Consider the following 143262-nt stretch of genomic DNA (forward strand, 5'->3'; position numbering starts at 1 on the left):
CCCCATTCACTTGTTTTTGTATGATGCACTGCCCAGGCCCTACATAAAACACCTTTCATTCATTCATCACCTACTTATGCGAAGCACTCTATGTACATCCTCCCACTGAATTCTCAAAATAGCTCTATTATGCAGGAACTCTACATTGTCACTCTATCAAGAAACTGAGGCACAGAAAAGGTAAGTATCTGGCCTAAAGTCACACAGCTGATAGGAGGTGGAGCCAGGATTTGAACCCAGGTCTGTCTGGTGTCACGGTCCCTGAGTTTCATGGCCCCGGAGACATGGACAACTTCCTCAGGGACGTTGATGACAATGGGAGAAGGCAGGTGACCCATAGTGGCAGGAGGGGCCCTTGCTGCACAGCCAGCTCTGTCTTTGAGCTGCTGGGATCAATTCTAAGCAGCTTCTGCATTGAGGTAGCTCTTCCTGCTCCCCAGACCAGCCAGCCTCAGAGAAAGGCTGAGGACAGTAACAATTTCCCACCCTAAGCAAAGAGATCAGTAGCAGCGCATGGTCCAGGTCTGCCCCTGTTCAGAGCTGAATAATCTGGAGCCCTTGAAGAAGGATTTCTGAAAAGCCATCAGGAGTGAATCATTGACTTAGGGAGGTGATGAATCAACGGGGAGTTCATAAAACGGCAAATGAATCGGGTGTGAGAACGATGGAGCCACTGCTATTCCCGAGAACCCTCTGGGGACTGAGAGCCAGGAGAAAAGAAATAAAAATAACACGGGGCCTTTCGCCTGCTACAAGCCTGAGTCAGCCCCTCCTTCCATGTGGAAACAGAGGGCACAGAGAGATGAAACCCACTGGTGGCTGAAGTGGGGCAGAGGGAGTTTCCCTGGGCACTCTCGGCTCCCTGGGTCCAGGCTGTGGGTGCAATTAGCAAACGCCTTTCCCCCTTCTTTTCAGAAGCCCTCACAAGAAAGAACACTGATTTTGACGAACACCCAAAATAATGTGAGATCAGGCACCATGCATTATGCATGAGGTCTGATTTAACATGAACATTATTTCTTGTGTACGAGACCATATGCCTCCGTGCTGTCTCTGTAGCCTAATAATACCCAGACCCACCCTGGTCAGGCTCAACCGGAGACATGTCCACTGTGTGTATGTGTGTGGGGGGCCCCTCCTGGTACTTAGCTCATCTAAGGGGTGCCCTTTCAGATGCGCGGGAGGTGGATGGGAGGTGGGTCATGCTCCTGGAAAAATACCAGGGAGCTGGGGGTGGAACTGTGTGAAAGTGCGTGTGTGTGTGTGTGTGTGTGTGTGTGTGATATCAGAAGCCCGTGACTTGGTGACACTGGGTTCATTGCGTGGTGATGTGGGGACATGTGTGTGGCTGAGGTTTTACTGAACAAGAGGAATGATGGCAGGAATGGATAGATCTAATTGCTGCGTGTTTGTATATATACATGCATATGTACGTGTGGGGGTGTGTTTAAAAAATAAGATCACACATACATACAAACACACCGCCTAACTTTAATTATCTGAAGGGAGCAGGAGAGAGCAGGGAGGAGCTGGGAGGAGCTGGGAGGAGCTGGGAACAATGACGGGCAGGGATGTGTTTGGAAAGCGCTTTGTGGGTTAAGTGATTGGAAATTCTGAGCGAAGGGGACCCTGTCCATACTGCAAAGGATGGCTATGTGTGCTTAAATATTACAGGTGCCAGGTACCTGGTGACTCAGGAGAGCTCAGCGCCAAAGGTCACAAAACTGCTACTGACTGGACAGCTAAGCAGTGGTATGGGAGTGACAGTGTGTTAGCATGTGGGTGAGCAAGCTGGCGAGAGTGTGCATTGGGGTTTCAGCTGGCTGAGAGGAGGAGTGATGGGGATGAGTGTGAGTGGGAGAGAGACAGAGGAGGCAGCTGTGATGGCAAATTTCTGAGTGTCTGTGGGTATGGGTGGGATGGTACCGTGTTTCCCTTATATTATAGGGAATAAGACCGGGTCTTATATGAATTTTTGCTCCAAAAGACGCATTAGAGCTGATGGTCCAGCAACGTCTTATTTTCTTATTTTTGGGGAAACACGGTAGTTGGAGAAGGGTCTCAGGCAAGCCGTAAAGCGGAATTGCTTCCTTGGAGGTGATAGTTTCCTCTGCTCTACCTGTTGCCCCCACAGAGTAGGTAACTTGAAGCTGATTTTCTGGAGGGATCCTTAGCTGGGAGATGGCTCTGGTGACTGCTGCCATGTCCCAGCTCAGGGACCAATAGAGGGCAGTCCTCCCACGCGGAGGCCTCCCAGGCAGCAAGGAGAGCCCTGATCGGCTGGCCAAACTCTAACTCCAGGGCCTTCAAATATGCTAGGCAGGGACAAGATTGACGGCTCTGGCTTCAGTCACTAAGCGGGAGGCCCAGTGAATCCTCTTCGCTAAGCTCAGGGGAGCAGCTGGACCTTCCCCTGCTCAGGTGGGTCTCCTTTCGGGAGCTCAAGCCCTGCTGAGGAAAGCCTGGGCCTGGGAGGCTCACTGGGGGCTTGACGCTCCCATATGCAGGCCAGAGCCTCTCCAGTGGAGACCAGATTCCAAACAGCTCTAAGTGGGTAGCTGTGGTTGGTCAGCTAATCCTGTGTTCACTCAGTCGAGTCCTGGGGTCAAGGAACAATTGCACCGAACCTAAGCCAGGTTAACATATAAACGAGTGCAACTTCCTGGTGCAGGAGGTACAGTGCAGGACGCCTTCTGGGGTTGCCTTGATGACCACAGGTGACTACAATGGCCACCTTCCTTCTTCCTGTTGTTGGCCAACCCCCGCCCTGCAAATCTTTTCCCAGTTCAAACATTAGCACTATAGCATAAACTTTCTTTTCCCCTTCTACCTCTGAAAGCAAGCACAGTGGCACACACACAAATTCATACACTATCACACAGAGGTTCACATGGGGAGAGTGAAGCTCTAACAGGATCTGTGGCCACATGATCATAGAAAATAATTTTGTTCAAATAAGGAAGATGGGATCAGAAAATTCCAGATCTGCTAGGGAAAGCTTGGGCGTCTTGGAGGTTGATGTTAGGAACTTCTGCCTCTCTTGAACGAAAGGAAGTCTGAGGATCTCAGAAATGAGCAGGTAGATCCACACACACCTGGATGGAGAAACGGCTCGGTCAAGCTCAGGGCTGACTGTGGCTTTCCTAAACTCTATTCTATCCAGCCAGTAAGACTCCAGGGTAAAATATTTCTCTCCCTATGGCTTCTCTTCATATGGTCAAATGTTCCGTGGTTCCTAGCCTCATTCCAGGCTGGAGACTGGGGGAAGGGGCCCCGGGGGGCCTTCTGTGACCGGAGGTTGGTCACTGGATAGCTGTCCCAGGCTGGTGTCTCATTAAGCAAAATCCTTACAAAGTGGAAGATTTTCTTCTGTCCCTTTTCCATTTTTTCCCCCTTTCATCTTTTTGTTCTACTCCTCAGCTGCTGCTGGTGCTTGGGAGGCCACATTGTTTAGCTGTTTTTGAGTTGACGTGCTTAAATAATAAATCCACCCTCCTGTACAGGATTAAGCAGACAATTAGGAAATCAATCAATCAATCAATCAACCAATCAATCAATCAATTGGTGTCAGCGGCAGGCAGAGGCCAGTGAAAAGGACCCGTCTTCCCAGTCGCCCTTTCCAAACCTGCTGAAGCTCAGGGTGGCACAGGCCGCAGGAAGCTCTGAACTTCATTTTCCATTTCAGGGCCCTGAGGCTGGGACAAATCCAGGAAAGGAGAAATAAGGAAGGAGTGCGGCACTGCCTCGAAGTTCCATAGTTATTGGAGCAGGGAATGAGAGGATGAGGTAGGGTGGCCCGTGGCTCTGGGCCACGCTGTCACCTGCTGGCCTGTAAATTCCTGGCCTCCTCTTTAAGAAGCATGGGGAGGCTCACTGGTCTGCCAGTACGGGTACTGGCTGAGACATGGGTGCCAATTACAGGGCTAATTGCTCACGAGTCTGGACTGAAGGAGGGAAGAAAAAAAAACAGTGAGAGGCTGAGCATTTGAAAACCCGGGTGGCCTTTATACTTGCAGAGCCAATTCCCCCAAGATTGAGGGGCAGAGCCCAGAGTCACCGTAACTTTCAGCATGGCACAATCATCCTGAGGCCCCGATCTGGCCAGGGACCCCCAACTTGGGGGCCCGGGAACACCTCTCTGGGCGCCCTAGATGCCACGGGCTGTTGGGCAGTTTCCCTGGAGGGAGTGGGCTACATGTACACCCTCGTTGTAGACACTTTCTCCCCAATCAAGCGATTGTGTCTTCAAGCTTTGTCTCCACGAAGAGGAAGAGAAACTGCATGTGGTTTTTCCTGAGAAGGGAAAAGAACACATCTACGGAAGAGATAGGGAGAGCTGTCTTATTAGTGTTTTTAAGAAGAGTTGTTTTAAAGGAAAAGAGATCTTGGCTGGGACACAAGTCGTCTTGGGCTTCAGCCCGGGAACCCAGCCCTGCCTCGGCCATCCTGACTCTGGTGAGGGGTTAAGTTGTTGCCGAAGTCTTCAGAGGGAGATGTCTGAGGATGTCTACTCCCCCCATCCAGGTCATGACTGCACAGCCATGGGACCTTCCCAAAGGTATGTGCATCACTCCCTGGGTGGGTGGGGGTCCTTGGGTATCCATCCCTAGAGAGGAGATGGCAAGGCTTTTGGTGGGACAGTTGTTTGTACCCCCACTCTTCCACATGAGAAGGTGAAGCAGGTGGTTTGTTTGCTGAGAAGTAGGGCAGGCTTTGCCCAAGCAAACAGGAAGGGCTCTCTCCCCAGGCCCACTGCAGTCCCGCAGGACCACTGCAGGAACTTCCAGTGGATCCAGGTAGGTTTGGGCACCACTTGCCTGTGGGTGGAGAGCCAGTCTGGGCGGGCTGGTGGGGCCTGACCCAGCTTCCAGCTGCCCCAGCACCGGGAATGGTGAAACTGGCACAGATTCCACACGTGGAATGCAAAGTGAAACCAAAGTTAGGGGTTGGGGTGTTGGGTGGGGGATACATAGATGTTAGGCTGGTGGTGGTGGTCCAGGTCGAGGCTGAGAAGAGCAGTCAAGCATGCCTGAGGAATGGCTGACCCAAATTCAGGGTGGTGTTTGTGGTTCACTGTCCTTCCCCTGGTCTGGTCTCAGGACAGTCTGTGTAAGGGACGGGACAAGAGGCGGCTTCATCTTCCCTAAACTCACTCACCAGAGGCAGGGGCCCCACCGTTGCCCAAGTAACAAGCGATCCTGATATTGGCCTGGCAGGTCTGTGTGGTCACCTTTCTCCAAAATAGTGAAGCCACGACTTTAGGGGAGGTGAGCCAGGGTATCCCATGACTTTATCCACAAACCAACCCAGCCCTGGTAGTAAAGAGGACAGGACACAGCCCTGGGGTACATGTTTATGTGAGTAATAAAATATTTACTATAACATAAATATAAAGGGAACTTCCCAGTCTACATTATTTTTTTTGCAATAAAGATACAAAGAGAATGCACCAAAACATTGTTCCAAAAAATAATAAAAATAACAAAATTTAAATTCAAACTGTAACAAATAGAACAAGAAATGGAGAAGGGGGAAGCTCCAAACACATCCAGAAAATAAATAGAGATGGGTCAGAAATCTGGAAATCATATTAAAATATCTTTTTCGGATTAGTCAGTATACAAAATCCTTTAGGATGGGGAAGGAGGGCAACCCGGAAAACCAAAAATAAAAACCAAGCACAAAATGTTTCTTCTCCCGCCAGTGTGTACATATCTCACATATTTACATGGTTCCCACCTCACCCCAAACTTGGGGAATTTCTCTCTCAGCCTCCCCCAGCATCCCGCATCCCAGGGGGCTGCAAAGGGAGTAGACGGGAGCTTCAGGGACTCAGGCAGAAGGCTCTCAGGGAACGACTTATTTCTACAGCTGGTTAAAAAATACCTCCAACTTTTCCAAGTTTCGTTTGTTTGTGGCCAGGAGGGCAGGGCTCCGTGGGGAGCCAGGGCCCTGCTGTGCGGTGGTCAGTCTGCAGCGAGGCAGAAGGCCCTTCCCATCCGAATGTGGTGGGAGCGCAGACCCCTCCAGCGTGGCCGGGAACCGAGCTGGGACTCGGATAAAACGAAACGAAAATGAACACTCGAATTTTTTTTGTTAGTTTTTGTTTTTTAGTTTTGCTCTTTTGGGGTAGGGTAGGAGAAAGTAAGGGGAAAAAATAAATTAGGCTAGATTAAAGCTTTGGCTATTTCCTGCTTTTATACACAGACGCGGCTCTCGCGGCCTCCCCTCCGGGGCCCCGATAAATACAGTATACAGCGATTTAAATTAAGGGCGCGGGCGGAGTTAGAAGGACCCCAGGAGCCGAGAGGCTCCATGAATAAATAAAAACCGTAAAAAAACCAAGCCCGGAGGAGGGTAAGGGGGATGGGGCGCATCCTTATGGGAGAGAAGAGGCGCGGAGAGAATAGTGACAGTCCCCCACCCTCGATCCGCAGGCTCCGGCATCCGCTCCGGGGAGACGGACAGGGAACTCTCCTCTCTTCGTCCTCTCTCCCGAGGAATACCTAACCCCGTACCGCGTTACCTGTCGCTGTGGGGAGGCCGCTGCCGGGATCCGGCCCCGAACAGCCCGGGGGGCAGGGGCGGGAGTCGTCGAGGGGATGGGGGCAGGGAGTAGGCGGCAGGCAGGATGCCCGGGGTGAGTTGGCGCGGTCTGGATCTTCCCTTCACTCCTCCGGGACTCGGGCGACGCAGCCTAGTCGTCTTCGCCGCTCGCCGGAGATGGTCGTCCGGGTGTTTGGTTTTGTTCGAAAGTTTCTGGGCTTTTTGTAAAATCCAAAGCAACCGAACAAAAAGAGTACAGGCCGCGCGGCGCCTCGCCGCGCGCTGGCGGGGGCCCGGCCCGCGGGGTCACTGCACGGAACCCGGCAGTGTGTGATGGTGGTGGTGGTGTAGCGCAGCCGGCGGTGGCGGCGGGGGCGCCGAGGGCGGCGACGCACCGCCCCCGCCCGGCCCCAGCTCGCCAGGTGCATAAACGTCGTCCATGGGCGGGTGGCCGGCGCCGGCTGCGGGGGTCATGCGCTTCTCCTTTTGCCGCCGGTTGCAGAACCAGACGCGCACCACCTCCTTCTCCAGCTGCAGGCTGTCGGCCAGGCCGGTGATCTCGTGTGCCGAGGGCTTGGGGCACTTGAGAAAGTGGCTCTCGAGCGCGCCTTTGACCCCCACCTCGATGGACGTGCGCTTCTTGCGCTTGCGGCCCTGCGCCGCGATCTTGTCCAGGTTGGTGGGGCTGCCGCTGGACGAGTCGGTCTCCTCCAGCCACTTGTTGAGCAGCGGCTTGAGCTTGCACATGTTCTTGAAGCTGAGTTGCAGGGCCTCGAAGCGGCAGATGGTGGTCTGAGAGAACACGTTACCATACAGCGTGCCCAGCGCCAGCCCCACGTCGGCCTGCGTGAAGCCGAGCTTGATGCGCCGCTGCTTGAACTGCTTGGCGAACTGCTCCAGGTCGTCCGAGCTGGGCGCGTCCTCGTCCGAGTGCTCGCCCACCGACGAGCCACCGCCGCCTGCGCCCGGGTGCAGGTGCGCCGCCGCCGCGTGCAGGCCGCCGGCGTGTGCATGTCCGTGTGCGTGTCCGTGGGCGCCCAGGTGCGGTGGAGGCGACGGCTCCAGCTGAGCCTCGTGGCCGTCCTCATGCAGCGCGTGGTGCAGGCCCGGCCCCGCGCCGCCGCCGCCCGCCGCCAGCATCCCAGCCAGGCCGCCGCCGCCGCCCCCCGGGTAGGCCGCCTGCGCGTACAGCCCGAGCGGCTGGGGCTGGTGACCCCCGCCGGCCCCCGGCGACGGCGACATGGCGGGGCCCAAGTGGTGCGCCGTGCCGCCCTGGGCCCATGCCGCGCCCGCGTGGGCCGCCCCCTGGTGCACCAGGCGCGCGTGGAAACCGCCGCCGCCGCCGTCGTCGGCTCGACCGTTGCCGCCGCCGCCCGCCTTGCCGTGTTCCAGGTGCGGGCCGCCAGCCCAGTCGCTGCTGCCTCCTCCTCCTGTGGGTAGCCACTGGGGGTGCGCTAGGCCCACGGGGTGGCCCGCGCCCGCGCCCAGCCACTCGTGGTGCATCAGCTTCTGCACTTCGCGGTACGCGGCCCCCGCGTGTAGCCGCTCAGCGGCGGCCGCCGCCGCCGCTGCCGCCGCGGCGTCCGGGTGCATAAGCGGTCCGGTGCCCCCGGCTCCGCCTCCGGGGCCCCGCGGCAGGTACTGCGCGGTGGTGGCCATGCCGCCCCGCGCCCTGCGCCGCGCCGCCGCCGCCGCTCCGCTCCGTCTGCGGGCCCTGCCGCGGCGTTCCGCCGGCTTAAAGCCCCGACCCGCTCAGCGCTCCGGAGCCCCACCCCACCCGCCGCCCATTGGCTGCCCGCGGAGCCGCCTCCCGCCCCCCGGCCCCGGCCCTCCGCCCCCCGCGCCCGCCTGCCGCTCGGCCCGGCCGCCCAGAGCTCGCCATTGGGCCTCGCTCCCGGGGTCCCGCGCGCCGACCGTGCTGATTGGTCGCTGGGGCTTCATTCACGGCCCCCCACCGTCCGCGTACACACTCACGCCCCGGGGGCGCGGCCGCCACGTGGGGAGTGGCGCGGGGGTGGCACCGGGACCGCACCCCCTCTCGTCCTGGCTGCGTGGGCCCTGCTTTCCCCCTGCGCTGGAGGCTTGGAACTCGGCGGGTCCCACTCTCCACGCGAGCCGAATTCCAGCCCGTCTCTGGCCAGGCGGCCAGAAGCGGCGGGGGATTGCGGGCTCCGGGAGGCGCTCGGGCTTCGATAAGCAGCTCAGCCCCGCGCTCCTCCCTCCGTAGTGCAGCTGCGGGCGGGCCGGGATTCCCGCGGGTCTCGTGGCTGCGAGTGGGAGGTGGCGCGGGTCCCCGACTCGGTTCCGGTGCGGCTGCTCACCTTGCCCGCCTCGTCTCCGCGGCTTTCCAGCCGGCACAGAGCTGTCCTCTGCGCATCTCCCCCCGGCGTTTCCTTTCCCTTCTTCTCGCTCTAGACCCGGCGTCGCAACTCTGTCAACCTCCGCGGCCCTTAGAGCGCGTCCAGCGCCGGCGGAGTCGGACCGGCCCCTGCTTGAGGCCTCGCGCGGGCTCCCCTTCGGGGCACCGTGGCCCAGGTGAGTACCGCGCGAGCGGCTCGGGGCGGAACGGCCGGCGGCAGCGATGTACTCGGGCGGCGCTCCACGGTTTCGGGGTTTCGTAGTGAGAGGACCTCAACTGTAGCTCCGGAGAAAACGCCGCGGACAGGGGTGGTGGACACATTTGGCTCAACAGTATGTGTCCCACACTGCCGCCGCTTTCTCGCTCCTTTTCCTCCCAGCCTGATGGGGTCATGGCGGGGTCACGGCCCGGGAAACTTGCTGTAGGTGAGGAGTGGCGTGGACTTGAGGAAGGGCGTCTGGCACTTCAGAAATTCATGATGCAGTCCGGGAGCTGTCCAGCCTTGTATGGAGCCCTGAACTGGATTTACCTCGAGTTGCCTGGGGCTGCTGAAAAGGGAATTGAGATAGAGGGGGCCTTATTTGGAAAGGTGAGGCATAGAATTCGGGTACCTCCTCACTCCCCCTCACCCCCACCCCCTTTAAGTACTCTGAAGAATCCTGAGTGGACTCGGACCTCAGCAGCAGCTGGTCTGTGCCTCTAAGCCCCACACTGGGCTCGAGGCTGAGTGGAGTGAGCTGTGGCCTCCACCTCTTCCCCACACTGAGATTTGGCTCACACAGTCTTCCAACTGCTAGCCTACCTCTTTTCTCTCCCTCATCTTGTCTACATGGATTCAGAGGTTCCAGGGCTCTGGGGTCCCAAATCACAGGACTGAACTGGGGCCCCAGTTAGGGCCCAACTGGGCAAGTCAGGACTGTGGGATAAAGCCTCAGAGTGTGAAGAAGAGCGATGAGGGCTCTGGTGGCAGCTGCTGTGGAGATGAACCCAGGGGTGGCTGGGACAGAGTCAACAGTGACAAGGGTCATTCTGGGCACAGACTGTGCTCACCCAGGCCCTGAACGCCCTAGGACCAGCTGGTGGCTGGTCTCCAAGGGATGGAATGGGACAGGGCAAGGTTCTTGTCTGGCCAGTGGCCACTGTCCTGAGCAGGCTCCTTAGGTACCACCCTGGCTGCAAGGGCTGTGATGGAGCCTTGTGTCTGAATCCAGCTAGGGATGCTGGGCTTTCCTGGACTCTGGCCCAGAAAGTGGTCACCTTGAGTCACCTTTTCTTCATAAGGTCATTGCAGTGGACCTTCTGGTTCACTTGCCTTCCTGTCGCCTCTCCTAGGCCCAGGAGGTAAGACCAAGGTTGGAAATCCTCTAGTGAAGCCTTGTCTCATGCCAGCCCTGCATATCACTGAAGCTTGGCTTCCAATCCAGACCTGCCACTATCGTTCTGGGCAAGAAGAACTCTGGTCCAGTCTTTCTAGCTCTTGGTTTTCCTACCTGCAAATTGGGAATAACAGTACCATAAGCGGCCCACTTGTCTCACTAAAGTTAAGTCAGAGGGTGGTACTAGACAATGGGGGTGAAAGCTCCAGAAAGGGCTTTTACTCTGCTTGTTTCTATTGTTAGTGCCCAGTGAATGGGCAAGTTACTCCCCCACTGTAACAAAATCTCAGTTTCCTCATCTGTAGAATAGGGTTGTGGAGGTTTGGACCAGTTAATGTCTCAGGCCCTTCTAGCTCTGATGGTCTGTGATTCTATGAATCTGTCTCAGTTTCTGTTGGAGGAAAAGCAATGTCTGGACAGTGGACAGGTGTTGTGATGTCCAGTCTTTGTGGTTGTCACTGAGACTTGAAGAACGATGGCACAATACTTTATCAAGCGCTTTTCATTCACCATTGTACCTGCATCTCTCAGCCCTGTGAGAGAACACTGAGACTGTTATTGCCGGTGCATAGCTGAAGGAACCGAGGCTCATCTGAGGGCATAGAACCCGGGAAAGTCCCCCTCCTCATCATTCTCCCCATTGCTCTGGGATGGGGAAGGTTGCCAGTCAGTGGCTTTGGCTATCACAGCAGAGGGAGCCCTATGTCTGGTAGCTCTCAGGGGGAAGCCAGGGCCAGCTGGTGCTCTTAAGCTGGGTTCCCAGGTCTGTGCTGAACTGAGGGGTGCCTGCAGCAAAGACAGACTCATAGGTTACCAGCTTGTCAGTCGGCAAATCTTAGTACCAATCCCATTACTCCCATTCTCAGCCTTGTGACTTTGTGCTAGTTGCTTTGCCTGTCAGACCCTCAGTTTCTTCATCTTAAAACGGGGACAGTAAGACCTGCTTCTCAGGATTGCTCTGAAGCTCCAAGGCTGAAGCAAAACATGTCATTTAGATGCCCTCTTTTTTTTTTTAAATTTATTTTTTAAATTTATTGGGTAGATGCCCTCTTAATGTTAGATGCTGCCCTGGGGTGAGCAGCAGTGTGGATAGGAAAGGATAACGTCCCTTTCTCTGCTTTGGAAATTTTAGACCCTCTACAATGATATGGGTTTGGTCTCGAGTCCAAATTTTCTTGTATTTGAGAGTTTGTTTCCAGAGGAAGTATCTACATCCTCTTGGCTCTTGCTTCCAGAGGTTCTGTGTGGGACACTGGGGACTATGACATGGTCATTGGCAGAGACACCTGCTGTAGGACAAGCCCTCTCTCCTGGAGCCCTGCCCTCACAGACCCTGGGGAGAACTTGGAATACGACAGTTGGACACTCAGCTGACCCACTCAGACACAGACTGGTTTCGGCATGTGAAAAGATGTGCATACACACACACCCACACCCACATGCATTTTAGCTCAGGGACAAGCATACAGATTCACAGTAGGGACATATGGACTCATACCATTAGGTCGGATATTCACACTCATCCAAACCACACAATGATAAATACAGGCATGTGTGTAAACCGGAACACGCATACACAGAACCTACACAGAGGCTCAAGTAGGCATTCCTTCAGACACAGAAATACATAAGACCTGCAGGCCCTTGGGGTCACAAGCATGGAGGCTGTCACCTGGCTTGCCGATTCACATGAATAGGCACACACTTGTGTTCACACACAGGAGCCTACAGCCCAGCCGCATACACTCCCCATTGCACAGATACAAAGAGGCCTACCCCACACATCACACAGACACACACATGCATACTCGTACCATGTAGGAACTAACACATTTACACAGCGGATCAGAAAGCAGAGGAAGGGGTGTGTCCAGGCCAGAGCTTGGTCCATGTGGTTAGGCAGCAGCGTTAGTCCCAAGGAGGCAGGAAAGTCCCTTCTTTTCATTTATATATATTTTTTCACTCCTCTTGTCTGTGGAAGGCAGCTCCCAACCAGGCCACCAGCCTCAGAGGTTCCCAGACCTCCCTTCCCATCGGGGCCCCTTTCTAGCCCACCCCCAGGCCAGGAACTGCCTGGGCTTTCCCAGAGTGGCTGGGTCCCAGCCTCCTCCAGGCTCTGGAGTGTGACAGAGAGCTTGCTCATTTGACACAGGTCACTGAGCCTCCAGCAGATGGGGCCCTCACTGTGGGGGGTCCCTGAGCTAGAGGGGCTGCAGGGGGAAGAGCTGCAGGGATGAATGACAACTACACAAGCTCCAGCACCAGGTCCACTTTCTGCAGAGCCCAGAGTCACAGACACAAACCTCTGCCGTCTACATTCACACTCCCTCCTGAGAGGTTCAGACTTGGCCTCTAGAGCACAACCACACTCCGTCAGCACCTCGTGGCCACATACGCACTGTAATATTCTAGACACATACCCTAGGCAGGCGAGCCTGGCATACCGAGCAAGGTTTGGGAGAAGGTAAGGGGGGGTAGCTGGGTCTGGCTGCTTTCCCCCTCTGGACTCTGAACCCCTGCACTGTGTCTTGTCAGTCAGTGGTGACTTGGAGTCCAGGAAGTGCTGAAAGCAGCTGCAGCTGCAGACCCAAGGCCTTTATAGTTTGGGGGCAGATGGGCTCCAGGACACTCCTCTTGGATTCCTTGAAGTCAGGAGTGCTGAGAAGAGCTAAAGAGAGGGGGAGATCAGAGCCCATGGAGAGCTGCTGGAGGAGCTGGTGCCTTAGGATGCCCTCCTGTGTGCCTGGGCTTTGAACCTTTGTCCGAGTCAGACTAGGCTGGGGCAAGGGACAGCACTCATAGCCCACTTCCTTTCCCTTCTGCCAGTCTTTTCCTCACACCCTACGTCCTGCATTTTCAGTGTCAGGAGACCTGGATTCTGTCTTGGCTCAGACTCAGGCCTGCTGGATGACATTGGACCAATCTCAGTCTCCTAATCTCTGTGAAACTCAACCTTCATCTGTAAGCTGGGCAGGATGGTCTCTACTGGTTTCTTGTGAAGATGGGGTGAGATCACTGCCCGGATGGAAACTTGGAAAGTGTGGCTTGGTTTTTCTCCCGGGGCTGCATGGGGTGAGTAAGAGGCTGTGTGAGCGGAATCAGAGCCTCCCACTCCCCCAGCCAGTTCTTGCTCAGCAATGGCAGGAGTGACCACGCCCATCACCCTGTTGTTCTGGGCTGGAATGTGTTTTTGACTATAAGAGTCTGGCAGGGTCCCGGCTGTCCCAGATTCCCTCCTGGGGTGGCACCAGGTCATCTTGTCCAGCAGCTGCCTTGGTGAAATTTGGTGCCAGCTAGACAGATTCACAACGCTGACCACCATCCAGAAAGCTCTCCCACGTGGGGTGTGATCACTGTCCTGAACTCTCAAGCCCTTACCTGTGCTGTGTAAACTCAGCCCCTCCAGGTGTCTGTACCTCTTCTATCCTTCCTGTGTTCCCAAAAGCCTCGCATAGAGGAGTGAGGGCTAGGCGGGTACTGCTGCCTGTGGCGGTGGAGAAAGAAGCAGCCTCACTTGTTTCATCTAAGGTGTCCTATCTCAGTCTTGGTGAAGGGAAGGAAGGATGGAAGGTGAAATTCATCTTTTAGGGATGAAGCTTTCCTTGCATTCCCCCTGCCCCAACCTCCTAGGCCTATGGGTAGAGGTGGGGGTCCTCCCAGTGCATCAGTAGAATATTCAAATGAGGGGTGGCCAATTACTCTTGAAATTTACTTTCATTTTGAGCAGAATGGCAGCCTCTGAGCTGGTGTTAATGCCCACAATCCGGTTATGCAGAACACGCTCTCTGCAAATCGGTAAATCATTAGCGGGATTAATCACTCTGAAAGGCTGGGGCTGGATTTGGGTTTTTTTTTTTCTTCTTTTTAACACTTTTTTTCTGGATGGCTGCAAAATTCACTACCACAGGGTGGGGTGGGAGCAGTGAGTGATTATTTTAGTTCTTGTCACCATCATTAAAAGAGTGAGGTGCCTTCCTGGGCTGGTGTTCACTTTGTGGCCCAATTGAGGGCGGGGGCGGGCAGCTTGGGTGGATTGGAAGGGTGAAAGGGGAGTTCTCATGTTTGTGTGAGGTGCAGTGTTTACAGCAGTGTGCTGGGGACTTGGTGCGTGTGTGTATGTGTGTGAGATGACTACATGTTAGCATGCTTGCATGGCTTCGTGTGTTTGTACTTTCTAGATGCCCATAAGTATTTGTGTGCTTGTGCTTGGTTTGCGTTAATGTGTGTGCACTAGTGTTTGTAACTGTCAGACAGTGCTATCGTCTGAGAGTGGTCTTACAGACCACATCTTACCTTCCTCAGCCTCCAGGTAGCTCTTGAGGGGAAGTAGGTAGAAAAAGAGGGAAGTCCCTACTTGGACCTGCTTTGGGGGTATGTGGCTCAAGGTGAATTTGCATATTCATGAGCCACTGCCTCTCAGTTCCCCTGGGAAGGGACTGAGTCCAGTGGAGGCCCCTTAGGGTGGATGAGGAGGTTAGGCTATCACTGTAACCTCTGTCTCCCCCATCCCGGGTCTAGTGGCTGCCTCTTCCACCCATGGGCCAGGAACAGCAGCACCCCATGGCCCCTGAACCCCAGTTTCTGCATAGCTTCTGATAGGAGCTGTGTGGCCATGAGGGGATGCTCTTTTTCCTTCCAGGTCCGATGTCACTATAAGGGCTTTTGGGAACCAAAAGCTAGGACCACGTTGGTGAATGGGACTGTCTCCCACTTGGTGTCCACAGTGGGCCAGCCTCCTTATTCCTCTTTCTCCAGAGCTTAATGCAGCCCAGCTTTGGAGCAGTAATTACCTTCAAATGACCCAGCAATGACATCCTTAGGGTGTCGGCCAGAGATTTGACCGAGGCGATCACAGGATTCACTACCCCGCCAGCCCCAGAATGTAGGGTTTGAGGTAGGACTTAGTGTGCCTGGTCCTTACATCAACCCACTCCTTCCTCTTATGCCCCCCAACCCCCTCGCCCCCCGCAGAGTCAGGCGGGTAGCCTGGGCATGACTATCCACCACCCCACAGATGGCACAGGTGCCCTGTATTCCTGTTCCTGTGCCTCATTCATTGCCTTCCTCCCCTCTGTGCAGTAGCCTGGAGTCACGGGGAAGGGCAAGGTGATATAGTTCCTTGGCTGTTACAAGTTGGGAGGGGAGAGAGTTGGCTGGGCTCCATGCTGGCTTTCCTCAGCTTTCTTGGAGGTAGCAGGTGGAGGGTGGAAGTGGAAAAGGAGGATTTAGGAATTATATTTTCCCAGGGACCTCTTAGCATCTTTATGTATCTCTGGTGGCAGACATCTGTCTGAGCTAAGGGTAGCATCTGCGTGGGCCTGAGACAACATCTGTTTGAGGCTGGGACACCTGGCTGAGCCCAGTACATTTTCTGGCCCCGGGACAGCTTCTGTCTGGGCTGAGGACATGTGTCTGAACCTGGCACGGCATCTGTCCAGGCCTGGTGCGACATCTTCCTGGCTTGGGGCAATGTTTGTTTGAGCCCTGGACATCTGTCTGACTTGGGGACGTCTGCTGAGCCTGGAACAATACCTATCTGAGCCTGGGGGTGGACTTGTCATTGCAGATAAAATCATTGTTGAGTCTCAACTTTCGTTTGTGGCTCAGAACAGAGCATGTGCCAGACTCACGTCCCTGCTGTCCTTTCTACCAGGGAAGGGCTTTTAGGTAGAGTGCCTCAGTTTACCTCCAGTTGTAGGCCCATTGGCCTGGTTGCTCTGGGCACCTCAAGGGACAGCTAAAGTTTACACTCTAGTGGCTCCAGGAAACCAAAGTTTTGTGTAAAGGAGGCAGACAGGTCATAAAATCCAGTGAGTAGTCTAGGACGATTCTCCCTCTTCCAATCCCTTTGTTGAGTCAAGTCAAAGTGCTACCCCAAGACACAGCTCAGACATGTCCCTTGCCTCCTGAGAAGCCTTCCATTGCTCCCTACTATATACATCTTCAGGTCCAAAGCTCCCAGTGGTCCTGTCCCTGTCTACCCTCGGAATGCAGCAGCACAGAGCTTCTGTTCCCACAAACGTACCAGGCACTCAGGACTCCCTGCCTTTGCATATGCAGTTCCCTGTCCTTGGAATGCCTTTCTCCCCCCATCACATCCTGCAAGTCCTAGTTATGGTCACCTGCTCTGGGAAGTCGTCTTGCTCCTTCTCTGGACTAAGCCACTGTCTCTGACCTGCTTTCACCCTGTGTTGTGCAGATACCTCGGTGTTAGCATTGATGGGCCCGTGTTGTCATTACCCTTTGTATGTCTGTCTCTCCTGCAGGACTGTGAGCTCTTGGGGGCAGCTGGCACTGTCTCATCTCTGTCTCCCAATAACCAGCCCAATTCCTGGTCTATAGTGCTACCAATAAAGAATGTCTGGTGATGGACCACACGGCCCTGCCACTGTGATCTCATTTCTCTCTCTCTTTCTTTTTTTTAATTTTAATTTGGCTTGGGGGAGATACTGGCTTTCAGTCTCCGAAGAAGTGGGCTTCAGAGAAGAGGGTGTATTTTCTTATTTGTACCTGGTAGGTTGACAGAAGCCAAAGGGTGCTGGGCAATGGGCCCACAGCGCCCTGGATAAGGGCCTTTTGAAGTCAGTCCTGCCCAGTGTTCTTTGTCCGTGACCAGGATGGAGATATATGGCATCCAAAGAGTCGATACACTTGCTGCTGACAGGAGGCAGGGAAGAACGGTGAAGGTCAGGGGGTGGCATGTAATCCAGACATAATAGCTTTTCTGTGGGCTGTGGGGATGGGCTTAAATCTAAGAAAGAGAACCTTTACCTGCGTCCAAGCCCAACTCCTTGAGGGCAGGTGGGAGAATCGAAGCCTGTTTTAGCTTGTGTGGAAACGTTCCAGGGTTCCTGGGTTTGCTCATCCTGCCAGAGAGGGAGAGTCACGTAGGTGTTATTAATATAAATGTCGTGTCCAGAGCAAACCGCTCTCCCTGGTCAGGCCCCCCTGGCACCTGGCCAGGTTCGGAGGAGGTAGCTGACAAATGAATGCTCCTGGGACAGACTCTCTGCTTTCGTGGCTTTTATTCCCCAAATAGGAATATCTTTATTGTTTTTGCTAATGATAATAGCAACACAAGCTTATTTGTCAAAATTCTTTGCCTCATAAATATATAAAACAAAGTGGGAGTTCTCCCTGAGTCTTTCTGCCTCACCCTTCGGAACTGTTCCTATTAGCTATATCTTTCCAAAACTTGTTTGCATGGGCACACACTAATAATAATAGCTAAGATTTATTGAGTGCTTATTATGTGCAGGAATTGTACTAAGTGCTTCTACCTGGGTTTACACATCGCATCCTCATCAAAACACTAGGAATTAGGTAAAACTATTATTTCCATTTACAAAGGAGGAAAATGAGGCTCAGAGATCATATTAATATCAATAACCTACATATATTGGGGGCTTACTACCTGCTAGGTACCATTCAAAGCACGTTACAAGCTATCTCCTTTAATGCCTGTAGGAGCTAGTAGGTAAGAGAATGCCTGGCATGTAGTAGGCAATAAATGGTGACCAATACTTCCAACTTGGAAGTTTGAGAATCTCAGATGATGAATCTCGGATCGTTCAGTGGGCCCCAAAATTGGGGGGGGGGGGCTCTTGTCCCCAACCTTCTGAGCTACAGGCAGCCACCCCATGGGTGTCTGGAGATGCTGATTCAGCAGTAAAAGATGTAAATTCCTACCTTGGTTTGCATGTGACTTACACATATGCATTTATGAGTGTCTTTGATTAATGTTGAAGAGCTTTGGTGATTTTTCTGCCAGGCTTCAGGGCCCTGCAGAGGGCATGGCTAGTGTAGACTGGCTGCAGACTCTGAATGTGCATGTGTGGACTATTGGTTTGGGTGCAACTGACAGCTGTGGGTAGGTGGATGGAGGCCAGAAGGCTGAGCAGGGCAGACTGGAGCCTGGGATTCTGGATGGGGGATTTGGGCGGCTGATGTAAGTGGGGGGTGTCTGTCAGAATATGGCAGGGTCCACCTAACAGGCTGGGATGAAATCAGAGCTCCAGGTACTAGGTGGTGACTGGGTCTATAGGTGGCCATGACTTTGGAGAAATCAGGATCCTGGTCAAGCTTTCTAGGTAGGAACTCAGACCCAAGGAACCAGGACAGGGTCTGGGGTCCAGGGTAGGACATGTGGTGGTGGTGAGGGCTTCCAAACAAGGTGAAAGCTCAGAGGCAGGAAGGGGCCCTCCTCCAGAACCTTCCCCTGGTGCTCACCAGGACAGGGATCCCTTGCTTGTGTGCTCCAGGAGAGAGAGTGCTGTCTGCAATCAGGCCTTGGGAAAATCTGCCAATTGCAAGAATATTCTGTGTGCGCTGGCTGTGCCCAGCCCTGTGCCTGGCACCAAGGGGAGACCAGTCCCAGCCTGCAAAGCTTGGCAGGGGAGTCGGTGAGATAAGGAGGGAAGGGCAGGCTCCGACCTTGATTGAAGGCTGTGTGCCTGGCATCAGGCGGCACTTTCATCCATTATCTCCTTTGATCCTCACCACGATCAAAGGCAGTGGCTCTCTTATCTCCTCGTTACAGAGGAGGAAGCAGACTCAGAGAGCTGCAGTGACTTGCCCAAGGTCACACAGCAAGTGAGTGAAATAGCCCAGAATGCAGCTCTGTCTCATTCTAGAACCTGAGCATTTAGCCAGTTTATTCTGCCTTGGCTAGGGGTCAAATAAGGATAATACCTACTTTGCTTAGTTGTGAGGGTTAAATGAGCTCAAGTGTGTAGGGAGCTTAGCACAGTGGCTGGCACACAGTCAGTGTTCAATAAAAGGTTTTTTATTCCTTAAGTGTTGGAGCTGGGATTCTGAAATCCTGGTCCAGTGGACCCTACTGTTTGCATGGTACCATGGTTCTTGCCAAGGCTGGTTGGGAGGAGGGGCTGGTTGGGGACAGAGCAGGGCATCCTCTGTGGGTTGGATGAGCCCTTGTTGTGCATGGACACTAATGGAGAGCAGCATATGGAGGGGGACAACTTGCCAGGCCAGAGCCCCTGTTGGCTCAAGTCCTAGCCCTGGATAGGGTGGGGACACTGAAGTTGTCTAGTTAGAATTGTGTGTGTGTGTGTGTGTGTGTATATGTAGTTGGTGCGGGTCCTTGACTAAAGAAGGAGAGATGACTTTGGGAGGTGCTCTATTAGCAGGCAGTGGTCAGGGCCCTTTCTCGTTTCCAGCGGCAGAGATCTGAATGTTAGGTTTCTAAGCACTTTATACGTACTACTTCATTTAATCTTCACAATAACACAAGGAGTTGGGGAAGCCTGGGAGACAGTTGGGCTCCCTTTGATTCCTGCAGACTCTTCCCACCTCTCAGACACCTTGGAGCACCCAGTGTCTGCCACCCAGAAAGACCAGGATCCCTATAATGGGGCAGGCCTGAGAACATCACAGATCCAGAGTCTTTCATGTCCTCGCTGGGCCCTGCCCAGGATCAGGCCCTGAGCCTCCTGGAAGCCACCCAGGACACTGAAGCCAGTGAGGGTGGGGTGCCCAGGTTAATCCCATCCAGCCAGGCTGGCCTCAGAGCTCCCTCTTCTCGGGGGCTCCCAGCCACATCTTCCCTGTCTCTTCTCTTCCACTTAGCTCTTGGCCCCCTTCCAGCCCCCTCCATAGCTCAAACCCCATCCTCTGGGCTCTGTTCAGAGAGTCTAGTCACAGCTCGTAGCAGAGGCTCCTGGCAGGGAGAAAAGAAGGTTCCATACCTGTTGTCTGATGGAACTGTCTTGAAACACTCCCTGTGCTTTGCTAACTCTGCTGGAGGCAGCATGGGCCGTGCGTATCCTATCTGGCTCCCTCTGACCTTTCCTTACGAATGTCAGTGCACAGGCCTCAGTCAGGGGGGGCTTCTTGGTTCCTGACCACCCACCCGTGCCCATGGCCTGGGCTTCTCATCCTCTCTTGCAGGAAAAGGAACTGAGAAGAGGAAATAGAAAAGTTGCTAAATATTCAGAGGCCAAGGAAGGAGTCTGGCTCTTCTGTCAACCTTTGACGAATAAAGAAACCCAGCAAAGGGGATTTCCTGAGTGGGATGAAGGAAAAGAAAGATCTTGTACTGATGGGCTATGCTAACCTGGAAATCATGACTCTGTCTTCCCATCCATCCACCCATCCATTCCATCCATCCACCCATCCATCCACCATTCATCATCCATCCATCCATCCATCCATCCATCCGCTTACTGAATGCCTAATGTAACCACCAGTTCAGTTATGCTTATTATGTTGGAGAGCTGGTCAGTGTTTACACTTTTGTGACCCTTCTGTTTATGTATTTCCTCGGCCCACCTGGTTCTTAGAGAAGTTCCTTGACAAGTGGTCCCCCCTCTCTGTAGACCCAAGGATCAGCCTTTGCTGTCTGGTTGTCAGCAGCTGCCTGGCTTGGGCACCCTGGGGGCCAGGGTTGTAGGGCTCTTACCTGCTGCTTCCACCCCCACTGTGCCAGGCCTGTGACCCTCACCATGACCCAGCCTGGAGGATGCCGCGCTGGTCCGGGGACAGTGCCTCGCTGCCTGGCAGTCTGCCTGCACTGCTGCAGCAGCTGCTGGCCCTTTGCCAGCGCCAAGCTTTTGGAGCGGTGAAATTGAGTCACTGTGGAGCCTCTCCACACTGCTGTAGTAAACAAACAGGCTGGGAACTGGGGTGGGGGGCGCTGCTGCATTGGCAAGAGCAGAAACCTTGTGGGGGCTCAGAGCGGTGGGTGGGTGAGCTTTGAGCCAAGCTGTTGCTGTGGTCACTCTCCCTGCCCTCCTCTCTGCCCAGGCTAGAGCTGGGGGGTGGCTCTGAGCTGTGCTGACTGGAGGTGAACCGCAGAAGGAGGTGCTATTGACAGAGACCCAGATCAAGACAGAATGAGACACAGAGAGGCAGAGGGATATAGAGATGGAAGCAGAGAGAGAGAGAGAGAGAGAGGAGGGAGGGAGGGAGAATATATCAGGTGAGAGAAGGAAGACCGAGGGGCTGAGTAGAGAAGGGGCAGGGGAGGAATAGATGGGCTAGGGGAAAGCTCTTCCACAGGCAGGAAGTGAGGAGCTTAATAACAGCCCCCTCCTATGTGGACGGCATCCCACAGTGAACAAAACTTTTCCACTTGCTTAAACTCATTCAAGCCTCACAATAGCCCAGCTGTACTGGGATTGGAGTCCTAGCAGGATGAGGGCAGGGATGAGCCCCTTCCTGGGGAGCAGTCGGGGGAGGGGTGCTGCAACTGGCTGTGAGATGGGTCCCACTGGGTTGGGGGGGCGGTGAGTGGTTTAGAGACAGAGCCCCCAGCTGGGCCTGAGTTCCTCCAGCGACTGAAACTTTCCCAGCTGGGCTCAGACACCTGTGCTTCATGCTCCTGTCGCCATGACTTCACTGCTCCTCTTCTTGGGAGGAAGAGGTTGCCCGAGTGAGGAAATCCCTCCGTCCCTTTTCTTCAGTTCCCAGGCCCCTGACTGCAGGAGTGTGGGCTGTTGACAGCTCACAGCTGAGGCCACCTCCAGGCAGTGCTTTAGTGGAAGGTGGATGTCTTGCCTTCCGTGGGGGCAGCCTGCATCCAATGGCTGGTCAGGTGGAGGAGGGTGTGCAAAGGCCAGGTCCCCTTGCTTCAAACTGGGACACTTCTGAAGGGCCGTCCCAGCGCCAGAGCTCCTTGTGAGGCAGTGAGACTGGCACAGGCACTTGGTGTGACTGCACTGCACACCAGTTTCTCCCTTTGCCCAATGCTGCTGCCCTCTCTTGCTGACCCCACCCCCGCCCCTGCCCAGTACTCACCAGTAAACCTTCTTCAGGTAAATCTCGCAGTCTCACAGCATTTCCAGGGAATGACTTGTTACACCGACTCCATCCATTGGGCCCCAGCCTGGGTCCAGCTCAGCTCCGCCCGTCACCTAATCCTCATCCCCACCTCTAACTCTAAAACCTCTCCTTTCTGCGTCTGGCCACTGCCTCCTTCCTTGATCTTCCTGTTCTCCCTCCCCGCCCTCTAGAGCTGTGCTATTCAGTCAGTAACCACATGTAGCCGCTGGGCACTTGAAATGTGACTGGTCCACATTGAGATGAGCCCCAAGTGTAAAATATACACTGGATTTCGAAGACTTGGTATGAAAAAGAGAATGTGAAATAGCTCTAATATTTTTTAATACAGGTGACATGACATCGAGATGATAATATTTTGGGTGAAATAAAATATTATTAATATTTCACCTGTTTCTTTACCTTTTTAGTGTGGCCATTAGAAAACTTTAAATAATGCATGTGGCTTACATTGTATTTCCATTGGACTGTGCTGCTCCAGCGTCTGTTATCGCGCAGCAGCCAGAGGGAGCCTATAAAAAGCAATCTTGGTTTGATCATGTCCCTCTGCTGTTCACAATCCTTTAAATGCCCGTATCTCACCCAGGGTAAAAGCCAAGCCTTTCCCGGGGCTTTCAAGGCCCTGCATGATCCAATGGCTTGTTTCCTTGCAGATCTTCCCTCCTTCCTTCCAGTCCCTTGTTCCCTTGTGCCAGCCACACTAGCTACCCTGTAATTTCTTAAACTTGCTAAGCTCATTCCTGCCTCAGGGCCTTTTCACTTGCTGTTCCCTCTGCCAGGAGTGGTTTCCCCAATTCTTCACAGGCTCATTCCCTCATTTGATTCAGATTTCTTCTCAGATGTTCCCTGCTCAGGGTGGCCTTTTCTGTCTCCCTCACTAAAATAGATGCCTCCCAGTTCCTCTCAACCTCTTAGGCAGACCATTTATTCTCATGTAATATTACATTACCTATCAATTGTTTACATTTTGATTGTTTGTTTCTCCAGGAAGCTAGAACTTGGTCTGTCTTATTCACCCAAATAGTCCCCATACCTGGGACTAGGCCTGGAATAAAATAGATGGTCAATAAATATTGGTTGAGTGACTAAATTTTATAGATGACAAAACTGAGATCCAGAAAAATGAAATTGTACCTAAGATCACACAGCTAGACAGAGACAGAGCTGGGAATAGCTCAGGACTGTCTGAGGCCAGAACCTACACTCTGTCACTAGAGGTACTACTGCAGCCCCTTTCCTTCCTCTTTGTCCCATCACTCAGGAAACACAGGTATCACCTTGGGGAGAGCGGACATGGCTGTGACGAGGCAACAGTCTCTGTTTTTCTGGTATCTCTGATTTTCTGAGTTCTGGAGCCTTCCATGCATAGGGACCCAGCTGCTAGTTGATCCTTCATTCCTCTGTGCACCCAGACTCACCAGCCTAAGGAGGACACTGGGATGGGGGTGGAGAGGAACAGGATAACTGGAGGGGAATAGGTGTATGGTCTTCCCAGGGCTCAGGCAAAGATACTGTCTGCCTAGTGCTGAGTGTGGGGCATAGGGAGGAGGCCATGTCTATGAGTGAGGTGACAAAAATCTCACAGAACTTAGGTTTGAGAAGACAATGAAAGGGCGAGAGAGGAACCCTAGAAACCCAACATGATTGCAGAGCCCCCTGCCCAGCAAGCCACCTGTAAGGCTGTCTGCTGCTTTGGCACTTGGGGGCAGCTCAGGCTTGGCTGAGTTTGCTTTTGACCCACCTACCCACTCACCTGTTCATCACTGTGGGGCAGGAGCACTCTGGGCTCTGATCAGATTCCCTACCTGCTAGATTCCTTAGAAGGTGCACCTTGTTCAGAACGAGCAGGACTCTGGAGTCCTGGATGCTGTCTTTTCATTACTTGGTGAACTCCTACACATCTCTCAAGTCCTAGCTCACATGTGCTCTCCCTTGTCCTAACTCCACCTGAGGGCTCCTGGACTTTCAGGTGGAGTTAGTCCTACCCTCCTCTGAGCACCCAAATGGTTCATTGTTGTTACAAGTGTATAAGCATTTACAAGTGTATAGTTATTTTCTTGTATAACAGCCTCTCCTATTAGACTGTGAGCTCCTTGAGGGCAAGTCTGTCTTACTCATTTCTGTGTTTCCAGCCTGACGCTTGGTAGTGAGTAGACTTTCACCATCACCATCATTACCACTACCACCACCACCACAACCACCACCATCACCACCACCACCATCACCACCATCATCACCACCACCACCACCACCACTACCACCACCATCACCACCACCACCACCATCACCACCACCACCACCACCATCACCACCACCACCACCACCACCACCATCACCACCACCACCACCACCACCACCACCACCACCACCATCATCACCACCATCATCACCACCACCACCATCATCACCACCACCACCACCACCGCCACCACCGCCATCATCCCCACCATCATCATCCCCATCATCATCATCATCATCATCAGACTTGATGTTTATTGATGTGTTCTTGCATATGCTAAATGCTCCCCCTGAAGCAGATCATTTAATCCTTACAATTACCCTATATAATTAGGAAGGTGTTTTATCCCCATTTTACAAATGAGAAAACTGAGGCTCAATGAGGCGCCCAGGGTGGCACTGATGAAAGTGCAGAGCTAGGGCTTGAACCCTTATCTTCTGACTCTGAAGCCAGAGTTTCCATTGCTTTATGTGACCAAGAGGTGAAATGATCTCTTCTATGTGGGCAATAATTCAGGTGAGTCTGCAGGCAGCCAGGATGAACTGGGTGGTGGAGGACGGAACCCAGTTGTTCCTGTGACTGAAACACAGGGTGTGTGCAGGGCTCAGAGGAGGTAGAGATGGAATAGTCAGAGGGACCAGATCAGGGAGGGCCTGGGGCAGATGGTGAGTTGGGCTTGGGCATCTTTTTAAGTTTGAGATGCCTGTGAGGCATCAACATGGAGATGCCCCGTGGATAGTTGGGTCCATGGGTCTGGAGCTTGGGGAAAATTCACTCTGGGGAAGGAGATCTGGGATTGTTGACATAGAGACAGGTAAGTCTGTGGAAATTGGGAAGGCCCAGGGGTGTGTGTGGCATAAGAAGAGGAAAATGTCAAGAATAGAACTCTGGCGACCCCCATTATTTAAAGGGCTGGTTGAGGAAAAGGAGCCAGTGAAAGACCCTCAAAGGGACAGCAGAAGGCAGAAGGAGAACCAAGACAGAGGGCTGTTACCAAAACCTCGAGGGGACTCCATAAGTATTGTGGAATGAATGAATGCATGAATGAATGAATGAGTGCAGGTGGAAAGGATTGGTGATCCCCCAAGCTCTGGGCCTATTGTGATTCTCCACTGACGATCCAGAGCCAAGGCTCTTTCTGTCCCCAGAAAACTCTGGCTCCTTCCTGTTTCCTCCAGGACCTGCCTTCTGCTCGCCCCTTCCTCAGGGACCAAAGATGGGATTACTTTCCCTACATCATAAGTAGGGCAACTGAGGCATAGTGGACCAGAGCCACACAGGTACCCTGGGTTTTAGTGTAGGTACACTCCAGGGCAGGAACAGCATTTCCAGAGAGGGGGCTACCAGAGAGGCAGGGTGTCTTGGGGGCTTCTGAGCTCTCACCTCTGGTCTGGGGTTTCTCACCCTGTAGTCATGGAACTCCTCCTGGAGGGCTCTTGGAGATCACCCAGTTTAACCCCCTCATTTTATAGCTAGGAAGATGAGGCCCAGGGAAGGAAGAAACTTACCCAAGTTCATAGTCATAGAAATAGTAATAATAATACCAAGCTACCATTTATTGAACACCTACTACGTGCCAGGAATTTAAAATCTGTCCTTTTTGTTTATCCCCGTCATTTCCTTAGTAGCCACTGATTTTGCAGATGAAGAATCAGAGGTTCAGAGAAGTAAAGTGATTTGTTTGAAGTCACACAGTAGGTGGGCCTGGGTCAGGATTCACACCCAGATCTGTTTGACACCAAAGCTTGGGTCGTTCCTCTGCCCTCTGTGGCCTCCCACATCCCAGAACCCAGGTCTCCTGCATCCCAGGCTATATTTTCTATACTGGCTGCAGCTTCTGTAGGACCCAGGCAGTGGCTGAGGAGGGAAATGGCAGTCAATGAAATGGAGGGCGTGCCAGTGTCTGGCCTTGAGCGTTGGACATGCACAAAGCACGTGGGAAAAGGAAGAGAGGGGCTCCTCCCACCCCTACCCCAAGGCCCAGCCAGGCAGGCCCCCAGCAACCTGGCTGCTCTCTTTCCCAGGGGGCTGGAGCTGCTCCCCGCCTCTGCCTGCCCGCCTGATTGGGGCAAAGCTGGCTTCATGTATTATTAATAGCACTGCCAGCCTTCCTGTTTTCACGCTGATAACCTGCTGGGGAGGGCGGGTGGGAGGGAGGGAGCAAGGTGGCAAATCCTGGAGCTTTCAGGGCCCCTCCCCCCTCAGCAGAGCAGCTCTGCGGGGGCTGGCCCAGCCCCAAGTCTCTGAAGTTGGTTTCTGGAGCTTCCCCCATCTGAGCCCACAGGAGGGGACCAGGGACCTCCGAAGGAAATTCATGTGGGAGGTTGGAATGAAGGAAATTCACGTGGGAGGTTGGAATGTGTGGCTCTGGGAAGTACCCCTTCCTTATTCCATCTAGGATACCAACAGCTCAAATCACCTTGGCCTCCCCAGAGGCAGATGTGCCCACATCCAGGTGGCCACGGGGCTCAGCGCTGAGGATTCAGGTGTGTGTGTGTGTGTGTGTGTGTGTCCCAAGATTCCCTGGGGCAGAGATCTCCAATGTCCAGCCGCACATGGATCTCAGCCCACATTTGAGCTGGTCTCTCCCTTCCTCATACCCAACGCCTAATCTTTTCCCCTTCTAGAGCCACATTTGAGGGCCATGGGCAGGGTACAGATGGAACTAGCCTTGTCAGGGATGGGGGGACATGGGGTGGAGAGAGGCCATCTCCTTTGAGCCAACCTACAGACTGGAGGTCACTTGTATGGGTCTGTATGGGCCAATTGTGCATCTCTTCCCACTTTCTTGTTCAGTGATGTCACTTTGGTAGTTTGAAATTGGCCTTGTTGGGAGTATTGACTCTACAGAAATTGGCAAAATGCAAATCACGGTCTCCCCACCCCAGAGCCCATTGTTAGACTTTTACTAGCACAGCCCCTAGACCAGTGTGAAAGGCTCTGCTCTGACCTTGAACATACCTATACTTATTCCACCTTTAACTGCTGCCCAGTTTAGTCTCTGTAATTTTTTTCTCCTTTGCCCATTTTCATTAACATTTAATAAAAGCAGTAATAATAATGGCTAACATTTATTGTGTACTTATTAATTCTGTTCTAGTCTGTTTGAAGAGCTTTGCAAATTCAATTCACTTCATCTTCACAGCCATCCAATGAGTAGTCTATATTATTTCCATTTTACAGATGAGGTAACTGAGGCACAGAGAGGTTGAGGAACATCTGAGGTCACATAGCTGGTAAATGGCAGAGCTCAGACTCCATACCTGGCTCCATGGCCTCTGCTGCCAGCTCCTATTTACTTTTGTGTGGCTGCGAGGGCTGCTTGTGGGGTGCCTCCTGCAGGAGTCTTTCTGGCTATCCTAGCATCCAGGCCTCCTAAGCTGACTTCCTCTGTCATCTCCCAGAGGCTGTGCATTGAGCACACAAAACGGCTCTTCCCAAGTCTTTTCTGCTGCCCCCCAAACTGGGAGCTCTTTGAGTGTAGTGCCTGCGTCTCATTCATCTGGGAGCAAGCACTGAGGGCACTTGCTAAATGAGCCACTCAGGAGGTAATCACAGGGGCCCTTGGGCACAGTGCCTGCAACATTGCATGTGTCCGTATGTGCCCTGCTCCGTACAGGGCAGTGTGGCTATTAGAGACGAGGCTCAATCACCCACAAAGTTTGTATCTGCCTTCTGTATGTCAGGCGCTGTGCTAGGAGCTGTCGGTTACACTGGCAAGCAAAACAGACACACATCTTTGTCCTCTTGGAGCTTATGTTCTAGTGGGGGAGACATGCAACAAACATGATAAAGAAATAAAACCAAAAGAAGGCATTTAGTGGTTCATGCTAAGGAGAAAAAAACTAAAGCAGGGAAGGGGGATAGGAGGAAGTGTCTAGGGGGAGGTTGAAATTTTGATGGATTAGGAGCCAGTCAGACTTCTCCTAGAAGAAGACATTTAAGGAAGTGAGGGAGCAAGCTGTACTGCTTGTTGGGGGAAGAGCATTCGAAGCAGTGCCAAGGTCCTGAGGCAGGAACTTTCTAGGCACGTTGGAGCAACAACAAGCAGGTCAGTGTGCTTGGAGTGAGGTGAAAGGAGGGGAAAATAGGCCAAAGAGTTATCGGAGTCAAGAGAAGCAAGTGGAGGAAAGAAGAGGCACGTGAGAGTAATGGGGGAGGAGGCACGGAGAGGGTGATGAGGGCCAGCAACCTTTCCCTGTGCCCAGGCTGTGAGAGGAGGGAACAGGAGACGGCGCCACTCTCTGTAGCTAAAAGCAGCCTTGCAGCTCTTGACTGGGTCCTTGGTCCCTGGTATACCCAGGGGCAGTGTAGAATTGCCTCGGTTTCTCCTCTAGACTCCTACCAGCTACTCCCCTGCCCTGACCACAACAAGGTCCTGGCCTCAGGGAACTGCTGGTCTGGAAGGGCATCATTCTTCTCCTTGGGTTTCTGCTGCCCTCTCTGCCTGCCACCCGGCACCTCAAGGAACAGTTTTTCCATGGTCAGGTTCATTTAGGTGCCAACCACGAGCCTGGCCACTCCTGAAGCTCCCGCTCTCCAGCTATTCTGCTCCATGTCCCTGAGGTCCGGTCTCCAGGCATCGCCTGCCCAACAATGATGCAGTTGTCTTCCCAAAGATAGTGAGCGATCCAGGACCCAGAGAGGCTGGCCGTACAGGGATGAAGTGGTAAAGGCGGGAAGAGCCTGGCCACGGGTGGGGGTGGGGCTGTGAGTCCAGTGAGCACAGGTTTGCTGCAAGGGTCTGCGCCTGTCAGGAGTCTAGGACGGCTGAGTGGAGGTGGTGCCAGCGGAGGTGATGTGGACCGCATTTATCTGTCCAGTACTGCATCCCACCCAGAGCCCCAAGTGCTCAGCATTGTAAATAAAACACACCTAACAAATCTCCCCTGTAAATTTTCTGCGTAGAATTTCATTACCTGTCTTATTTCCAGTCATTAGGTTTTAGTCCAATTTGGAGCTGTCCTGATGGTTGTGTAAATCATGCCTGCACTCTGGGGAGCATGAACTCCAGGGAGAAATCACGCCTGGGCCTGCCAGGGTGACAGCTCGAGCCTGAAGAACTGGACCCTGAGTGGTTGTCCGTGGAGTGTTGGCTGCGTGCCCCGAGCGCCTGCTAGTCCCCTTGCCCTGAAAAAGGAATGGAGCCAACAGTAACTGAGCACCTCACGTGTGCTAGGAACTCTACACACATCTAGAAGCTTCACACAAGCCCTACGAAGTAGGAATTACTGTCTCCGTCTTAAAGACTGAGGCTCAGAGAGGGAAAGTTACTTGCTCAAGGCTACAACAGCTTGGCTGGTTTGTACCTGGATAGTTTGGCTTTGAGCCCAGGTTTATTTGACTCCAAATTCACTGCATCCACTGCCTCCCAGCTTCATGGATAGAGGAGACCATGGAGAACCTAGCACAATGCCACCCCTTCCATGGGGAACCTAGCACCATGCCACCCCTTCCATGAAGCATCCCTTGGTTACTACCTGGAGTCAGTCCCTCTGTCATCTGTTCCCTCTATGTGAACTGGAACCACTTTGGAAGCTTTGATCACATCCAGTAGCCTTCCGTGACTCTTCACCTGCTGTGCTGTCTCACACGTGGCTTCCTGGGCCTTTCATTCCTGGCCCTTTGCACACTTTTATTTATGCATCCAGTTCTGTGATTGTTGGGTTATTGTCTTTCCTTTTAAAATGTAAGCTCCTTGAGAGTCACGGCCACATCTCATTGGCTTACCAGTGCATTTCTAGCATCTGGTACAATATTTAATACATAATAGGTGACTGATGCATTTTTTTATTGAATGGATGAATGAAACAATGAATGAATGAAGAGGGGTGTTGGAGGAGATGCCGATACGTCATCACCTCCAGTGTCAGGTCATTAGACTCCCAGAGCCAAGTGAAGGTCTGAACGGGCAGGGGGGATTCTGGAGCCTCACGTCCGGGCCCCAAGTCAGAGCTGATCTCAGCTTCCATCTTAACATCAACATTTAGCCCCAGACCCAACTCAAACTCCAACCCCAGCCACCACCCCAGCCCACCTCTGGTGCTGCGCTCAGCCCCAAGCTCACACCCTTCCCCAGTGCTGACCGCAGCCTGAATCCCAGTGCGTCATAGGCTCAGCCTCAGTCTTAGCCCCCAACCCGACTTTGATCTCAAAATCAGTTTCAATCTCAGCCCCAACTTGAACACAGATCCAACCCCAACCGTAGCCTCAATACCAAACCTCAACCCCCACTTTAGCCTCATCCCCATCTTAAATCTAATCCCAGCCTGAATTTCAAGCACAACGGCGTTTCCGACTTCAGTGCAGTTCCAGCTCCAGCCTCCACCTCCATTATCACCAGCCTGTCCTTGGGAAAGCAGTGGCTCCTCCTCACCTGTGGGGCAGGGAGCAGGCGTGGTCACCAGACGGTGGCTGTGGTGTCGGCCTGTGGTCCTTTCCTGCACCCACCTGAGAGAGGCAGGAACTCTTTTGGCTTCTTGTGGGAGCTCGGTAATAACTTCTCACACCTATGTCATGGGTACAGTTTACAAACCACAGCCACATCCATCAGCCCACTGGATCGCCTAACCACTTGGGAAGAATTATGCATTTCTCTGCGTTATGCAGGAGGAAGTGGAGGTTATTTAATGTTTTAGCCGGTTTGTGGCAAAGGGGGTGCTATAACCCAGCTCTTCTGACTCTGAGTTCCAAGCTGTCCCTAGCTCTCCCTGACCTGGCCGGGAGATGAGAGGAGCTCTTGATTCTGTGTGTGTGTGTGTGTGTGTGTGTGTGTGTGTGTGTGTGTGTGTAAGTGTGTGCAACAGCAGAGACCCTTACCCCCACCCTCAGCACCCTGGGATGGTCTCCACTAAGAGATGTGACAGAAGCATTTTCAATGTTTTCCACCCTGAGTTCAGGAAAACTTGTAAGGGAGAGAAGGTAAGAGATATTTCGGACTCCAAGGAGAGTGTGGGCGAGGTTGAGGAGTTAGGGGTTAGGGTCTTACATCAGAGACTATAATGGATCCATTACTTACAAGGCATGGGTGGAGTTTAGGAAGCAACAAGGGACGGTGTGGTCCGAGAGGCTGGCAATGCTCGGAAGTCCTTGCCACCTCTAAGGCTGATGGGGCGAGAGGAGGAGACGGTGCTATTGCAGCCCAGCGAGGGCTAGTGCTGGCGAGGACAGGATGCCGGTGCAGGATGGGTCATGGAGAAACACAGCCACCGCTAAAAATGCTGCCCAGGAGAGGAGTGGGGAAGGGATCCCTGACCTACTGCTCTCTCCCCACAATCTCTGCCAGCTGAACCCAATTCGGGGCACCCAGGCCCTGCAGACTCCTGGGGTCAGCCTCCCGGGATACAGCGCAGGACCGAGAAGGGCAGGGACTGAATCTGGAGCAGGGGATCAAGTGGAGGATAAACAGCACAAGGAGAAAGAGAGACAGGAACAGGTCATCGAGGAGAGACGGGCAGACAAAGAGGAACCGCACGAGGTGGCAAGTGTGTGTGAGAGCGGGAGTGAGAAAGGGCTCAGCCTGTTTGCCTGGGCAGGTCTGCTGAACCCAAATCCGACTCATCTGCGTCTCCTCAAATAAACTTCTGGGAAGTGAATGCCCAAAGCTGGCAGAGTGCAGAGAAGTCAACAAATATGTGCACAGCGAATTCCAAGCCTTCTGTTCCCGGCTCTGGGAGGAGCAGCAGAGCCTTGGGTGTCCGCCCTCCTCCCCCTACCCCCACCCCCTGCCTTCTGTTCTGATCCTGGAGAATGGCCTCCGCCAGGGGCATATGGAGACAAGGGGAGACTCTCTCACCGGCAGGCCTGAGGTCCAGGGAATCCAAGTAACACTGAGAAGTGAAGCTGTGCTCTGAGGCTGACACAAGCCTTCACATGCACGACTTGATGGCATCCTCCCAACCCCTCCGGGAGGCGTGCTGGGCGGGGACCGTTGTTCCATTTGATGGGTGAAGAAACTGAGACTCACAGGGAAGGATTTTCCCAAGGCCACGTTCTGAGTCAGTGGTGGAGCTGTGATTGGGCCCAGACTGAGCTTGAACTCTGACCTCACACTAGCCCCAGCACAGGCTCAGACTGGCCCCACACTACCTGGGCCAAGAGGTCAGAGGGGCCCAGCCCACCCTTGAGTACTTGCCTCCTAATTCTGCTGTGGACAGACTCCTGGAATACCCTTGAGGCTTGGATTTTTTCCTAAAGAAACGTTTACTAAAGGCAGATTTATGAAACTACTTATTTATTCTGTGCAGGGCACTTTGCACGAATTATCTCATTTAATCCCCTCAGCAATGTATAAGTTCAGTATTATCAGCCCCTCATTTTATAAATGAAGAAACTGGGGCTCTGAGAGGTTAAACAGCTTTTTCAGGTTCCCGCAGCCAGCACATGGTGCTAGGGTTCAAACCCGTGACTCTGGAGGTTTTCACTGTTACGCTATGCAGCCTGACGGAGACCAGAAATTGTAGTTCTTCCCTCTTCTTTTAAAAACAAACACCTTACGTACCTCTAACTAGGAGGAGCCACAGGTCAGCTTGGTGGGCACAGCTCCGAGGTGTTTAGCCCTGGCCTGGGCCACATCTGACAAGTCCCAGCCCAAGGGTGGCCTGTAGTAGAGGAGATTGGAGAGCATGGTCTTTCTCAACCCTCAAAGAAAGGCGAGGAATCCAGAGGACCCGTGGGTCATGGGAGGAACATTCTGAGTCTTGCACAGGACAGAACAGCTCTAGTCGTTACACACCGGGGCACAGTTCTCCAGGTACAGGCGTGTGTGCTAGTCAGCGTTCTCCAGAGAAACAGAACCAATAGGATATACATATAGATGTACAGAAAGAGATTTCTTATAAGGAATTGGCTCGTGATAATGGAGGCTGAGGAGTCCCATGATCTACTCTCTGCCACCTGGAGGCCCAGGAAAGCTGGTGGTGTAGTTCCAGTCCAAACTCCAAGGCTTGAGAAGCAAGAAGCCCATGGGATAAGGCCCAGTTCGAGTATGAAGCCAAAGAACCAGGAGCCATGACGTCTGAGGGCAGGACAAGATGGATATCTCAGCTCAAGCAGAGAGCAAAGTCACCCTTCCTTGGGCATCTTGTTCTATTCAGACCCTCAGTGGATTGGGTGATGCCCACCTGCATTGGCGAGAGTAATCCTCCTTACTGTCTACCGATTCAAATGCGAATCTCTTCTGGAAATGCCCAGGAAGACATGCCTAGAAATAATGTTTTACCAGCGATCTAGGCATCCTTCAGCCCAATCAAGGTGACACATAGAATTAGCCATCACAGCATGCTACACCCTTGTGAGAGATATCTGTCTGCTTGCCAAAAGAAGGTGCTGGATGTATTAGGGAGCTTCTCCCTACCCTCCCAGTGCTAGACATGTGAATAATTGATTAGAGCCCCAGCTCAAAACTGGAGAGAAGAGATAGGCAGAAGGCACTTTTCAGGAATTTTGGGCAAGGGCTGAGTCCCCAGGGAAAGCCCAGGTCTCCTGCAGCATCTATTACCCCAGGACGCCCCTTCCTGGTTCTCCCTGTACATCAGTAACTTGCTTTTTGTGTCCCTCCCCCTAGGGGTTCCCAGGAAAGAGAAGGGGACTCAGAATCCTGACCTTGCCATCTGTAGGACAGCATGAGATTAGAGATGCTGAGCCCAGAGACCTGGCGTCTTTGTGATTCTGGGCAAGTCCCTGGCCCTCTCTGGGCCTGTTTCCTCCTATGCAAAGGGAAGCAGTGGGCCTCAGTGCTCCCCAAGTTCCCTTCACACTGATTTTCCCCTGGGCCCTCCGGCTCTGAGCTGTGCAGCATATTCTCCTGCTCCTCTCTCTCGTCTCCAACCTCTGGGCAGAGACTCTGGCCATGGTGCTGAAGGCGTCCACGGCCTCTATAGGGGCTTGGACCTGTGGAGGTGAGCGAACTACTCATCTCAGGATTTGTGAGGGCAGAGGAAAACTACCCCAATTGAGCACCTACTATGTACCAAGTTTTCTGCTGTTCACTTTACATGTATTGTCACAGTGATTGATCACAGTATCCCTTGGAGGAAGAGAATATCATGGGGAAACTGAGTTTCAGGAGCTGTGGGTCCTACAACTTTCAGGAAGCAGAAAATTGCTCTCCTGACTTTGGGTTTCAAGTAGTCCTGGTTCCCAGAGATGGTCCTGGGACAATTAAGGGCAGCTGAAAAAACAGTGACATGCAGAAATGGTTGATGAAACTGTGAAGGAACGTCTGTTGGCATTGGTTCTGAGCCTGCGGCCAGAGATGAATGATTGAAACACCAGGCTTGTTAAAGCGAGAGCACGTTTGATTTCTCTCCCCTGCACTGCATGCGATTTCGCTGGAGGGAAGTTAGCAATCAGCTAATTGACATTGAATTAACCATGAAACTCAGCCCGTGCCTTCTCTCTGAAGCGCTCTCCAGCAAGACTTTATCAAGGCTTTGAATTATTGATTATTACTTATAGCTCTGATGGGGTGATTTCCTTTTATTTGTTTTCATGTTGGGTGTCCTTCATAAGTGTCCCTGAGAGTGGGAGGCACCAGACAGTAGAGCTTCTTACCAGAGGAGCGGAGGGGAGGGGGCTGAGTCCAGGGAGGACAGGTCTGGACATCCATCCTGCCCCAGAGAAATAAACCTGTATTTGTTAAACTGTGGAGATTTTGTGTTTTGTTTTTGCTGCTGTTACCGTAGCAAAGCTTAGCTTAACCTGACTAATAGGGGTGCTGGGGGTTGAGGTCCTTCGTGATACGTCATGATACCAAGTTTAGTGTCTGAATGAGCTGTGTTCCTCACCCCTGCCATCTAAACTCTACTGTAAGGGCTCGTATTGGATGTCTATTTCAACTTCCTCAGATACTGAATTCTTCCACACTATCCAAACCAAATGGCTTTCTGTGCTCCGCTTGCATATTCTTGGGACAGGGAGTCTTTTCAAAAATGCTCATCTCTGACTGCCCCCCCTTGGCAGTGCCCATGTAATTGCCCACTGGTTTGGGCTCTGTGCCATGGAGCCCCACAAGGTAGTTTTATTCTTTTTGTCTTATCACAGCCTTTCAAGAATCTGGAATTAGATATCTGAGTCCTTTCCTCTTCCAGGCCAAATATCTTTTTGACTCTTCCTCACACAGCTAGATTTCAAGTCCTCTCTTCAACTTGGTCTCTTTTGTTGGGAATCCAATGTGTCTGGGAGTCTCTGAAAATACCTCAAAAATGGATATAGCACTTCAGATATGACTTGAGAATGGTAGATTTGAACAGAACTATCACCTTCTTCAGGTTGGATATTAGACCTTTAATGATGTAGCCTGCCTAGGATGAATAGCTTCATTCTATGCCACACACATTTACTTCTTATAGAATTCATGTGCTCTTCATATTTCCCAGCTTCCTTGAGGCCAGATGAGGCCATGTGAACAATCTGACCAGTGGTCTGTGAACTGAAGTTATATGTGATACTCTGGAATGAAATATTTAAGAGCCAATGAGTGACATTCCAGCTCTTTTTGATTGCTGTGGTGACCTGGAAGCCATGTGTGCTCCAGATGGTATTGCTATAAGACATAAACAGCCTGGATCTCTGAGTCACCACAGGAAAGGGAGCTGTCCTGAAGAGGTGCTGGACCCACCGTGGACTTTTTATGAGCAGAAATAAACTTCCATGTGTTAAGTCACTGACATTTTTACTGTAGTGGTTGCTGTTACTGTAGCACAGCCTAGCCAAAGCTGACTAACAGGCCATCATGCTGCTCGCTCACATTGGGCTTGAAGTCTCTCTCATTACCTACGAAACACCTCAGGGGAAGCCCATCCCTCTTTAACTAGAGCTTGTAGTAATTCTTATTTATCGACTTTGAGCTCCTTAAGTTTTGTGAGCATGTTTTATTCTTTGTATTTCTCCCAGTCTGGTCAGCCACGCAGAGAGCATTAATCTTGGCAGAAGGAAGAGAGTAAGAAAAGGTACTCTGGGCCCGTCAAAATGGAGGCAGAAAATATCCTCTTTGGAATGAGGCAGTGTGGACTCAAATCTCTACTTCACTTCCCTCACTGACCAGCTGTTTGCCACTTGGCTAGTTACCTATTCTCTATGAGTTTCTATCAAATGGAGATAGTAGTCTCAGTCTTTCAGGATTGGAGAATGTAGGAATATATTTTATAAAAAGTGCCTGGCACATAATTTTTGTTGTAAATAAGGACCAAATATCATCATCATTGTCCTCATCAGTGGGATCAGGGGCAGTCTTGCCCCATCCATCCAGGTGGGAAGAAGAGAAGAGGGTCATTCAGGAAGGGTCTCCACATCACGGTGGTCACAGGTGGAGGATTTCACAGACGTAGGATCAAGGAGACCCTCGCAGGTTCAGGGCCAGACATTCTGGCCCAGCCCGGTGGCAGCATTCCTTCAAGGTTGCTCACACCCCCCAGGTCTCCCTCTCCTTTCTCACTGGACTTTCACTCAACAGTCATGTTTGGCCTAAGGTGCAGCTTGTCACATCTGTGTGGTTGGTTCCTCTAGTACAAGTTCAGTTTGCTTCCGGGAGAAACTTGGCCAAGGTGATAGGTTAGTGAGGAATCGTGTCACTCTGCTGGCAGGGGTTCAGTGTGCAGGGGAGGGTAGGTGGCCTCTGGACAGATGCTACATTAGAGATGGACAGCATGCATGGGCAGATGTCATCTAAAGATGATGGTGCACCGTACACAGGTCACCCCAGAAAAATGTCCCTGTGCCAATGCACACCATTTTGTGTGCCTCATGTCACTGCGGAAGAAGAGAAGAGAGGGAGCTTATATTTTTTTGAGCTGTATATCCAAGCTTTTTTTTTTAAATGTTTTTTTTTAATTAAATTTATTGGGGTGACAATTGTTAGTAAAATTACATAGATTTCAGGTGTACAATTCTGTATTACATCATCTATAAATCCCATTGTGTGTTATATCCAAGTTTTAACTTACATCTAATTTAATTCTTACAATCCCACGAGTTAAGGGTTATTCCCATTTGAGAGAGAAGGCAAATGAGGCTTAGAAAGTGTTTGAGCTGGGACTTGAGTCCAGGTTTGCTTGACTTCAAAGCCTGTCCTCTTTTTGGTCACCGCCTGCCTCCCAAGACTTGTTCTCTGTGTGGTCTTTCGCTGCCCTCCACCTTGACAAATCAGCAGGCACTGTGGTATGTTCTGAGCCCGTTTCCCCTCCGGAAAACAGGGATACTAATAGCACCTACGCCCTAGAGTTGTTCCGAGGATTAGCTGAGGAAACGGTCTCAGGCCATTGAGCACGAGTTAGCATCAATTAGGTGTTAGTAAGGAATGTAGTGATAGCTAACTTGCGTGGGGTACTGTGTCTACGATGTCCCAGGCGTGGCGCTAAGTGCTTGATTCATTTTATTTAACCCTCAAAATGACCCTCGGGATAGGTGTGAGTATGCTTATTTTCAGCTGGGGAAATTGAGGCTTAAGAGAAGTGAAGTGAATTATCCAAGTTCACACACTGAAGAGTGCGTCCTGGTCATCGAGGCTGTGCTGTCTGAGGTCAGAGCCACAGAATACTAATAATTTAGGAATAACTTCCTCGTATTGAGTGGTTATTACCACTCAATGCCAAGCACAGTGCTAATATATGTATATAAACTCTATGAGGCAAGTTCTATAATGAGCGGGGTTTTTCACACAGGAAACTGCAGTGTGGGGGGACCTGAGCGCAGGTTACTGACAGCCCTTGCACTTAGCCACATAAGCACCTGAACATCAGGGAAGACACAGGTATTATATATCCTTCAACTGGGATGTGGTGCTGGGATTAAACATTGTTTGCAAAATACGTACTGAAAACAAAAGGATTCAGCAAGTTTTAAGAGGAAGGGATACATAAAGATGTTAGGCAAAGGCCAACACAAAAAAGGTAGGTGTTGAATTGTTGGCCTTCCAATGGCTCCAGGTGGTCTGGGCAGGTCACAACCAGTTTGATTCAGCTTCATCCCGTCTTGGCCAGCTCCACACATTTTGAGCCGGCCCCAACAGGTCTGGTTTGATTCGAGCCAGCTTGAATTAGTTAGATCTGGTTGCAGCCAGTTGGGATCGGTCTGAACTGGATTGACCTAGTTTAAGTCCGTTTGTCTCTTCAGTTTGACTTTACTCTCAGCCTTAGAGCTTTGATGCTCTGGTTGGATGGCTGTGGTTGGCGCACCAGGTGAGAGAGAATATGTAGGTAGATTATTAACCTTACAGGGGCCGGCCCATGGACCCTTGGGAGTCTGCAGTTGGAAGACCTCAGCTAGTGGGCTCTGGCTTGGCCAACTTTGCTGGAGCACCCCTTCTTCAGTTTCCCTTCCCACTCTGTCCCCCTGAAATCCCCTTCCCATGTGCTCTCTCCCACTGCTTTTCTGTCCTAAAAGTAGACTTTGCCTTCAATTTCTTTCTGAAGGTGCCAACCCAGAGGACCCAAAGGTGCAGATCTAGAGCTGTCCCTGAGCAGTGGGGCTTGTATAGGATGGCAGGGCTCATATGTAGATGGTGCCCCCTGTCATGGGTGACTGAAGAGTGTTTCTCACTTCATTCCCAGGCTTGAAACATGTGATTTGCACCACCACACTGGCAATCCAATTAAACATTGATGTGAGTGGGGGCATGGGGAGGAAGGTGGGCAGAAAGGGCAGATACTGGCTAATGGGATGCCACATTGCATTATCATCCTGCAGGAACCATGTCCCTTCAGGGAATGGCGTGCGCTAAAGGGCATGAGCACCAAACAGGCCTCCGTGGGGAACAGGGCCTCCATGCAGGTTGGACCCCTGCCCTGGGCTTGCTGCTCTGTTCCCAGCTGGACTGGGTGGTGATGGAGCTGCCGGACTGGTCAGACCCAGGAAGAGTCAGAAATTCGGCACCAGCCATCTCCTGGAGCTGACAGTCCCCAGCACCTGCCACCTCCCTCTTCCCTGTGCCATGCCTACGGCTGTGAGTATGTTGGTTAGAGAACAGGGGTGGCCACCTGGTTGGGAATGTGTATCCTTCGAACTAGAAGCAAGTTGTCTAATACACTTACCCACGGGCATGCGGAGGTTCTATAGCAGGCCAGTTCATGCTCCTCCCACAGACCTGTGGGATCCATTCTGTGTATAGAGAGGGAGTAGGGTAGAGAGAAGGAGAGTCTCCTGCCTCCAGGCCAGGGCTTTTCTACCATGTTTTGCACCTCTCTCCCCTGCAATGAAGGCAAACTCTGGTCCCGAGAACTCTTGCTCTAGCTCTCTCCCCAACGGTTCTCCTGCCCGCCACCTCCACCTGCCATGATGCCAGCCACGCCAGGGCTCTTGGGACCCCAGAGGATCCTCTGAGGAGAGATGGGAGCCACAAAGGAAGGGGGTGATGGGCCTTTAAGTGTTAATCAAGGGGGGGGCATCTGAATGGACTGTGTCAGTAGTCCACTTTGTCCTAAGGTCAAAGACTGTGCCCGGGGAACCAACTGAGCCCAGAAACGATGGTGCCCAGCGACTGACTGCTGACCATGCCTAGGGACCGACTGTGCACAGGAACCAGCTCTGTCCAGGAAGTGACCGTGCCTATGGAGTAACTATGCCCAGGGACCCACGGTGCCCAAGGACTGACGGATCCCAGGAACAACTGCCCTTACAGACCTTCTGAGGACTCACTGTGTCTGGGCTAATCTGTGCCCAGGGCCTGACTTTTGTCTCCTCTGATGGCCCGAGGGCTGACTGGACCCAGGGGCTCCCCGTGCCCAGGGACTGATTATGCCAGAGAATGTCTGTGCCCAGGGGCTGACTGGATATAGCCTGACTATGCTGAGACTGTTTCAGGGGTCAGCTGTGTCCGGAGACTAGCACAGACCAGCGACCAACTATGTCTAAGAACAGCTGTGTCTGGCAAACCAGCTGAGCCCAGAGATCGGCCCTGCCCAGGGCTGCACTAGGCCCAAGGATGGACTGTATCTGGAGATCTAAGACCCACTGTACCCAGATACCAGATGTCAGGAGACTGTGCCCAGGGACTATGGGGGTGGGCAGAGACTCTTCTACCTGGAAATAGATTCATGTGCCTGGCATAGGGCTGCCCAGCTGTGTGGTACCATGTCTGGTGTGAGCGTCCCTGGCAGCAGCTCTTCTTCTGGGACAATGGGAGGGGAACCCCTGTCCTCAATGCAGGCAACCTCAGACTCTTCATTTTGCAGCCTGGTGACTAGAGAAGGGGGAGAACACAGAGCTACTGAGCACCTATTATGTGTCAACACATGATTGATTCTTCTTTCCCATTATGTCGTTTCCTCCCAAGGAGGTAGTAGACATCATCCACATTTACAGATGAAAAAACTGAGGTTCACGGAGGTGAAAATTCTTTTCTAGTCTTTCTGACTCCAGAGCTCTTAACCATAAACCATACTCCCCATCGGATCCCTGAGAGGAAGGAGAGATTGGGGCCTCTCCCCATCTTACAGAAGAGGAAACTGAGGAAGGAGCAGACTCGGGCATGTAGCCTGTAGTTGGCAAGTTAAAGCTGCTCATGCTAGTGGCCCTGACTTCTCAGGGAGGAGAAGGGCACTTGGCAGGCCTGGGAGGAAGAGCTTCCTGCGCCGCATTCCTGCTGGCTGTCTTGGAGGCCGTCTGCCTCATCACAAGCCTCCTTTCATGCTGTCCAACAAGGCTGCTTCAGAGCCCGGACTCGGCTGTGCAAACACGCACATCTGGGCTGCTGGCCGGAGCAGGGCAGCGGAACTCCCCCACAGCTGGCCAGCTGCTCCTGACCTTCTGGACAAAGGGATCTTTGGCCCTGTGGGGGCTCCCAGGGAACTTGGGGCTCTGGAGGGTACAGCCCCTACCCAGCCCTCTATAGGGAACAGTCCTCTCTGGCTCGTCATTTTCATCAGTACTGGAACTCTGTCACTGACAGCATTTCCTGCTGAGGGCATGCCCTTCTTCTCCCTCTAGGGCCAACACCCAGCCAAAACAGGGGAAAATAGGACAAAGGCTGCGGGCAGAAAGGGGCAAAGGAACCTCTGAGCAGCCATCCCAGTCTAATCCCCATCCTCTAAGTTCTAAAAAACTTAGAGTTTCATGGAGAAGACACCAATCAAATAATCACAATAAACAACTGTAAATGACAACAAACTCTTACATTGTGTTTTTACAATTCCAGGCACTCTTTTTGATGCTTTACATATTTTAACTCATTTCATCCTTACCACAACCTGATGAGGGGGATACTGTTATTATTCCCATTTTACAGATTAGGCCATTGAGGCACACAGAGGTTAGGTGACTTGCCCAAGGCTTCACAGCTCATAAGTGGCAGAGCCAGAATTTGAACTCAGGTAGTGGACATTCTTAACACTGATGTACATTTACAAACTACTATAAAGGCTGTGATGGGGAAGTGGCAGTGGGGAGTGGGGAAGTCACTGGGGAGGGAGATAGGGTTTAGGGAAAATCACTTTGGCTGCTGGGTGGAGGGCAAATCTTAGGGTCTAGATTGGAGGCTGTCACGAGAGTATTGGTGAGAGATGATGGCGAGGCGGTCTGGATTAGGGCAAGGCTGTGGGCACGGGGAAAAGAAGATGAGTTTGGGAGAGATGTAGCATCTAGAATGGTGGTACCTGGCTGTTGAGTGGGTATGAGGGTGAGCGTGAAGGTGGAGTTGAGGACTTTACCCTGTGTTTGGGGAGTGAGCCCCATGTGTCCCAGGTGCCCTCTTCACGTGCCTGGCAGGACCATCTTGGTTTTCTAGGAGGAGAGTTGGCCTGTGGGGCATATTTGGGGTCTTCCATTGATGTGGTGCCCCCACTGCCAGCAGCAACCCCGAGGGCTCAGGGGGGAGAGAAGATCAGTGGTGCAGCAGAGGAAGCCCCCAAATTAGGCATCAAACACGGATTCATTCTCTGGCAAGAGGTGAGACTTTGGGAGAATCACCTATGTCTCAGGACCTCAATTTCTTCTGAAATTGAGGAAATGAGGCCTCTCTTGCAGGGCTGTGTAAGACAATGGATGGGAACGTGGGCTGCGAAGAGAAAAGGCTGAGGAGCTATTCGCTGCTGTTGTTTAACAGCATCATTTGAGGCTCCTTTCCATGTGACAGGGAGGACTCTAGAGGCCTGGACACTTGTCTCTAAGGTGTCCTGTGATGCTGGACATGCCTTCTGCTCTGAGCCTCTGCCTCCTGCTCCCCTACGGGAGGTAGAAGATACAGGGCTGTTCTGCCAGGCCGGTGGAGACAGCACTACTGCCTGAGTTTAGCACCTGGAATGGAGCTGGCCAGAAACGACATCTCTTGTTCATTCTAGTTCATTTTTCATCTAACAAACATTTAATTGAACATCTACTAGGTGACAGACCCTGTCCAGAGTGCTACAACCTTAGGATGAAACGAGGTCAGCAAAATACCCCCAAAGCTCACTTTTCAGTGGGGGCGGTGGATCGTACCGAGTAAAACAAGTTAACAAAGAGGACTGGAACTACCAGCTGTGTTATGAAGACAAAAACCGCCAGTGATATAAGAGGGCCACAGGGAAGCTGAGGTCTGGCTGCTGAGACGAAGCCAGACTAGAGAAGCTTAGGTGACTAGTGAAAGAGGAGTGTGGTAATACAGGCATCCAGAGGTAGGAGAGAAGCCAGCTCAGAGGGCTTTGCAGGCCCTTTTAAGGAGTGTGAACTTTATTCTAAGAGCGATGGGAAGCCTTTGAAAGGATTAAAGCCGGGGCATGACATAATCCGATGCACTGGTTTAAAAGGTTACTTCGGTTGCTGTGCAGAGAATGGATTGAATGGAGGAAAGAAATGTGATGGCTCCCACTCCTAGTTCCCTCCACCCCCACCCCGCCCAGAGGACCACCCCTCTGTCAGCTGAGGCATTACCCAATCTCCACAATCCCTCATCCCTCTTCCAGACCAGGGGCTCCAGATGTGCATGGCCCCCAGAGAGCAGCAAGGCACCTGAGGCAGAGGACTGGCTGGCTGCCTCCTGCAGGCTGGGCTGGAAGGTGGCAGGGGGGACCCAAGTGCAGGGCCAGTGGGCGTGAGCATGGCTGACCAGTCTGCTTCCACCCACCATGCAGGGCGGGGGGGGTGGGGGAGGGGGTGGGGGTGGGGGGGCCCACCCACATCCCCACCCCCACCCCCACCCCGCATGGGGCTTTTGAATTAGAAAGTCTTAACTTTTTCTTTTAAATGGCAGCTCTGTGTACTGTACATGGTAATTAATACATTAGCATTTATGCAAAATACCATCACAGCCAGGCTGGTATGTCAGCTGCCTTCCTGAGCTGCAAAAATGTGAGCGCCCCGAGGTACCTCAGACAGGCCCCCGCCCCTAGCAGACAGCTCGGTTTGACCTGCACCATTCCCTAACGTGTCTCAGGGAGCATGTCTGCATGTACATATCTGTGTACACCGGCCAGTGTATATGCTTTTTCTTGTGAGGGTTTGTGGGTATGCATGTGTCTTTGTGTGTGCATGTCTGTGTTCATATGAGTGTGTCTCTGTGTGTGTGTGTGCCTGTGTGCTAGTCTGGGCATGAACGCATGTGAGTATGGTTTTATATATGCACATTGCTGAACCTGTGTGTGTGTACTTCTCCGTATGCCCATGTGCATGTCTGCGGGTCTGTGTTTGTGACTGGGTATGTGTGCATGAGTGTGTGTGTCTGTGCCTGTCTCTATGCACTTATGTACATGTGCCTGGTACATGTCTGTGTGTGTTGGTATGCATCCGTGTGGGTTATGCATGCATGTGCATATAAGCACAAATATGTAAGTTCATGGTTATATGTGTACATCAGTGGGCACTCACATGTAAGTGCCGATATGTAGGTCATTAGGTACGTCTGTGGGGTCTGCTCTTCATGTATGTGCATCTGTTATCAGTAAGACTGTGTGTGTTTCTGTATGTGTTTGGATATACCCCGTGCCTTCCTTTGGATGTGAGTGTGTGTGTGTATGAGATGCTTGCTTGCTAGAGTGGTTCTGGAATGGAGTTGTAACGCAGCGGAAAGAACAGCCCACTGGAAACAATGACATCTGGGTCAAACCCTGCCTCCACCCCTTGATAGCTCTGCGACCTTGGGACAGTCTCTCCACCTCTTTGCGCCTCAGTTTCCTCCTCTGTAAAATGGGACTGATGAAATCTACCCTTCCCATAACAACAATAATAAATATCCATTGGGCATTGGACACCCTGCTGAGGAGCTCACAGTGCAATGGGGGAGATGCACCCACAAACAGGTAGTGACCAGAGAGGTTAATATGGTGATGGCACAGGGTGCTTCGAGGACCGTCATTTAACTCCGAGTAGTTGACAGGGGTGGGGGAGAATTGGGGACAGCTTCTCTGAGGAGGCGATTCTAGAGTGGAATCTTGGAGGATGAGTAGGAATTAGCCAGAGGGAGAAGCTGAGACGAGGGAGCCCGAGGAGGGAGTGCAGACATGAGCTGTGGAGCTGTGCAACTGCCTGGCCCAACCAGAGAGGCTGGAGACTAGGAGTGAGTGGCAGGAAAGGGCAGGTTGGAGTGGGGGCCGGGCCGCTGGAGTAGGTCATCCAGGGCCCGTATATCAGGGGCAGTGGGGAGCCGGTGAAGGCCTTTAAGAAGGAGAGAGTCAGGATCAGAGCAGAAACATCACTCTGCCTTCTGCAGGGAAGTGGGACAGAGGCCGTATCACAAAAGATCTAGAGTGTCAGGCTAAGGGGCTTAGATCCCCCCCCCCCCCCCCCCCCCCCCCGCCGTGGGCAATGTGAAGCCATAGAAGGCCTTTAAGCAGAGGAATGGCTGGGGAGTTTGTATTTTATAGAAATCAGGCTGCGTACTGAGTACTGGATCCTGACTGAGGGAGGCCAGGGCTAAGGACAGGGAGGCCAGCGATGGGGTGTTTGGTGGCTTAGTTTGGGGTAATGACTGTGCTGCCACACCTCTTGGGTGTATCTTAGGAAGGGTGCATCAAGCCTTTTTAAATGAAGGCATGCACAGAGCAGGCAGCGGGAACCCTGGTTTCGACCCTGTGCCCTGCCATTATCTTGCTGTGTAACCTTAGTGTGGCCAAGTCTCTTAGCTTCTAGGGCTTTAGGTGGTAGTTGGGTAAGGAGACCCGCAGGAGGTGATCCACGCAGAAAGAGGGGGGGACGTTGGGAAGGACTTTGCTTCCCTCACCTCCTTGGGGAAGAGTCCCCTCGGGGCACAGGAGGCCCGGCAATGGGGGCAGCAGCCTTCCTCCTTTCCTCTTGTGGACAGGAGGGTGAGGACAGGGCAAGGACAAGCTCATGTATTTTCATGCCGTGGCCTCACACTCAGCCCCATAGTCCCAGCTCACAGAGGCTGGGAGGCTGCTCTGGGGTGGGCCAACCCCGCCTGCAAGCAGACACTCCGCTATTGTTCAAAATGGAATTGGTCCCAGGAAGCTTGGAGCCTGTAAAACCGCTATGAATTTTGCAAAACAGCTCTGAGGCGGTAAAGCATGTCAGAAGAATCGAATGCGGAAATCCTTATTTAGAAGCTCCACTCTGGACAGGCAGGCGGTGCGTGGAGAAAGGATGGGGCAGGGGCTGTGGCCCTAAATGTCCCTCCCCTGTAGCCCACACAAAGGGGAGACAGCCCTGCAGCTGATGGAGCCCCAGCTCTGTCTGATTTGCCTGGCCTCAGGCTGGACCCCTCACAAGGCACCCCCCATCCTTTCCCAATGTACCTATATTTTTCTTTCTTTTGAAAGCAGCTTTATCATTTTGTAAAAAAAGGATACATATGCTCATTGCAAAAAATTCAGACAATATGGAAAAGTTCAAAGAAAAATGTAAAAATCACCTCGGATTTCACCATCCAGAGATAACCACATAACATTTTGGTGAACGTCCTTCCAGACTTCTCTCTGTGCATAAATATACACAAATAGATTCCACGTATGCAATTCTACCCTGAGTGAGATCTGTCGACACGTCCTGTTCTGTCACCTGCCCCCCCAACCCCCAACTCAGCAATATGTCATGGATATCCTCCATGTCAATACATATAGATCCACCTCATAGTTTTAATGCCTGCGCTATATGTGTGAATAAACCTCACTTTACTTACCCAGTCCCCAGCTGATGGTGATACGTGTTTTCCTAATTGTTTTGCTCTTATAAACATCCCTGCAATGAACAGCTATGTGCATATATCTTCGTGCATTCATTCATTCATTCATTCATGCCACAAATGTTTATAGAGTCCATCCTACATACCATGAGCCCAGTGCCAGGCTGGGGATAGAAACGGTGAATGAAACAACACGGTCAGTGCTTGCTTTTAGAGTTTATGATATAGTGGGAGACAGGACACCCAGCCACTGTCAGCAGGGCAAACAGCAACTTTTGCAATGGGTTTATGTCTTAAGCACTTACACAAATCACTATCCAATTAGCAGGTGATACGGAATAAACAGAGTATGAAGGAAAATTACTCATAGTAGGAAGGACAGGTATAGACTATGAGAGGGGAAGAGCAGAGCAGGTAACTTACCCTTGGGAGGCAGGAAGGGCTTCTCTGAGGAGGTGACATTCAAGTTGAAAGATGAATGGGCAAGAGGCAGGGTCAGGGGATGATGGGTGGGTGTGGAAGGGAACAGCAAGAGTTCACTTGGAGTGGTTTTTTCAATGACCAACATACAGAAAATTCCTAAAAATGGAGCTGTGGAGTCAGAGGGCAAGCAGAGTTTGCATTTTGTCGCATATTGTAAATTGCTTTCCACGAAGGTTTTACTAATTTACAATCCCATAAAAGGTAAGTGGTGGGGTTGTCGCGCAGATTCAGTAAGAGTGGGCACCGAGGGTTAAGCATCGCGCTCGCTTGCGTACAGGAAGCGAGCTGGTCGCTGCTGTTGCCATTATTATTATAATTATCTTTGCCAATCTAATCAGTGAAAAATGATATCTCATCTTTGTTTTTAACCAATGTGTCTTTTTTTTCCAACTCTGCAGGAAATTGAGCTTTTGGAGGTGGGGAAAGGAACTATTTTTCTTAAGCCACCTTTGTCAGACGCCTTCCTGTGCCTCTTGGAGAGGCAGGAAATGTCCAGGGGCCCTGGCTCACAATCCCCTTCACTCAGCAAAGCCCCTGGGACTTAGAGGTGACTCCAAATCCCGTATGGCTCTGGGTTTCCAAAGGCAGGTGCCAGTCAGAGAGGAGGGTGGTTTGGAACCTGTGTAGGATGGGTGTCACGCCTGTGGGGAGGGGTCAGTGGGGGGGGGGCCTGGAGGCAGAATCCACATGCCATTAGGAGTGCTTAGAGATCCCAGGTGCTCCTGGGTGATATTAATGCAGCTGTATGAATACTAACAGCGTGCCCATTAATATTAATGACAATAATAAACAAGTGTGAGGATTGTTTTTAAAGAGGACTGCTGCTCCAGTTGTTGCCCCCCTTCTTGAAGAAGCTTCTAAGGGTTTTGGCTTCCCTCTCCCCGGACCTCGTGCATGAGTCTGTGGCATCCGCCTGACCTCTGCCTGGGCAGGGACTGAGCCAAAGGGTACTTCCAGCACTTTGGATTGAAGGGGAATCAATGCAGGAAACCCCAAGTTTCTGTGCGAGGCGGCGCTCCGGAGGGATGTGAACCGTGGGGGGCAAGGAGGGATGAATTGGCTTGTGTTTGGGCAGCCAGCTGTGAAGACTCCACTTCTGACCCTCTTGGGCATAAGGCCCAGCCAGCTACATCCCCAGAGGAGCGTGGGCAGGGGGCTTGCAAGGGGCCAATCTCTTGCAAAGGTGGCTGGAGGAATTACCCTGCTAAAGTGGTCATGAATTATAGAAAGGAAGAGGGGGGAGGAAGGCCCAGAATATCATATGTGTAAATAACCCAGAGTGGCGGCCAGACATAAAAGCCAGCCACCAAGCTCTTGTACCCACAGCGTCCCTTCTCCTCCCGACCCACTCGTGCCAAGTACCACAGCGAGTCACTTACAACCTCCTTCTTCAAAGGATTTGTTAATAAGTCAATGACGGAACATCTAAAGGGGAAAAATATTTCTCTTTATAGTTGGAGATAATTGTCCCAGGAAAAAAAAAAACAACAAACCTTTAATTACAACTCACATGGAGAAAGCTTGATTTGTGGGCAGAGCCCAAATGCTGAGGAGCTGGATGTAAAATATTTGTAATATTTAGGGAACCTAGAGTTTTACATAAAAGTAAACAGCATTGCCTGAAGGCACAATTTCCAGCAACACAATAAAATGTGCAGTGAATTTATGGCGGCCATCCATTAGCTCTTACCAAGGCAACGTCGCCCCTATCTGTCGTCCATCATTATAATAGAGGGTTAATGCACCGAATTTACATAAAAAAGTCATATTGTCTGCATGAATTATTTACACTCGAAGCTGTTTTTACAGCTTGGTTTCAAGCTGGATTCTGGGAGAGATTCTGCCAGTAAATTACTCTGTGGAGACCTGGTTCTGTAACTGCGCGCGGAGCCAGCAATGAAAAGAAAGGAAAATGGGCAGGCCCTGGCGGGTCGTTGGTGCTGACGCCTCTGGGGTGGGGGCTGGTGGCAGCGGTGGAGGCTGTAGGAGGCTGTCGGACCTTGCTGTGCATGGGGCTCCGTCTCTGGGCCCCGGGGTTTCACGGGTGCTGCCCAGCGACCCATGCGGGCAAAGCTGGTTTGGGCCCCTGGAACCACAGCGATTTCCAGAGGTGTCCAAGGGTTCTTGGTGGCTGAAGTCAGAGGTCTTTTAGGGATCAGGGTCCTAGACAGGGAGAGGAGCGACCGTGTTTGTTGGAGCAGGGCCTAGCTTAGCAGTGTGACGATTACAACCTCCTCATCCCCATTGTACAGATGGAAAGACTGAGACCTCAAGAAGCACCTACTCAGGAAGCAGGAAGCCATTCATCTCAGGAGAGCCTGGGGAATATGGGATGTACATACACTTCAGACTTGGGGGGAGTGAAGCTGGGATACGGCTTCCTTGGGAGGATATACGGAGAATCCGAATGTCTCCCATCTCAGCCTTTGTGTTTTCTAGGGCTTTTAGTGAATTGGAGCTAGTTTTAGTGGTTAGGATGGGGATGAGCTGTTTTGTGGCACTGGGTTCTTAAATTGTCTTTCCTTTAGGGTTTGGGGTACTGGGGAGAACTGCTTCTGCTAACAGGTGATGTTGAAGTTATGGGAGGCTGATCATGCAATGAAAACCCACCTGGATTTTTAATTCCGTGCTAGCTGCGTGGCCTTGGGCAAGCCGCCTAGCATCTAAGGGCTGTTTCCTCATTTATAAAATGGGGTTTCTAATCCTGACTCGCCCAGCCTGTCCCTGCAAGTGAGGAGAGCCTCAAAGGTGATAACGTGCTCTAGGAGGTGTGTGATGTGTTATAAGCAAGGCCACAAGTGACGGGTCAGCAGAGGGAAGCCTTGAGGTTAGGGCTGATCGGAGAACTTGAAAAGTGCAAGACAGACAGATGGAAGGAGAAGGCCAGACAGTCAGACACAAAGAGCTAAAGAATCCCAGACAGAGAGCTAAGGAGAGACAAAGAGCAAACACACATAAACAAAGAGACAGGGAGAGAGATGGAGAGGAGGAAGAGGTGACTGTTACAGGGAGAAGAGTCAGGTCAACTCAGGCTGCCGAAGGTCTGACTTCCTGGAGTCTTGAGGATGTTTTCCTGGTCAGTAAAGAGGTTGGCAGGGTGGGGTCTGCCCTGGGGCCAGGGTTACCTCTTGCCTGGACCCCCTCTCTCCATCCAGGCCAAGAAGTGCCTGGGCTTCTTTCTGGCCCATGGTTCCTGCCTCCTCTCCCTCTGCTTTTCTACAGCACAAGGAAGCCTGAGTGGGATGCCCGGCTCCTTCCTTCCCCCCACCCCCAGCACCTGGGACGGGCATGTGATTGTCGCTGCTGCACTCTGGGTCTCCCACTCCTGGAGCAGTCACAGCAGGTCCCAGGGGCCTGGAGACAACAAATGATTCCCCGCTGACTGGTTGCTGGCTGCCTCCTGCCTGCCAGCCCATTCTGCTGCACACGGCAGATAACCATGTAAGGCCAGGGAACCCCTCCTGCCCGCGATGGTGTGATTTAAACCTGAACTTCGCTTTGCTTTCATCCCCCGGAGAAGCAAGATTTAGATAATAAATTTCCCTGTCTTCCTGGGAGCATGCACACACGTGCACAGACACACACCTGCACACTTACATAAAGGTCCTCACACATTGCAAACTCCCCATGCACGACTACTTGCACAGAAACGTGTCCACCCCATTTGCGACCCACATGTGTACACGTTCACATATGATGCATCTGTATGCATACACATGCCATCCAGGGACCTCACAGCCACAGGTTAGGGCAGGAGGAAAACGTGGTGGTGGCCGGAACAGCTGGGGCCTGTGGGGTGGGTGGGAGGGGTCAAGTGGACAAGCAAGGCTGAAGTTGCAAGAAGCTCTCCAAATCTCACCCCTCCTTGTTGCCTTGAAGAGAGGAATGAGGGTTGTGTCTTTGTGTGAATATGTGTGTCTGTGTGTGTGTGTGTCCTGGTGCCCAAGTCTGTGCCTATCTGTGGGTGTTCACAAGTGTGGGTGCCTTTGTTGGGTTCTGAGGCTGACAGTCTGTGGAGAGGGGAGAGAGTGATGTATTGTGAAGAACTCGGGACTGGAGTCATGCCCACCGTGCCGCTGGCCTGCTGTTGGCCTCGCGGGAGCTGGTGCCCCTCTCTGGTCTTCAGTTCCTTCTAGCAGCTGAGGGTCCCGCCAGTTCTGACTTTATAGTCTCTCTCTGTGACCTGGAGGATGTGTTTCTCTGAGGTCTGAGTGAACTGCGCTTGTATGTGTGTGTGTGTCTTTGTGCTGAGTACATGGTTGTGTGCATGCTCGTGCCATGGCGTGTTGTGTGTTTGCGTGAGTGTACTTTGCAAAGCAGACAGGATGCCCGTGTGCCTATGTTTGAATTGTGAGTCCACGTTCAGTCTAGTGTGTGTATGTGTGACGGTGAGTTTGGGAAATAATTTGTGGGTGTGCTTTGCTTAGTGGAAGAATTTGAGGGTGAGGACGTGAGGCCATCCTTGCTTAAAATTGCACCGCTCCCCTCTTTTTACTCCTTGGATTTAATCTTCTCCATAACATTGATCACCATTGAGCACACTATCTATTTATTAGAGTAGCCCCCTCTTATCCGAGGGGGATATGTTCCGAGACCCCCAGTGGATGCCTGAAACTGCAGATAGTACTGAACCCTATATGTACTATGTTTTTTCCTATATGTACATGCATACATACACTTTATGGCTTCTCTGTGGCATATCCAAATTGCCAGCATCATTACTCCTGGGCTTTGGGGCCATTATTAAGTAAAATAAGGGTGACTTGCACACAAACACTGTGATACCACCAGTCGATGTGAGAACCGAGATGGCTACTAAGTGATGAATGGGCAGGTAGTGCATGCAGTGTGGATACATCGGACAAAGGATGATTCATGAGATTTCATCACACTACTCAAAACAGCATGCAATGTAAAACTTATACATTGTTTATTTCTGGAATGTTCCATTTAATGTTTTCAGCTCTCCATTGGCCGTGGGTAGCTGAAACTGCGGATAAGGGGGGCACTACCATATTTTGTTTATGGCTTCCCTCTCCCTTACCAGAACATAAACCATACAAGGGCAGGAATTTTAGCTGTGTTGTTCATGTCTGTATCCCCATTATTAGAACAACCTCTGGCACACAGTGGCATTGTGGATGTTCAATAAATATTTATTGAATGAATGAATAACTTTATCACCTTCTTCAAGAGTTCCCTTAAGTGTCACTTTCCCCTCTCCTGAAAATATTGTTAATCATAAAGGACCATGTGTGAACCAGGAGGAGTGGCTATCACCAAGGTGCAGAAAAAGTATGGGAACAAGGTGAAACGAAAAGTTACACTTTAAGACAGGAGTGTTGCTTATCTTTCTTTCCAGGAGCAGTTTTGATGAAGTTCTGAGGGTGGGAGAACAGATTTTAAAGTGACAGGAAGGGAGGTGGAGAAGACGGAGCAAAGACAGTGGGTTTAAACAGTATTTGGAGGAAGAGGAAGAAACGTATTAGCTGAAGAGGCAGTGAAGGTCCATGATTGCTCCACGACCTTGGTGACATTTATCAACCTTCCTGTCAGGACTGTGCCAGGTTCATGGCATTTGGTAGCTTAAGTAGGTCTTTGGGTGTATGTGACAGGGAGTACCGTGTCTCCCCGAAAATAAGACGGGGTCTCATATTAATTTTTGCTCCAAAAGACTCATTAGGGCTTATGTTCAGGGGATGTCATCCTGACAAATCATGCTAGGGCTGATTTTCCGGGTAGCTCTTATTTTTGGGGAAACACGGTATCTAACTTAAGGTAGGAATTAAGGTTAATGGAAAAATGTCTAGACCTGTGCTGTCCGCTACCAGAGCCGCTGGCCATACATACGTGGCTTTTGAGCACTTTAAGTGCCACTTTCTTAATGAAACCCCAACCACCCTATTTTAATTGCTACCTGGCCCCTCCCAAGCATTTCAATTCCCCTTATCTTGTTCTAATTTTTCTTTTGCCCTCATCACTTTCTAATTACTAATTTAAGTTTATTTTTCACTGTTGGTTTCCCTATTAGAATGAAAGACCTCACAAGGGGTGGAAACTTTGTCTGGTTTGACCCCTGATGTGTCCCACATACCTAGAAGTGTGCCTGGCATGCAGCAGGTGCTTAATCAATACTTAATGAATCAGTGGATGATGCTATCTGTGGAGTGAGGGTATGAGTGGACTTGTGAGTGTTTGTCTTGGTGTGAATGGGCTTGTAAGGTGAGCGTTCATGGGGGTGTGACTGTCATGGGCTGTGTTTTGATTGTGGGGCAAGTGAGTTAGGAAGGAGGGTGAGCTTGCTCCAAGCCTCTGTTCTCTGGGCCTGAGGGGAGCAGTTGTCTGATAGGAGCTTCAGGTTTTGGGCACCCTGCCTGGACATTGTTAAGGGTTTACAAACAGACCCACCGATGGCTTCCTCTAGAATCGCTAGGAATCCTTTCCTTGAGAAGCTGTTCCCTTGGTGGCCATGGGCCTGAGCCCAAGCCCTGGCAGCTTCCTGGGTCCATTCCCTCTTTACCCCAAGTTTAGGGAATTCCTTCAACCTGCAGCCCAGTCTGACCCCTAGGCTGGGAGGAGTCAGGGGAAGGGTGAAGACCGGTGGTCAGTGCTGGAGGACAGCCATGCTGAGTGGCTGGACTCAGCATCCAGATAGTCTGGACACATGGCTAAGGGGAGGGGCCTTGAAATGTCCCTTGGGCAGGTGGGGATCCTGGCAATTGGGGGTCTAGGACGCAGCAGACAGTTCAGAGGCATCAGGGTTGGGCAGCAGGCGGCTGGGTTCTGATGAAGGGCTGGGGAGGAGGGTCCCAGCTGGGGGAGCTTAGGACATGTATGTGGAGACCAGCCCACTGATCCCCGTCTTCAGGGAGCAATGGGGTCTGTGCCTTAGTCAGTCCCTTTGTATGTGAAAGTGGTGGGCACACAGCTGCTGGGAGGTGGAGGCGAGTGACCATCCCTCTGGATGACAGTTGGGACTCAAAATGTGCTCAACTGAGTGAACTTTGGTCTGAGGCCCAAGAGGTAAGTGCAGTAGGGGCCAGAGACAAAGTGCCCCCTTTAGGCCAGCATTTGGGAAACGCTGCCTAACGCTGCGAGTGCGGTGTTCAGGGCCAGAGTTCTCCTTAGCTTTTTCAGTTTTCAGCTGTGTGAACTTGGAAAGGTTATTTAACCTCTCTGAGCCTTATTTTCCTCACAGGTAAAATGGAAACACGTTTTATTTCATAGTGGGATTGAAAGGATTAAGCTGTTATTACTCGTGTTATTATTCTATTTAAAAAACTGCACAGATCCAGGAAGAGAAGACTGCCTTGACAGGAATTCACATAATAAGATTCAGGGTTTGGGCTGACCTCGAATGAATGCCTAGTGTGGATGGTGAAATCTGTGACACTTAGAGAAGAAAGTGGTGATCTCTGGAGCCAACATGGATTCACCAAGACCAGATGAATCTTTTAGATGCTTGACAGCTTAATGACTGGTGGATGAAGAAAATGAGCTAGTGTGAAGTGGAGCAGAATCTGTTTAATGAGCACCTACTGTGGGCCAGGTACTTTAATACATGGTCTTACTTAATCTTTACAAGCTTGTGCACTAGATGCAACAGTCTCATTTTGCAGATGAGCAACTGAGTCTCTGGAAGGTAAGTGGCTTGCCCAAGACCAATGGAGCTGAGATTCAAGCCTGGATCTGTCTGATCCTTTCTGCCACAGCACACTGTCTCCTAAGACATAGGATCGGGTCTCTCGTGACTCTTGAAGACATGATTGACGGCTGTGAGGGTACAGAGGGGGCTCCCATCTGGCTGAACAACAGCCACGAAATGTTCTACGTGGAGCCAGGTCAGTCTGTGAAGGTCTTTAGAGGTTGCTGTAGGGCTCTGCCTCCTACCTTGTTCTGACCAACAGATGCCAAGGATCCAGAAGAAGACATAAAGGGTGCAGGCCCATAACAGTAGGTGGTGGTACAACAGAATAAGGACAGAGGAAAGGTCAACTAGCAGAATCAGGATCCAGAAGGATCACAATAGGCTGGAGTGACTATGTGGCATGATGAAATACTGATGAAACGTCATAGGGATAAATGCTGAGGCCCATCTTGACTACAGGAAAAATTGTAGAGAGGAGCAGCAGCTCATGAGAAAGGGATTTAGGAGTTTAAGGGCCAGTAAGTTCAGTGTGAGTCAGTGGGCTACATTAATAGAGGTATGGGGTTTGGGACAAGGGAGGGGGACCACCATCCTGACCTGGCCTGCTCTCTGCCCTGGGGTGGTAACTATTGTACATATTTGAAGGTCATGTGCTTCCCACCCCCTGTTTTTACTCTGTTTTTTTGGGGGAGGGAGTTCTTTGAGGGGCAGGGCCCTTCTGGAGTTTGACCCTTGGATTCCATCCAGAGTAGCCCTCCGAAATGACACCTCTGAAGGAGAGAAAGAGGCTGCAGAGTTTCTGAACTGTTGTTTGAGCAGCAAGTCCTGGATCTGATCTTTATGCCACATTGACCTCATTTGAGGGAGAGGAAAGCACTGGTTCTTGACTGTTCTGGAATTGGGAGAGGTCCTGGTCCCCGTGGCCTCTGGCCAGCTATATCCACCGCCCCCCCAGCTGTCTCCTTCCCTCCTCAGAGCCCTGATTTTGGTGGTCAGTGGTTTGCCAGGGCCTGGCAGGGCTGCTTCTCCTATGCTGGAGGCAGGTAGCAACAGAGAGCCTTGCAGTTGCTCAGAGTGCTTGAGCTGGGATGTCACCTGCCAAGCTGAATGCAGCGCAGGAAGCGCCTGGCTCAAAGACGTACTGTTTAATTTGGAGGTTCTGTTCCACTCTGAAATGCACTTCTTCTGGCAGCTGCAGTGAAGTGAAGCTGTTGAGCTTCCCTCTCTCATGCCAGAATCACAGCCACTTTTTCCTGAGAAAGAAGTGGGGCTGCAGATAGTTTTACTCATTAAATTCTTCTTTTCCTCTTAGATCTGTTTTTGTAAATTTTTTTTCGCATGAACAGAGAAGTAAAACGGATGATGTTGAAATAAACCAGGCATTTCTGATAAGAAGGTTAAAGCAGATTGTTGGGGGTGGGGAAGGGGGGTTGGATACACCCCACGTTTCTGCACACAGGCTGCTCATAGCCTGTTGAGGATGGGCGTAAGAGAGAGTGTTTATGACTCTGCTCACCTCCCAGCCCACAAGAGCTGTTTCTCCAAGTGTCTTGGCGACTCACCAAGAAAGGCAGTTAAGGGAACTATCATTTATCAAGAGCCTACTAAGTGCTAGGCCTGTGGTATGAGTGAGCTCATTCAGTCCTCATAAAAACCCTGGGGGAGCAGGACTCATTTTATAGATAAGGAAAGTAGAGGCTCAGATGGATTGAGGTAAACCAGTCAGGGGTGTACAGAGCTGGAATTTGAAGCTCCATCTACCTGACCCCAGACGCCACCCTCTTTTTGCTATAGTTTGTTACCCTGAACAGTTCCACATCAAGCTGGGGATGTAAAGGGAGGAGGAGGAGGACGAGAAGAAGAAAGAAGATGAGGAGATATCGGCCATGATATGGATGAGTGGGCATCCTACCTGGCGAGATGGAACAAGACACTGACTGCAGTGAGTGAACTAAGAAACAGCTGCTGGGTTTTGATAAATTTGGGTGATTTGGGGAAGGGTGTGGGGTGTGGATGGGTTTGGTTGGATAACCAGGGTGGACTTCTTGGAGGTGGAGGACCTAGAAGGTGAATGGAGGTCAGGCAATGGCCTTGCCACAGCATGAGCCAAGGCAGGAGAGGTGAGAGCCTGGCTTGGGTGTGAGGAGGTAAGTCAGGGTGGGGCAGAGATGGTTATGGTGAGAATATATGTGTTGGAGGGGGAGGGCGGGATCAGGTTGGAGTGTGTAATGCAAAGAAAGAGCCCTGGGCTGGGAGGCAGGTGCCTGGTTCTTGTTTTGGCTCTGTCACTGACTTGCTGTGTGATCTTGGGCAAATCTCTTTTGCTCTCGAGTCTCAGATTTTGTGTCTGCAAAATGGTAGAACTGAACTAGAGAATCCCTAAGGATCCTTACAGGATCCCGTGAAAAGAGAAGGTGACTATAGAATCCTGAAGACCTTGAATATCAAGAGTGGGCATTAGAATCATGAAATGTTAGTGCGGAAAGGAATCATCTACTGAAACGAACATCTTACTATACATCTTAAAGGATGAGTAGGAGTTTTCGAGGTGAAGGGAAGGGAGATGGGAGAGGGAAAGGAGGGAGGGCATTCCAGGCAGGGGCTATAGCATAATCAAAGGCGTGGATGGAGGCAAAAGATAGGTGTGCAGGGGACACCAACATGTTTGGTGATGTTGAAAAATAAAGACTATCATAGGTGGAAGTCTTAAGAACTACGTGACCGAATGGGAGAGGGAGATGAAGCCAGACCTTGGAGGACAAGGGGCTTTTATTCCATCCTGTGGAATGAGAAGCCATTGAAGGGATTGGTGGTGTTCATTCACAGAGGCAGTTTTGAAAAATCACTTTGGCAGCTTTGTTGATGGATTTGACCGGGGCTGGGGGTGGGTCCAGGCCAGGGATGACCAGTTAGGAAGCTGTGGTGTCAGCCCAGTGAGAGATGGTGATGGTCTGAGGAAGGGAGCAGAGTGGATATGTTGAGGACAGCCTGTGAAAAGGAGAAGCGAGGAAGCAGAAAAGATAGGACTTGGTGATTGATTGGATGTGGCGAATGACGGGGAGGGAGGGGCAAGGACTCCCAGGTTCCTGGCTGGGTAATATTCCCCGAGACAAGAAACACAGGCCAAGGGACAGGTGTTTTGGGAAAGATGATGAACTCAGTTATGGGTCTGGGGAAGCTGAGGTTCCAAGGGACCATGTATGTAATGGCTCTTTCTTTCATTTATGTATTCATTCATTATTTATGGAGCACTTGCTATGTGCCAGACACCGCCGGATGCTGCCTTCCTGGAGCTGTCCATCTAGAAAGGCATTCAGAACGCTCTTCCTTATGCTGAACCCTGACCTGCTGAATTTCCACCCACTCATCTTCTTCTGCCCATCAGGACTTCGCAGGAGTGTACCCCACTTCAGAGATTAGAGCTCAGACGATCACGGCTCGTGGCATCGCCTCTGGTTCAGGGAACACAGAGCTGTGGAGGGAATGTGGACTTTTGAAAATTATAAAGAAGTGGATTCCAGCCTGACCGCCTTTGTTTATGGGCTCGTCTGTTCAGTGGGTTTAATAAAACCTCTCTTACAGGCAGTGGTGTGCTGGAGTGGGTTCCTACTGGCTTGTCGAACAGATTGAGGGCAGCTCTTCCCAACTCTGTGTTCAGCGACATCCCATGGTAGTTTGAAGTTGACCGTGGTGGGCATATTTATACCACAGAAATTGGCAAATGCTACAAATCAGAGCTCGCTTTTTCCTCCAGATGGCTGGTTGGTAAATGTTTGCCAGCACATTACCGCTTACAGGGTGATGGTTAGGTGGATGGGTGTTGAGCACCGGGCACACGGCACCCACATATGCACACGTGCTTGGCACACAGTAGGTATGTCATAGCGTGACAACCTTCTCCTTTGACATTTGCCTGGTACAGGAAAAACTATTGTTTCATTAGTCAAAGTAACACCTACCCTTCAACCAGGGACGGTCCCCAATCTTTTCTCAGATGATGTGGTTCCAGTGAAAGCTGCCATCTTCTTATTCCCCTTGACCTCCACAGAGGGGTGGAGTCAAAAGCATGAAGATTTTGGAGTCTTATGAATCTAGGCTTGAATCTTGGCTCTGCCTCCTGCTAGCTACGTAATCACCCTGGGCAAGTTATTTAATCACTCGGAGCCTCAATTAAGTCACCTGTAAATTGAGGATGGACATGCCTCCCTCATTAAGTTGTTGTGAAGATGAAATGAAGTAATGGGTGTGTGGGTGTGCAAGGACCTGACATCAAGGACGCAGTTTCAGTGAAAGCTTGACCAATGCCGGCCTCCTCCCCCTGAAAAGTCCGGTGTGGACTTGGGAGACAGTGCTGACAATGGGGGGTGGGGAGGGAGGGAAAACTGGGGCTGCCTCCTTGAGAGAGATGCTTGCTGGTGGAATATGTAGGCCGCGAGAGGCTCTGGGCTATAGGCTAGAGGACCCTCCAAATGTATTCTGAGTGCAGTGGAGGGGAACTCCCCAGGCCTCAGTTCACGCTTCCTGGGCCCTCACCTGCAGATCTGCAGATAGGCTCCTATCATCAGCTCAGCTTGTGGGTTTCTGGGGCGGCTGTGGCAGCTTGGGTTGAACTGATTTACCAGCCCCAAGCAGATTAAATCACCCAGAGTCATTTGAATTTTACCCGGCCTTGTCACACAAATCTTAGAAACTGCTGTCTGGCAAGAAAACTTTGTACTTCTTGGAGAAAGTCTCAGAGCTCTAGAAATTGAGGTGAAGTGGGAAAAAGGAGATGGGGCCAGGGTTTTTCTGCATCTCATGTCAGGCTTGAGTTGGGGAGTGGAGGAGGAATGAAGTGTGTGTGTGTGTGTGTGTGTGACAGAGAGAGAGGGGGAGAGACAGAGACAGAGAGAGAGAGAGAGAGAGAGAGAGAGAGAGAGAGAGAGAGAGAGAGAGATTGATTGCTGCAGAGGACTCTGGAGCAATGTCATCATGTCATCTCTGGCTGTGTGACATAGAGCAAATCACTTAACCACTCTGAATGTCAGAGGATTGTTGTGAAGGTCAAAAGGGCTAGCCTTGTATAAAGTGTTTTTGCAGACTTGAATCAGTTCTGTGATTACTAATTGGGAAGAATGAACAAAGGACTTTGTCAATAAATTATATATGACTATAGTTACCCTGTGTTGAGCAGAGCATGTGGAATCTGGGAGCTAAAAGGTAGGGGACACATTATCAGAGGTCTGGGGCTTGACTTGGGTATTAAAGGAAGTCTAAGTCCCAGAAACGTGAGTGGAAGAGGTTTTAGTGCAATTGAGGTTGTGAACACCCCATCCGTCTCCAGGAGTGAGTGTGTGTGGCTCTGGAGATGAATCTTGATTGGTTTAGCCAGTCAAGATAATCCACCCACGCCAACCTTGGCACATTTATTGGTTGTAAACCAATCAGTACACACATTCCCCTGGTCATAGGGATTAGTTTAGGTTGGCCCAGTCAGACAGAAGCTCAGAACTTTTTTTTTTTTAAAGTTCAGAACTTTTGTTAGATGGCTGGGGAAAAGACAGCAATCTCTTTGTCTGGATTTGAATGAGGAAGCATGTGGTCTTAATTCCTAGGGGGCATTTGGTGACTAGGAAGACAATCTGAGACTACTGTCAACATACGGAAGTGGGAAGAGCCTGGAAAAATCACAGAAAAATGGCATCTCAGCCCTGATCAAGCTGTGCCTGAAACCTATTGTGTCTGGACTATTTAGTTGAGTGAGCTAATAAATCCACTGTTTAGAGCAATTGGGGTTCCCTTTCTGTATTCCTTGCCACTAAAGCTGATAAAGGGGCTGATGGATGGATCTGTGACAGCAGTCTGGAGAGTGGGAGTCTGCCTCGTAACAGGCAGCCAGTAGTAAGGAGAACATCTGGGCTGGAGTAAAGGTATGGTAGGGGTGTGTGATAGATGGGGTGGCAAGTGGCTTCAGGAAATGAGGCTAAAGGAAGTTTTGGGTTGAATAATAGAAGAACTCAGACACAAGGTTAAGAATTTGGACTTGATTCCATTGTCAACGGGGAATCATTGAAGATTGTGTGTAGTGGGGGCGGGGGGAGTGGCCATGTGAACACAGTGGTATTTTGGGAAGATCAACCTCACTGTGGGATGTAGGTTGGGTTGGAAGGAGAATTGCGGAGCTGAGAATTAACAAAAATGATCATTTACTGATACTGTGCACAGTGTGTGTATTGTCTCGCCTAATTCTTACAACCACCCCTCTTTTTATTACTTTTAAAACCGTGTTTCAAAGATCTTGAGTAACTTGACCAGTCACATCATTAGTAAACAGCCATCAGGACTTGAACACAGCTCATTGGACTTCAAACCCTGTGCTCTTATTCCTCATATTTGTAATAACACAGGTGAGAGGATAATATGGGCTAGACTAAAACAGTGGTCACAGGACTGCAAATGATGGATAAGAGACATTAAGCTGGTGAAACCCTAGATATATTCTTATTAGAGTCAGAAACTAGACCAGGGTAGCTGTTGTTATCAATTGAAAACACTTTCCCTAAAGTGCTAGACATTGCAATTAGGTAGGAAGATAAAATAGACAGGGTACATATTGGAGGATGAGAGCAAATCATCATAGTTTGCAGATAAGTAACTGTTTACCTAGAAAACCCAAGACAATTTCTCAGAAGCAATCGGAAACAATGGAATTTAATAAAATGACCAGTAAGAAAACAACAAACAAAAACAAGTATCATTTCCGTTTATAAAGTGACTATCTGGAAGGTCCAGTGAAAGGCCTCAGCCACCGTGTCAAGAAGAGAATAACACAAAATACTTGGAAATAAACTGCATAGGAAACATGGAGAATTTACACGAAGAAAACCAGAGAACTCTGCTGACGGATATGAAAGACTTGAATAAATATGACACATACCTAGTTCTTGGGTGGAAAGATTTAATACTATCAGGCTGCCAATTCTCCTTAAATCTATGTACAAAATTAAGATAATTTAATCAAGACCCCAACAGGAATTCTTTTTATTTTCTTTTGAATTTGACAAAATAATTTTAAAGCTAATCTGGAAAAAAGAAAACCAAGAATAGTCAGGAAAATTCTGAAAAAGAAAAATGATAAATATTTACTCTATCAGATACTAAAATGTTTTATAAAGGGAGGAAAATTAAAATTCTTATGTAAGAATAGACAGATCATCGGGACAGAATAGAGAGTCCAGAGATGCATCCAAACATTTAAGGGAATTTTACATACGATAAAATGTCATTTCTATTGAGTTGGGACAATATGGACTATTTTATAAACGATGTTGGGATGATGGGCCAGCCATTACAAAACAAACTGGTTTTCCACCTTACCCCAATAAGATCAAGTCATGAAGACCATATAGGTATACATATGAATGAATATTTTGGTCATCTTCAGGAAGGAAAGGTCCTTGTAAGCATGACATGATATCCAGAAATCATAAAAGAAAAGACTGATAGATTGGAATATATGAAAATTAAAAATTTAAGTATCTGAAAGACCATTAAAAGGAAAGTTAAAAAAATGGAAAAAATATATGATTGACAATTGTTTAATCTGATCGCAAATGTGCAAAGAACTGTTACAGCTCATTAAGAAAAAGATGAATATTTCATTAGAAAAAACAGGCAAAGGACATGAACAGGCTATTCACAAAGAAAATAAGTACAAATGACTGAAACACAGGAAAAGATATTCATTTACTCTCACCAATAATCTAAGCAATGCTAATAAAAACAAGTGTCATTTGCCTTCTGTCAATTTGGCCACACATGAAAACCCAGGGCTGGCGAGGGTGTGGACAGACAGGTGCTAGAGAACTGTTGATGGGAAGTCCATTGTTGTAAGTGTTCTGAAGGGCGAGTGACAGAATTAGAAATAGCATACCCTTATTGCAGCAATTTCATTCGTAGGATTTTATTCTAAGGAGATAATTGCAAAAATGAGCAAAGAGATATGCACATGGCTATTTATCTCAAGATTGTTTAGGAGAGTAAAATCTTGACAACATTTTACATGATCAATAGAGACCCAGTTAAAGTATAATACATATATACAATGAAGTACTATGAAGTGATTAAAATAATTTTGTAGAGCTCTATTTATTGACATAGAAAGATGTCTATGACATATTGTTGAGAGAGAAAAGCAGGTGTCAGTGAGAACAGTATGTATAATACAATCTCTCCTCTATAAAATTATATACATAGATTTCTATGTGTATATATGCATAGAGATATGTCTGGAAGGCTGTTCACCAAAATGCTAGGAGTGGTTATATCTGGGAGTTAGGATTTTGGGTGATTTTTACTTTCTTTTACATACTTTAAAATAATGGTTTGATTTTTTTTTTAATAATGAGGATATGTGTTTTTCAATCAGAACAAATAATAATGCTCTCTTCATTTTGGAAATTAGATAAATATCAAATGGTGATTTAGTGAAGTCAAGCTGTTAAGGAGTCAAGACGAAAGTCAAGAACTCGATTCTATGCATGGTGAAAAGCCCAGAGCAGGAGTTGATTCTGGAGGAAGGGAGAGGCGTGGGGTTTTCAGGGCGTTGGCTTGTGGCAGCGGCCGGTGGGCAGCAGAGACTGATCACAGAGGCACAGGGGCCTTTCCCCAAGGATGAAGCTGTGGAGGAGATCTCAGAGGGAAGGAGAGGAGGTACAGGAGTGGAGGGCCAAAAACCTGGGCCTGGTACACGGCCACATTTATGAGCTGGGAGAAGCAACAGGATGAGTGGTCAGGAAGGCGAGGGACAGCCAGGAGCATAGAATGCCTCAGAATTCCGTGGGGACAGGGGTGAACGTCTAGAGAAAGGTCAACCATATCTAATGCTGTAAAGGTACGGAGACCAAGTAGAGGGCACAGACTTGACAAATAGGAGTTCGTTGGTGACTTCAGAGAGAGCAGTTTCGGTGGGAGAGTGGGGCTCTACGTGGGTGTGTGTGGGAGAGTTTGTCATGGGAGAAAGGAGGGTTCCAGCTTGGGGGAGCAGGTTTGAGGGAAAGGGACTGAGCCTTGATCAGGGATGGCAATAACTGGCACATGTGCCACCTTGTCCACTCCCCAACACCAGCAGGCATCACTAATCATTCTGCCGAGCCCGGAGGAAATCTCAAAATCTTTCTCCCAGCAGTCAGGCCAGGGAGCCACTAGCAATCTAATGGACTTGGCCAGTGAGGTGAACCTATTTTCCATGCCTGGGCTTGAACACATACTTGAAGGGTGATGAGGAGGAAGGCACGGGGGGGTGGGTGGTGACTAAAGGTGCAGGAGAGGGGAGGTCTGGTGGATCCAGGGCCACCCAGTGCAGGTGTGGACGATGGCCTTGGTCTGGGAAGACTTCTGGGCCCGGAGCCCAGGACGATTAGAGAGTCTGTGAGTCTGAGGTGACGAGATGCTTGAACAAATGTATGCTTTGGGAGACTGTGAAAAAAGCCCAACTGTGTGTGAATTACTAGTTAATGCACAGATATTTGGAGGCTCACTGTGGCCCACCATCTGGCTGTCCAGGGAAGGCAGAGCAGGAACCCCATTGTCTGGAACACCTGGCATAGAGTGGGGTCTGGCTGTGGGTTTCAGTGCAGGGCCAGAGAGCAGAATAAGGAGCTGAGGTTCCATTGTGACTTGTTGGGAGGACTTTTAGGAAAGACAGTGTGATTCAGCTGCTGTGTCTCCTCCAGTGTGTTTTGATTCCATCAATGGGAGAATGGGGTCCTAGATACAGAAGGTAAAGACTGGGGGACTCTCAGTGGCCAGAGCTTGTCTGGAACAGTGGAGGAATGCAGCCACAAGGGCAGAGCTCGCCTACAGAAAATGACCTGGATGGGGAGAAGTCCAGGAATCACGCCCAGTCTAGGAGGAAGGCTTGAAGCACCGCAAACCAAGAAATTAGACATTTGCTTTTAACCTGCTGAAGCCATGTTTCCTAAAATGTGCTCCTTGAAACCCTAGTTACTTGAGGTTGTTCTACAGCAAATACGTTATGAGAGCACAGTAAAGGCTCTGAGAAGTCCTGAAGCAAAGAAACTTTGACGTAGAATTTTTCCAAACTTATTCAGCCACAGAAACTTTTTCAATTTAACAGCAATTTACCTCCTGCACGATTAATGGCTGACCTGGAGCAGAGGGCGTGATATGTCCCATATGGTCCCAAGGGCAGTTTTTGTGCAGATGTGGGGATGTGGGAAAGAGGCAGATTTTGGCACAGTTCAAGGAAGAACTTTGCAACAATTGTAGGTCTTTTTACCATGACAGAGGCAGTAAAGGAATCCCTGCCCCTGTAGGCCTCAAGTGGAGGGTGGACTTGTCAGGGGTGCTGTAGAAGGAAGCCTGGCTGGACCCAGGTGGCTGTCATCATTGATTTCTGGGGTTCCATGAGTCTGGGAAAGGAGCTCTTTGTTTACCCGGAGGTGGTACCGCTCCTTTGGAGCCTGTTGCCCGGCTTGTATTGCTGCATACTTGTCCCAAGAATACTTGGGATGCTTGAAATGAACAGCCTGTGAAGGTAAGATGCGAACACATAAATATCCTCATTAAGTCCCAAATACACATCCCAAACTTTACATAACAGGAGCAGCAGCTGGAGACGCCCACAGCCCTAATTGCTTTTCTGTACTAAGAGAACATCCTCTCTCCAGCTCTGCTTCTTCCATTCATTTGGGTAATTACTGGAGGATCCAGCTGTGGCAGACTGGCGGGCAGGCAGGAGGGTTTGTGGGTGCCACCCTAAGGATGGGATGCCAGGGGGACCTGGAACCACTTGGCTCTGGGGGAGCGCGGCCTGAGGATGGGAGGCCAGCCACTCAGTGCCCGTTCCGATCCTAATGGGCTCAGATTGGGCTGCCAGGTCAGGAGGTGTCAACTCCCAGGGACTTGGCAAGCATAATTCAGGGCAGCAGGAAGGACCCTGGGCCAGGTACAGGCATAGGGACGGGAATGGATGGAAGGAAATGACTCTGTTCAACAAATTGCTCAAGATGCCTTCTCTGACTCTCAGCTGGGCTGGGATACTGAGAACGATTAATCAGCCACAGCTCTTGACCTCAGCACTCACAGCCCAGAGGGAGGAAAAAGCTGGGGGCAGGAAAAGGGCTGGCATCGTGGCAAACTTTCAGGACTGGGGTTACTGAGGACGGAGAGATGGAGTCTATCTTGGGGAAGGGTGTCGGGGACTTCTTGGAATAAGAGACAGTAGGGTTGGGTCTTGGAAGTGAGTGTGACCCAGGGAGGAAAACAGTCACCTGCAGTTTGGGGCATTCCCTTCTGCAAAATGGAGTCAAGGTTACTATGGACTTCTAGGTCCCAAAGTGACATCTAGTTTGTCCCCTTCTCTCCTGGTCTCTAGTGACCACCCAGGACTCATGAGAACGCGCTTGAGATTTCTTTAAGGGTGTCCCAAGCGTGGAGCTCTTGCAGTTGGGACCCGGGTTCTTGGTGGGTGGCTAGAATGGGTGCCCTCGATCAGTCAGGTTTGAGCCTCTCTTTGGAGGGGTTTTAGGGAGGGTTGTGGCCCAGGGGTTCTGCCCACCAGGCTTCCCGTGGGTGGTGAGCGAAACTTTTCCTCCTGGTTCTCTCCCAGCAGCCAGTTCCATTCTCCCAGCCCCGAGTGGCAGCTCCCTGGGCCGGAAACAATGTGCTTTTTCCACGCCTGCGAGTGGAAGTCAGCAGTTTGGCACCGTCTGGCTGGCAGCCTCCACCGGCTTCCTTTGGCACTTTATTGGCAAAGGCGGTGACATTTCTTTCAGTTGGGTGGGTGGAGCTGTTATGCAAACTCCCGCTCTCCTCATTCGCCAGATGAATATTCATGACTCAGGCAATCTGTACCAGCCAGACTTTCCTGAGGGCGGCAGCTTTTCTTCTCTTCCTCTCTCTCTCTCCTTTTCTCTCTTCTTCTCTCCTTCCCAGCTCTTTGGAAAGCTGGAGTGCAGCTATATTTAATTTACAAATACGGAGCTATTTAGCTTGCCTTTTGAGATGCAGGCACTGGGGAGGAGGTGCTGGCAACAGGAATAGTGGTTGAAGGATTTGGTCCCGACCCTGGGCCTCCCGGCCTCAGTATCAGCACCGGCCCCCAGCCCGGGAAACCTCATGGCTCTAGGACTCCCTTTGAACTTGGCATCTTAGTGCCTACAGGCCTGAAGGTGCAGCAGCTTGGGCCACCCCATTCCACACTGGCCTCTGAGGTCAACGTGGAAATTCTGAGGCACTGAGGCTTTCCTGCTCAATGCATGGCCCAGGTCCCATCAACATATGATGGCTTCCTCGCCCCCTGCCTCTCATGCTCTCCTGTTTGTCAAGACCCACCCAGACCCTGCTGCAAACCCTAGATCAAAGCCCAGACGGACCGGGGCATTCCCTACTCATTGCTTTCCTAGAGAAGGAACCAATCCCTACTGGGATCAAGTCCTTGGGGATACACCTGCTCCTTTTCTAGGAAGGATGCCTACCTAGTTTCCTTTGTCTCTTCCCAAAGGGGCCCCAGAAACTCTGGTAGAGAGGTCAGATTTTCCAGAATTTGCCAGGGAATTGGGTCTTAGCAAGGATGTGCTTGTGTGTGGCATGTGTATATGTGTGTGTGTATGTAAATATTTACGCACAGCTTAAGGGAGTCTGTATGCCTACATCTATGTTCAAGTGTTTGAGTGTGTGTCTGTATGTGTAAGGGCGTGAATGTGTATGTGGCGGGAAGTCTGGGAATGTCTGCATGTGCGAATGTGCCTCTCCAGTTAGAGTTTCATGTGCATCTCTATGTGTCTGGGGGTGCTGGGTGTGAGGGTGCTTCTGGGGGGCTCCTGGGAGGCTTGTATGCGTGAGTGTGTATGTGAGTGTATATGTGTCAGTAAATTGTGGATGTGTGTACAGTGTATGTGTGCCTCAGAGTCTGGGAGAGACAGAGAGTGTGTGTATGTTAGGGTGCGGTTCTCCCTGACCTTCCTTCCCTCCCAAACCTTTTCCTCTCTAGCGAGGTGGAGGGGGACGTCCCCCCCTTTGCGAGTGTTACAGATTCTATCCAAGGACGGGAACAGAAGGCTTCCCAGCACAGAGCGTCCTGAAATTACTTTATACTCCCCTCTCCTTGTTTCAGCAATCCAAATAGCAGCGTCAGGCTCACCCATTCTCCGTGCCCACCACTCAGCCCCAGGGGAGGAGAGGGAGGCAGGCCATCTTGTCTGACCCCCTTTGAGAGCCCCTTCAGCCCAGAGCCAAGGAGCTGTCTTCCAAATCTCCTCGTTCCACGGCCCATGCTTCAGTGGCAAGAGCCAGCTGCCTCCCTGCCTGCCAGCAACTGCCAAGCTCTTCCAGAACCCACATCCAGGCCCGGCCTCATTTACAAATATGCAAATTTACATCTTTTCTGGTATGCAAATGGAGACATGACAAATAGCTAATTAGGGTCAAAAGAAGCACTCTGAACCAATTAGTTGTAGGGTCGATTCCTTTCTGCTGGGAGGAGTCTGGGCCCTCCTGCTCCCTCATGTCTACACACACTGGCCTGCCCTGTCTGGCTGGGGCTGTGGACCTTCCAAGAGCACTGAAACAGGAGTCGATGCTTGAGTCCCAGTCTCACTTCTGTCTCTTCGCTACGTGGCCCTGGACAACCTTGCCTGAGCCTCAGTCTGTTCCTCTGTGAAATGGAGCAATGATAGCGCCTGTCTGGTCCTAATCCTCTCCCCAGTGTAGTGGGACTTGGAAAGACTCAGATGTGAACAGCCTTTGGAAACTGTACTAAAATTCCTTTGATTGGCATGACACTTGTGTTCTTCCAAAATACTTTCTGCCCTTGATGTCGTTGAATTGTCATATCCACCCTCTGAATTAGATGAACTAGATGCAGTGACAGGATGCCAGTGCCAACTCTGGCCAATGATTTATGTCCGCCTGGAGTGTGTTGAGAAGGATCCTGAGGCCAAGTCTGAATTCACCAAACAGAGAGACTGTGATTGGTTAGTGATGTCTGCTGTGGGTAAGTGACTGGATTCTGGCAGCTCATGGGCTACATATTTACTAACCATGAAAGATGTGGAATTTGGAGCTTGGGTTCCTGTCCTGTCTGTTCCCTTGAGTAAGTGACTTACTCTTCCAGGGCTCAGCTACGTAGTCTAAAACAATGGAAAGAAAACCTAGGTCTTAGAGTTATTGTAAAGAAAAAACAAGGAAAGGTTAGGCAATATTTTTCTGTCATCTGGGAGATGATGTATATATTGAATTGACATGTCAGTGGGGCAAGCGTATTGTCCCATTTCAGAGGTGAGGAGCCTGAGGCCTGCAGAGGGTGGATGACTTAGAGAGGAGAAAGCTGGCAGCCTTGCCAGGCAGGCCTGCACAGCAGCTGGGGCTGCTCTTCTCTCTGCCACTACAGGATCCTGGCTTTCTCCTGCCACCCCCGTGCTGATGCCCCAAGCGGGCTGCAACAAGCCTTGCTGGCCTGGCTCCACTTCTGGGTGTAAAATTTGGCTGAGTCGGCATCTGGGGCAATTGCCATCCTGGAGCCTGGGGCCTGGGCCAGGGCCAATGGGCAGATGAAGGGATGGTGGGAGGGCCTGAGCACCAGGGAGCTAGCCAAAGCGAGGCAGCTGGCAGGAGTGGGTCAGGAGAGGACCTGGCTTGAGAACAGCAGCTCGGGGATGCTGAGAACCTAGGCCTGAGCTCAGAACAGAGCCTAGCCTTGTGCATGTGCCTGGCTGCAGGCCATGCTTGAACATGTCGGCCGGTGTCCCTGAGAGTGCCTTTGTGTGTGTGTGTGTGTGTGTGTGTGTGTGAGGATACATCTGGGAACATGTGTCTTTATAAATGTGTGTCTATGCATCACATATCGGTACAAGAAGAGGTGCATCCATGTAGTTGTGCACATCTATGTGTCAAGGTGTGTCTGTGTGTCAGTGTGTACCTATGTATGTGTCCCTGCTCGTCTTTGCATAAGTGAAGTTCTTGCATGTATATATCTGTCAGGACCCATGTATGTGTCTGTACATTTCTGCCTGTATCTGTGGGTTTCCATGTGTTCACATCTCTCAGGATCTGCACAGGCGTGTTCATATCGGTGTATGTCTGACCACCACTGTCAGTATTTGTGGAGGTGGGGCCACACCTGTCTGGCGGCCTCCATACAAGCATCACTATACGGCATTGTGTTCTTTCCAGTGTCTCTGTGCCTCTCTGCGTGTCAGGCACATCTATAAGTCTGTCCATGTGCGTGTGCCAGTGAGTTCTCTGGGGCTGTGCTCACACGTTCGTGCATTTCTGGGTGTGCAAGTCTTCCTGTGAGGGTATTGGTAGGGTTTCTGGGCAGGCATTCCCGCCCATTCTTGGGAATTTTTTTCGCTTTTCCGTTCCCGAATCCTGAGAAAAGTTGGTTGGGAAATTGGGAAAATCGGCTCCTTGAACCCAGGTGGTTGGTAGTATTGGCTGTCACTTTGTGGAAACGATTCATTGTGGAGAACAGAAAACACTTTGTATCTTGGGATTTGGGAATGGGAAAGCGAAAAAAATTCCTGAGAACAGGTGGGAATTCCCACCCCGAAACCTTATGTTGGTGTTACTTCAGGATGCAGGCATGGCTGTATCAAGGTGAGCAGGATGGAATCTTTCACATGGCTGCAGCAGCTCCTGGTCTTCCCTGTGGTCTTTCCTGTGTGGCTGTAGCGTCCAGGACTCCCATGTCCCCGGGTGCTGTCGCTTGGTGTTTTGGACAAGGACCTGCTGGCTGGACCTCCCTGCTCAGTTACCTGGGTCACTCCCAGGCAGCCTCACCCTGGATACGGTTCTTCTCATGTTCTGGTTGTACATGTCACTTCCTTTCCACCTGGCAGGGACCGGGTCAAAGTCATCTCTGCCTGCCCCAGGTTCGCAACCCAGGGCCTGGTCCACCGCTGTGTTGGAACATGAGAGCTGATGGATGATTCTTGTAAGAACAAGGTGCCCTAGCTCATATTTTGCAATTATCAAATGTCTCCTCTCTCCATACAGTTTTCTCCCTTCACTGATGATTTTGGATGAAATTTAAAACAAAAAGATTGATTCAAAGTTGGAAACTATGTAAATGAAAAAAAAACGCTTAACACCAATAAGTATCATTTGAGCTTTAATGTGAAGAGAAAGCATGTTAAGATGACATTTTCTGAACAATTCCAAATGAGCGTGAAGTTTTCAGCTGGTCACTGTCCTAACTTTGTTCCCGTCTCTTGGGGTCCGTGGCTGGATGTCCTCCCTGTTGGAATCCTCACCAGGCAGGCACTGAGGTGAGATGTGAAGCAGCTTGGACAAGCCTGGTTGACTAGCTCACTCACTGGCTGTGTGACCTTTCTGAACTTCAGGTTCCTTTTCTGTACAATGGGGATAAAGGACCTACTCCATAGGATGGTTGTGAGAAAACGGTGCACAGGGCCAGGGGCAATGCCTGGCGAGTATCATTGCAGCTTCAGAATACACCCAGGACCCAGCCACTTCCCTCCACTTCCACTGCCATGGCAGCGGGCCGAGCGCCGTCATCTTCCCCTCTCTCCCTAAGGGCCTGTTCTCTACACTCTGGTTAACGCTCACGTTATATCATATCATTTGTCTGCTCAGAACGTCCAGTGGTTTCCATCTCACCTGGAGTGGAAGCCAAGGTCCCACATGATCAACCTCCCCACCTGTCACTGTCTCTGCTATCCTTCCCCATCTCACTTCTCTCTAACCACACTACCCTCCTGCCGTTCCCCAAATGTGTCAGCCACATTCCTGCCTCAGGACCTTTGCATGTGCTCTGTCCTTTATTGGAATGCTCTTCCCCCAGATATCTTCATGGCTCCCTTTGTCATTCCCTTCAGGTCTCTACTCAAATGTCACCTTCTCTATGAGGAACACCCTGCTCTTTCTGACATATTTTTATCTATGGCGCTTATCACCCTCTCGTATACCATATCACATTTTTACTTCTTTATTTTTTGAGTTGCTTGTGTCTCCCCAAGAGAGTGTAAGCTCTGTGAGAGCAGGAACTTTTGTCTTTGTTTTCATCACTGGAATAGTGCCTGACAAGTAATGGACACTCAATACATATTCGTTGAATGAATGAACTGCTCCTCATTTTGGAGAGTACAGCTTAGGAGTGGTTGTCTACCAACTCAGGAATCAAAGGTTATTGTTCCCCTGCAGCTCTGGAGCTGATTCCTGACTCAGTCTGAGAATGAACAGTGTGTTCTCACAGGCCAGCCAGGGGTCAGGGCTCCCTGCTCCCTGGCGTTCGCTTTGATCTCCACACACCACGGCTGCAAGTGAATCCAAGGCCGAGGTGGTCCTTCTTGGAGGCTCCTGCTCAGCTGGGCCTTCCCAAGGGAATAAGGACACTCAGACGAAGGTAGGTAGTCTGGCTGGATGCCGGAAGTCTGAGGGAGAGTTAGCTACTGGAAGGTTATGGGTTAGGCACTCAGCCCCAGGGAGCGGCATGGGCAGAGCCAAGTATGTAGGAAGTCCCTGGGGTGCAGGGGATGGGTGGACAGTAGGGTGTGACTGGAGTGTGTCAACCTTACCTGGTGAGAAGTTTTGGAAGCCAGGATTGGGTCATGCCCCTGTAGAACAGTGCTCATGCCTCAGTACGTGTATCAATGTCTGTTGGGTAGCCTGTTCAGGTCAGATCCAGGAGTCTGGGATTTGAGTGGTCTAGTGACCTCAGGGCACAGAGGAAACATAGTGGTGAAGGTCCAACCTGGGAGCAGGTCTTGGCCTTCTTCAGCTTTATTTTTAAAGTAGTTTCTTCAGACGTGGCGAGGAGGGGTGGTCCCAGGCTGGGAGACATGTTCAGGCCAGAATGATCTCCCCAACCTGACACATTCACGGCTAAAGTGGCTTTGTCTGGGTTCTAGAACAGAATTTTTAACTTTTTTTTTTTTTTTTAAGTCGTGGACTTCAGTCTGGTGAAGCCTATGGACGCTTCTCAAATAGAGTTTTTAACTGCCTAAAATAAGATACATAGGATTGCAGAGGAAACTCATTTTATTGAACTGCAGTTCTAACCATGGACCCCAGGTTAAAATGCTCAGTTATGCTTTTTGAAGACAAATATTTCACTCTCTGAAAACAGCACAAATGCTGGCTCCTTCTGCACATTTGGAGGGTGGGGGTCAGGGGAAGGTGTTTGTGCATATCTTCACAGGGTCCCAGGATAGAGGGAACAGCCATGTCCCACCATGCCCAGGAGGTGAAGTTCAAACTGCTTGGGGGGAGCCACAGGGAGGGAGATGGCTGGGCTGCCTGGGGAAAGGAGTGAGCTCCCCATCTCTGGAAGTGGTGAGCTGGAGGCTCGTCTTTGAGGGATTCTGCACTCAGGGTGGTGTGGGTGATTGCTGCTGGAGGGAAAGGATTTGGATTGATATAACCCAAGGTCCTTTTGGAGGTGGATCTAGGAGATCCCCATGACTGTTGGATCTTTCTCCTTCACCCAGCCCTGAGTCGCCGAAGCCACCTGAGAATGAGCGAATGGTGACTTTCTGCTGGCTTCTGCTTGCCCATGCAAGGAATTTGCACCAATAGCACCTCAGTTTTGCTTCAGAACCAGTAACCGATCTTGATGTTTTGAAGACACTGGGCCTCAGGCTGGGAAAACCTCTTGCTATCCTGAGACCGCCCCTCAAAACCACTCCTGGGGGTGTGGGATTGCAAACCCAGCCTTCCCCCTCAGATCCCAGACTAGGATGGGGTCCCTCTTCTTACCTCTGTGGCACTGTCACCCTCACCCATGGCTTCAAGGGCCTCAACAGAGCCCAAGACAGTCTTTGAAATTATCTGGGACAACACGCCCGTGGTGTGGACGGGGTAGCTGAGGCCCAGAAGGGCAAGTCACAGAGCCTCTGGGTGGTTCTGGAACCTCAGCACCTGATTTCCTCCTGCAGTGGAGCAGAGACGGTCTAAGGCGGGAGAGACTGCAGGAGGACGGCAGCCTTGGGTCCCCTTTGACAAACACATCATGCTTCCCACCTAAACCACCTCCGTGGGTGGGGAGCCAGGGACTGGTCTATTAGTTTTCTCCTGCTGTCCCCCGAGGGTGCATTTGTCTGTTTTGCATTTTTTCCAGGCTGTAGTTAGACAACTCCTGGTCCTGGGGGGAGTGCTGCAAAGAGAAAATGTCAGGGCGACACGCCGCCAAGATAACATTAGCGAAATATCAAGTCCTTTATGATGTCAGGAGGGATTCCTTCCCGCTGCCGAAGCTGCCTAATGACATCATAAAACAGGCCTGCAGCAGCCGCGTTCCCCCCGAGTCATCAATCAGGTCTGTCTGTGGAGGGCCCCAGCGTGCAGGGTGGGGGGTGTGGTGGGGCGCAGGATTTTAAATTCAAAGGAGGCCCCAACACAGCCACACTATGATGAGCTGAGGGGCTGAAGACACCCACAGACCTCAGAAAGGGTCAGTCTCCTGGAGGCAGTGCCCCTTTGTGGTTGGCCTGGGTAGATGTGGCTCCCAGGGCCCCTTGGGGCCACAGGACAGTAATGGCTCCCTGGGAGATCTATGTTTAGCCGAGAGAGGCCGGGGTGCTGAGTGATAGGAGGGGCTAAGCCTAGCCTTCCTGTTTGCTGACATTGTCCAGGACAGGCGTACGTAGGCCCCAGTCTGGAGCAATAGGACAAAGAGCCTCACCACTGGAGACAGACAGAGGAGGTCCTTGAGTCCTTTGTGGCAGGTGTGCACTCCTGCAGGTTTGGGGTGTTGGTGTGTGTATGTGTGTCCATCTATCTATATAGACCTGTGGTGCTTGCAAAACATATATTAGGTTGGTGCAAAAGTAATTGTGGTTTTGGGAGCCTGGATGGCTCTGTTGGTTAGAGCGCGAGATCTTAACAAGGTTACCGGTTCAATTCCCACATGGGATGGTGGGCTGCGCCCCCTGTAACTAAAGAATGAAAACGGCAACTGGACTTGGAGCTGAGCTGTGCCCTCCACAACTAGATTGAAGGACAATGACTTGGAGCTGATGGGCCCTGGAGAAACACACCGTTCCCCAATAAAATTTATAAAGAAAAAAAGTAATTGTGGTTTTTGCAATTATTTTTAACCATTTAAGCCGCCATTACTGTTGCACCAACCACATCCCAGTGGGTTGTCCCTGCCTGTGTTTTCCTGGGTGTGCACCCTCATGCCTGCAGCCGACCGCCTGCCTGCTTGCCCCCGTGTGCGTGTCAGTCTGTCCGTAAGCCTCTGTATGTCCATGTGCCTCTGCTTATGCACGTCAAGGGACTGCAGATGTGGGCAAGGAGAGGTGGGAGGGGACAGGAGGACCGAAGAAAGAAGGGCATCCCAGAGGGTGAGTGGGGACATGGGCTGTATGTGTACCGAGCACATCTCACCACCCTGGGCTGAGAACTTTGTATGTGTAGTAGACTCACCCAGGGAGATTTTAAAACTTACCCATGCCCCAGTCTCACCTCAGATCAATTAAATCAGAATCTCTGGAGCCAGGGCCCAGGTACTGGTGTTTTGAAAGGCTCCCCAGGTGATTCTAAGTGCAGCCAGGGCTGAGAACCAGGGTGTCCAGGGCCTTGCTGTTCCAGGTGTGCTTTGTGAACTAGCACCATCGGCCTCACCTGGGAGCTTCTAAGAAATACAGACTATCAGGCCTCTCCCAGATGTCCTGACCATAGTCTGCATTCCCCTTTCCATCATCTGCCCTTCAATAGGATGCCCAGGTGATGTGTACAGCTGTTAAAGTTTGAGGAGTAAAGCAGTGCTCTTAACTGCTTCAGATCTGAGTTTCTGACTCAGTAGGTCTGGGGTGGGGCCTAAGAATGTGCTTTTCTAATGAGTTCCCAGGGGACCACTCTGAGCAGCACTGGCTTAACTCCAGTGGATGAAGGAGGCAGACAGGAGGAGGAGTGGAGGTGTATGTGAGGTGGGGTACGAAGATGGGGTGGAAGGGGTGAGGAAGTCAGTCACCCAGGAAGATCATGTGCCCCCCAAAAGTGTGGCCTGCCACCATCTTAGGGCCTCAGTTTCCCTGACTTAGGGACCAGTTCAGGGATGAGGGTAGTTAAGAGAATAAGAAACATAACCTAGTCTCCTGCAAGCTGCTGGTATTTGTCCCCCATTTCTGATCCCTAGGGAGTCCCATCCCCCACCCTATCATTCTGTTACAAGGACGGATCCAGGGCTGAACACTTCTCTGGTTCCTGAGAACCCCAGGCCTGAGCTTATTAAAATGCCCACATGTCTTCTTTGGGGTCCAGCACACAGTGGGGGCTCAAGAATCAGGGCACCCATATATCTGGTTTGCCTGGGACAATCTCAGTGTATGATTCTCATCCTTCCATTCTCTAACATTTGCATGATCAATCATGCGATTCCCTATTGATAAGGCTACTGGAATTATTGAAGTTTGGTTGAAGTAGAGATGAGGAGACCCAGAGGGTGGGGTGGGAGGTGACTAAGTGTGTTCCCAAGGGGAAAGCCCTCTGGGAAGCTGTTCCCCAACTCCATGTTCCCTCTTCCTAGCCCAGCTTCCCGGGTGAGAAGTAGGAGGGAGGGGCCTTCCCAGGACACCCAGCCATGGGACAGGGTCTAGCCTGATGGAGGTGGCGCACTGGGGAACAAATATCTCTCCCATGGGACAGCCAGCCCTCTCTGTCTCTGTCCATCTGGTGGGTGGCAGAAGGTGGGGGGAGGTGGTGCTGGTAGCCCAGACAGGCCGGCCGGGCTCAGCTGCAGCCCTATCTTGCCTCCGGCCTTATCTGCAGTATCAGCACCTCTTCTACCTGCATCTCTGAGGAGTAACCTGAGGGCTGGGGGAGGAGATAGCGATCAGCCAGAATACCAGAGGTGTGAAGCAGGCGTGACCTCACCCAGGGTGTGCCTGCTCTCTGAGCCCTGTCGGGCCACCCTCCCTGCCAGCTCCCAGGCACCCCCAGGCTGGCTTAGCCAACAAGCTTCAGCCAGCCATGGCAGGGGTGTCCCTATGTGCTGGCTGAGTCCCAACCAGGGCTCAGGTCAGGAACTGGGTACCTCTTCTGGGAGCAGCCCATTGGCTGCCTGGGGGTGAACCCTGGGGTCTCTAAGGGGATCCCAGCCCTTCTCTGGCTCCCTGGGGCTAGGGCATTTGGGGGAGCAGCAGGGAGGGAGGGCTGGGGCTGGGGAGAGCAATTCAGAACTGAAATTGAGTGCTAGACATTGGTCCAGAATGAATGAAAGTTGTGACTGCCGAATGACCAAGGGAGCTCAGAGACCTGTCTCAGCTCGGGTGGGAGGTGGAAATCAGGAAGAGCTAGGTCCCGCAGGGCCACCTACTGTGTGTGAGGCCACATGCTAGCAAGAGCTGATTTGGAAATCAAAGCGGAAAAGCCCAGAAGAGACTGTGGGAAGTCTTCACGGAGCCAAATATATTAAAACACTTCTTGGTAACTTCAGATTGAGCCCATTGTGGTAAGATAGGCTGTCAATGTCAAGTGGTTGCCTGGGCTCAGGGCGGATGAGCACCCCAGAGCTGTGGGGGGTCCTGGAAATCTGTGGGCAAGGTCTCTAGGAGAAAGTACCCCAGCCCTGAGTGGCTAGAGCAGAAAGTGAGATAAGCAGTGGCAACAGGAACTGGTCCTGAGCCAGCTGGATGGGGGCTGCCCTTGGACCCCTCCCACTGTCCCGGCTCTGTCTTATTACTCAGTTGTTTCCGCTTAAACCTAAAGGCACGCTCAAGTCCTTCCCACACATGCTCATCATCCCACTTGGTCTACAACCGCACCCACTCTCAATCTCCCCACACTTGTGCCCACCACCTCCGTGCACATCACTCACAGGAGGTGAGACCTCACCCAGGAGCATTGCATAAACAGCCACTTGAGATACCTTTGTGTGATGAATAAATGGGTCTACCTGTGAGCTGCTGGCCTTTCCTGGGCATGCTCTATGTTTGTGGGCCCAAACCCAGCCAGACAGACAGCATTTGCCCCAGTGCCAAGGCCATTAACCCTGCTCTCCAGAGCGTCTCCTAGTGGCTGCATTTCCCCGCCTCCCCACCGTGTAGATCTGAGCTGTTCCAGTCTCCTTTCCTCCACGTGCTTATATAGGACACGGCTATATCACAGCGCGTGTTGTTTTCTGAGTTATTACCGTGTTTCCCCCAAAATAAGACCTAGCCGGACCATCAGCTCTAATGCGTCTTTTGGAGCAAAAATTAATATAAGACCCGGTCTTATATTACATTAAAATAATGGTCTGTGTAGGTCTTGTTTTCGGGGAAACACGGTATTCAGTTCAGCAAATGTTTCCTGGGCTGTCCACATGCCTGGCCCTCTGCTGAGGTCTGGGGCCCTGAGTAAAGGAGAATAACTCACCACTTTCAAGGAACCCCTGGGGCTGGGCAAAATCCTCAGGCTGGCTCCCACTCTGTGCTGGAATTAATTCCACCCTCCCTGGACCCTTCCCCAGCTGTTCATTCCCCATCTGCCTGCACACACACTTTTCTCTGCCACGTGGTGGCTGCCCTCTTGTCATTCTCTTCCACCCTCTTGTTTTCCTCCTTCACACTTGCTTTGGATGCGTGATATCTGACATCACCTGGTCGTGTCCTCTTGGTTTGGGGGCAGCATCAGGAGTGTGTGGAGAGGCTCAGATTCCTCCCTGGCATCTCCCACCCCCTTGTTTTCCAGCTTTGGCTCTGGGAGATGCTGAGCAAGGCATCTATATCTCAAGGGTGGGGTGGAGGTTGTCCCCATTCGGCTCTAGGTAAGGCTCTTGGCTTCTCTAAGGCCTGAAGCATGGTGGGAAGTAGACAGAGGAGAGAGGGAGAGAGAGACAGAAGAGAGCAGGGAAGGGGAAGGGAGGGAAGGAAAGAAGAGGAGAGTGGAGGGGAGGGGAGAGGAAAGCTAGGGAAGAGAAGTGAAGAGAAGAGAGGAAGAGAGAGCGAAGGAAGGAGAAGGGAGGAAGGGAGGGAGAGAGGAGACAGAAGAGGAGAGAGAGAGAGAGAGAGAGAGAGAGAGAGAGAGAGAGAGAGAAACTAGAGTTCAAGTCACAGAAATTGAGCAAAGTAATAGGGATAAACAGACCAACGAAAAGAGATTCTGACTCAATCACCAGGCACTTCTAAAAAAAAAAAAAGCAATCACCCTCTTTCCTTAAGGGTGGACTTGGGTCTCTCTCAGCACATGGCTGCCCAGCCCTGGACCTTCCTCTCAGTGGCCTCAGCTCTCACCTGCTGAGACAGGTTGGGGAGCGCCCTCAAGGAGGAGGAGATGAGGACAGTGGCAGTGCGGTTCCTTAGAGGGTGGTCCAGCCCTGGGATCCTCCCAAAAGTCCCTGCATGACTCTGATCTTGACACCCTCAGTTCAAGCCTTCAGGGAGCTTTGTCAGAGATGGGAAATCAGCTTTGTGGGGAAATTTTGCAAATTCCCAGCAGCCTCTGGCCCCACCTTGCGTGGGCGGTCTTCGGCCTTTTCTGAGAGGCTGGATCCCTTCTGAGACCTCCTTCTTTTTCCTCCTGGTGCCAACTGGAGGCCTATGAGCCCCCTTCCTTGTTAGGCTGCCTGGGGTGGGGGTGGGGGTGGGAATGGGGGCTCAAGATAAAGAGCCTGACCTCTCCTCTTTCCCAGCTGAACTGCCAAGAAGCTCCTGGGCAGGTTCCCATCTTACCCAACCTGCTCTGCAAGACTCACTGGGCCCCTCCCCTTTGCCCTTGACCTGGGAGACCCCTCCCCAGCCCTGGCCAGAGCTGAGGAGTTTTGCTGAGAGCCAGGAGCAGTCTCATGAACTCAACAAGGGATCCTGGCAGGAGTGGCAAGTCCATTTTTTGTCACTTGTGTCCCCGCAGCATGCACCCGCCCCAGGACAGAGGGGCCTTGGCAGCCTCCAGCCTGGTTATCTGATTTGGGGGCTGATAGGATTTCTAATGGAAAACAATATGGTAATTTCAGAATGTTCCTGATTAGATGAAAATGATATTGCATCAAAGTTACTTCCTTAATTTATTCAGAAAATAACAAGAGAGAATTCTCTCCTAAGATCCTTAATTAAACCAGCGCTTCCACAGCTCAGGCAAAGCCACTGGTGAGTTCCAGGTGTGGTGGATAAAGGCCACTCCTGGCCAACTGCCCCAGGGCCAGGGCAGGTCTTTCCCCATCAGGCTGCCGGGTGTGCCCGGAGGGACGTTGGCAGCAAGCGGGTGCAAGATGAAGCTCCTTCTGCTTCATCCTGACCCTTCCTGTTCTCACCAGCTTCTTCCTGCAACTCCTCAGGGAGCCAAAGCCACAGGGACTCAGCCAGCAGGGGTGGCAGAGCTGGGAGCCCAGGTGTCTTCAAGGTAGAGAACAGCTGGGTGAGCATGGAAGATGCTGGTAGGTCCAATTACGAGCTGCACTGGAATCAGCTGGGGAAGGTCGACACCCCCAAAAAGGCTTAACGGAGGGCAGTTTGATTGGAGAGGGAGAGGCAGGTGTAAGAGAAACAACAAAGGATGGTGGAGCATCTGGGCATTCCTACGAGGAAGAAGGAAGCTGTGACTCAGCCTGAAGGGGTAAGAAAAGGAGGGACAGAGAAAGGGGCCACTTGGCAGAGTTGTAGCCACGGACCATCAGAGCCAGGGAAGAATACAGCGAGTCAGGAAGAAGTGGGGCCACGGTCCCAACCTCGTTCTTTTCCTGCCCTCCATGTCCTGCTGGTAATGCACAGTAGCTGGACTGGACTGGAAGCCAGCGGGTCGGGGAGGCTGGATGACATCCTTCATGTTGGTGAGGCTCCTGGGGCACAGAGCAGGACAGAAAGTGGATCAGGGGACAGCAAGTGGAGAGTGGCTAGTACAACCCCAAGGTGGTGGTGCACAGCTTTCAATGTCTGATGCTTCCGAATTTCTTTAGCACATTCTTAGTCATTTTCCTTGTCGCGCCCCATAACAGCCCTAAGTATATATTCTTGTCTCCAGGCGGAAACAGGCTCAGAGAAGTTGAGAGTTGTTCTGGAAATCACAAAGCAGGGAGGTTATAGATTTGAATTCAATTCTGCCTCACTTCAAATCTCCTCCTTCACCCCCTGAAATAGAGGTTTGGATGCATACAAGGGATAGCTTGAGCTGGGCGTCCCGAAAGTTTCCTGATGTGAAAGGGCCCTGTCTAGAAGCTTCTGTGAGACCATGCGGGAAGTCCTGCCTGCCACTCATGAATGACGATCTGGAGGCCCTCGGCACTTTGCAGAGCAGACCACAGCACACTACCCAGGAAACAAACATTTCTAACGCTGGTAGGACCTGCGCCCCTGGGTTTGATGTGGAGAGCTGGCTGGAGTCTGCTGGAGCAGGAGCAGAAAAAGGAGGCCTCACTGCTCAGTTGGGGTCATTTGGGAAGGAACTTCTCATCCTGCCAGGGACCATCCCCATTTGCCCACATGCTTACTGGTTATACGACACCAGCCTCACTCTTTCCTCCAGGCACTGGCACCCCAGCCAACGGGCAGTATAGTGGGCCAGGTTCTAGCTGGGTATACAGTGTGCCTTGTCCTCTGGGCAGTGGGACTAACCTGAGAAGGGCTCATGGGGAGCTCCTGACTTTGGATTCCAATGTGGCAAAGGGGTAGAGAGGTTGAGACTGACCCTGTAGCTGCAGAGGACTTCAGCGTGACAAGAAGGGTTCTGAGGGTGGGAGGCTGGAGTGAGCTTGAGGGTGCTTGCAGGTGTGTGTGTGTGTGTGTGTGTGTGTGTGTGTGTGTACACCCTTGTGCATCTGAATATACAAATGGGCACATATGTGTGTGAGGATGTGAGAGAAGAAGAGGGAGAAAGAGGAGGAGGAAAAGAAAAGAGGGAGGGAGGGGGAAATTTGTCAGGATCATTACGGATGAAAAGGGTCAAAGTCAAAGGAAGTGGGGCTTGGATGGCCTGTGTGAGATGATGACGATGATGATGATAGCAGCTAATGTTTATGTAACACTATATGCCAAGCCTGTTACAAACCCTGTATATATATTAACTATTTTAATCCTCATAATCAGTTTAGGAGGTACTATTATTACCCCATTTTACAGATGGGAAACTGAGGCACAGAGAGATTCAGTGACGTGCCCAAATAACTAGAGCTAGGAATTGGACCCAGGCCCAAATTTTAACCACGGAGAGGTACTGCGTTTAGACTTGGAGGTGTGGCCTGGTCTCTGCCTCATGCATGGGCACTAGCTTGATGTTCTCTATCTCTGTCTCATGCTCTTTGTTCCCAGCAGGACTTTTTTTGTGAGAATGGGGAGTTGATCCCACAAAGCCTGAGTAGCAGGCAAGTGATCCTAACTGAGCCACAAAACGGGTGATGTTAAAGGAGTTTGGGTTTGGGAGGGCCATTCCTTCTGTGTGGTTGGTGTGCGGGGTGCATAGGGGTGAGGCAGACGGGTGAGTGGTGGTGGCTAGTGAAGGGTCTTTTCAGGCCAGGCTAAGGCGTGAGACCTCCATCCTATAGCATAGCTGCTAGGGTTCTTCGAGCAGAGTTTCACACAGGTGAGTGGCATGGTCAACCTAAAAGGCTCATTCTGGCTGCCTCATGGATTGGAGAGAGACTGGATGTGGGAGGCTGGTGAGCAGAAGGATGCAGTGATCCAGTTAAAAGGATGATGAGGTCCAGGCTGGGGTAGGGTTGGGGGTGGAGGCGAGGGGAGGAAATTTAGGAGGCAGAAGCCTCAGTATTTCGGTGATAGACTGAATATGGGGTGGTGAGGGGAAACGAGTAGTTGAGAATGAATGACTGCTAGGTTTCTGGGTACCTGGGCAGATGGAGACCATGGGGGGAGAGCAGCCCCTACCACACCCATGAGTCCCTCAGGAGGGCAGGGAGGGCTGTGGTCCTGGTGGCCGACATGGTGCCCCTGAGAAGTAGCAGGGCATTGCCTGGCCCTAGAGAGCTTTGGATTGGCCCTGGACTTTCTCCTGATGGAGACCACAGGCTGGGGAGGCAGGAGGTCAGAGACATAGCCAATGGATGAACACATCAGGAAATGGGGAGGGGGGCATTGATTTCTCCTTGAATATTTTTCATTTTCTTTAGGCATCCCCATTCCTAAAACACTCACACAGAGGAATGTATGAGAAATAAACTGTACACCATTCATTCTTAAGTCTCAAATACGGGGGGGGGGGCAGGGACTTGTGGTTCAGTGGTTAGAACTCTCATTCTGTGGTCACGTGGGGGTTCAAATTCCAACATCACACGCTCTGTAGCTGTGTGTTCTCGGGCAGGCACTCTATCTCTCTGAGCCTTAGTTTCTTCATCTGACAATGAGGGATCATTACAGCACACACCTCACAGGCTTGTGAAGATTACATTAGATAAGCCACTGCATGGCAGCCCTAGTTATGATTATTCAGATCTAGACGGGACGACATCAAGCAATATTTTGGCATTTCTTCTTCCTTTCTCCCTGGTCTCCACTCTCCCCACAGATAGGGCAGGGAGAAGGTCTGCCAGACAAGAAGGGGGAGCCTGTCTGGCCAGAGAGGGGCACCGATGAGCCTTCACTGCCTGGCACCTTTCCTCTGTCGTACCTTCCCTTTTGTATTTCCCCAGGCCCTGCCTTTCTCCTGCAATCCTGGAACAAGACTATAAACGCAGACATAGGCTGAAAGTCAGACGCCAGTCACCCCTGCCTAGACACGGCCTCTGGGGATAGGATCTGGACCTGCCATTTCTCAGCCTTTCCCACTGTGGCTGCAGGCAATGCCTGCCTCAGCCCACCTTCTCCCCTCCTCAGGGCAGCGCCTCAGCCCCAAGCAGCCCCTATGCCTACAGGACCCCTTCCCCGAGCTCTCTCAGTTGTCCCAGAGGGAGTTCTGGGGTCAGGGCGAGGCCTAGTGTTGCTGCAGACCCCTCAGAGTGGTTCCCAAAGAAGGTATCAGGAGATGGCCGCCTCCTTTCTCCTCCCTGCTTCACCCCCCCACCCCCCCACCCCCACCCCCACTCCCACTGCTCCAAACAACCAAGGGGCCTGAGCATAGGGCTGAGCTCAGCTTCTACCTCAACTCCTTCTACCTCAGCTCGGAGAGTTTGCTGGCAGCAGTGGAGATGACTTTGGTGGAGTTTCTGCCGTTTAATAAGCTACAAAACGACATTATTTTAAGCCAATCTGGATATAGCACAAAAACTCTCACCCCGTCTGTTCTGTGAAACTCAGATACCCTGACGAGAACACAGCTCACAACCAACTAATACAATATTCTACTGGGCTTGCTGTCAGCGGGCCCCACGCGGGTGCCGACTCTCAGAGGACCGCCCAGGCTCGCGCACCGCGGGCCCAGGAGGGAGGCGGTGGCCCCGGGCGGCGAGAAGAAGGACGGCTGAGGTGGGAGCCTCGCCGGCGCCGGGGGGGTTGCCTCTCCCCTCCCAGGGAGCTGGGGCTGTCCACAGCCCCTCTGGGCTCCCCACCCCCTCCATGGGGACGCGGAGAGGAGAGGAGTGTTTCTGGCCTGCTGACAGCAGTTTCACTCCCACAACTTGCATATGTCTGATTCCGAAGCAGGGAAGTGTGTCCAACACACCCAATGCAAAGACAGGTTGTTGAATATTTTTTCTCTCATCACTAAAAAGGATTCCCTGCTGGGTGCAATCAAGATCCATAAACTGCCGGCTCGAGTCGGTGTGAAAGCAGCGCTCCAGCCCAGACTCCCTCGCTGGCGCTAAATGCAGGCTCCGGGCGGAGATGCACAGACATCCGCTCGCAGTCTGGCCTTACGACCGGCACTTCCCGGCACATTAGGCAGTGCGCTTATTTTGGGCTACGCTTCAGTGGATTAACTTTCAGTGTAAAGTTTCTGAGCTCCGGGCATCATCCCTGTGGCGCTGGCTCCCTCCTCTTTCGGTGGGTACCAAGGTTTACAGAGCCAGAGGCAAGGGGACGCGGCTGATACCGGTTGTTGTGGCAGCCGCAGGGGTCAGCCCTGCGAAAGGAAGGCAGGGCCGGCAGAGGCCCTGCTGGGGCCCCTGACAGCCTGCAGAGCCTAGCTTGCTGACCCAGCCCGCCTCAGGGTCGACCAGAAGCCCCACGCCTAATTCCCCCTGCAGACATTGACCTTGGAGGCTTTGAAGATCTTGCAAAGTACCGTTAAGATGGCTGGTCCTGAGTGAGACTCACTCCTCTTCTGCTGGTGGTGGCAGGACTGTTATCCACCCACCCCTCAGCAACTGGGCCTCTGGTTCCCTTCCCACCCCCATCCCAGGACACCCGTTGGAGGTTGGAATCCTATTGTTTAGGTAAAGACAAGCAAGCTGCCTCCTTTTCCTTTTGAGTTGCCCCTCTCCATCCCTCAAATAAGGAGACTGAGGCAGAAAGGGAAGTGTCAGAGGTCTTAACTGGGCCATAGGAAAACCCTCAGGGAGTTGAGGAGGCTGGAGAGAGAAAAGGGAACATGATCATTCCCCAGACTTCTTTCTGAAACCTCGGGAAGGAAGAGCTCAGGGTTCTTCCAGAAACCGCAGGACCCTCTTTCCTCTGCCCCCCTGGCCATCCACTGGGACATGCTTTCACATCCAATGATATAAAACTCTAGTTCTCATGAATTATTAAGAAGCAACTAAAAATGTAGTCTCCAAAAAAAGCCCCCTCTCTTCCCCAGGTATCTCGTTTTCTGGGGCATATGATGTATCATTTAAAACCAGAATGAACTTCAGAGATAGCACACAGAGTGAAGGGCAGCTTAGCCAGAGTGCTGAAGCCCTGTAGGGTGTGGAATCTATTATTCACTCACTCATTTATTCAGAACCTATAATCGGTGCCGACTTTGTACAAGTTACTAGACTGGGGCTGTGGGAGGCATAAGGGTCTCTGTCTATGGAGGGAGGACAGTACACACCCATTCTTCCATTTCTTCATTTATTAGCACAGGCAGGCACTGTGTTTGCATGCTCGGCACAAGCAGAGGCAGTTTGAGTATGAAGGAGAATGTGAAAAGGGCTACGAAAGAGAGCAGGGGCCTTTGGAAGAGGCAGTGCTGCCCGGGCCCCTTCCCCTCTCTCCCAGCTTTGAGCCAATGCTCAGTGAAGGCTCCAGGGTCCACATCCTAAGCTTTCCATGACCTTGTGGAGGCCCACAGGGACGGCATCGTTTTGCCTCAAAGTTACACCAAGGCAAAAACGAATGATGAGAAAGAGGAAATGTTGAGGCAGTTTTGGGGAGCCCTGGATTAGAAGTAACCCTTCTCCTCTCTCATAAACAATAAATCACTCTCTTTCTCTCAACCCCCTCCCCCACTCCCTCCTGCTCTGCCTCTCTCCAAGAGATCAGCACATTGCAAAGACAGGTTGTTGAATATTTTCTCTCTCATCACTAAGAAGGCCTCCCTGCTGGGTGTAATCAAGAACCATAAACTCGCCTCACAGCAGCTCGAGTCGGTATGAATCGAGCCCTGCTTGGTTTGCCTGGATTCAGACACGCTCAGGCCCGCTGACATTGGCGGTCAGGCTGCTCTCCCAGACGCCTCCCGTCCTGGAGGGGCTGCAGCAAGGGGTGGGGGGGCTGGGTCTCCTAGCATCTCCACCACCGGCTCTGTAATAACTGGGCATTGAATTCAGGGCACTTCTCCTGAAAGGTCATGAAGGAAAGAAATCGATGCCTGTAGACAGGGAGTCAGGACGTTGACAAGTGCCATGGGCACTCCTTGGCCTTCACCCCATGTCCCCAGGTCCCTAGGGGGAGGAGACTGGAGGTTGGATGGCCTGGAAGTTATTTCCAACGGGCTGCCTGACCACATAGAGCAGTTTCTGTCTGGCTTTCAGAATTGCCTCGTTCACAGTGGAAGGGGGCTCCAGACCTGGTGTTGCTCCAGAAGGCTGGGAACACGTAGGGGGTGTGGGGTGCATGGAATGAGAAAGGAGAGTGAAGGAGAGGCATCAGGGAAGCTGGGCTGCTGACTGCTTAGCTACTAAGAGCTCCATCCCGTTCTTTGAAAATCCGTTAAGCTGAATTGGGAAGAATCTTCAGATGCAAAGCTAGGGAGCAGCCTTTCCCACCTTCCCTTGACTTTCTACCTCTGATGTGACTCTCTCCAATGTCACTGCCACTGCCTGAAGCCCGAAGCCAGGTCACCCCTCCTACCTGACCTCTCTGTGTCCACTATCACCTTTCCAAAACATGAATCTGACCATAACTTCCCCTCCCTAGAGTGCTTCCATGCTGCCCCATTTCCCACAGAAAATGGACCATGGTAAACAATGACGACCTGCTACCAATATTTCCTTCCAACACCCCTGCTCCAACCCCCTGCCAGCAATCCTTCTGCACACCGAGCAGTTCTCCAAATACATTTCATATTTCGTCACCTCTAGGCCTTTGCGTTCACCATTCTCTCTGCCAGGTATTCCCTTTCTTCCTTGTCTTATAGTGAACTCCTCCCTGTCCTTCAAGGCTCATCAGAAATGTCCCCTCTTCCAAGGATCCTTCACTGACCCCTGGGCAGAGGTAATCTGTGCTCTCTGGGCAGTCTGTGCCATTCAGCCCTTAACATCTGAACTGTGATTGTCCAGCTCAGTGACCCTGTCCCCACGGGCCGTGAGATTCTCCTCTAGGGCTGGACGGAGTCTGATTTAGCTCTATGTGCCCAGGGCCCAGCACCTAGTTTGTTGGGAGGAATGAAATCAGAAGCTTCATCACTAAGTTACAACAGTGCTCTCTGTCTGCACCTGCATACATGCATACCTGTGTACCTGTATACCTGTGTACCTGTGTGGGCATGTCTTCCTGTCCACACTTTCCCTCTCCATCCTCCCAACCAGACAGAGAGCTCCTTGAGGGCAGGATAGAGTCTTGTTCATCTCTGAAGGTACAAATACAAAGTGGGTGCTCGTAAATGTTTGTGGAACTGGGTTTGGATTTTGCTAAAAAGGACCTGCCCGGGCTCAGCCTGAGAGCTGCAGGGGCTCTCTCTGCAGGGTTGTTGTTGGTGGTGATGGTGTGACTTCCCATGATAGGGCCAGGAAGTTGCTGTGTAGGAGTTGGATGCCTAGTCTTCATGGTGGTGGTGGTGGTGGTGGTGGTCCTTCCATTCAAGCTTGGAGGGGCTGCTGCCCTGGAATCTGCAGGCTCAATCTGTATGCAGGCTTCACAGACCTGTACAAGCTAGAGAGGGGCTGGCCCTGGGGCTCTTGTCCCCAGCTGCCAAATGCTGTAGCTCTCCAGGAGAAAAACGGCAACGTTGGTCTGCTGCAGCCTCCTTTGCCTCTCCTGGGAGGCCAGGAGCAGAACTCGGTTAAAATGAGGATTTCCTCTTAGGCAGACTGCATGCCCACCCTCCCGCCTTAGCAGAGGCCACAGAGATATTGCCCACCAGCTTCAGGGCTCTCATAACTCTTTCAAGACAATCACTTTATTTATATGAGTTTGTTTTAAAAAACCCACAGACGATCCACCTTGGGGACCTCTCCTACCGCCTCAGCTTGATTCTCTCCTATTCTCTGAGTCCATAACTCTTAGTCTTTTGATTCTCCCAGTCCACAAACTATAAAAATCTTATTTCTATAAGGTCTTTTATGGTTACCAAGATAGTCAATAGTGTCATTTTCATTCATATCATTCTGCAGGGAAGTTAGAGGAAACGAACCAGACAGAGGAGGACTATAAATAAGGCTCAGCTACACAGGGCCCCAAGCGGATCCTGCTGCGTTCTTTCAAACGACTCACGCAACAGAACACACAAAATGTACACATATGCACACAAATATGCACACATATGCCCACTCCTGCATAGAGACAGGTGCACACGACTAACCCATGCGCACAGGGTGCTTGTATGCATGGAGCTTGCACACACACACACACACACACACACATACGCATATGCATGCACGGGCTTACACAATTTGGCAGCCTTAGAAAAAAAGCTCTCTATGGAATTTTCCTGGCTTTGAAGGGCCCAAAGCGGGCAGCAGCTCTTGCTGTGGTGAGATGGGGGGACTGAAGCAGGCCAGCCCAGAGAACACATTCCGAAGCCATGAACTGCAGGCTTGGGCACCTAGCCACCCATGAGCTCATGTGGGGGAGCTTCAGAATTCTGGCCAGCACAGGAGTCTACGCTCCCAGCTGAGTGGCGGGGGCAACCACTCAGTCAGCGCTGGGAATGCCCAGGCAGCAATCAAGACTCCCTCTGCTTGTCTGTCGGTGTCATGTGAGGGCTCAAACCTTCATTCCTGGAGAGGAAACAGCCAGATGCACAATTCTGACTCGTGCCTAGCTGCTGCTCAGCTGCACACCTATCCACAGGGCCCCAGAGGGAAAGTCCAGAGCATGACATTGGAGCAGAAAACAGAGTCTCAGGCAGATGAAAGGTTGGCGAGTGTGTTGGGGTGAAGGGAGGCAGTCCAGACTGGGCCAAACAAAGATGGAGTGTCCATGCCCAGGCCCGGGGGAGGACTGCCAACCTTCCCCAGGTAAGGGCAGTTAGGGCCCAGTCCCTGTCCGCCTGAGCAGGCGGGGTAAGGAAGTGGGGGAGTAGCTGGTGCTAGAGAGCCATGCTTGCCTCAGAGAACTCCAGGCTCATTGGCCAGGGGAGCAAAGGAAGGAACAGCCACTGGAGTCAGGTGGCCTGGCTTCTAGTGCTAACTCTACTCTGTTGCCCTGTGTGATGTTGGGCAAACACCTTTCCATCTCTGGGCCTCTATACGTCAGTGAATCATAGAGAGGGATGAGTTCTCAGGCCCCTCAGAGTCTTAAAGATGCAGGTGGATTAGCTGCACCCCAGAAGCCTAGCACAGGTGTGTCTTCTTAGTTTCTCCATCTGCAATATGGGGATAATTTTTGATGTCAGCAACATCCCAGGGATGTCATGAGGGGTGCTTGGCAAGGCCTAGCAGTTCAGATGAGTGTATTTGGGAACTGGTGAGTTTGGAATTTGTAATGGATACAACCCATCAGGAAACGGAGATGCTGAAAAGGCTCCCCTCCCCCACCAGCTATCGCTTCCCTCCTTACTAGCCCCCCAGTTCCTCCCTAAACACTGAAGAACTGAAAATGGGGACCAGGGCTCTGAGCTCAAGGCCTTGGAATCCCTCTCTTTTCCCTCCTGCCTTCTTCTAGGGAACTATTAATTGTAATTTAAGCCTCCCAAGTTAAAAGCAGCGTGCAGATTTAAGGATTCTTTCATCCCAATTACACATCGTTTCTGGCTGCACTTTAGTACCAGGCTTTTATCTGTTGTTCTGGGGAATCACTTACCAGCCAGAGCAGCGGGCTCCACACAGATTTCTTCCTGATTATGTTTAATAGCGAATGGAGAGTTAACCACCTTTCCTCCCCTGAGCTGTGTCGGCAGTTTTTCCAGCCCTGCCAAAAGCAGCCCAGGGGAGAAGAAGAGCATGAAATGGGGGAGTTGCAGGGAACTCTATGTCCTGGAATGGTGTGTGCGGGGCTTTGGGGGACCTGTGTGGCTCTGGGTGGCTAAGGGGGCTTCCACCCCCGTTGTCCAGGTGACCTAAGTGCTCTGTTCTAGACACTGATAGCAGCTGTTTGTGTATTTGACACATTCTACAACTACAAGGGTCCACAGTGTGCCAGGCCCTGAGCTGGCATTATTTACTCACTCACATCAGTGTACACCCAGCTGCTAGGGCCACTGTGTCACACACACTCCAAGGTATGCCCAGCCCCTGCACCTGCACTGCCACACCCACACATGCTCATAGAAACATGGACACACACACACACACGCTCCAAGAAGCATGCACACATACACACATACACACATCACATACACTCACAGAAGCATGTATATACACGCATGCTCCAAGAAGCGTTCACAATGCACACACACACCGCAGGAAGCATGCACACATGCACACATTTACAGAAGCAGGCGCGTGCATGCACACACACACACACACACACACACAAGCATTCATGCATCTTCACAATTGACGCCTCCACACACAGAGACACACGCTATTTGCACAGACCCTCTACTTTTACTTTCAAATACACTCTCCATTCAGTTCCGCGCGTGCACAGTTTGAGTCTTCTTCATTGTCTCATGGAGCTTTCTCTGTCTGTCTGTCTGTCTGTGATTCATAGAGTTACGCTACCATAGGAGTTTGGAGTGGGTCTTGGAATGTCAGGTGACACAATTATAGAGTCAGGCACCTGTGCCATGGAGCCCCCTATCCCCATATCACCCATTTCCACTATGTTCCTGAGCCCCGTCTGTCACAACCAGTTGGATTGTACCACGTTACAGAGCTCAGCTAGCTACTCGGTCCCAAGGCTGTTACTCTGTAAATCTCAATCTCAACACGTCCAAAGCCGAGCTCCCAGTCTCCTCTCCAAACCTGCAGTCTTTCTCCATCTCAACTCTTGGCAAGTCCTTCCTTTCATTGCTCAGGACAAAAACACTCCAATTCTGACACCAATTCGATATGTGGGATTTTCCCTATACCACCACGCAATGCTCTGACACTAGCAGGGTGTCTTACAATTCAACTCAATTCTGCCATGATCTACCCAGAGATAGCATCAGACCTCACAGGTGAAGGGCTCGGTCCCATGAGACTGCCCCCACTTCAGATGCCAATTACTACTCCAGGTTGTTACCTGTGTTTCTGACCAATCAGCTATAAATCATAAGTTCCCACAATCCCCTCCTTGGGTTCAATTAATTTGCTAGAGTGGCTCACAAAACTCAGGAAAGCAGTTTACTTACTGGTACCAGTTTATTATAAGAGAATATAACTCAAGAAAAGCCAGATGGAAGAGCCATATAGGGCAAGGTATGGGGAAAGGGCCTGGCGCTCCCATGTTCTCTTGAGCACCACTCTCCCAGCACCCTTACTTGTTCACCAACCTGGAACCATGTTCACCAACCAGCTCTCTGAACCTCATCCTGTTTGGGTTTTTATGGAGGCTTCATTACATAGGTATGATTGGTTCAGTCATTGGCCATTGGTGATGGAACTCAATCTCCAGCTCCTCTCCCCTCCACAGAGGTGGAGGTTGGGCTGAAAGTTTTAATCCTGTAATCACGTGGTTGGTTCCCCTGGCAACCAGCCCCCATCCTTAGGTTACCTAGGGAGCTTTCCAAAAGTCATCTCATTGACATTGCAAAAGACGTCTTTATTGTTCTCATCACTTAGGAAATTCCAAAGATTTTAGGAACCCTGTGCCAGAAACCAGGAGGAGTATAGAGAATTAGGGCGTTTATAACCCCTTGTCTACCAGATATTAGATATGGGCTGCCCCCAGGGAAGGGGAGTGACCTTGGGTGAAGCAGGTGTATTCTCTAAGGGCAGTGCTGGAAGAGAGGGACTTAGTTGAATGCCATGGGTCACAGCATTCCCAGTACCTTGGGGAGTGAGTGCCTCAGTTCAGAAGCGAGGAATTTGGGCGCCATACCACAGCATCCACTACAACTTTTAACATACATGCGTGAGTAAATGTAACTGTATTATAGTGGTTGTTTACAGCTATCATTCCTGCTAGAAAATGAGCTCCCTGGTGCTTCCTCAGTGCCTAGGACAGTTTTGGCCCATAGCAGGCTCTCCCTGAATATGTGCTGAATGAGGGAGTGCATCTGTCCATGGTCAACGTCCTGTTTTCTCTGTCATCAGCTTTATTGGAATCACAATACAAAGTCTGCTGCCAACCGGTCCTGTAACTGTGGGCAAGTTGTTTAACTTCTTGCAGCCTCTGATTCTTCATTGGTAAAATAGGATAATAGAAGTGCCCACCATATGGGGTTTGGAGAGGATGAAACGAGTTAATGCTTGTAAAGCCCTCAATAGGTGGCTGGAACAAAGCTGGTGTAGGGAAGCAAAATCTGCCATCCCAAGATGTGTTTCTTTGGCATGAGGATTATTTTAGGCTGATTATTTGTAAGAAACAAAAGACTCAGGAAGAACCTTTGACCTTCCCCCCTAACTGTCTAAGAGAGTTTAGATAGAAGACCTGCTCCAGGAGAAGCTATTGTCATAGATAACTATCTTGTAATATGAACTAGGTGTGGTAGACAGGGAGGGACCTCGCAAAATCTGTTTGCTAAAACTCTTGTGTCCCATTGTTTCTATATGGTGCAACAAACATGTTTACCAAACGTTTGTTCTTTCCGTCTTTCTGTGAATTGCCTTCCTTCACTTTGAAGTCTCAGACTTCCACTACTTCTCCTTAGCTCACTCAAAACGGCATATAAGTCTCACTTTGCCTGACTGTCTTTGGGATTTCTCATGATTATGTGGATTCCCCATACGTATGTAATTAAATTTGATTTTCTCCTGTTAATCTATGCCATGTCATTTTTTAATGTTTTAAAAGATTTTTATGAAAATATAGCTAACATACAATGTTATATTAGTTTCAGGGGTACACCATAGTTATTCAACATTTGTATACCTAAAGAAGTTATCCCCATGATAAGTCCAGCAAGCATCTGACACCACATCATGTTATCACAATATTATTGACTGTATCCCCCATGCTGTACATTACATCCCCATGACTTGTTTGTTTTATACCTGAAAATTTTGACCTCTTATTCCCCTTCCCCTTTCCGCCCCTTTTAAATTTATCAATTACAGTTGGCATTCAATATTATTTTATATTAATTTCAGGTGTACAGCATAGTGGTTGGACATTTACATAATTTAAGAAGTGATTCCCCTGACTAGTCCAGCACTATGCATAGTTATTACCCTATCATTGACTATATTCCCTATGTTTTACTTTACATCCCCATGACTATTTTGTAACTACCAATTTGTACTTTTTAATCCCTTCACCATTTTTTACCCTGCCCCCCAAACCCCTCCCACCTATCACTCTAACAAATCTAGTACCCATCTGACACCATACATAGTTATTACAATATTACTGACTATATTCCTTATGCTGTACTCTACATGCCCATAACTACTTTGTAACAACCAATTTGTACTTCTTAATGCCTTTCCCTTTTTTCACACACCCCCACAACCCCCTCCCCATCTGGTAACCATCAAAGTAATTCTGTATCTATGAGTTTGTTTCTGTTTTGTTTGTTAGTTTTGTTCTTAGATCCCACATATAAGTGAAATCACACTGCATCTGTCTTTCTCTGATATACTTCACTCAGCACAGTACCCTCCAGGTCCATCCATCCCCCCACAGATGGCAAGAACTCATTCTCTTTCATGGCCAAACAATATTCCATTGTATATATGTACCACCTCCTGTTTATCCAATCATCCATCAACAGACACCCAGGCTGCCTCCACATCTTTACCATTGTAAACAATGCTGCAATGAACATATGGATGCACACGTCCCCTCGAAGTAGTAGTTTTTTTCAGATAAATACCCAGAAGTGGGATTACTGGGTCCTCATTGTGTCTTCCTATAGCCCTTGTTTTAAAGTCTATTTTATCTGGTATAGATATTGCTACCCCAGCTTTTTTTTTTTTTTTTTTTTTTTTCATTTCCAATTTCGTGAAATATATTTTTTCCATCCCTTTACTCTGTCTGTAAGTAAGGGTTTTGTTTCTTATCCATTCATCCCTCCTATGTCTTTTGATTGGAGCATTTAATCCATTTACATTGGAAGTAATTATTGATAGACATGTAGCTATTATCATTTTACTACTCATAATTTTGATTTTTTTTTTCCATCTTAAAGAAGTCCCTATAACATTCCTTGTAATACTGGTTGGTGCTAATGAATCCCTTTAGCTTTTTTATTGTCTGGGAAGCTCTTTATCTGTCCTTTGATTTTAAATGATAGCCTTGCTGGATACAGTAGTCTTGGTTGTAGGTCGTTGCTTTTCATCACATTGAATATTTCTTGCCAATCCCTTCTGGCCTGCAAAGTTTCTGTTGAGAAATCAGCTGACAGTCTTATGGGAGCTCCCTTATAAGTTACTAGTTGCCTTTCCCTTGCTGTTTTTAGGATTCTCTCTTTGTCTTTAACCTTTGCCATTTTAATTATAATGTATCTAGGTGTGGGTCTGTTTGGGTTCATTCTGTTTGGGACTCTCTGCACTTGCTGGACTTGCATGTTTATTTCCTTCACCAGGTTAGGAACGTTTTCAGTCATTATTTCTTCAAATAGGTTCTCAATCTCTTGCTTTCTCTCTTTTTCTTCTGAAACCCCCATGATGTGAATGTTGTTATGCTTGATGTTGTCCCAGAGGCCTCTTAAACTATCCTCTTTTTTTTTTCTGCTGTTCTGATTGGGTGTTTTATGCTATCATGTTTTCCAAATTGCTGGTTCAATCCTCTGCTTCTTCTAGTCTGCTGGTGATTCCTTCTAGTGCATTCTTCATTTCAGTTATTGTATTCTTCACTTCTGACTGGTTATCTTTTATGGTTTCTACTTCTTTTTAATGCTTGCTGTCTCTTTGTTGAAGTTCTCACTAAGTTCCTTGATCATTCCTATAACCATTGTTTTGAACTCTGTCTTTGGTAGGTTTCTTGCCTCCATTTTGTTTAGTTCTTTTTCTGGAGTTTTCTCCTGTTCTTTCAATTGGGGTGCATTTCTTTATTGCCTCATTTTGGCTGCCTCTCTGTGTTTGTTTCTATGTATTAGATCTGCTATGTTTCCCAGACTTGGCTGGGTGGCCTCATGTAGTAGGTGTCCTGTGGGGCCCAGTGGCAGAGTCCCTCTGGTCACCTGCTTCGGGTGCTCCAATAGTGTCCCTTGTGTGGGTTTGTGTGCCCTTCTATTATGGTTGAGACTGGATTGCTCTTGGAATGTCAGTGGGTGGGATTGACCCTTAGGTTGACTGGCTGTGGGGTTTGGCCACATCCACAGCATGGATTGCTGTGTGGTAGACTTACCCCACTGAATGGGATTCACCTCAGTGGGCTCTGATGCCTATTGAGACCGCCCTTTGTGTGTGCCATTTATGGGGCTAATTGGGCAGTGGTATACTGCAGTCCGAAGCCAACCTCCAAGTATGAGCCTCTTGGCGGGGCTCCACTGGTAGGAGCTTCAAAGCAATTGCAGTTGTTCACTGCCTGTGCTGGATCTGGAGGCATGTTGGAAAGGCCACTATGGACTGAGGATGGCTACCTCCAGCACCAGGTCTGGGGTAGTGCCACAAAAATCCAGGACACACCGAGACCTGCTGCCACCTGCCAGCTCCCTTAAGCTTTTCACTGTTTTAATTGATTTCAAGTTTGTTCTCCAAAATGTGTCAAAAATCCACAGAAAATAATTAAAGTATTTACGTTTTAAGTAAATACAGTTAAGGTGCTACATTTTATTAAAATAAATGATTGCTTTACAATATAAAAATTTCTTACTGTTATTCATTCTTTTTTTTTTTTTTAAAGACTTTATTGGGGAAGGGGAACAGGACTTTATTGGGGAACAGTGTGTACTTCCAGGACTTTTTTTCCCCCAAGTAAAGTTGTTGTCCTTTCAGCCTTAGTTGTGGAGCTCAGCTCCAGGTCCAGTTGCCATTGCTAGTTGCAGGGGGCGCAGCCCACCATCCCTGCGGGAGTCGAACCGGCAACCTTGTGGTTGAGAGGATGCGCTCCAACCAACTGAGCCATCTAGGAGCTCAGCGGCAACTCAGCTCAAGGTGCCATGTTCAATTTTAGTTTCAGGGGGCGTTGCCCACCATCCCTTGCGGGAGTCGAGGAATCAAACTGGCAACCTTGTGGTTGAGAGCCCGCGCTCCAACAACTGAGCCATCCGGGAGGCAGCTCAGCTCAAGGTGCCGTGTTCAATCTTAGTTGCAGGGGGCGGAGCCCACCATCCCTTGCGGGACTCGAGGAGTTGAACTGGCAACCTTGTGGTTGAGAGCCCACTGGCCCATGTGGGAATCGAAACGGCAGCCTTCGGAGTTAGGAGCACGGAGCTCTAACTGCCTGAGCCACCAGGCTGGCCCCTTGTTATTCATTCTTGAAAAACATAAAAATATAGAAAAATGTGCATCTGTTTTCCTAAACTTCCTTCTGGAACACTGAGCTCGTGGGGTAAAGTCAGACATCGCAGTCAGCAACATGGAAATACCATTCAACTATGGTCAAACATCGCATTGAAAATGTTAGGGTTTAGCCACTGACAACACCTTGTGTGGTACACGAGTTGGGTGAAGCAAGGTCTCACAGAGTCACTAGAAAGGGAAGAATTGTGGTTACCAGGTTAATGTAAATTTTGGTTTGGTGCCAGTGCTGAGCTTGGAGCAACTCAGCAAAAGTCTCAGGGCACACCAAGGTCAGTTGCCTCCCGCCTGGGTCCTGCCAGACTCCAATAGTTTGCCAAGAAAGAGTACAATGCAGGCAGGGCTGGATGCTCGAGGAGAAAGCTCCTCCAGTGGTGCACAAGTTGGGTGGAGCAGTCAATCAACCAGTGAGTCAGCAGGGCAAAGCAGCGGAGCTCCCTAGGCCAATCATATTCAGATTTGGCCTGAGGGGGCGGGCTCAACACAGGAAAGATGGCGCCTGCCTGCAGGTTATACAGAAGGTGGACTCCTCACTGGGAAAATGCTGACTGTCCTCTAGTTCTACCCCTGAAGCCACACACCTCAGTCTGCCCTCCATACATCTCTGAGGCCCCCGAAGTCACTGTCCCTCCGCTGGAGCCCAAGGTGAGTGCATGCGAGCGAATGAGTCTGTGTGTGGGCTGTTTAAGAGGATGTCTGGGTTTTCTTTAGCCTTCTGGCCCACCTGAACGGTGCGAATCCCTACTGTTTTTCACAGCCAGATGTTGTGGGGGCTTTTCTTCTCAGCACCAGTACTCTGGATTGGGGAACCTGGTATGGGGTGGCTGGGGTTCCTTGCTCCTCTGGGGGTAACCAAGGCAGTTGAGATATCCCTCCTGATTCTCAACTGCCACACATAGGTGTTCAGCCTCTCTGCCCCTCCTACCAGTCTCGACGTGGCTTCTTCTTTATATTTCTATTCGGCTAGATTTCAGATGGTTCTCCAGGTTGATTGCGCTATAATTTAATTGTAATTTTAATGTGTTCATGGAAAAATGTAGGCAGTGTTTATCTATTCTGCCATTTTGGATCTCTCCCTCATATCAATTTAATTCTTAGACTAGCCAGAAAAACTTAGAATGGTTGAGGAAAAATTTTTATCCTCCCCAACATTGGTAATCAATAAATATTTTTTGCTGTTGATAATGTTAGTGTCTTGGGCTCTCCTTGGTTTGGGTTGCTGCCAGAATTCTGATCAGGCTTAAAGACAAAGCCAAGACCTCAGCCAGGGTACCTCCAGGTGTACGGGGAAAGGTAGGTTCTCTTTCTGCAAGTCTGGTGTGCAGAGCTCAATTTTTGGATAATAAGGATAGAGATCTGCTCACAAGCTGATGGCTGGAATCCCTGCCTCAGGAAATCTCAATGTGTACCTGAGTGTGTACATGTATCTGTATATATGTTTGTATGGAGATAATGCAGGCTATACTCAAAGCTGTACATTTCTAAAGGATAAGTTGTCTTAGGTATTAGGCCCACATAGGAAGCCAGCTATTAGCAGGGTCTAGAGGCGTCAAAAGAGTCATCTCCCCTTCCCTCCCTTCTACTTAATCTTTGCTTCCTGCATGGGCTTCTGCCTCATTGCTCCCCTGAATGAACTTTCTCCAGGTCTCTGGTGAGCTCCTTGGGGTCAAATCCAGTGGATGCCTACTTGATCTCAGTAACAACTAATGCTGACCACTGCTCTCCATCTTGTGTTGGCAGATCACTCTCTGGATATAGAGGATGCTGTGGTATGGTCCCCAGACACCTCCCTCAGGATTGAGGTACTCTCCCAGCCAATGGGAGCATTGGTGGCCAACAGCATTCAGCTGAATCTCTCCCCAAGAATCATCTTTGACTAGAGGCAATGGCTTTTCCCAAATTTACACCCTTCCATGGAGGCAGTTTGAATTCAATGACTGACTTGCCTCATTTTGGGACATCTCTAAAGGACCATACCTACTCTAGAGATTTCCATGGAACTGACTAAGGTCTCTGTTGCAAACGCATCAGAGTTCAATTTCTCCCTCTGCCCAGTCCTGTTACCCTCCCTCTTTCACAAGTGTTGTTACTGAGATCACTGCCCAATAAGCCCTCTGCATGCAAATTTCCATCTTCAAACTGTTTCTAGGAAACTTGACCTACTATTACAGTTGATGCTAGGAGTGGTTCCCAGGAAACAGACTCTCAAATGGGATTTTGGAGTTGTAACACCCACTGGCCAGTTGGTCATGAGAACTCCATAACTGGTGTTGGGTGAAAGTTCTAATAGCCCCTGACATGCTCTAGTGGTGCCAATTGTTAAAACTTTTACCAGTGGTGAACTGGAATGGGATACTGGTAGAAGGGAACATACTGGCGGGAGTAGTATCACAGACATTTGAGAGGCTCAGAGGAATTAGACGGAATTAGATGATCATTTCTTGGGACTATCAGTGCATTGGAAAAAGACAATGAAAGGCTAATGGTGATTAATCACCAATTTCAGGTGAAATGTGAAAGCCAGGATACCTCCTTGCCCCAGATAAAGAGACTTCCTTCGGCAGCTGGAAGTCAGAAAAAAACAAAACAAAACAAAACAAAACAAAACCAACCCTGAAGTTTGGCCCAGGAATTAATTATAAGGGTAGCAGATTTCCAGAGAAAATTGAATTTCCAACACAGCAAGTTGGCTAGCTTGATTGATCAGGCCTTGATTGGGAAGGAGTGGGACCCTAACATTTGGGACAGGGACCTCTGGGTTGATGCACTTGAATAACTTGAAATCCCAGGTCACACTGAGTCGTCTGCAGCAGCAGAGTGTCCACTGCCTTCCCCTGGCTTGAAGATAATGCAGAGGCTTCTACCTTGCAAGGTATCATGCATCATGTGATGCCACCCCACCATCCACTCCAGGGTCTACCCCACTCCCTTCTGGCAACGCAACATAATCTGCCTGCTAAGTTGCTTCAGAACTTAGTCAGTGTAGACAAGCAGGAGCAGGAGTTTAACTCTGTTTCTCTCCTGCATCATTGATGGTCTCTCTGCCTCTAGTCTCTACTCCGCTGCTCCATCTTCCATGATGCCACCAAAAGTATCTTTCTAATACGTATCGCATGATGTCTGTGCCCTGCTTAGGACTGAACTCTTCAGTAGCTTCTTCTTGCTTCTAGATAAAGTCCACATTTTTGTGCTCGGTGTGGCTTCATCTCTTACCTTCCCCCTTTCTATGTTTCTTCTTTTTGTACTTGCCACGCACGCTCCCACGTCTGAGCCTTTGATTTTGCTGTTTCCTTTGCGTGGAAACTCCTTCCCCTTCCACACTTCATCAGGCACTTCCCTGTCCTTCTTCAAGTGCCACCAGATCACCTCTGTGGAAGACATTGTGTTCTCCTCCTGGCTCCCTTTTTCAAGGCCAGTGCCTATGTATTCTCAGCTACTGAGAATACTGGCTCCAGGGCTGACAGCTGCATTCTTCCATGGAGATTATCCTCAGCTGCAGACAGCCACCTTGCCTAAGGTTATGCCTACTGCTGGGGCCAGCCCACAGCCAATGCTGGTTAAGGAGGGGACAAAGACCTGGATCTCTTGCCTCAGTTTAGGACAACTCTAAATTTCCTTTCCCTTCCAGAGCTTCTCGTAGGATTGGCTAAGGTCTCAGTTGCAACAACATTGCCGATCCAATCCTAGCTTCCTCACTTCGTTATAGGTGTATCTCTCCACAACATCCCCAATAAACCTTATGCAACTCTGTTTCAAAATCTGTTTCCAGAGAACCCAATCAAAAAACACTTTTTAAGGTATCCTTAGATCCTCTTTGGGTTCCCTCAAAACCATGTGTATACATCTGATATTGTGTGTTTTTCACTTATCTGTTGCTGTGTAACAAACCATCCCAAAAATCACTTAGTGGCTTCAAATAATGATTGCATTTTCTTTCATGATTTTATGGGTTGACTGGCCTCCGCTGGGCATTTCTGCTCTGTCTGGTATAGCTTAGGTCACTCGTGTGGCTGCACTCAGCTTGGAGCTCCACTGTGACTGAACTGTCCAAGATGGCCACTCATCCTCCAGGTCCTCTCTTTGTGTGGCTTCTAATCATTCAGTAGCATAGCTTTGGCTTCCTTACATTATGGCAGCTGGGCTTCAAAAGGGAAGAACTGAAAGTGGCCATTCCTCTTGTGCTTAGAAAGTAGGAACCTCACATCTGCTACATTCTATGGTCAGAGCAAGTCACAAAGCTTGCCAGATTCAAGGAGAGGAGAAATAGACTCCGCCTATTGATGGGAAGAGTATCAATTGTGTCTAGGGATGAGAAAGAGTGGTTGATGACCATATTTGGAAACTATCTACCATAGGATATAACAGCCATTACGCTGGGAGCTCCTTAAGGACAGAGATTCAGTTGTATATCCATTACCCCTAACCCAGGCACTTCCAGGAGCTGTCAGAGATTTTCGGTGACAGAGTGGGCTCCAGCCCCAATATTCCTCATGCTATATTCGGTCCCCATAGAGCCTGGGGAGGAGCTATAGAGGTAGTGGAGCCAAGCCTCAGGCTGTCAGCTACCTCTTTAATTTCCAAGATAGCTGATCCAAATGCTGTCTGGGAGTCTATTTCTGGGCACAGACTCTGCCTTCTGGGGTATGAGTGGGGCACATTTCATTCAGCCACATGGTTGTACAGGGCCTGGGATCCAAACACAGACTTAATAATTAAAGCTCGTCTCTCCTCTCTCTTGTCATTGTACATTTAGAGCATGTGGAAGTCATTAGTGTTGTTTGTCAAATATTTCTGGCTATGCACCTGCTGAACACATGGAAGGACTATACTCCTTGGCCCTCTCACGGTGGGGTAAAGCCTGGTTAATTCTGGCCGATGAGTTGTGAGTGGAAGTGACTCGTGTTATGTGTGGGTATTGAATTGCTATGTAAAGCCCTCTTGGGAGCACATTTTCCCTTTGCTTTGGTGACTGGCAATATTGGAAATGGTATCTACTCCATCCATAAGGTGAGGAGACGTGGAGCAGAGCCCCAACCAGCCATGAGGTGCAAGTGGCATGAGTAAGACATAATCTTTGTTGTTGGAAGCTACTAAGAGTAAGGGGTTGTTTATCACAGTGGCATGACCTTGTATCCTGATACGAGGGTCCTGGCTTGACCCAAGCTATGCTCATCTTAGCATTCAGGTGGGTATGGAGTGCGGTGAGGCAGGGCTCTTGGGAAAGAATTCACTTTCAGGGAAGGAAGAGTAGAGGCCAGAATAGATGTTGGAGTAAGAATCCTACACTCGGGCCAGCTAATATAAGAAACTAATACATTAGTATGTGTTAGAGTTATAAAGCCTTCATATTAAAATTGAATGGAATAAATATTCAGGAATATGGGAGCATTTTAAAGATTTCTACCCCTTCCGTTTACACGTACATTGCTTCTCTCCCCACCCCACCCACCGTCCATTCATTCACTACTAGGGATTTGAATGCTTGTCTTAAAGGCAGAGTAATTTGAATGCCCAGACATTTGCATATGTCTTTCTGTAGTTTTCTTTATTCTAGTTCAGCACTTCTCTAACTTTAGTGTGCCTAAAAATTCCTGATTATGGCTGTATAAACGAACCCATGGATACAGGCCTTTATGCGTGGTTTAAGAGATTTTCCAGGGGTACTTTTGACTCTATGCAATTCTGGTCTTATGCACAGACTTCAAAATCTAACCCCTATGTAAAATAAGATTCCATTGTTCAAAACCGAAAGAACCTTGCAAATTCCATGAGATGCTGAAAGCACAAGATGTCAGCAGCAGCTGCCCATTATCCGCCCCTCACCCAAGTCCTGTTGATTTTACACCCATGGTCTAAACCTCCTGGTCTCTTGCCTGGATTACTGTGAGGGGGTCCTTACTGTCTTTCTGCGTCTACTCTTGCTGCTTCCAATCCATTGTCTCCATTGCAGCCAATGTGATCCTTTCCAAACACCCATCTGGTCCCGTTACTTCTCCTTCACTGACCTCTCATTGGTCTTCCCAGGAAGCCCAGCATCTTTAATGGAGGCCCACAGGACCTCTCCTCTGCCTGCCTCTCCAGCCTCATTTCATGGCAGTCTCCCCTTTGGCCTCTGTGATCCCACCACGCCAGCCTCTCATGTCCACCCACACTTCTGCATCCCTCTCACCCCATCACAGAGCCTTGGCACCTGCTATACCATCTGCTTGCAATGTTTTTCCTCCCTCCTGGCTTTTTTTGTCTGGTTAACTCCTACACATGCCTCAGATGTCAGTTCAAGTGTTAAGTCCTCAGAGAAGCATTTAAGCCAACTTATTCTTTATTTGCTCTTATAATATGGTTTGTCTTCCTTCAGAATATTATGTCAGTTTGTAATTATGCACTAATTTATTTGATTAGCTGATGAAAACTTGTTTCTTCCACTAGACTGTAAGTTCTAGGAAACCAGGGGCCATGATGTCCTTGTAATTCTTATATTCCCAGTGCATGCAATACGTATTTGCTGCATGAATGATTGAATGGTGCCGACAGTGGGTGGCACTGATATCAGTGATGGTGCATCAATTTTTGAGTCTTTTGGGTTATTGTTTGCTCTAATTCTTAGCTCTGGCTTATGAGGCCTGGGAAATAGGAATTGCCTCCAGAAGCAAAAATCAAGATCCAGTGAGTAGACAAGGTTAAGCACCAGTGAGTGGCTGAGTCAGGTCCAGAATCCATCCTCCTGACTGCAGATATGGAGTTCTTTCTCAGACGTGATACTACTTTTGGGCCTTGACTTGGACACAACAGATGTCTTCTGAAGTCTCCAGTGTGGATAATTTGTGGGATAGAGAGCACAGTAGCATGTTTTATAATAGTCCTCTTATCTCTTCTCCTCTTCTTTTCATATTTCTCTTTCTTCTTCCTTTGATTAAAAAGTCTTTTTTTTATTTTATTTGTTTTGAATAAGATAAGCATGGTTAAGACTTTTTGAAATGTTGATGAGAGAATAAAAAGAAATTGGGCTGAGCACGTCCTTGCCCAACCTGTAGGGCTGATGAGGACCCATATGTGATTTTAAGGCTGAAAGCTCAGGCTTGGGAAATGCATTTTTGTTGGCTTACTGTTAAATGTAATAATGTTTAATTATCTTGTTAAGGCTTTAGGGCTTGTTCACATCTCTCTGGGTGCAGGGTAAGATTTCTCTTGGAAGGGACTGACATTCCCAATTTGAATCATCCTGGTAGGAGGTTAATCCTGGAAATGTGGAGGTATGAGACAGCATTTAGCTTTAAGGGACATTTTCCTCCTTTTTCTGGAGCCTTGGTTCCGTTTGTCCTGTGTTTTAAGGCATGGGGGTAAGTAGAGCTTTATATTAGTGAAGGTAAGGCCAGCTGCTGTAACAGATAAACCCTTAACCCCTCAATATCTTAACAGAATAAAAGTTTATTTCTTGCTTCCAAAATAAAGGTTCCCGATCACTGGTGACTTTCTTCCGAGTAGCAATTAAGGACTCAGACCCCTTCCATCATGTGGCTCTCCTGTGTTTAGCATCCAAGGTCACCATAGAAGTAGAAAAACTAACTGGGGTTAGGTCTCAGCATAGCTTGAGCAGGGAAATACAGACTCTGCTCCAGAAGGAAGTAGCTTGTTTACCAAAGGAGCTGCACGAACTGTCAAATGCACTGGTAGGAACCAGGGGAATATGCACAGAAGTGGATCCTGAAGGATTTGGTGTGGGATGGGGGCCTGGGAATATAAGTAAGTCTAGACTGCAGAGAGTTTACTGATACAGGAATGCTCTCCTGGAGTCAGGATTTGACGCCTGGCAAGGACACTTGGAGCCAATGCTGATAAATCTGATCAGATGCTGTCAGGATGTCTCCCTGAAGCTTGGATATGATGGTGGCCTGCAGTAAGTCAGAGGATTTAGAGATGTGGCACGGGACTGTGAGACCAGCTATGTTCCCTGGAAGGGTCTAGAAGACACTCCCTTCACTAAAGCAATAAGGAACGTGCTAGTCAGGAGTAGGCGGCGTCATGGAGGGGATCAGTGGTGGCCATGCTCAGTGGAGGTGAAGGCTGATGGTCAGAGACGCTGCCATGGAAGTGAGGCCTGACAGAAATGGAGAGGACAGGATTTTGGAATGACAGAGGCCACGTGTCAGCAGGTATCTGACAGGAAAGGGGGACTTGTTTACCACAATAAGCAGCAAAGCTGGAGTGACAGCTGCGGTCCTGGACCAAAGGGGCCTTGCTGATCACTAATAGACCAGGTTTCTAGGGGCTAAAAGGGCAGCCAACAAGGCTATTGCTGGACTTATATAATAAAAGAAGATCAAGGGTGGGTGAGCAAAAGGCTTATAACAGCTTCTGCAATAGAAAATAATGAATATTTATCCATTTCTCAGATTTGAACCATTCTTCAGACCCAGAGTCCATTGATCGAAGGGGTGGCCAAGTACCCTTGAGGAAGGAGCCTCCAATATCGCTTCAAATATATACAATAAACAGTTCTCCAGTTTTCCTCTAAAGGGACCTATGGCTATTTTTCAGAGTAACATTGCAGGAAAGGGAGAACACGAAACTCTTTTGAGGGCCGTTGGATTTAGGGTCTGAGCTGGGAACCCAAATGCTACAATGGCCCCATATTAGAGTTGGGGCATATTGAGAGCCCTAACTTAACTTTCTCTCATTGGACAGTGGGTCCAATGGACCCACACACTGACTATTTGTTCATTTTCCTGGTTTCTGAGTATATAATTAAAATAGATGTACTTAGTAGCTGCCCAAATCTTCACATTGGTTCTTTGACCATTATGGTAAGAAGCCCAAGTGGAGGGCTTTAAAAATGCTCTCCAACTTCTTGGCCAAGATATTAAATCTGATGCAATTTCATATCTTAGGTGGCATTGTAGAAATTAGTGTTGCCATCAAGGACTTAAAGGATTTAGGGTTGATTTTCCCCATCAGATTTCCATTCAATTCACTGGTACGGTCCCTGCAAAATCAGATTGGTCATGGATGATGACAGTGGATTACCATAACGCGGGAGCCCCAGTTGTAGCTGCTGTGCTGGATACGGTATCTTTACTAGAACAGATCAACATAGCCTCCAGCATTTGATATGCAGCATTTGATCTTTTCAATTCACGTCAGGAAAAAGGATTAGAAGCAGTTTGTACTCACAGGGGAAAGACAGCAATATATATTTACTGTCTTGCCCCAAGGCTATGTTTTCTTACCTTCTGTCACAATATAGTGTAAAAGGACCTTGGTTGTCTTGACATTCCACAAACATGCTCATCCACTATATTGGTGGCATTATTTTCACTGAGCCCAACGAACAGGAAATGGCAAGGACTCTGGGTGCCCCAAACGTGTCAGGAGGCAGGAGATAAGCCCTACAAAGCTTTAGGGGTTGACACATTGGTAAAGTTTTTAGAGGTGTTGCTCCTTGAATCTCCTACGCTAAGAAAGAGGCACAGTGCTTGTGGGCTTCTTTGGAGTTTTGAGGCAGTGCATACCACACTTGGAAATAATGTTCGAACCCATTTGTTGAGAGGCTTAGGAGGTTGGCAGTTTTAAATGGGCCCTAGATCAAAGAAGGTTCAACAGCAATTCCTGACTACAATGCAACCTGCTCTACTGCTTTGGCCATGCGACCTGGTAACTACAATAACATTAGAGGAATCTATGGTAGTCTGGCAAGCTCTTTTAGCAGAATAAAAGAGTTAGAATTATGGAGCAAGGCCATGCCTTTTGTGGCAGAGAACTACTCTGTGCTTGAAAACCAGCTTCTGGAGTGTTACTGGGCCCTGGCAGAGACCACGCACCTGACCATGAACTATCAAGAGACAATGTCGCCACAGCTGCTCATCATGAACTAGGTATTATTTGATCTGAGTCAGGTTGGGTAGATGCATCAGCAATCCATTGTATGGTGAAAATTGTACATCTGTATCAGAGCTGAACATGTCAAAAGGGCACAAATAAATATACTCACAAGTGGCTCCGCCTCCACGCCATCTATCTTGGTTGAACCAACAACTTCCTCTCAGCTTATGTCTATCACCTTATGAGGAGAATTCCATGACCAGCTGATGGAGAAGGAAAAATTCTGGGTTGGTTCACAGATGGGTTAACTCAATATATTTGGTGGCCCTAAAGGACAGTGTTGAGAGCAAAATCTTCCACTCCGTAGAGCTTCAAGCAGTATAGTTTGGTTGTCAACTTACAGAGGGTCTGAGATGAGGATATACATAGACTACAAGGCAGAGTATTGAGTGAATTGCTTGGCTAATTGGTCAAGGGCCTGGAAGTAGCAAGACTGAATGATCAGAGATAAGTCTGGGGACAAGGGGCGTGGATAGCCATCTGGAAATAGACACAAAGTTTTCAGATCTTTGTGCCTCACATTAATGCTCCCTAGAGATTATCCAGTGTAGAAATGGCATTCAACTCGAGGTCAATAAGACTCCTAAAGGGAACTGTACTTGTAGTGTTGTTTGTAGAATGCATTCTTGCCTCTGCTTGACGTGGTGGGAGGCGGCTGCTGCTAGTGGGCAGGCGAATTGGTGTAAACCCAGAGAAGAGTAGAGAGACTCTCCTTTTTAGGTGCCCACTCTCAGGAGCCCACTGGAGTATTCACTCTAAGAGCACAGTGGGGTATTTGTGACAGGCTTCTCGCTCGTACGTCTCACCTGTGTGTTGTTTTCCAAACACCGCTGTTTTGCCCCAATTCTTTGTAAAGGAAATAAAATGTAATATACTCTTTGGGAAAAAAAACAAACAATAAAACATTGGATGTTTTGGACATCCATTGGAAGTTAGCCAGCCTCTGTCCTCAGCCATCCCACACATGCACAATGGGCCCATGTAAAGAATAGCGTGGTGGCAGAGATGGAGGCCACGCTAGGCTCAACAACATGGGCTCCCGCTCCCCAAGGCTCATCTAGCTAATGTAGCTGCTAAATGTATGACCTGGCAGCGGCAGAGACCAATCCTGAACCCTCAGAATGATGATCCTTGTAGAGAATGAGCAGCCACTTGGCAAGTGCCCCTGTGAGGGGCAGAAATTTGTCCTTACTGAGAATGACAAATACTCTGGATATGGGTCTGTCTTCCCTGCCTGCAGTGGCACTATCCAAAGGGTTAGTGAGTGTTTGATTTAATACTGATATGAGATTCTACATAATGTTGTTTCAGACCAAGGGACCCACTTTCCAGTAAAGGAGGTATGACAACAGACTCAGCACATTGGGATTCACTGGTCCTATTAGATACCGTGTTTCCCCGAAAATCAGACCAGGTCTTATATTAATTTTTGCTCCAAAAGACACATTAGGGCTTATGTTCAGGAATGTCACCCTGAAAAATCATGCTAGGGCTTATTTTCTGGTTAGGTCTTATTTTCAGAGAAACATGGTATTATATCCCCTGGAAGCTGCTGGCTTGATGGAATGTTGTAATGGCCCCTTATGAACTCAGCAAGGTGGCAGCTTGAGCAGTGGTACCCTGCAAGGTTGGGATTCTGTTTTCCAAGATGCAGTATATACATTATACTAATGGCCATTAAGTGGCATTGTGCTGCAATAGCTAGAATATGTGGATCTGGGAACCAAGGTGTGAAAGTGGGATTGGGCCCTCTTTTCTAAGGACCAACTTGGGGAAATTTGTGCTTTCTGTCCTAGAATCTTAAGGTTCTGTGGGACTAGAGGTCCTGGTCGTAGGGGGTGGGTTATTTCCACCAGGAGAAGCAGTAAGGATTCCATTGAACCTGAAAGAAAGACTCCCACCTAATTGTTTTGATTTGTCATGCTAGTAGACCAGCATACAAAGAAAGGAGCAAGGGTTGCTGCTATATAATGAATAAGTCTAGAACTTTCCTACTTCCCTGTGAACTTTCCCCATGCCCTACTTTACTTCTGCTCCTTGGGACTAGATCCTGCACCCAAGTCCATGTCTCAGGGTCTGCTTTTAGGGGAACAGAGTTAAGACAGTTGGGTTTTAAATTTTCTCTTATGTGCAATGGAATACATTGAAGGGTTTTAATAAGGGTGGCACATGATCAGATTTGCATTTTAAAGAGATGACTCTATGGCTGTGTAGAGAATGGATTGGAGGGGCCAGAGCAGACTTAGGGAGTCTAGTTAGGAGGCAATTACAATAGTCCAGACAAGAGATGGCGGTGGTTTGGACTCATATGATGGTGGTGGTACAGATGAAGAAAGAAGCAGATGGACTCCAGATATTTAGGGAACAGAATTAATAAGACAAGTCTTTCCTTTATCTGTTTCAGATCAATTTGTTCAGAGCTTGCCTCAGTGTATGCACGTGTTTTTCTCATTGTCCTCTTTAAGGCTGTCATGGCTCTTGGACAAGATTTACTTATATCTCTTGTAGGCAGCTGTCTTCTGGGAGGAGAGGACTATATGTGTGAATCAAAGAGCTTTATCATTGAATATTGAAGAAATGTGTTGGTCTAGAATCCTGTGATGGGATCTTTCTAGCTCAGCCTAACACACAGAGACTATTCTCTGAGTTCCAGTTCTGTTTGAGCCACTCAGAGTGGCACCTCTGCAAAACTCTTGGGTCCCAAGGCTGTGATGTTTAGCTAATTATCCCTGCAATGAGCGGGAGTCAGGACTGATTTGTGGGAAAATGGTGGCAGCCCTTAAGATTCTCAGAAATTCTTGGTACGGGAGGTGCAAAGAAGTAGAGTAGAAGAAAACTTTTCAAAAGACTGGATTTCCTGTCATCAGTGAGCTCGAGGCTCCAAGTTATCAAAGTAATGTGACTATTTGTACCCAGGGGCAGTAAATGTGCGTGGAGCCAGGTAAGAGGTGGGGCAAGTCTGATGATTCCCAGGTTTCTGGCTTGGGTGACTGGTTGGTAGGATATTGAATTCAGTTTTGGATACGCTGGGGAACATTCAAATAGTAATGTACATCAGACTGTTGAATACATTTGTATTTCTCATGTCTAAGATAATGTCTGGCATGTTAGGAACTCAATAAATATTTGTTCAACTACATTAGCTAAATTCTTCTTCCCAAATTCCCCCAGCAAAACCCAACCTTAGTGATAGTTCAGGAGCATTGTTGTTACTTTCTGTTTGGAATCATTTAGTCCCTAGGTGAGGGACTAAGTTAGCTGAAGTTCAAGACCTATCTCTGAGGAGGCATGGCTTTGGGCAGTGTCCACAAAGCACTTGACTCACTGAAGCCTTATTAGGCATTCAAGGAAGATGACCTGGAGGTAGGAGATGAAGACCCACATGCATCCTAGGACCCAGCCTTTTTGAATGAAGTGGTGATTGGGGGGTGGGGTGGGGTGGAGAAGGCAACTTCCTCCTGGATCAGGACCTACTGTAATCCCGATTGTAGAGGTTGTAAATCCAGGCTTTAGAGCTGGATAACTTGGGTTTAAATCTTCACTCCACCATTTCCTGGCTTTGTGACCTTGGGCAAGTTACTTAACCTCCAAGCCTTAATTTCCATATTTGTAACATGGAGATAATCGTGTTAACTACCTCATAGTGTTTTTGTGAGCATTAAATGTGATCAAACATGCATCAGCTCAATGTTTGGTACACAGAAAGCATTCAATACATGCTATTAATAATAATTCAACAATTGATAACACTAATAATTATTTTTAGCTGTCTAGCAATAGCACGTATTCCTTATAGTCCTTTTACCTTATGAGTAAGGCGTCATCGTTTTTATTCCCATTTTACACACGGGAAAGAGAAGCTTGGAGAAGTAAAATGACCCAGACAGGCATGTGGTGAAACAGCCAACTTGTGAAGTCTTCTGACCCTAAATCCCAAGTTTCCCATGACGCATCTCATGGAAGCTTAGGTATGGTTAAGTGGGTCTCTCCCCGCCCAGCCCAGCACCACTGACAAAAGGTGTGAGTCAAGTTCTAGGAGAGAGGACATACTGGCTAACTCAGCCAGGGGTGTGTGTGTGTGTGTGTGCTTGCGCATGTTTGTGTGTTGGAGGGTGGGGGGAAATGGTGAAACATCTTCTGTAAGTCTCCAGGTAACGCAGGAATCCCCAAGTACTAGAAAGCACATGTGTGCCCTGTCTTTTCAATACCCTCCTGAGCCCACCTACCTTTATTCATCATTTGGAAAGCCCTATTCAATGGAGCTGAATTCAAATGAAAGAGAAAAACAGTCTTTCTCCACGAGTCTCTGCATCCCACGGTCCAACCGCGTCAACTAAACAGCTCAAGACCTTGGAGAAATCTGAGGTCAGAATATCTAGAGTGTTACTTCTTGATTCTGAATAATTGCTTTTCTCTCTCTGGGCCTCAGTCTTCCTACCATCACCAGAAGGGGACTGCTCCAGCCTGACACTGTAACTCAACGTTGCACCCACATCTACTTCTGGGGAAGGAGGGAGGGCCTATGGGGCAGTGGCATCAATCTCCTTCCTGGGATGGCTCCTCTGAGCTCTATATTTCTTGCCTATAGTGACCGGGGAATTTTCCCCTATTGATTGCTTTCTGTAATCGAGCCTAACAAATAGAACTTCCCTCAAATGATTCTTCCAACTAAACTGATAGAAAGCTAACCTTGTTATATTTATTGACAGAACATTGAAATAAATATTATAGGTCTAGAGGGAATGTTTCAGCTCATTGATTTTTTTAAGGAAATAATAAATGGAGCCTATTCCCTTTGGCATATTATGCTGGGAATAATCTGAAAAAATGCTTAGCTTGTTCAACACAGAGCTTAGAAACCCTTCTTCCACTCCCCGTGGAGCAGGGGCCCTTTGCATAAATCTGCTATGGCCCAGACAATCAATTTTCAATTTTAATTATTTTCAAAACTCGTTTATTATTTGCTTGTTCTGTGAGTTGGGAACTTCACTTTCTTGGTGAGTCTGCAGCCAGGAGTGGTCAGACCTCTGGCCTGGGTCTGGATACATGAAAATTCTTAATTCTATTCATCAGAGAGGAAAACTCACCATCCCTCTTTCCAGGGACTCTTGTTTGAGAATACGGGTCTGAAAATCTGGCCTCTTGCCTATTTTTTGTAAATAAAGTTGTATTGGAAAATAGTCATACCCACTTGTTTACATGCTGTCTGTGACTTTTTCACTGCAGTGGCAGAGTGGAACAGTGTGACAGAGACCAGCTAGCCCACAAAGCCTAAGATATTTGCTATCTAGTTCTTTACAGAAGTTTTCCAGCCCCTGTTCTAGAGTCTCCTCTCTCCTGCCCTTCAAAATGAGACTAACATACTTCTTCACCCAGTCACTTAGGGGTGTCTCCTGGACTGGGTGGCTACTACAAGATTAGCCAGTGCCCACAGCATTCTCTTCAAGGTCCGCGACACTATCCTAAGACATTATATATATTCATCTTTATGTTTTTAATTTTTTTATAGTAGTCATAATATATATTCACCTTTATTTCATTCTCATAATAACTCTAGGAGGCAGGGTGGTTAAACTGTTTTAAAAATGAGGAAAACATGGCATAGAAATTTTAGTAACTCACCCAAGATCACACAAATATATAGAAAACAACAGAACTGGGATTTTAATCAGGGGAGACTGGCTTCAGTGTCAGAGGTGGGGGATTCTCAGAGAAGGTCTAGGTGAGTGCCCCTAAAGTACGGATGGGGAAACAGGCCTGAAGAGGGGTCACATCGTTGGTGATAAAGCTGGAAGTAGAATCCAGATAACAGTTCTGGGGACATTTCTTTTCATTGTTATTATTCATTGTTCTGCTCAGCTTCTGTCTATCTGAGCCAGACAGGAGAATTCAAAGACTATTAGATCAGGGCCCTGCATCGCTCCCCAACCCTCCCACCGAAACCTTGAGGGTTGTGTTATCTGCTGCATCACTTATTAGTTTTTTCTCACGGTCACCTGCTCCTTTTACTCTCCCATGTTGGTGGAGGAATTTGGTACCTGGCTCAAGGGCTTCTTTTCTTGGACAGTGCCAGCATTCGTTCCTACCTCAGGTGTTGCTGGGCACCTAGAACACAGGGCAGTCAGGGGTTTGCACGGGCATGAGCAGCTCTTTGGGAAAGATCTTAAATCACATTACAGACTCATATACAATCAAAGGTGTGAGCTACCTATATGCCAGCCTTTCCCAATTAACAATCATTCCTTGGCTCTTGTCCTGCCTGGCTATTACCATATCCTTGGCTGGCCATTCAAAGCCAGATTGATGGGAGGGGTTTCTGCTCTATGGTTGTCTCCATGTACTTCCCTCTCATTCACTCCTCAGCTCACTCCAGGGGGCATCCACCCACAGCCTGCCACTGAAACTGCTCTAAGGAGGCCCCTAACGATCCCCCAACTGCAAGGGCAGTACATCCCAGCCTATGTCTTCAGGATCTCTCTTGCCTTTAAAACTGTTGAACACTCCCTTCCAAGCAGTACTTTCCCGGCCCTTCTCCTACCTCTCCAGACATTCCTTCTCAGGATCTTATTCTGCTTCTGTCTTTGTTTGCCCTGTTAAACTTTGAGTTGCCTGGGGTTTCATCCTAGGTCCTCCTCTGACTGCACTCAGGGTCAGGCCACAGCTCTGACTATCTACCCCTTATCTACCAACCATGATTTCCCCAAATCTCACCCAACTGCCTAAATCTCCTCCCTGGACTCCAAAAGTGTGTACAACTGGGCATCACCTGAAAGTCCCTCAGGTACTTCAAAACCAACTTCCCAGTGCTGAACTCTTTGTTGTTCCCGCCAAACCTCCTCCTCCCCATAAATACCAATATTGATGAATTATTTCACCACCCAGCAAGCCATTGGAGCCCGAGGCTTTTGCTGTCACATGTCCTATTTAGAACTGGCCCTGTTGATTCTGCTCTTAAATCCCTCACATATATTTTCTCCATTTCACTCTTGATGCAAATACCTCAGTTTATGCTTCTATCACCTCTCACTGGACAATTAACTAGTTATGAATTCCACAACTATTTATTGCATATTACTGTGTGCTGCTGGGAGAAGCAGTATCAAATAAGTCCATAGGCTTAGCTCTATGGACTCAGATTCTTAGTAGGGGGAGACCCTCAATAGACAAGAAAGCTGATACTTAAATAAGATAATTTCAGATATTGTTAGTCCTGTGAAGAAAATAAAATTGAATGAGGTAAGTGAAACTCACCAGAGGTGAACTCCTTTAGATTGAGGGTTAGGAAGGACTCTCCAACCAGGTGACATTTGAGTTGAGAAGAAGCAGCCCTACAAAGATGTGTGAGTGTTGCAAGCAGAGGGAGACCCTGGGATGAGAATAAATCTGACTGGGTTCAAGGAATGAAAAAAGGCCATTATAGCTGGAGTGCTTTGGGGAGACCAGTAGGAAATGCATTTCCAGAGGTGGGTGAAGGTCACAGCATACTGGGCTTTATAGGTCATGGTAGAGAATAGATTTTACTGTAAAGGTGATGAGAAGTCTTTGGGAGGGTTTTAAGCAAATGAGCTCTGATTTACAATTAAGAACGCTAACTCTGGCTGCTGTGATGAGAATGGGTTGCATGAGGTCAAGTGTGAAGGCAGGGAGATGGTTAGGAAGCCATTGCGACAGTGTGGCTAGGATGAGGGTGGTAGAAATGGGTAGGAAGAGATGTGGTAGAGTCAAGATTTGTTTTGGAGGTAGAGCCATCAGGCTTACAGATGCATCAGATGTGTGTGTGTGGGGTGGGGGGTGAGAGAAAGAGGAAGCAAGGATATCTCCACAAGACCTCACCCCTCCTCCCTCCCTGTGCCTCTGTTACAGAGAAAAGGGAGGCCCTTGCGCAAGAATTCCAAACTCCTTCCCATCCTCCTGCTCTGACAACACTGGTTCAGAGAGGGGCTGAGGGTCAGACTTGTCTTGCCTGGGGCAGCCTGGCCTGGAGTTGAGCCAACTGGGTGGGCCCTGATCTTGAACTGAGCCACAGGGAGGGGTTTGAGTCCAACAGGCTTATTCCCATACTCCCGTCCCCATCTAGGCTTTGTCCTGAGAGCAATTAGGTGAGAGAGCCATCAGCCTTCATGCTGTTGCATTGTATGGGCCAGATGAGTGGAGTGAGATGCTCACCACATGGCCTTATGGTGCCCGCTGGGCTCTGGCAGAGTGGAAAGGCACGGCCTCAACGGGCTCCTTTTAGGGCTTTGGAGACTCTGCATGTCAGAATTCCCCTCTCTGGCCTGTTGGGAAGGACAGACTTATGTCTCTGGAGGCCAAAAGAGAAAAGAGGAGCTTGGTTTTAGCTTCACAGAAGCAGGTGAGTCCTCTATGGGGGAAGGTGGGGATGGAGAAGAAGAGGGTAGTTTTCTAGAATCTTCTAAATGTGCATTTCCTGACTCTGACTGACTATGATACTGTAGAAACTGACTTCACAGGAGGACACCCCCTGCTGTAGCCCCCCATCCAGCCATCTCTCTACCTCTAATGACCAACCTCAGTGAACAGAGACCAAGAGTAATAATGTCTTCAAGAAGCAGACAGGTAGTAGTGAGGTGGGCTTTGTGGGGACTGTGGAGAGTTTATGTTCCACACGAAAGGTGGGAGCTGGGATGGGGAGTAGCCACGGCTTTGCTCCAGCAGATTGTTGACATGTGGAAAGTTGAACTTGATGTTGTTGGATCTTCTGAGTTTTCGGGAAAAATCAGAAATCTGAAATTTTATGTGAAATCTCCGGAATCTGAAATGTTGGCAACTAAATCAATTAAAAAACAAAAACAAAAACAGTGTGGGCCTAACAAAGCTGTGGGATGTATTTGGCCTGCGGGTGGCCAGTTTGTCATGCCTGATATAGAATCACAGAGGGACCTGAGGCATAGTTGGGTCTAACAATAGCCCGGTGTACCAACTGATGCTGAATGCAAATAAAAAACACTGGAAATAGCTACAATTTAATGTCCATGTGTTCCCAACCTACCAGGTTCCCAGCTGCAGAAGTTGGAAATGCTTGTGACTTCGTTTGAATTAAATACTGAACAATAGCCAGTGTTTCTGTTAACATCAGTTAATCAGTTGATTGTTGAACACAAAGTATGCCATTCCTGTTCTCATGGATATGCATGTTCGTTCGTTCATTCATTCATTCATTCATTCATTCATTCAGCAAGCTCCTATGGTTACCGTGTAAGACACAAAGCTGGCTCTGTGTCAGGTTAAAAATGACCTATTATACCAGGCAAGAGAAAATAAGTGCTGTAAGCAAAGGGCTGTGGAAGTGAAGCAGAAAGATAATATTGATTACCTTTAGGGCAGCTGGGGAAGGCTTTAGAGAGGAGGTGACATTTGACCTGAGCCTTGAAGGAAGGATGAGTGGCGTGGGGAGGAAGTAGGTTTCAGTTAGGATTCTTGTGTGCAAGCAACAGAATTAACTCCACATAACTAACCAACAGGAGGCTGGGAGATGAGGCCTGGGAAAGGCAGGAATGAAGGAGGCTCTGAAAGCCTGTGATTTAGGAACCAGGAAACTGAGAAGCTGGTTCTCAGTAAGAGCGGATGGGAGAGGATATGCTGTTTCTGCCACTGTTGAAATTAACTTCCAAGTAGCTCCATGATCCTAGTGGTAATTGCTCAAGATTCAGAGTCCTGGGAGATGGTGACTGAACGGCCAACTTTAGGTCATGTCTCCCTCCAGTCCCTCAAACGAGATGAAGCATATGACTCTTTATGTGCATAGTTGGTGACGAGCAGTGGGCAGTGGACCCGGAACATTACTTTCTGCCGTAACTCTGTGTAATGACGACTATTTGCAACCCATGCTCACAGTGAGGAGGACACCCCCAAGTTCTCCAGACTGAGCAGGGCCTCAGTGGACTCAAGGCCCTGCCCGGGAGGAGAGGTGTCGCAGAGACTGAGGTGGGAGGCCTTACTGAGCCTGGGTCCACGGGAGCCAGTCCCTGTGTGCTCTGTCTCTGCCCACACTCGGGCCCCTGCTGCAGCCGGGAGCACAGTGACTCCCGTGTTCTTCTGCACACAGTGCTCTATTTGGGTCTCGGGCTTCGCTCCTCTTAGTCAGCTGGAAAACATAAAGCCATGTTTCCTAGAGGTAAACACCTTTGGTTTCTACTTATCAAATGAATGAGTAAAACTTAAAAATAATTAGAATCGGAAGCAATCTAAATGTATAATAATAAGGGATTGATTAAATAAATTTTGGTACATATAATAGAATCTGTCCAGATTACAAAATAGCCTGCCTATTCCAAACCTATTAAAACACACACACACACACACACACACACACACACACACACACACACACAGAAAAATGACTGGGGAGATATATTACAAAATGTTAACAGTGACTACCTCTGGGTATTATGATTCTGGGTAGATTTTATTTTCTTCTTTTTGCTTATCTTGTCTTCCCTATAGTTTCTATAACAAACATGAATAATTTTTAATCTGAAAGAGTTTTTCTTAGAAAAACAAACTTGGTGAGTACAATTGTCATTATTGCTAATAAGCTACCTTTCTACTCTCCCTCACAAGAATCAGCTGAGCATATACTGAGTGACATGTAATATGGGTCTGAATAAAGCCAACAATGTGGCTGAGAAATGGGTTGGAGGACATTGCCACTGTCCCCAAATTGCCTTTTCCTTGCCCCTACCAGGGGCAGCCATCTGCTTGGCAGTCGCCTTTCAGGGGTGGGAAAATGGGGTCAAAACTCCATCAATCCAAGGCCCGTGTCTCTGCTTTGCTCAATGATTTTGCCCATGAGATTTAGGACACTTTTACCATAATATTTATTCAGTTTTATGGCTTTAAATATAACACTAACTCCTAATAATCAATATTGATTTAACTATAATATCTTATTTATAGACATAGCCCTCTGGTTTGCATATGGACTCAAACTGTAACGCAGCAGAAATAAGCCACTCATTCCTCTGGCCCTGGGCCAGCAATGAAGGAACTGTCAGCCTCCGATAAATGGCTCTGAGGCCAATACAGAGTTGGGGTTTTTCTGATCCCCACTTCTCCCCATTCCTTCCAAAATGGCTGCTCCCTACCAGCCAGAGCCACCCTGGGGTTGAGGATGCCTGTTTGTTTCCTCCAACACAATTGTCAATTTTCAGATGAGCATTCCAACTGACCTCATTGGAGGGCAGTTAAAACCTGTTGTGTGTAGAAATGCAAATAGAAAGAGGATCTTGAGGGAAAGAGAAATAGCCGGAAGTGCAAAGGATAAGGGAGGGCCTAGGAAAGCAGGGACTTGCCCCACCTCCCACCCAAGTGATCCTGATAGGACAGTGTGCATTTCTAGAGAAGTTATTGTTGATATAACGTGTTGAAGAGAATGTGTTGGCAGCACAGCTTGCAGCTTCCCCTTGTAGGGGCAGGAGACTGGCCTGGCAATTATGGCCCAGTGTGACAGAGGTCCATGAGGAAGGCTAGAAGCAGCCAGAACTTACAGCTTAGAGAAGAAAGACTCAGAGATGGGCGAAGTTTACCTAAGACTAAGAGGTGAAGGAGATGACCAACTCTTATGTAACAAAGGGGCTGTGCCTTCCAGTGACCAGAATCCAATGTCCATTGCTCAGAACACCCCCTCTCCCTCTTGAGGTTTCAAGAAGTCTCCATTGATATTTGGTGAGTATGGCAGAGCTATGTTATTTATCTTCCCCAACCCCTACACACACGCACATCTCACAACATCTATTTAACCCTTCTGCAGAAAATAGCTCAAAATAGGTGGAGTCTATGAATGACCAGGCCTGCCCAATCAAAGCATCTCTTGCCCTTGATTGAAAATTGGTTCAGTAATTTTGGAGGAGTTACCAGAAGATGACTTTGATCACTTTCGATCTGGTTCTTTTTCACTGTACTTGAACCTAACAGGAGGTAGTGGCTGGAGCTGCTACAGTCCTCTTGCTATCACGTAGAGCTTGAGAAAAAAAGGCAACATAGAAGTGAGCTGAGACATACCTTGCAGGAGACACCCACTACTTCCTCCATGCCTACAAACTTTCTTAGGGAACTCTCCTTTCCACTCTCCTACAGTACTAGGCAGCATGCGCTCTTCGTTCTCAATCACAAATGATTTTATCGGGGGTGAACACCTAACTCAATCTGACCAATCAGATTTTTTTCTCCCAGGTATTTGGAGCTGAGACATAGGGACTAAATCAGTAAGGTGATATTGGGCACGAGAACTTAAAAGTCATGTAGAACTGGGGCCACAGGTGGTTGCTCTTGAGACACACTCAAGTCTGAGTTACAGGGGAGATAAAGAAGACGACTTAATGATTATGTTAATAATGTTTTGGTCACCTATTGCTGTGTGACAAGCCAGTTCAAAACTTAGTGGCTTACAACAACTTATTGCTACCTCTTGTGGTCCTGTGGGTTGACTGGACTTGGTTAGGTGGTTCTCATTGGGTGTCTCTCATGCTATTCTAATCGGAGTGTGACTGGGGCTGGTGTCATCTGAAAGCTCAGCTGGGCGGGTGTCCAAGATGGTGCAAGCACTGGCTAGCAATTGACACAGGATTGTGGTTGATGCTGGCTACAGGCTAGGATCTCTTCTGGGACTGTTTCCTGGAGTACCTACAGGTGACCGCTCCATGTATCTTGGGCTTCTCACCATGGGGTGGCTGGGTTCTAAGTGGGATCTCCTAAGTGCAAGTATCTGAAGAGAAGGGAAGCAAACACTGCCAGTCTTTTTCAAGGCTAGATCTCGAACTGGCACAGTATCACTCCTACCCTACGCTATTGCTCCAAGCAGTCATAGGCCAGCCTAGATTCAAGGGGCGGGAGGAATAGACTCCACCTCTTGATGGGGAAATGTCAGTGGTAAAGGGAGGGACAGACTTGAAGGTGGCCATCTTGGAGACAAGGGAGCACAAATAGTGATTTCTAACAGCAAAGATTGCTAACAATTGTTCAACGCACTAAGTGTTTTACGTGCACTCTCCTTTAACCCTCAGAACAATCCTGTTATTACCCACATTTTGCAGATGACACTGAGGTGTGGAGAGGCTAAAATAAATTATGAAGGATATTTTAGTGTTAAGCAAAACATCCAACTAAAAAAAGTTTAATATGCCTATTTATTATCTCAGTTAACAGGGATACAAGAAAGTGCTGCTCTCAAGTCCCTGCTTTTCCTTGAGTTATTGGAGTAGGTTTTGCTTTCTTAAAACTGAATGATGTTGGACTTCCTATGGCCTGATGTGGGGGCCTTAGTCCCTTCTAAGGGGTGGCATCATGCCAGCGGAGGGTTGGCACGCATCGTTCCTTTGTGGCTCTGGCCATGGCAGCCAGGCGCAGCTGGTGAGGAAGAGCCTCTTGTCATCTCCATTGGGGTAATGCTTGGCTCAGACTCTCAACACCTAGGGAACAGCCATGCCCTTCCTTCCCACTCAGGGGGCACCAAGAAGCTCTCGGTGTCCTGTTGCCTCTGACCACCCCCTCCCTGGACTGGGTGGTGAGGCCAGCTCAGGGAAAGCAAACAACTTGCAAAGACCTAGACTCACTATGGCGCTTCTGATACCCAGGAGTTTTCAGGAGGCACTGACAGTTGCTGGTGGGGCTGGGGGGCAGGTAGAGGGAGAGGGAAATACATTTTTAAAGATAACCTGGAGGCAAATATAATATTTATACTTATTTATCCTCAGAGCTCACTCGCAAGGCCCCAGACATGTCTAATGAGCAGGAATTGCAAAATGGCCACGAATCCTACTTGTTTGCCTTTGCACAGTCTCTGAGCAGTCACACGGACCCAGATTTTTCAACTGTGTGACCGCTGCAGGCAAAACGGCTGTAAGGAACACCAGGACGTGCATGAGCGCCCGACTCCCAGAGGCATTGAGTCACAAAACTGCCGATCCAGGAAAACGAGGCGCTGCCCTGCATCCCTCAGCTTGGCAGAACACAGCACATCCACACATACACATGTGAGCCCATGTGCCACACATACGCACATTTATAAATGTACACACACACACACACACACACACACACACACACACACGGTGAGGCACTCAGGGATCCTTGCGTGCACTCATGGCTTCCTCACAGGCCTGCAGGAACACCCCTGTCCACATTCACACCCTCCAAAGCAGGTGTGGTCCATCTGGACCGGATGCTCCCTGGCTGAGGTCCTCCTCTGGATGAGGGCTCTTGTTTGCTCTGCTCACTCTGGACACTGATGATCATAAAAAATATCTGAAGGGGCTTGTTACATATACCGTCAATAGGATTAATTGAGAACAGCACAATCTGCTCTGGAATGCGAGCAACATACTGTTTATGATATAGTTAACACAAACATCTATGCACAGTGTATATATGTGTAGTTATAGCAATACATATACGATGCATACAAATAGAAAAATATATGTGGAAGCCCTGAGGTAATGGGAGTATGTCTGTCCTGGTCTCTGACTCTCCAGGCTGGTCAGGTCTGTGTTAGACGTTCTCAGAGTTGCTGGTGTTCCTTTTCCAAGCACTTATTATAATTGTTGATCTACGTCTATTTGTGAGATTAGTTTCTCCAGTCTGTGTTACCCTGGCCTGGGAGCCCTGTGAGGGAAGGGCCGGTCTTTGCTCACGTTGCATTCTGTGTGCCCAGCACACGGCAGGTGCTCTGTAAATAGTAGATAGCTGAGTGAAGGCATGGTCTTTTCCTTCTGTTGAATCTCCTCTCTGTGTTGCTTGACAATCAAATCTCACACCTTGACACCAGAGGGTCACTTCTTTTAATGCTAATAGCAGAGAATTCCCTGACTTGGTCTGAAAAGTTCACATTTCAAATATAGCACCCGCGTCAACTGTGTTTGTAACGAGGTGATTTTTCCTCCTCTGTGCTGCTGGTGGCCTGTTTAACTGGAGAAATGGTATCTCTTTGTTTACGTGGGGAACGAGTCTCTACAAATTCATTTCTAATGGTTGGATTGTGGCTGCCCTGACTGGGCTGTGGGGCCAGGGGCTGTGGTTTAGAGAGTCATAACCAGTTTAGGTTTTCATAGCACAATGGCATTTCCAGATACAATCTAGCCTCACAAATATGCTTATGGAAAGAACTGCGTGTTCTTAAAGACATGGTCTGGCGTCTTCATCTACAACCATTGCACTGGGTCAAGGCTGACCAGTTTTTGCTACAAGTCAAGAGGGGAGGTTGGCAGGACCAGCCTCTTGACGGATCAGGGCTAGAACAGCAGTAAGTTCTGACCCACTCATTATACGGATGCCTACCAAAATGCTTGCTCCAGCTTCCAGGTGGCTGGGTGCCTGTCTCTTCACCTTCAAAGGAAAAGAAAGCAGCAGTTTCCTAGATTCCATTGACATGATTTTATTTCACCAAACTGGGAGCGTCTTTGATAAACGGCTGGTCTTGCTGGCTAATTACTGTTAAAAAGAAGGGTTTCTGGCCAGCAGTTCCAAAACCCACATCACCCTTTTTTGGCAGAATGCTTCTAATACGTAATTGGCTTATAAACCTGTGTATCAGGACACCTCATTTCTTCACATATCAAGATGAATTTCCAGGTATCATCAAAGTTATGGGTGGATGGGAAAATCCTTAATTGAGACACTCATGTAGTATCCCTCATTCTCTCCTTTCAATTTTTATGGGATGTATAAAACAACAACAGCAAAAATCACGGTGGTCCCAGTGCTGCTGGGTGGCCTGGCCCATGGGCTCCAGTGACACCACCTCCTCCCCCTTTTTCTCTCTAATCTAGAGGTGACAGTGTCTTCCTGCTGACCTCTGGCCACCTCACTGCTGCCTGGTTGGGTTTCACTTTCTCTATCACCTATGTAACCAATTGCCTACATTAAATTCCTTCTGTTATACATTCTGAAGGGAGTTTCCGTTTCTTTGGTTAGACTCTGACTCATACAATCATTTTTGTCATTCCAGTTGGGTTGGGGTCTGATTTGAAAAGGGGAGGATCTGTTGAAAACAACTGGCCTCATGACTGAATAGTTCCTCAGAACTGCCGATATGCACCCCAGGCCACTCCTCCCCTCGACCCACCCCAGTTCAGTATCCTGTCTTGGAAGGGGCTCTTTCTTCCACGTCTGCTCTTTCCAGGGATTTGGGGGTGACTTCATGTCTGCATCTTATTGAATTTTAGTTTGGCCCATGTAGTGGGGAAAAATCGAAGTGAGTGAGGTGCTCCAAACACTGTAATAGATTTGTTCCGCAGGCTACCACGATGATGGCTCTGTAGCAGAATTTCCTAAGAGTGTTCCAATGTGTGACGGCTGGAGCTTTCATAAGTGTCATGTAGGAAAAAGGGTTTGGAGGGCAAATAGTTTTGGGACGCAGTGGGTTAAACAGGATTGGGAGGCTTCCTTACTCCAGGACTTCTCAGAACCTTCAAGGCACTGAGGTCCTCTGTGACTCTCTACGAGGGAAACGTAGTCGGTGGAGTTTCCTCAGCTCACGTACCCTCAGAATCCCCCTTTTCATGGAGCACTCACAGGAAACACGTCTAATCATGTCCCTTCTGGAAAACCTTCTCGATGGCTCACACCTGGAGTTTTGCTGGCCTGTTTGTCTGTATGCTGGGTTGGAGCTACGCTCCCTTCAGAGGGAAAATACCGTCCTCTGTGAGGCCAGGCGTGTTCATCCTTCAGGGCAAGTCCTGGTTCACTGTGTCCTGAGATGGACACTCTTTCTTATTTCCCGAGTGTTTCCTTCGTGGTTTTTGGTCCATCCCCAGCCACGGGAGAAAGAGGGTCCACCTCCTCTGATTATAATTGAGGAGCTTGTAGTAGGACAGAACAAGGCAATGCATGGGCCACACTTAGCATAGCGCTTGGCGCTTAGGAAGGGCTCAACAAATGCTAAGCTGCCACGGGCTCTCAGCTGCACTGGTCTTGTCTGTGTGTTTTCACCCAGGTCGAGGAGAGTGCTGGAACCTACCTCCAGACTCAGTGAGTCCCCTAGCCCCTTCCCATGGATCCTGAGACCTGGCCAACACCTCAGGGACCCAGGCTGCTTTGGGAGCTTCCAGCAGGCTCTTGGGTGAATTACAGCCCAAGATGATCCCTGCCCCTCGCAGAGCGTATTCAGGCCCCACCTGCCCTCTCTCTGGGGGAGCTCAGCAACTCTTCAGTCCTGTCTTTTTGAAGTCCCCTCCTTCCTGTGCCCCCAAGTTGTTAGCTTTGTTCTCCCTGGCCCAGCCCATGCAGTCTGGAAACCACTGCAATCCCTAAATATCCCCTCAAATTCCACAAACACCCCTCTGGTCCAGACAGCAGTCCCCCGTCATCCAGCAGAAATAAATAGGTGGGAAATTGCTACAGGAGTGTTTGGAAATGGGAGTCAATAGCAGTACTCCTGCCAGGAACCAAAAGCTCAGACTGGCAAAAACAAAAGCATGTTTGTCGCAAGGAGCTGGTCATGGTCACCTCCAGGCCAGGGAGCAGTGAACTTCACAGAATGCTTCTTGCTTCAGCCTCCCCAGGGACAGGGCCCTCCTTGATGCTTGGGGAGCTGACCTTTCCAAGAAGGGGCTGGGGGCAATGCTGCAGCTGGGCCCCCAACCCCTTGCCTTCCTGCCCTCCCCAGCTTGAGCCAGAGCCGGAAAGACCACTTCCAACAGTGACTCAGCCCTCGTCCTCCCATGGCCCCGCCACAGGGCCAGGCAGGGCGTCCGCAGCTGGCGAGGTTTGCTTCCGCAGCTCTGGATCCACTATCTGGGTTTCTGCCCCCTACCGCCTCCCCACGTTGTTTTAGAAGTTTTCAAACTTACAGACAAGTTGAAAGAATAGTTCAGTTATTACCCATATAGCTTCCACCTAGACTTAGGATTTGTTAATATTTTGCCATATTTGTCATCTTTCTCTCTTTTTGGTATAGTATTTGCAAATAAGTTGTAGACATCGTGATACCTCACCCCTAAATACTTCTCATGCTTCTCCCAAGATTAAGGATGTTCTTCATATCTACAGTGCTATTATGGTACATGAAAAAATTGAGTCATTTCATGATATCAGTCAATTTCCAGCTCATATTCATATTTCCCAATTGTCCTAAAATGCTTTTTATAGCTTTTAAAAAATATTTGAACTAAAATCCAATCAAGGTATGTGTTCTGCATTTGGTCTTAAAATTTGTGATAGTTCTCTTAGGCTTTTTTTATTCTTCTTACCATATTAACTTTTTGAAGAGTGGAGGATAGTTTTCTTATAGAAGATTCTAGATGCTAAATTTATCTGCTTGTGTCCTTCTGGTGTCATTTAACTTGTTTCTCCTTCCCCCATTTGTCCTGTAAACGGCAAGTTAGTCCTAGATGCTTAGTTAGATTCAAATTAATCATTGTTCATCAGAACATGTCCCAGGTACTGTACACCTCATATTGCAACAGATGAGAAATGCATCCTAACGTCTTTGAAGTTTTCTTGAAGTTCACATTGAAAGAATGAAATAGGTTTAGTACTCGCGTATTATATGTCGCGTATTTACAGAGCTACCTAATCTGGACTCAAAAAGCAATTTGGAAGGAGATTGACATTCTTATTTTATAGATGAAGAACCAAGGTTTAGAGATGGGGAAAGAAATGAATATTTGTTGAGTAACTACTGGGGACCAGGCATGGGGCCAGGTATTTTCCATCCATGCTATGATACCCACTTCATGCAGGGGACAGCCTGGGCAGTTAAGTGTCTTGCCTGAGGTCACAAAGTCAATTAAGTGGCAGAGCTAACTTCACACGCAGATCTTCTTATTCCCAGTCCTGAGTTCTTTTTGCCCAACCATGCTGCCCTCTCTCCTTGGATGCCCCGTCTTCAAGATTCTGCTTATCCAGTGGATGAACTAGTCTGTTGCCCAGATCTGTTGTGCGGAGCAAGCCTGGTAAGCTCATTCTCCAGAAGGCCCTGAGCAGTGACTCATCCAGGCCCTGGGGCACTGGATGCTGCGATGGGCCTTTGAGGGAGACGCTTTGGTCAGTAGCTGTCTTCCTTAGTCTCCCTATGGCCAGGGCAGGAGCAGGGTGGGTGAGTGGGAGTGTCTTTTGTCTCTCCCAAGAATTTAAGCACAGGTGGAACAAGGTGTGGCAGTGAGGCGTGAGGAGGTCCTCCTAATCATGGGGCTCCCAAGTACCAGGTCACAATCCTAGAGTCTAAGCAGAAGGCGTTTGGGGAAACCAAGGCCTAAAGAGGGGCAGAGGCTTGTCTCCGGTCACACAGCCAGTCAGAGGTGCAGCTGGGAGAGGAATGCAGGTGAGGGTCTGGACTCTTTGCTCAGTGCTCTTCACATGGTGTCCACACTGCTGCCTCCATTATTCATGTAATTCCTTCTTAGAGTAGAGAAGGAGCTGGAACAGGATTGCTAAGTGAGTGGGGTGAGATGACGAAGACAGAAGTAGGCGAAGACAAAGCAACACAGGCAGGAGGACATTGACTCTCTGGGTGGGGCTTCCCAAGGTAGCCGAGGGTGTGGGTCATAGGGGCTGTGAGTGTGTGTCTGATGTCTTAGGAGTTGCCTCAAAGACATGCTTCCCTCACATCTTCCTGTCTCCCTGGGAGACACTGGGAAACTCTCATTCTGTGCATCCTGGTTGCCTTAATTAGACCTTCATCTTCTCATTTGGGACTCTGACATCAGTCTCTTCATGGGTCTCCAGATTCCAAATTCACCACTTCCAACATGTCCTCTACATCATGGCCAGAGTTACATTTTTAAGACACCTTCTGGCCAGGTCATTCCTGTTCAAACCCTTGTATCAGTTAGCTGTTGTTGCCTAACAAACTAAAACAATCACAATTTTATATAGCTTATGATTCTAGTGGTCAGCTGGGTGCTTGTTCTGGTCTGGGCCAGCTTGGCTGACCTAGGCTCTGTCATGTGTCTGCCGGCAGATTGAGTGGTGGCTGCTGGTGGGCTCATGATCCAGGATGGTCTCACTAACATGTCGGCTGGTTGGCAGGCTGTCAGTAATTGGGGCTGAGCTCAGCTGGGACACCTCATTTCTTCTCCATGTGGTCTCTCAGGCTTGTTTCTGGCTGGATTGCAAGAACAGCTAGAAGGCAAGCCCCAGTACATGAGCCCTTGACAAACCCCTGTTTGTATCACCTTTCCTAATGTCCTACTCACCAAAGCAAGTCACATGACCAAGCCCAGATGTAGTAGGGAGACTGGGTGCAGGAACAGACTCCACCTTTTTATGGGAAATGACAATTTGTCACCCCAGCCTTACCTGATTCCCTAGTGCCCTCAGGATAAAACCCGGACTCTTTAGCTTGCTCTCTATGCTGTCTGTGACCTGTTCACAAACTGCCTTCCTGTTATCTATCTCACACAAGTCTTTTCCAGAATCTCAGTGTTTTCAAACACCTTTCCTCCTCCAGGCCTTTGCATGTGCTGTTCCCTCTGTCTGAGATGCCTTCTCCATTACCATCCCGTCCCCCCACCCCTGGCCTCATGCCTACTCATTGCTCAAGGTCCAGGACCAATGCTACCTTTTTCCCCCCTTCTTCTGCCTCCCTCAGCCCCCCACTCCACTCCAAGCCCTTGTTTCTCAGTCTAGTTGTGTAGGACACAGCTCCCTGGCCCATGCTGGTATTAGGAGCCTTGTGCTCCCTACAGCTGAGGCTATTGGTTGCCAGTCATCGGTCGGCCACTCACAGTAGCTCATGGCAGCTATCGCTGGCTGCCGGCCACTCACACTGGCTGCTGGCCGCTCAACGCCGGCTGCCAGCCACTCACGCTGGCCACCGGCCACTCATGGCAGCACACAGCAGCCCAGGGCAGCACATAGCAGCCCACGGCATAATGCTACCTTTTTCTAGAAGCCTCTTCTACTTCATTTGCATCTGAATTCATCCTCACTTTTAGATCTCAGAACCTTTCTTGGGTCTCTGTTGTAGCATTTTTTCCTGTTGTCTGGGAGCAGAAGCTTTGCTCACAGCAGTTAGGTGAGGGCTCTGGAGTCAGGCTGCCCAGGCTTGAATCCCAGCTCTGTTACTTACTGTGACTTTGCATGTGGAACTTCATCTCTCTAAGCTTTGATTCTTATTTATAAGAAAAGGGGGATAATGATGGTCCTGACTTCATAAGGTCGTTTTACGAATCCAGTGACGTTCAAGTGCTTGGCAGGGTGAATGTGCATCCCCACAGGCCATGAGCACTTTGTGAGTGAGACAATTTGGTTCCGTCTTTTCTGTAGACCCAGCACATGGCTTGACACAGAGCAGGTGCAGGAAATCCTGGCAGTCATGTTTGTGAATTGTTATTTCCCCCAAATAATAATGGGCCCCTGCAGAGATGCAGCAGACAAGGGCCTTCCCTGGGATTTGGCTTTTCCGTGGCATTCTTTAGGGTGGGGCAAGGCTTAGCTGAGCCCACAGCCAGCAATGAAGTAGATGCTAGTAACATCATTATACGCTGAATAATTAACTGTCATTTAAATATTCATATGTTGTTGGGGGCAAGGCCTTTTATCAGTATCTGGGGATGTGTCAGCAGAGGAAAGAGATAGATGTCAGCAAGGCTGACTTTGCCTGTGAAGGGCGACCCAGGGTCCAGAGAGAGCTGTTGGAGTGGCCACCAGACAGTCAGCTAATATATAACTGCAATATCCCCACATGATAAACTGCAATTTCATAAACGCTTGATGCATATGAGCAAGCCTAAAACAATATTGGAAGCATTAATTTCATTTGACTAATGCTTATCTATATTTTATTCTGTTCCATCTTTAAAGAGGTCCCTCTTTCTTTCCTGGTAAGGGAGGTGGGGCCAGAGGGGAGCAGAGGGGAGCAGAGGGGGTTGGAGGTTCTTACCTGTTCCGTGCCCTGAGATGCAGGCACAGGCTTGGGGTGTGTGTGGTGGGCTGTCCCTGAGCCCTGGAGCCCTGAATTGGGGAGTTGTGCTTCTGGCTCTTTCAAAGAAGAACTCAGGCTCTCTGCTGGGGTCAGGGGAGAGTGATGAGGGCATATGGGTCCTGGTTGGGTGGGCTGAAGCTGCTGTAGATTCCCCACTTATTTCTGTTAGGGATGAGCCTACAGAGCTCCCTGCAGGGAGATGTTTGGGAAGGCAGGGACTGTTACAAGGCAAATACCCCACAGCGGGGAAGGGATGAGGAAGAGGAGAGACGGGAGAAAGGAAGGTGAGGGAGAAGGATGAGGGATTGGAGGAGGATGAAGAGGAAAAGGAAGAAGAGGAAAGGCAAGAAACAGAGGAAAGAGCATAAAGAGGCCAGTGACGGACTACCCTGGAGGGAGGGACACGGCCTGGCACGGGGAATAACAGCAAGGATTCTGGAATTCGATAGTCCTCGATTTGAGTTCTGGCTGTGCCCTTAATTAGACGTGTGACCTTGGGAAAGATACTCACCTTCTGCAAACCTTAGTTTCCCATTTGTAAAATGGGAAAAATAATAGTACTTAACTGATGTATTAGCTGTCTATTTCTGCACAAATTCTGACAAATTACCACAAATCGCATGACTTTAACCAACACATATTTCTCACCGTTTCTGTGGGTCAGGGGTTTGGGCACAGCTTAACTGGGACATCTTCTGAGAGACTCACAGGCTACAATCAAGGTGTCAGCAAAATGTGTTCTCAGCTGAAAGCATGACCGGGGAAGAATCTGCTTTTAAGCTCACTCAGATTGTTGGCAGAATTAATTATTTTGCCATTGTAAGACCGAAGGCTCTGGCTGCTTGCTGGTTGTCTGTTACAGATGGCCTTCATCTCCTAGATGTCACCTACAATTGCTGGCCATGTGGGCTTCTCCAATATGGCCCCTTACTTCATCGAGCTTGCAAGTACAGCCTCCATCTTCAGCCTACAAAGATGAAGTCTTATATAATATGACATAATCGTGGGAGAGACAGCCATCACCTTCGCCATCTTCTATTGGTTAGAAGCAAGTCACTCAAGGGAGGGGATTGCATGAGGGCGTTAACGCCAGGAGATGGTGATGGCCTTTGGGTCTGTCCATCATACCTGACAGTGATAACCTGCATTTACTCAGTGCCAGACACTGTTCTAAGTGCTTTCCACCAACTCTCTGTTTTGATGTTCAGAACAACCCCATGATGGGCTGTAATTATCACCATTGTAGAGATGAAGAAATGGCAGCACGAGAGGTCAAGTAACACCTATATACTTGTAGTTAGTAGCAGGTAGAGTTTCCATGTGAACCATGTATTCTGGTTCTAGGCCCCAGACTCTCAGCCACTATGAGATCCAGTCTCACAGGGCAGTTTGTGAAGATAATCCACAGAAGATGCCGAGCACAGGTGCTGGTACAAGGCCTAATCAACATTATCCCCAAATAACTTGTTTGCAGCTCAGCCTCCTTTGGCAGCCTCGGCTTGCAACCTGCCCCCATGAAGAAGCCAGAACCACCCAGGCCTTCACATCCCCAGGAAAACCAGACTCAAGTGCCAGAGCACAGGAGAGCAAAATGGGGAGGTGAAGGAATGACATTGTGTGTGTTTCCTTCACCTGAAATGCTCCCAGAGCAAAGCTATTGCTCTCCCAGGCCTCAACTTAAAAGTCACTTGTTTCTGATTGTTGCTGTAGCAAATTACTATAACTTTCATGTCTTAAAACAACACAAATTTATTATCTTACAGTCGGAAGTCTGAGATGAGTCTCCCTGTGCCATAATCAAGGTGTTGGCAGGGCTGTGTTTTCTTCTAGATGATCTAAGGGAGAACTTGTTTTTTTTTTTTTCCCCTTTCCCAGTTTCTAGACGCCATCTGCATTCCTCGGCGTGTGGCCCGTTTCTCCACCTTCAAAGTCAGCAATGGTCAGTCCAGTCTTTCTCACACCGCATCACTCTGACACTGACTCTTCTTCCGCCTCTTGATTCCAGTTTTAAGGACCCTTGTGATTATACTGGGCCCGCTCAGATAATCCAGAATGATTTCTCAACTTAAAGTTGGCTGGTTAGCCACCGTAGTTCCCCATAGGCCCCAGAACATATTCAGTTTTGGGGATTAGGACATTGTTATGGACTGAATGTTTGTGTCCCCCTCCCAAGTTCATATGTTGAAATCTACCCGCCGGTTCAATGCTATTAGGAGGTGGACTTTTGGAAAGCAATTAGGATTAGATGAAGTCATGAGGGTGGGGCCCTCATGAATGAGGTTAGTGCCCTTATAATAAGAGACCCCAGACAGCACCCTCATCTCTTCTATCATGGGAGGACACAGTGAGAAGGTGGCTGACTATGAACCAGGAAGTAAGTGGGCCCTCATCAGACACTGTATCTGCCAGAACTGAGAAATAAATTTCTGTTGTTTAAGCTACACAATCTATGGCATTTTGTTACAGCAGCCCAAACAGACTAAGAAAGACACGATATCTTTGGGGGGGGGGGAGGTCGTTCGTCTGCCCACCACTGTTCCTTAGGGGGTCCAAGTTGGGTGCTGTGCCCAGTTTCCCCGTGGCATCCTTCACTTCTCCACCACTATCTTTAGCCTTCTTCTAGGGGTCTGAAACTCACATGCCCCTAGGGGCCAGGAGTGAATGCAAATGAATTCTTTGAGTGGAAGATAATAATGAGGGGTGGCACTGTGGCAAAGGAAAACCTGATTCAAATTCAAAAATTTTAAAACAGTGCACTGGCCAAGTACAACCTGTGGCCGCATTCAGCCTGCAGACTGCCAGCGTGCTCCTGGGCGTCCTGTTAGACTGTGAAGACCTGTGATCAGAGCCGGCCACAGAGTGGTCAGCACCTCAGAGGCAGAGGCACCCTAGGCAGCCCCGTCAGGAAAGACTCTCCTTCCTCTGGGCCAGTGCAGCCTGTGCCGGGCATATGCCAGCTGCACTCAGGCTCTCCCAGCCCGCTGCCTCTGCAGGGCACAACCCGCACACTGTCCATGGTCCTGTCCCCGGCGCCTCATGCAGGGTACAACCCATAGCACACATGCGGACTAGATCTTTGTTGAATGAAATCCGGTGCCTTCTTGCTCACTCTCTACCCTGTTCAGGGATATGTGACCCCCTTCCAAAGAGCTCGGTTTCTCTTGGCAGGTGCCAGCCATGCCACAGGCACAGAGCGTGTGTGGATGTGTGTGCGTGTAGGCGGGTGCGTCAATCACGGGCTTCAGTGGCTCGGAGCCCATGGTCTTTGCACCTTTGCAGGCAATCACCGTGGTCTGTGACCAACACGCCAGGGCCAGGGGCTGGCACATAGAGGGGGTTTCCGCCTGCCCTTGCTGCTGCCCCAGCTGCTTCCTTCCCGCTCTCTCCCCCCAACCCCTCACATTCAAGATTCCCTGGAGGTCGAGCCTGGTGTAATTACAGGGTATCTGCTACCTCCCTATAAATCTAATAGACTTTTTGGCCTTGTCAGATTAAAACTTACCTATCAACCCGCCGCAGTCCTCTAGATCTCCCTAAATCTGTACTTGGGAGAGAATTTATGGCCGGGAATTGCATTTTGCAAAATGATTAAAGTTGCCAAACAGCCATAAAAAGTTGCAGGAGGAGATATGGTTTTTTTGAAAGTCTGCTTAATTTATAAGGGGTGGAAGGTTTATTGTCATTTAGAGTCCACGGCGAGGCAGCGATGGAGCGTTCGGCGGCAGCTGTGCACAGCTGCTCTCGCTTTATGCCTTTTACATGTTTTTAAATTGCCCTGTTTGAAGCTGGCCTGCTGCAGTAGCTGAAACGCCCCAGTGGCCGGGTTTGCAGGAGAGAGGCTGTCCCCCCACCCCACCCTCTGATACTCAGCCCCACTCACACCGCTGCCCCTCACCCCCTCCAGGCTCACTTTCCTGAAGCATTTCTAACGGATCTTGCCCTACGCTGACTGCTCCATCACATTCCACAGTCCTCGGCTGGCCCCTGAAACATTAACCAATACTCACACGTGTAAAGGCTTTTAAGTTTATAGGTGATTTCACGAGTAGTATTTTGGTACGTATTACCCCAGATTAAATGATTAAATAAGATAAAACATATAAAGCTCTAAACACAAGGCTGCTACCTAGTCAGCTAATAAATAGACTTAGGGCTCCCATTTGCTCCACCCTCGGTCACTTCTGAGGTGCCAGGGCCTCTGCCCCGAGCTTGGCGTGCATTAATACATATACTCTTTGCTGCCACCCTGTAAGGTAGCTGTTAGCTATGCCCGTATTTTAGGTAGGTTCAAGAACTTTAGCCCAAGGTCATGCAATAAATGCACAGTGAATATTAGCCATTATTTTTAATACTATTAGGGCAGGAGCCTTGTTATCTCTTTTCTCCCAGCTTGGCATATAGTAGGTGGTCAATAAATACTGCCGATTGCAAGCAGGCATGAACTATCCTGTTCATGGCCGATCTAATGTCCCCCCAGCCCTCGTGAGTACAAGGATCAGACACCTGATGTCCCACCCTAGTACTGAGCCCAGTGCTAGGCACACAGTAGGTGCTGTTTACATAGTTGAAAATGATTGAATCAATGTAATCTTCACAACAACCCCATGAAGAAGGTATTAGAAATTCCATCTTACAGAGGAGGAAGTGAAGCAAAGAGGAGATTTGACACTTACTCCAATCACTCTCATAGTGGCAGAGCCAGAATTTCAGATTCCAAGTCCAGCGGGGATTTTGTTTGCTTGTGTTGTTTTGTTTTTAACCACAGCCCAGCTGCCCCCCCCATTAGGCGTTTAGAGGTAGATTCAGAAAAATTTCTTCCTTATTATTATCATATCTATTATTTATTAAATACCTATACTCCCCAGGTACCAGTACCATGTGGAATAACCCTCCCAACAAATTGCAAGATGATATATTTCTCCCCCATTTTGTAGATGTGGAAACTTAGGCTCAAAGAGATTGATCCACAATTGGCTGAGCTGAAATTCAAGGCTGGGTGTGTGTGTGACTCTAGAGGTGGGCAATTATAATTCAGGATGATCATTGCTCTAATGAGGGCAGATCTCCAAGCCCAGCCTGACAGGGCCAGAGAGTGTAGGGAAGGCTTCCTAGAAAAGGTGATTTCTAAGCTGACATTTGGAGGATGAGTAGGGATTTCCCAGAGAAATGATGGGAAACCACCTTCTCAGCGGAGGGGGCAGCATAGAGACAAGAAACAGCAAGGCGGGTTCAAGGACATGATGGTTTCAGTCTGGCCAGAGGCAGTTCTGAATTTTCTCTGGCCTCAGATGGAGTTGAGTCCTAACTCCACCTGCCTGGGTTGAAGAGATGCTCAGGGTAGTAGGAGAGGAACTGTTGGCTGCGTGCTGCCTCCCAAGGTCCCCGTCAGCTCTACCCGTGTGCCTTCTTCTCTCTCCCACGGTCAGGCCCACTCACCTCCTTTGCATCAGGGAAGTGGGGAGCTGCCTGTTGCCAACCTGTGACAAATGAACCGGACCCCCTTGGATCTGATCCAAAGTTCTTAAACGTGCCTATGTCCCTCCATCCATCTTTTAGGGACTTCTCCCTTCCTCCCCACAGTTCATGGTCGGTGAATGAACCTCATTTTCTACTTTTCTTGCCTCTCAAATGTTCCAAGATTTGGAACCCAAAGACGTCTCCAGGCTCTTTACTCATTTATTTATTTGTTCGACAAATATTTTTTGAATGCCTAGTAGGTGCCGGGTACTGATCTAGGGACTGGGGACACAGCAGACAGGCCCTTGTCCTCATGAAAGTCACCACAAACACATGGATAAACGCGATGATTTTAGAGAGTGACACGTGCCCTGATATGAGTAAAGCAAGCTGGTGTGACAGGAAGTGACTGGGTGTGTGTGTGTGTATGTGCTTTGATTAACATGTAGGGAAATCTGCCCCAAAAAGGGGACATCTCAACCAATACTTTAATGAGAAGAAGCCAACTGAAGGGAGGTTGGAGGAAGAATATCCCACACCCAGAGAGCAAGAAGTGCAGTGGCCTTGGCCTTGAGGGAAGGATGAGCTGTACCAACTCAAGGAACAGAAATGAGGCTGGAGCTGGGAGAGTGAGGGGCAGAGCGGTAGGCGACCAGGGGGAGAGGTGGACAGCAGTCAGATCATGCAGAGGCTCGTAGGTCATGGTCAGACTTTAAATTTTACCCTATAAATGCAACGAGAAGTTCTCAGTGGATCGGCTCAGGGAAGGGACGTGATCCGATTTACATTTGTGGAGAATCACTCTGCTTCCCGTGTTGAGAACAGAGAGTGGATTATCAAGACAGCCACAAATTCTAACCCACACCAGACTCTTCTCCAGATATACTGTATCCTGTCGTCCTTCTAGGTCTTTGCATCTGCAAATCCTTCTGCCAAGAATGCCTTTCTTTTTACTTTCTAGGGTTTTCCAGTTCTCTCTTCAGGAATCAACTCTTGGACACCCTCCTTGTAACTCCCTCCCCCACCCGGGCAGGGAGGGTAAATTCACGTTCTCATTGCCATTACCCAGTTCTAGACACCAGGATGTCTGTTTCTGTGTCCCTCTCCCCCTGGCCAAGATGTTCCTCAAGCAGCGGGACTGCGGCAGTCTTAGCTCTGAGAGCCAGGACCCCGCACACAGCCTGGCCCAGTGTGGGTGCCCGACAAATCCCGTCTGGCTGACAAGAACTCTCTGAGCTCCAAATCTTGACAAAGCACTACATGAGCAAACACCCTTTTTTTAAATAGATAATAAGATTTGAAGTATGGCAACATACTATTTACCATAATATTTACGCTAAATCTATACTTACTAGGAATTTTGACATCTGGAGGTTAAGTTTCTAAGTATTTGCTAAAAGCAGCAATAATCTGTGATAGTCAAAATCTGAATAGCTATCTCTCAAGGTCTGTTTCCTTGTTACTTTGAGACTATGAATGCTTGTTAAAGAAGAATACATTTGTTAAAATACTTCTTGTAAATGCCTGTGCTTCAAAGAATACTTTTGTTAGAATACATCCTGTAAGTACTGGGTTAGCTTACAGTTGGAAACCTGTGTTTGTCACTGGATGCTACATAGGCAGCCTGATTTGGTTCTAATTAACCTACTGGCATAGAAGAACTGCGCATTTTCTTATTAAGCTAGGAATGCATTTTAGAGCTGTCTTCCTTAGATTTATGCAAATACAAACAAAATAATTTCGAAACAATGCAGCGCCTCATTCTCCACCAACTGTAAGCTGGATGAGGGCAAGGGCACAGGAGCCACTTTTGCTGAAGCCTCTCCGGTCCGGCCCCACCTGCCACAGAGCAGGCATTACATGCTTGTTGATGGGAGAATGTGTGAGCCCTGGCACGCCCAGGCCAGAACTCCCTCTACCAAACTCAACTGCCCCTGCTCCCACTATGCAGGGAATGTAGCCTAGACAGAGGCCTGTGGATTTTACTGCAGGGCCGCCTCTAGTTCACCCTCATCCCACCCTGGGCACTGAGTTGCCTACACATTACACTCTCCAAGAAGTGCCCACAGAGGGCAGCCCTGTGGGCATGGCACAGATTGGGCTACAAGTGCAAGGCCTGGCAACCGCCAGGTAAATGCTAAAAACTACCTCCCAAGATCTGCATACTTGACCACTGCAAAGCCCAGCTTTGAGGTATGAGGAAACAATTGGATAACGGAAATGTGTAGTTGTCACTTGACCATTGGGTAAAGATACTAAGGACAACTTATTTAGCTTCTTTGAGCCTCAGTTTCCTCATCTGTGAAATGGGGATCATAATACATGTCAAGGGACTCTTCAAAGCCCGGTGACCCTATTTGACTACTGACTGCCTTTAATCCTTCCTTGGCCTCTGATATCTGAGTAGAGAAACAAGAAAAAGGACCTGTCCCAACTCTGGTTAAATCCCACGATTGCTTTGCTCAGACATTTCAGAGCCCAACAGGGTGGGAGGTTTCAAGGCCAGACCAGATTTTCTCATTCTAAAGCCCAGCGCAGATAGCCGAAGAGTCTCCCTGGCTCAAGTGCAGCTGCTACCTGACTTGCTCCTTGTTTCACCCCTCCAGGTCGCAAGCAGCCTGGCAGGTGGCTCTGTGTGACTCTGGGTGCCAAGTGGTGACCCATCCCTCTCAAATGATGATGTTAAATTTTACATCCCATTGCCTGTAATATTCATTCATTCCACACATAGTTACCAGGCACCTCCCACATGCAAGTACTGTGCCAGGCCCTGGGGCTACAGCAGAAAAGGACAGACAAGTTCCTGCCCTCATGGAGCCTGCGTTCTAGTGGGAGAAGGGTGGAAGTTTTGGGTAGAGCCGCACAGGCAGCTGGGGTTGGTGAGGTTGAATAAGTCACATCTGAAGCCCACAGCCTTTAGACACCCACTCCTAAAGTCAGTGTCCATTTTCAACCTGATCCTGAAACACCCACAATTTGGGTCTCCAAGAGAATTGAAGATAATGTCTGCACAGGGTCTGGTTTCGTGTTGGACGTATCCTGGGGGCTCTGTAAGTGGGAGATCGCTTTCTTTCTCCAGACACCGATCTTCTTGGGGCCCTCTTCCTGTATCTTTCTCCCTGCCCTGATTTTCAGGCACAGCAGGACATGAGAGATGCTTTTTGTGCTCAGGGTGGAAGGTGAGCCACTTTTTAAAAACAAAAACAGAAACAAAAACATACTTTATGTTTTTCAGAGCAGTTTTAGGTTCACAGCAGAATTAGGAGGAAGGTACAGAGCTCTCCCACACAACCCTCCCCCCACACTTGCACAGCCTTCCCTGTTAGCAACACCCCTCATTAGAATGGTACCTTTGTTATAACTGATGTACCTGCCTTGGCATATAGTCACCCAAAGTCCGTAGTTTACATTAGGGTTCACTCGTGGTGGGGTACGTTCTATGGGTTTGGACAAATGTATAATGACATGTATCCATCGTTATAGTACCATGCAGACTATGTTCACTGCCCTAAACGTCCTCTGTATGACAGCCAGTTCTTTAGGTTCTGGGACTGCCTGCTGGGGGAGGCAGTGCAGGAAGTGGACAGGAGACATGGGGAGCTCTTGGGAAAAGCATGCCTAGTGCCTCTGTCCTGTCTGCTGACACTGAAGCAGGGGGAGGCAGGGCCTGGGGTCTCCTTACGAGCAAACAAAGGGAGGAAGACATGGTGAGACCAGAGTGAGGGCATACAAGCCAGACAGATCAAGAAACAGTGAAAACATTTCTACCCACTTGGCCACCAAAGAGCTATGGCATCTTTCAGTGTAGTCCAGCCAAGTGGCTCTCCTGGAACTGACAAGACCCCAGCTCGAAACCCCCAACCAGCAAAGTGGAGGATGGCATTGTTGTCCATCATAAAAATCAATGCTTCTTTTGCTAAGTGGTCAATATTTATTTGGCTTTAGCATTGTTTAATTCAATGCATCAATTAAAGATAGTGTAATGTCTGCTCTGGTCTGCAGCCCCGGCTTCTGTGTGTCGTTACCTCATCTGTTTGAGATCACTCACGTCCTTACGTCTCTGCTCCTTTGTCCCCTTGCATAACTCAAGGACAGAAGTAATTGACGTGAAACTTTTAAAAATTAATTTCGCTGCATATGCCACTGAGGGGGAGTGCAAGTCCTCCCAGCCATTTATAACGTCACGGTGATTGGTCCTGACAAAACAATACCTTAAAAACTCACCAAAGTAAATTATGGCCCGAGCAAATGGCTGCTCCGCGGCGGGGCCAGAGGCTTGGAGGGGAGCCAGGCAAAAACAAAGTAATGTGCTTTTGATATTAATAACAGAGATGATATTGATCTGCAAGCTAGTGTCACTTCTCCACTCTGGCGAGGAGATTGCTCCCGGCATTTAGTCCACTGAAAGCCACTTTCCATGCAGGCCATTTAATTTTGTGAGTCTTTAATTATGTGAAATGGAGTCTAGTTAAAGGGCCAGGTCCCAGTTTTGCCGGGCGGAGACGTGGGCTGTGATTCAGGAAGCTGTCAGAAATGAATATAACTCAATTCTTAGATCTGCAAATGCAGTTGTCTTTCTAAATGTTTATTTCATCCCTGCACTTCTCTGGCCTGGTGCCACCGTGCATCAGGACAGACACAGCCTCTGATTACAGGACCACATTTTTCAAAGGACCTGAAGTTAATGTGCCTGTTTTCTGCATAATAAAAGTCATAACTCACGGGGGCCGCCAACGCCTCTCTTGTGAAAGGGGGCCCTGGACAGACTGCAGAAGGACCGCACATCCTAGCCCGGGCAATACGCGTGTCCTGTGCCTCACCCGATTTTGGACGTGCAGTCTCCTTGTGGAGCTGTGACAGACTGCTTTGGCAGACCACAAGTCAGACCACAGGCCAGTTCGTGGGTCAGAGTATGTATCAGATCCTGCAGAGGCTCACGAGACAGATCAGAGAGAAATCCACACATCAGACCACAGAGCAATCCACAACTCCCGATTAAAGATTCAGGAAATATTGTCGCTACAGCTCTATGCCTTGTGTTTATCTGAGTATCCTGCCTCTGGTCAAATTGGGTCAAGTCTCTTCCGGCCCTTCTCTTACACACACACACACACACACACACACACACACACACACACACGTGGCCCTCCCTATATGTGTCCAAGGGTGCTCCAAAGGCACCCTTTCATATATACATATACATGCATGTATACTTACACACACGCGCACACACACACACACACACACACACACACACACACACACACATCTCCGGAATCTCTCTTGGACTCTGTTGGCTGCTTTGTCCCCTTTCCAGATAAATCTCTCCTGAGCCTGATTGAAGGCTGTCTTGTTGAAATGCATTTTCAGCATTTGCAGTTGAGCTTGCCTGGGTGTCCTGGGGCTGTTCTGGATGCCACCTAGGTGTTACATGACAGGAGCCACCTCGAGGTATTCAGGTGAGCCTGCTGCTGCCTTGCCCTGCAAACACTCTGTGTCTCCAGGCCTGGGCCTTCGGGACTATATGACAAAGAGGGCTCAGGGCAGGAGAATAGTCTCCCATGGAGAACTCAGCTCTCACACAGGCCCACCTTTCCCGGACATAGCTAAGGGGCAGGAGCTAAGACAATCAGAGCCACAAAAATAAAATACCACAGAATCTACACACTTTATTCCAGGGAGGATGCACTAGAACCTCACTCAGAGCTCCTTTCTCTCACTTTACAAATAGTTTTGGTAATCCTACAAAGGATTTAGAAGGAGAAAGAAGAGACGGAGAGTGGCTCCTAGAAACAAAAGCACCCAGAGCAGCAGAAAATCACAGCTTAAAGTGAGGGAAGAGAGAAATACCCTAAAAGCAGACAAAAGGACTCAATGCAGTGAGGTGTTTTTTTTTCCAACTGAATTTTATAGCAGAATGTTCAGAAAGGTGTACACTCAAATATACTTAGGAAATGCGGGGTTAACGAAAGCCAGGCAGGTTTTCTGGCTGAAGATTTCAGTATCCTTAATATGCCAATATGCACTGTGTATCTCTAAGGGCAGCAGGACTAGAATTCAATTTTTCCCAGACTTATTTACCCATGAATATATTTTTCTCACCTAGCCCTTATCCCAGAAGATTTTGAGAGGTTAGTATTCAACTGAACACACTCTGGGAAATACTGATATACCACAATTGATGTTTGTACTGGTGACTGTAGTGGACGCCACCTGTTTTTGGTGTACAACAGCCTTTGGTTCTCCTGGAAGAAACAGCTGTTTGGAAATCTACCCCTCCCCACTTTTTTTTAGTACGTGTGGTTTAATTGGGAGTCTATTCCTCAACTCCAGGAGTAGGCACACAACCCATGTGAAGCCTCTCATGACATTGCCTCCCGGATCACAGCAATTGATTTCAGGATAGGCACGTGGTCAGATTAGAGTTACTGAGATGCTATGGAACTTTGCAGGGAATTCCAGATAAGAGACAAATTCAGCTAAAAGGCAGAGGATGTGAGGCTTGGAGCTGTGGCAGCCATTTTGTCACCACCTGGAGCCTAAGAAGAAGTCAACATGGAAGACACAGGGCCAAGAGGTAGAGAGAAACACGATCTGTCTTTTGAAAAGATCACTTTGGGTGCTGTACTGAAATTGGAATTAGAAGAGGGTCCTGCATGGAGACCAGCTGGTTAGCAAGTATTAGAAAGAGATGAGAGTTGCTTGGGTTAGAGATAAGTCAATAGAGATGGTGAGGGCTATAAAGAAGGTAATATTCACTGGGAGAGTGATTGGTGGGGATGATGAAGAAGAGGGAAGGAAAAACTGTGGCTCCCAGGTTGCTGGCTTGCAAAACTGCATGGGTGGTGGTGAGATCTGAAAGAGGAATAGGTTTGGTTTGGTGGAATGGGATGGGAGGAAGACCATGAATTCATTTTGGTTATATTGGATTTCAAGGGTGACTGAGAAATCTTAAGTGGAAATGTTGAGGATGATATTGGCTATAAGGTCAGAGGAGAGCCTAAGACTGGAGATTTAAATTGGCGAGACATTGGCTCCTGGAGAGTAATGAGTGACCCACGTCAATGTCATCCAAACCCATGTCTGGGACAGGAGTATGAAACTTCAAACTGGAAAGGAATCCTCAGCGAGACAGAAGGAAAAGAATGTTCAAAGTAGAAAGGAACGGTCAATTCCTGAGAGGTTAAGTAAGAGGAAGACGGGAAGATGCCCTTTGGATTTAGGGACCAGGAGACCGTTAGTATCTTTAGGCAGAGCTGTTTGGGTGGAGTAAAGGGGCAGAAGTCAGATTTGTGGGTGGGGAGCTGATCAGGTGAGGAAACAATCAGAATAATAATCATAGTGATCAATGATGAGTAGGAAGTAAACATGGGCAGGCCCTGTTCTAAGTGCTTTGTGTGTATCAACACATTGAATCCTCACAATGTCTCTTTGACGTAGGTACATTCATTCATTTTATAATGAGGAAACTGAGGCTCAGAGAGCTTAGGTAATTTGCCTGAGGTCACACAGCTGGTAAGGAGTGGAGCTTGAAATCAAACCCAAGCAGTCTGGCAACAGTGCCCATATTCCTAACCACTAACTTATACTGAGGAAACACATAGAGACAGCTCTTTCAAGCATTTTGGCTGTGAAAGAGAGGAGAGAGATGGACCTTCATTAGAGGGGGATGTGTACCCAATGGAACGTTATACTAAGATGGAGAGACTTAAACTTTAAATGTCATGGGAAACACCCACTTAAGAGGAAGTGTATGGATACAGAAGAAGGAGAAGGAATAACAGCAAGGACTCTTGAGAAGGTAGGAGAGGATGGGCTCTAAAACCCAGGGGCGGGAGGCTAGGTGGAGGGACCCCTTCTCTAGTGCAGGAGTTGGGGAGAGAATGGGTAGTGGTTTGTACATAGAATTCCTTTGGGATCACTTCCATTTTCTCTGTGAAAAGGGAGCTGAGGTCCTCTGATGAGAGGATTCTAGCATTTCAGAGGTTTGAGGAGACTGGGAACGTTTGAAGTAATCATGGAGGGCAGAAGAGAAAATTGGTGGGAAAATGTTGAGTCGTGGAAAGCTAGTGGTCATGAATTTGTAGGTTTGTGTGCAGCACAGAGAGAGCAGAGGGTTGGGTTCATCTCAGATTGGGATTTTGATAGGTCGGTAGAGAAGAGACTGTGGGGAAGAGAGTTTGGGGTATTGGCAAGAGTTACTAAAATGATGGAATCTGTGACATCCGTGCTGGATAAAAGAGGGAAGTGATGAAAGAGAGGGTTGACGGATTGGGAGAAAGTTAAAGAGGTTGATGGATTGGGGGTCTGGATGAAGCTAAAGAACTATAATGAAAGCTGGCAAAGAAGGAGAGGAGGGTATAGTCAGAGAGCAGGACCCTCTAACATTATGCCATTCGTCTCTCCTTATAGCCATTAGTAATAGCTAATCGTATCTCCAAATCGTTTTGCAAAGTTTAATTAACTAAACATTGGGACTGGTGTTCATACTCAGTTGGCGGTGGCACACACACCCTGATAATTCCTGGGTGCCCTCAGCCTGCCAGACCCATCTCTCCTCCATCCACTTGGCGAAGCCCATTTGCCTCCCAGGTGGCTTGGTCCGGATGTCTGTCTCTCCAGCAAGTCACTTGCTGTCTGACTCAGATCTCCTGTCTGTCCTGTGAGTCTCCATCAGAGACAAGGTACCCGATCTTGACATGACCTGAGGTATAGGTACTTGACTGCGTGCACTTAAGATTCTTACCTAGTTTCCCTTTTCTCTTGCTGTTCCTACCTTGACAAAGTCACTGTCCATCCTTGGAATCCACTCGAGATTCTTCTACACTCATCCGTGCAGCCCACACCCTCTCTCTTCCTAGATCTCTGCATTACCTCCTCCGTGTGTTCACAGACATGTGTTCTCCAGGGTCCTGAGTAACAGCTGGGGATATCAGGTTTGGGGAGGATGCATGGGGTTCTCAGAGATCCTGGTCAGCAGAGTCTGGGAGAACCCAGTTGTCCAGAGAGAATTCTCCAGCATCAGATGATTCTATGGACCAAACTGGTATTAGGAGCCCGGGCCCAGACGCTGGCTGACCACCCTGACAGACTTCAGGAAAGCTCGTCGTGCAGTGAGTGCCAAGTGGGTGCTGTGGGTGTAACTTCGTCTTGGCAGCCCAGAAGCAGCGGCCCCTTGGCCTCCCACTGTCTTTGGAAGTGAGCCCCTGGAGGGCAGAGCCCACATCAACCTATTCACCAGTGTATCCCTGTGTAGAGCACACAGTAGGGACTCAACCAATATTTGTCCAGGATTTGATTCTGTCCTCTAGTTTGGAGAAGAGAGGAGCTGAGTAGGGAATAAGTAATAATATACTACCAAATACTTATACAGTGTTTACTATATGCCAGGAATTGTTCTGTTTATATAAATACGTTGATTGGATCCTCACAATAACCATGGAAGTGGGTACCAGTGTTATCCCCATTTTACAGATGAGGAAACTCATGCACCATGAGGTTGGGTAACTTACCTGAGATGACACAGCTAATGAGTGTCAGAGCTGGGATTTGAACCCCAATACTCTGGCTTCAGATCAAGGCTCTTGACCATGACGTGCTTATTCTCTTTTTCTGAACCTTGTTGCCAGGGACAGAAGCCTGAGTTTAATAGCTTCAGCTAAAAGGGATTTATTGGCTCAGTGACTGGGCAGTTCAGAGTGGGGTCTGGCTA

The 143262-nt window shown here is 49.4% G+C and overlaps 1 protein-coding gene and 1 long non-coding RNA gene across 5 annotated transcripts; one reads left to right on the forward strand and one right to left on the reverse strand.

Moving 5' to 3' along the window:
* Window positions 1-5339: 5339 nt before the first annotated feature.
* POU3F1 (POU class 3 homeobox 1) lies at window positions 5340-8280 on the reverse strand. Its single transcript, XM_019726580.3, has one exon. The coding sequence runs from the start codon at window positions 8203-8205 to the stop codon at window positions 6853-6855; it is 1353 nt and encodes a 450-aa protein (XP_019582139.3). The 5' UTR covers window positions 8206-8280; the 3' UTR covers window positions 5340-6852.
* Window positions 8281-8438: 158 nt separating this feature from the next.
* LOC109444866 (uncharacterized) lies at window positions 8439-58109 on the forward strand. 4 transcript variants are annotated; one of them, XR_016018614.1, is made up of 4 exons: window positions 8440-9081; window positions 54137-54396; window positions 56290-56437; window positions 57745-58105. It is a non-coding gene; the product is annotated as an uncharacterized LOC109444866 (long non-coding RNA). The 4 variants fall into 4 exon arrangements; XR_016018613.1 differs by having other exon boundaries at window positions 8439-9081; window positions 54137-56437; window positions 57745-58109; XR_016018612.1 differs by lacking the exon at window positions 54137-54396 and having other exon boundaries at window positions 8444-9081; window positions 57745-58099.
* The last annotated feature ends 85153 nt before the right edge of the window (window positions 58110-143262 follow it).

The sequence above is a fragment of the Rhinolophus sinicus genome, chromosome 14 (assembly GCF_057876585.1).
Source record: "Rhinolophus sinicus isolate RSI-liver-muscle chromosome 14, RSI-T2T, whole genome shotgun sequence".
Classification (NCBI taxonomy): domain Eukaryota; kingdom Metazoa; phylum Chordata; class Mammalia; order Chiroptera; family Rhinolophidae; genus Rhinolophus; species Rhinolophus sinicus.

Bases quoted from the DNA above. Each gene is read 5' to 3' on its own strand.
- POU3F1 (XM_019726580.3), bottom strand. From the start codon at position 8,205: ATGGCCACCACCGCGCAGTACCTGCCGCGGGGCCCCGGAGGCGGAGCC.